At 40.2% G+C, this 127540-nt stretch overlaps 1 long non-coding RNA gene and 1 other non-coding gene across 2 annotated transcripts; one reads left to right on the forward strand and one right to left on the reverse strand.

Moving 5' to 3' along the window:
• Nucleotides 1-1208: 1208 nt before the first annotated feature.
• On the forward strand, nucleotides 1209-1282 carry Trnat-ugu. The gene has a single exon. It is a non-coding gene; the product is annotated as a tRNA-Thr (tRNA).
• An 8856-nt stretch (nucleotides 1283-10138) lies between these two features.
• LOC124777830 lies at nucleotides 10139-115662 on the reverse strand. Its single transcript, XR_007015785.1, has 5 exons — nucleotides 115449-115662; nucleotides 75763-75829; nucleotides 57977-58125; nucleotides 32001-32115; nucleotides 10139-10597 (listed from the first exon to the last, which is right to left on the reverse strand). It is a non-coding gene; the product is annotated as an uncharacterized LOC124777830 (long non-coding RNA).
• Nucleotides 115663-127540: the final 11878 nt, after the last annotated feature.

Consider the following 127540-nt stretch of genomic DNA (forward strand, 5'->3'; position numbering starts at 1 on the left):
CATATTGTCACACTCCATCCTAACCTAGACCTCCAGCTTAACCAATCCATTATTGTGACATTAAGCTGTTCTGTTGATTCATGAGGTATCTACTTTCTCAGAAATTCTGGACTTCTTCCATAATGCTAAAAAAATATATCTCTGGAATAAATGACGACTAACTGAAACCCTCAGCTGCCGACAGGTGTTGTTGATATACCTCGATGCGGACAGCTGAAAATGTGTGCCCCTTCCAGGACTCGAACCCGGGATCTCTTGCTTACATGGCAGACGCTCTATCCATCTGAGCCACCGAGGACACAGATGAATAGCGTGACTGCAGGGACTTATCCCGTGCACACTTCCCATGAGACTCACATTCCAAACTGTCCACAATTCTACATATGTAATGTACCTTATAGACATTTGCCTATTCACTCATTACTCGCGCACGCTTTGGCGATTCCCGTAAGCCGGCCGAAGTGGCCGTGCCGTTAAAGGCGCTGCAGTCTGGAACCGCAAGACCGCTACGGTCGCAGGTTCGAATCCTGCCTCGGGCATGGATGTTTGTGATGTCCTTAGGTTAGTTAGGTTTAACTAGTTCTAAGTTCTAGGGGACTAATGATCTCAGAAGTTGAGTCCCATAGTGCTCAGAGCCATTTGAACCATTTTGATTCCCGTAAGAGTTTGGGCAACCTGTGCGCATTCGCACAGACGAAGGTCAATGGCTGGGTAGCCTTTAACTATATATATATATATATATATATATATATATATATATATATATATATATATATATATATATATATGAAGACAGTAATTGTTCTCGAAAGAACAGATTACTGTTGTTGACTGTGCAGCTTTTCCCTGGAATAAATGACTAACTGAAACCCTCAGCTGCCGACAGGTGTTTTTGATATACCTCGATGTGGACAGCTGAAAATGTGTGCCCCGACCAGGACTCAAAAAGCTGCACGGTCAACAACAGTAATCTGTTCTTTCGAGAACAATTACTGTCTTCATATATATATAGTTAAAAGCTACCCAGCCATTGACCTTCATCTGTGCGAATGCGCACAGGTTGCCCAAACTCTTACGGGAATCGCCAAAGCGTGCGTGAGTAATGAGTGAATGGGCAAATGTCTATAAGGTACATTACATATGTAGAATTGTGGACAGCTGGGAAGCGTGCAAGGGATAAGTCCCTGCAGTCGCGCTATTCATCTGTGTCCTCGGTGGCTCAGATGGATAGAGTGTCTGCCTTGTAAGCAGGAGATCCCGGGTTCGAGTCCCGGTTGGAGCACAAATTTTCAGCTGTCCACATCGAGGTATATCAAAAACACCAGTCGGCAGCTGAGGGTTTCAGTTAGTCATCATTTATTCCAGGGAAAAGCTGCACGGTCAACAACAGTAATCTGTTCTTTTGAGAACAATTACTGTCTTCATATATATATAAATATATCTCTCTTTTCACTCTTCCTCCCTCTTGACATGTACTCAATTGCCATCTGCTGATTGCAAACACTAACATCAAACAATTGCCAACATCAGCACACAAGGCACACATAGTAAGTCACCGTTAGACAAAACTAGTATAGAAATGGAAATTATGGTAATAGGGTATACACCAGTACTTACCAATAGCAGATTAATATCCCCAATAAGGTCACATCCAAGAAATCAAGGTCATATATGAACTCCAAAAAACATCCTAATACTTCAAAACCAAACTTGAAACAAAATTAATGAAACAAAAGTAACTGCAAAAATTAAAATAAAAAAACGAAAAATGCATCTCCATTCCAAAACAGCAACTTAACTCTCTTTATTTGGCACATAGACCCTCACCATACCTTCCAAAAAGAACTCAAACAAGCACTAATTTTGTGGAAGATTCTTCCTCCAGACATACTAATCTAAATGATTTTGTAGTACTGTTTTTTGTTCCTTAATTCAACAGAATGATTTACAGCCAAATGTATGCACACAATTTTGTCTAATGTGTTATAACTAGTCTGCCCAACTGACATAATGATTGAAACATCTGCTGTATAACTTTTTACTAACTTAAACATAGTACAAGCTATCCTATCTTTAAATACCTCAAAAATCACGTCTGGAGAAGAGTGATTTCCTCAAACAACTGCCCAGATGCCCATGGTCCAAAAACATCATGCTCTCTCTCATCCCTTTTTCTTTTTTCTTTTTTTTTTCAAATTGCAATTTGTCAATTTCTATAACAAACCCCACCCCACCAATTTTTCCCCCTCTCATAACAAAATCTGAACAAACTTCCTGGCAAAACAAATACCAGTCTATAACAGTTTTATGGTCTGTTTCTTACAATAGCAAGCCATTAGATTGTACTGTCTGGCAAGACTAATGACGCCCATTGGCTCCCTCAGTTCATCGTCAAATTTCACAACATTGAGGACTATGTTGTTCCCCATTCCCACTGTTTTCCACATCTTCAAAATATGAAGCAGAACTTTGCCCCACGCTCACCTCTATATTTCATGATTCTAATAATAACTGAAAAGTAATTTTAAATCCCACACAAAGATTAAAAAAATTACTTTCTATATAAACCAATGAGATTATGATCAATAGGATGTAAGGCTACACAGAAATTCGATTCAAGATATGCATCAAAATGTGATGTCATAGCAGCCATTACATCACAGGGCAAAGCCAACAGCTAGTATCAAACATTCCTCTAGATTTGCCCCATCCAATAGCTACACCACTTCCATTGCCATTCAGTTAACATTCACATACAGAGAAACCCCATGCACAACACAAATGTCCCACCTTATAAAACTACATTAAATAAATTTTCTTCAGCAGTTGACGATCATCATCTATCGGTCCTAAACACATTGTGCTACATACAACTCCAACAAAGTAGCATCTTGCACTAAACCAGATATCTCTGATTGGATAGTGTTGAAGTGTTTTACTTTCCTGTTTGAGGTTTTATGTAACTGCTGGCTCACTCCTTATAGCTGAAGCTGAGTCGGAACACTTCCTGATATCTGTCACTCGAAATAACATCTGACATATTTACCTTTTTATTTTAATTTGGTCATTGTAGCTGATTCTCTTCAAGTAGAGGTCCTGCTAATCAGTGCCTTTGAAATCCCATGTGTAGCCAAGGAAAGGCTTGACTTCTTCAAGTTCTGCAGCTGTTATTGGAGCAAAAGAAGATAACTTCCACCCATATCATAAGAAAGCACGTCCACTATTTTCCTTTCACAAACAGATATTTCTTTAAGTGGTGCAGATCATGAATTTGAATAGAACATGCCTTTATATGACATACACCTTCAAGGCACAACATAACAAAACAGATTACAATATATTTCATTTTACACAAAACCATCTTGTCTTTTGTTTTCATTCTTGGAGAGTGTGGTTGCTCTTTGACAATCAAGCCACTACCAAGTCGCGATGCCAAAATGTAAAAGGCCCCACCCACAGCAGGTGAATCCCTTTATTTGTCACCGCTTCTTGCTGTTTTCTCATATTCCACACCTCTCATTTGATGTCAGCTCATAAGAAAACAAACACCTGTGCATAGTATTTGTTCCACAACTTACTCCCTACTTAATGTTATTCTGTCACAATCATGTTTCCTTGTACTACACAACAAGTGGAAATGTTGTTTGCCACAATGGCATGTAACACTTCAGTGTGCACTATAGTCCCCTAAATATCACTCTCCTAGGGACCCGGAATACAAAATGAGACCACTTAACAGCACACACAGAAGCATTTAGACCATTGTCCTTCCCAAACTCCATATGTCAACAGAACAGTAAGGAATCATCGTATCATTTTAGGTATTATCTACTATGTGCACCACGTCAGTTTGCAGAGTTTAGATTTAGATATAGAGCATGCGACAATCAGCAAACACCCATCTCCAATTCTTTAAACAATCAAATTCCCCTGTATAAAACATCATATCTCCTTATGTGTAGTGCAGTGATATAATTTTGCAGGTACATCAGTGGTATATGTGGATTCTGTCTTCAAAATGTGTTGCAAATAGAACTAGTAGTTAAGAAGTAATAAATTAAAATGTCATACCTGATGTTGCAGTTTTAATGCACAAACAGAACTTTTTTCCTACCATCATTTTGTAAAGTTTGTTTGTGTCATCGATTGTAAATGAGAATCTCCATTTATTTTATAGATATAGTTATGGTACACACACAATCACTCTACTCATATTAGTGATAACATTCATTTAACAAGCTAGAGACTCAGTAAATAAAATGACAGTGTGAGGCACATCATGTTATTAATTTCTCTGCCCAGTCAAAGTAATTAGAACTCATTCATGAAGAACATTCTTAAATACTGGACACAAACAGTCTGGGCAATTTGCACATTGTGAGTTATGCTGCCTCAAGATATATACAAAGTTTCTAATTGCAATACTCAATTTATTATGTTAAACCTTTAAGAGGAAGAGGAGACTACAGTTTTTTGGACATATATTCAGAATGGATAACAACAGACTAACCAAGCGGATATTCACATTACTCAATAGCTACAAATCCAAGCCAGCATGGTTCATAGAGACTGAAAAGGACATTGAAAATGCTGGAGTTACAATAGACACAATAGAAAACAGAACACATTTCAGAAAGGCAGTTCAAAAGGCAGAATTTCAGGAGAGAAAGAAAATAACTAGACGAAAGTGGACTCAAGAAGAAAGGGAACAACACTCTAAAAGGATGAAGGAAACTTGGAAACTGAAGAAATCTAATACAATGAAGAGTAGCCAACCCTCCAAATGGGTTATTCGAAAGAAAAAAAAAAAAAATGAACTGACCATGACAGCAATTTAAATTTTTAAATTTGGTCAATAACTGTATGAAACACTGAAAATCAAATCTGGAAACCATTAGATAGGCTACCTGCAACTGGAAACATGCCTCGGGTTAGCCATTTAATAAATATAGATGTGCCATTCCTCTGCAGACTGTCATCTTGCTGTTAAGTCAAACAGCAGCTTGCAGCTGGAGGATGTGGACTGGCTGGTGGAGATGGGCAACAGGTTTTGGACAGTCAAACCAACTGTTCAGTCTTAGCATACATCACACCAGTCACTCAAAGGGATGCCAGACTAACTGTAAGATACCTGTGGCAGAAAATCACACCTACCTTCAAATAGTTATTTTCAGCGTTGCATTTACAAACAGGCCATCTACACTGCAGCCTAGTGACTTTGCCACAAAGGTGCCTGCACCATAAAAATTTAAGATATAGAAAATTTCTTTTCATTAATACCATAGTATAAATGTAAAAGGTGTGGATATGGATGTAATTATTTTGTATGGATTTTTTCAGCTGTTTCAGACGACAGTAAGTGTGACTTAAGTTAGCATATACATTGCAAATTCTTCAAATTCCCAATGGTACCATGATACTTCAATAGGCAAAGCCACTAAGACTTTTAAAAGAATGGTTGCCAGTTTGAAAATTAATTTAAGTATCACTATAATAAAAATTTATGTTACATTTGTCATCAAGCAGCTAAATAAAAATAATACTGGAGCAGTGGACTAGTGATATTCTTCCTGAATAAGTTTTAATTATTTTTGACTGGGCAAAGAAATTAATTACAAGTTGCCTATGTGCCTCACACTGTCATGGCATTTACTAAGTCTCTGGCTTGTTATATGAATGTTGTCATTAGTATGGATATAGTAATTGAGCATACAGTTATATGTTCCAAATAGGTGGAGATTCTTATTTACACATGATTTAGCCTCTAAGACTGGGGAAAGTCAATATTCCTAGTGCCTTGAAAATTGGCTTAGTCATTGCATGAGGTGGTGACTGTGTCATGATAATCACTATTTGTTTTTTCCATGATAAATATTTTCTTGTGTGTTGACCAATGGAAAGGAATGCCATGTGAAAGGATTTCACTGGCCATTGAAATGTCAACAGTTCCTATGGAACTCAATTGAAACCTTCAATTCAGTTCTCTGCAACCGTATCAAAGGCTGCCTAATTTGCTTAGCCATTTGTCTCTGTGAATATTTCATTGTAGCATTTTATCCACCCAAACTCAAGGAATTTAGCCTTAGTATACTATTCAATAGTTTCATTTTCAAACAACTATTGGTTCTTTAGATGATTTATGGTTACTTCATGGGCAGAAGATCATATGAGAAGATTTATTGATTTATTGATTCATCCTATAAATCTTTCCAGATTGTGGGGTACAGAAAACACACACACACATTATATATATGAGGGAAACATTCCACTTGGGAAAAATATATCTAAAAACAAAGAAGATGTGACTTACCAAACGAAAGCGCTGGCAGGTTGATAGATACACAAACAAACACAAACATACACACAAAATTCAAGCTTTCGCAACCAACGGTTGCTTCATCAGGAAAGAGGGAAGGAGAGGGAAAGACGAAAGGATGTGGGTTTTAAGGGAGAGTGTAAGGAGTCATTCCAATCCCAGGAGCGGAAAGACTTACCTCAGGGGGAAAAAAGGACAGGTATACACTTGCATACACACACATATCCATCCGCACATACACAGACACAAGCAGACATTTGTAAAGGCTTACCCTCTCCCTTAAAACCCACATCCTTTCGTCTTTCCCTCTCCTTCCCTCTTTCCTGATGAAGCAACCGTTTGTTGCGAAAGCTTGAATTTTGTGTGTATGTTTGTGTTTGTTTGTGTATCTATCAACCTGCCAGTGCTTTCGTTTGGTAAGTCACATCATCTTTGTTTTTATATATAAGCAGATACATGAATTTTACCTTTTTCCACAAAGGTTCCTGGAGTAGCTGCACTGTCTTGTTTCAAGTCTTCTGTATCTTAAATGATCTAGAAATTCTGCTACTGAATAGAAGCAATGATGAAGAGATTAGCCAATTCAAGAGCCTTTCACTGTGCTGTTGACTCGGTGAGAGAAATGTGGAGAAATGTTATGAGAGAGGAGGTTTCCATTAACCATGTGTTGCCATATAAGTCTAAGAACCACTAGATCACTGAAGAGTTTTCTGCAAGATGTTTGATTATAGACATTACAAAATAAACTTATTGCATACTTCTCTAGAATAAACACTTTTTTGACCTTAGCTTCACAGATTCAAAATATTATGGTATAGGACAGCATTGAGTGAAAGTATGCTAGCAATTCTATCTGCAGGGAACCTAACTTATCCACATACTGGTGCCACCTCAATCTGTCATCCATCTGGTTGCTTAGGAATTTCACACATGTAGTTTTATCCAGTGTGTGCCCTTTGATCTCTGCTGCTGGTGACTGTAAATTGTCTTTAATGTTTTGAATTGCATAATATGAGTCTTTGTAAAATAAGGGTAAATTTGTTTACAATAAATGAATTTTATGATTTTTCAGTTATTCTACTGGCTCAGTTTGATTTGGGTCCTTCATCCATGTACTTGTGTTGTTAGCAAACATTACAGTTATGATCAGGCCTCCAATGAAATTAGTCCTATTCCTATGATATGATCTGTTACTTTGGGCCTCTTTTTGCATTATTAGTACACTGCCTGCCAAAAAGTGAAGCATTCAGTAGGAGAGGAGGAAACAAAATGAAACTTCAAGGATTAAGAGGATATGGGATTATGTCAGTGATTAGAAAATAAGTTAAATTTACAAAGAACTTGGTAGTATGAGCCCACTTATCAGTATGGTGTTGCACTCCCTCTGGCCTGGACTTATGCACTGATTTTGATGGGAAAGGTGTCATAAAGCTATCATATCCTTTCCTGGGGCAAGCCGGTCCACAACTGTTGTAACTCATCCTTGATATCCTGGATACAGGCACTGAGATGGAGTTGGTATCTCAGAATACACATTCTATTGGGGACAGATATGGGAATCTTGCTGGCCATGGGAGTACCTCAACACCATACAGACAGTAAATGAGCAGACGAGCATTGTCCTGTTGAAAAATGACATCATGATATTGTCACTTGAGAGGAAACACATGAGGCCACATGAATTTTGTGACATACTATTGTGTAATCAGCATTCACTCAATCACTATCAGTCATGGCCTGAAGTCGTACCTGATGGCTCCCAACACCATTACCCTGGGAAAAAAAGAAGTACCGGTTTCGAAGGAAGAAAGAGTAGAATTTAGTGTCAATAGTTCAGTCATTAGAGATGAAGCACAAGTTCAATTTATGAAAGGATGAGAAAGGAAATTGGCCATGCCCTTTTAAAAAAACATCCTGGCATCCATGCTACACTGCTTTGTTATGACCCTTGAGTAACACACCTGCAACTCTGCAAAACATTGGTAGAAGGGGACCTCTCACCAGATAATCCCCATACTTGCTGACAATGTCATCTGGGTTAATCCAGAACCACGATTCATCACTGAACAGATTGTGACATTACTTATCAGAGGTCTATCCTTCCTGCTCATGCAACCAATCCAAATGGAGCTATTCGTGTTGCTGTATTAATGGCAACTTACACAGGAGGCTGTAATTCTTTAAGCTGGCTGCTGGTAGTCTCTGACAAATGGTGCTGGATGACAAAAAATGTCACATGGAATCCTGAACTTTATTCTCAGATGACAACATGAATGTAAAGAATTGTAATGTGCTTGGTACTCAATACGGTGATCCTCCCTTGTGGTTGTCAGATGTGGCCAACCTGAATCTTGATGATGAGGAAGTCTGTCCTCAGATTTCCATGCAATCCAATATCAAAGGACTGTCACATCTGAATGCCCCCTAAAGCCAGATATTGCACAATTCCACAAGCTGGTCAAATGAAGACCCACAATGCAGCCCCTCTGATAGCACTGTCTCACATGAGTACGTGGCTTCTCAAAGTCCTTCAGTGATCACTCAACACCTGACACTGTTAATGCCTGATAACAACATTAGACATGGACAGCACTAATGCAATCTGGTAGCCATTCTATACATCACAGAGAACTGCAACTCTAATCAGTTAGATGTCAGTGGATGGTATGTTCATGTATGAAGTTACATTGACGTCTAATCATGTCTTCTTTCTGGATCCTTCACTTCTTTTATCAGGCAGTGTTTATGACTGTCATACAAGGGAATGCCTGTAATACTATAAAATTATAGTTTTCATAGTACACTTTTATAGTGTGGGAATCTAAGGTATTTCTTCCCAATTCCACTAGAACTGGATTTGTCAGATCATTACTGTTTTCCAGTTGAGAAGTCTTTAAAGAAACCAAAAGGTTATTTTCAGAAAGATGGTTTAATATTTTTTGTAAGCTACCTTCTCAAAAATGTTTGAGAATGGGTGAAGGAGGAAGATGCGTCTATAGTTTGAGATATCCTTCTGATCTCCACTTTTATAAGTGGATGTTATTAACATGTATTTCAGTCTTCAGGAAATACACCTTGACTATAAGTTACAAAGGCAACTCACAATACAAGGTTTTTGTATTTTGATTGAAATAGTTATTATTTTTCTGTGGCCTGATAACTTTTGTGATCTCATTTACAGTTTATTTGTTAGAATTGATGTCTCCTGATGGAATATGCAGTATCTGTATAAGTCCTTGCTAAGGCCCATTTTGATTTGATTTGATTGTCAATGACCTGAGTACAACACAATCTGTTTTGCTGCTATTGTAATCAGGGCATTGAATAAAATTTATCTCACCAAGTTTATTCTTTTTGTGCCTAATAACACTCTAAAATTCCTTTGTTTTGTTCTTGTAATTTTGAATTTTTTGTGCATGGTACATGGTTCTTGACACTTTTTTGTGATATGGTGAAAAATCTTGCAGTAATGTTTGTAGCGCATCTTTCCATGTTCATTGTTTTAAATAAAGTTTAAACAAAGTATTTTCTTCACTGGAATAAGACAATTTTATTCCAAATGTTAATCATCCTTCTATTGCAGCTTCACTATAATTGTGGCAGAGAGAGAGAGAGAGAGAGAGAGAGAGAGAGAGAGAGCTGAGGGATTCTGTATCATAGGTGCAATATTTTGTAGTTATATGCCTACCACATTTTTCATTATGAAATTTGGAACACTTTTCTTTCATACATGTAGAATGTGCTACTTAAAGTAATGACTGCTCTTTCTACAAACAATACATTGAATGGAAAGATGACATAAAGATTAAGGAGCCACAAGTCTGAACATTTATGTTTCTTTATTCTTCAGAAACTGTAACAAATTTTGTACTTATGACTGAAGTGACAAGTTAAAGGGTTCATCAGCCAGCCAATCTCTCTAATGAGTTTCAAATGGCAGCATCATTGTAAACTTGACTTCAGCCAACAGAACAAATTTACATATCACATTTCTTCTCTTTGAGGCAGCATTTTTATATGGCAGTTGCAAAACTGTATAACTATTGTAAAAATTCACAGAACATGAACTGACTTATTAAAAAAACATTCTTCATTATTTAGCGTAGAACTTGAAATTTTCATCCTTCAACTACATGAATTGTGAATTCCAACTGTAGGCAATATTCCTTCAACTACACGAACTGTGAACATTAAATTCTTCCAAATTACTGATACGTTACTGTGTTGTAGTTTTAACTTCTGTTACCTGAGGTTTGGTTATCTCCTTTGAAGTCTTGTTACCTGGATGAAAGACAAAGAGGAAGCACTTTTAAACAAAATACAAGTAGTGTACATATTCTTGTATCATCATAATACTGAATGGATACCACAATTACATTGCTGCTATAGGTACAAACTAAGACAACAGTGGCAGAGTGTAAAAAACTGTAATGCAGTATTATATAAATCTGAGATGTATTGTTTTGATATGGTGTAGAGTGTTGAATAGATTACAGTCAATAGTATGCAAACAAACATTGTATTAAATTTACAACAAACTATAAGAGACTTCTGGCTACACAATTTCATAACTGCTTAGATTTATGATGGATTGGTTATATTCTATGGAATATAAAAACAGAAAACTTATTTATCATTATACACTAATGAGCCAGAACATTAGGACCACTAACCTACTATTGGTATTAACCTATCCAGGTGATAGGAGCATCACCTGGCAAGGAATGACAGCTAGTCAGACACATGAACAGTGCATGTAGTACCAGTGAGTGTGCTGTTTGTGAATAGAATGGGGAAGGCACACAATCTATCTGAGTTTGACCGAGAGCAGATTGCAATGGCCCGGAGGCTCAGCATGAGCATTTCAGAAACTGCACACTTGTTGGGTGTTCAAGGACTGCTGTCATGAGTGTCATCAACATGTGGTGGAACCAAGGTGAAACCACATTAAGATGCCATGGGGTTGGGTGAACACCCCTCACTACAGATGTATGACCCCATAGGCTGGACAGACACTTGTTCAGTGGGATGGAAACTAGCTGGCAGCTATGGGGAACATTCAAATGAGCATCCATCGGTCCAGTGGAGCTCTTGCAAGGCTTCATGGTAGCCAAGGACTACTGTATACTGGTTGCAGACCACGTGCACCCTCTCATGACAATTGCGTTTCCTGATGACAGTGGCATTATTAACAAGATAATGCACCATGCCACAAGGCTAGGAGTGTGATGGAGTGGTTTAAGAAGCACAATGGCAAGCTCCAGTTGAAGCTTTGGCCCCCCAACTTGCCAGATATGAACCCGATCAAACACATCTGAGATGCAATTGAGCATAGCATCAGAGCTCATCGCCCTGCCCCCCATAATTTATGGGGATTAGGTGACTTTTGCATGTGCAGATGTGTTACTAACCCCCGCCAGTGACCTACCAAGGCCTTATTGCTTCCATGCTACGATGTGTCGCCACTGTTATCCATGCCAAAGGCGGGCGTACACGCTATTAAATAGGTGGTTATGATGTTCTGTCTGATCAGTGTAGCAAATAATACCAATATCATTTTTGGACAGTAAATATCATATGCGCAGACAAGTTTGGATAGTAAGAAAAGAAAAATCAGTAAAATTAGCAGATAAAAATATGTACGGGTAAAAATAGTTTTGGAAAAAAAAAATACTATTCAGATAGATATCCCACAGGCTATTCAGCTAAAAGTTCTGTAAGTTTTTGAGGTAACTGTGTCACTTATGAGAGAGTTTTCTGCCTGACACTACTTTACATAAATAGTTACATGATTTAAATCAAAAGACATAAATACTCTACCAAAAATAATTTTATGTTCCACCACACACATACTCATTATTTTTCCTAAAAAAAAGGTAATTTGAGTAATATTAATCTGAAGAAAAATCATCATGGAAAATTTTTAAGTACAGAACAATTAGTATGATACTTATGAGTGCAGTATTGACAAGAAAAAACTGTACATCTAAACACCAAACACCAGTGTTGTAGTCAGTAAAGATTAATTACGATTTAAATCCCCTTAATCTGTTTCATGAATTATTAACAAGAATGGTGCAGACAAGAAGTACACATGAGGAGGAGGAAGCCTAAATCATTATTTCACTGAAGCCTCTTCTCATTTATCACTTTGTCAGTCCAAAAAAAGCTTATGAAATTTATCACTCATGTTCAGTACCATTAAAAAAAATCTGTTATTTTCAGTAATATTGTGAATTTCCTGTATTAGTATCTATCTTCAAAATAAAAATCTCAAGCTCTATATTTTAGATAAACTATCCATATCATACCATTAAAGGAAAGGAACAGTATATATTTCCCTCCAGATACCTGTGTCATACACCAAACATGCAGAAGACAATGGATTGCCACTCACCAGCTAGGGGAGGCAGTAAGCAGCAAGCAAGCATGTAAAAACAATTGAAGTCTTACAACAAAGTTCTTTGGCAGAGCTAGCAAAAAATTGCTGACTGGGGTAATTACTGATTGTAGACTGGATTGGCAGCGGTGATATGGAAGGGGTAGGGGTATGGAGTCAGGGAAAGGACTGGACGAGACAAGGAGATTCAGAGGCTGGTGTTTGGATGGGAAAGTGAAAAGGGGGGGGGGGGGGTTGTCAGATTTTGGTTTCAAGTGTAGTGTGTACATTAAGATCACATGTAAGAGAGAGTAATCATAGTACTTAGGTTGTACGCTTCCACATTTTCTTTTTCTGACCTGTGAGAAAGGATTTTCTGCTCTAAATATAGGTTAATGACTCACAATTCTTTGGTGTATGACACTAAATTTTGTATAGCATCCAGAGAGAGTTTCTACAACATAAAAATCACTTACGTGGGCATCCCACATACCCTGTTGCCCGAGTAGATGCATCCTGTGAGTAATAACTTCAAGAATTATTCAGGAGAACCCTACAGTTTTATAGCTAATACTGCAGGTCAAAAAATTTGTATCCAGGGTCACTACAGAATTGACAGAGCCTTTGATTATATCTTTCACCTGGCTGCCAACCATTAGACTCCAGTCATTCCTGGGGATAATACCATAAGTTGAGAAATAGTAGTTGCCTTCACTATTTTTCACCAAGTGAGGTGTCACAGTGTTAAAGAAAATGCCAAGATGGTTCCTTTCAAACAGACACAGCAAATTTCATTCCCTACCCTGCCCCAGTCAGAGCTAGTGCTTGACATAAATGGGATGTTAAATGTCACTGTTTCTTCTTTTTAAGCCGCTGAGCAAAATAAGCAAAGCAAGATCTCTAAATGCAGATGAAAGATGACATTCATGTCAACAAAAGTTGTGAAATGCAGTGTGTTGACCAAAGTTAGTTCAACAGCAGTCAGAAGAGCCCTACATCTCAGATGAAACATGCTGCATCCTATACTCTGTGACCCATGTTTACCTTCACCTCAGAGATACTTAATCCACGAACAGTTTGCCATTCACCCCTATTTCATAACAAATCCAATGAGATCAGAAACAATGGATGATCCAGAAGCATCAAAGGTGATATCGGCAGCCATCCTCTCAAAAACTACACTGCTGCCATATTCCACCAGCTAGCTGGTCATGGTCAGTGCTGCTTCCAGCTGTTCACATACAATGGCGAGTGCACACTACATACACACACACAGCAATCGCCATCACTGAGTATCTGTCACTATCAGATACAACTTGTTTGCCCAACCAGAAACCTTAGAGTTAACAGTGCAGGTACACATATTTGTACCTGACTATGCAAAAAAATCAAAAAGTTCAAAAGAATAAGAAAAAATAAAATTGAAAAAAGGACAAAGAGGAACGAGATGTAAGGAGTTAAAAGCACCAATTCTGTGTACCATCAATTCTACAATTTTTTGGTTGGTTTGTGGAGGTATGTGGCATCATATATCTGCAAACAAGTCATGTAATTCCCATAAATAAATGGGCCGCTGATTTGTGTACATAGTGATAGCACCCAATAGTGATCCAGAACAATTCCATTGGATTCACATCAGGCGAGTTTGGTGGTCAAGACATCAACATGATTTCACAACCATGCTGTTCAAGCCACTGTGGTAAGATTCTGGCTTCAAGACATGGACAGTTATACTGCTGAAAGATGATATGACCATCTGGGAAGACACCAAGCATGAAGGGATGCAGGAGGTCCGCAGTTGAAATGTCTTCAATTACTACTGCAGGTCCCATGAAAGTGCAGGAGAATGTTTTCCATAGTACAATACTGCTCCCACCAGTCTGTGACCCATGGCACAGTGCATATTTGAGCTGCCATTCACCTTGATGAAGGCGTTTATGGAGATAACCATCAACCTGGTGTAGCAATAAACATGATTCATCTGAAGAGCCGATACATTTCCAAAGATCCACAGTCGAATCCTGATGGTCCCGTGCCAACTGAAGTCATAATTGTCGAAGTTGTTGGATCAACAAGGGACCATTCAGGGGTCATCTGCTGTGGAGTTTCATGTTCAACAATGTACCATGAACAGTGTGCTCCAAAACACTTGTGCTTGCCACAGTATTGTGGTCTTTCGGCAGATAGACCACTTTACAGAGCAGACAAGCCTCCAAACCCCATGTTCTGTGGAAAATCATGGACCTCCAATCATTTAGAGCTTAGTGGTAGTTTCACTGTCCTTCTGTCTCTTTCCATAAATGTTGATGACAGCAGCGCATGAATATTCAACCAGTTTCACCTTTTTCGAGATAATCGTTAACAGGCTCTGCATAATAATAATCTGTCCTTTGTCAGAGTCACTTGTCTCAATGGATTTCCGCATTTCCAGCCCACATCTCTGCTAAAATGATCCCCCATCTGTCTGCTCTGCTTAAATACTTTCCTTACCGCATCATGTGCCCACAGTGCCACCAGGTGGCATCCAACATCGTGGTGAACAGTGGTCATAATGTTTTGGCTGTTCAGTTTATATAGATCAACTGAAGTACAGGATATAAATTTTACATTTCTTGCTTTTTTTGCCTTCACCAGTACTAGTATCCTGTTCTTCAGATGACCTATATAGGTCAACTGAAGTACAGGATACATATTTTACATTGCCTTTTCTGACATTCACAAGTACTACTATCCTATTCTTCTTTTTATTTGTTTTCACAGGCACTAGTATCTCACCCTTCAGTTGATCTATATAGGTAAACTGAAGTACAGGATACAAATTTTATGTTTGTTGCTTTTTTTTTCACCTTTAGTAGTACTAGTGTCCTAGTCTTCTGTTGATACTAGTACTAGATAAGTTGAAAAAAACTGACATATATAAAATTTGTAACCTGCACATCATTTTTGCTAGCACTAGTATCCTGTCCTTCAGTTGACCTATGTAGATCAACTGAAGAATAGGATACTAGTACTTTCTACTGTGAAAAAATGATATGTGTAAAATTATGTTTGAATTATGGATATATGTTGTATATGTCTATGATCCGTTTTATCTGTACTACATTCCTTTGTTTCTCAACACTCATCTATGTCTTTGTAATGGATGATACGTCGTAACTTGTGACATCATTTTCCAAAGCTGACGAGTTGTATCCCATTTTCATGAAAGCAAGATGGAGTCTGTATAACAGTGTTCCCATTCACACCACAGCAAGTGTGATCAAACTCATCAGATTCACTTTTCTATCCTACTCTGCATAGGTAGAATAAAGTTTTGGTCACTTGCAGGTGTGGGAGCCCATGCATTAATATGGCTGTGTGCATGGGTGGTGGGCCCACTAAGCCAGGTGCAGTGCTTTGGAGAGCTGCAGGGTTTGCACCTGTGTAAAATTTCAGCCAACCTACATCCATATACAGGGATGGTGAGCGCATCCCGAGAGCTGGCTCATGCTATTACTTTGTGCATCTACATTTTGAAGGTCCTGACCATATGCTCAGCTTCAAAATTGGCTGCAGGATGGAAAGGGGCAGTGGTCGGGTTCTTCATGCCATTGTGTTGATAGAAATTCTGAAACACAGATACCTTGAACTGAGGGCCATTGTTGAAAATGGGAAGAAGATGCCATTGCCCCATTTACTGAAAATATTATGGATAGGGTACAGATGGTGGTTGCTGTGTTGGTGACAGCCATCTGTGTCACATAGAGAAAGTTAGAGAGGGCGCTGACATTAGCAACTCCTCAGAACAATCCAGTGATATCAACATGCACTCTTTGACAAAGGTGGTCATGGCACAGCCATGGTTTAAACTCTGTAATGGGGCTGACTGAGTATGAACACATGCCCAGAAAGTCTGGATGGTATGTTGTGATGTAAACACCAGGCCAGTATACATGACACCACATTATTGTCTTCTTTATGTACATTCCCGAATGAACATTGTGGAGGAGTTTCAGTATGTGGAGGAACTACGGTATTTACTCGAATCTAAGCTGCACTTTTTTCCGGTTTTTGTAATCCAAAAACCTGCCTGCGGCTTAGAATTGAGTGCAAAGTAAGCGGAAGTTCTGTTGGTAGGTGCCGCCACAACTAAGTCAGGGTGTCTACGACCCGGGACAACCGGGAGATCTGGGAAAAACCCGGTAATTTTTTTCATCCGGGAGAAAACCGGGAAAAACCCGGGAATCTTTTTGAGTTCCGGGAATTTTTCATTGTTTTAGTTTTCAGTTAAATTTTTGTCATTTTGACTGGTAAGAACCAATACTCCAACAAAAAAATTTACTGTATCCTGCTTCTGCAGAATAATACTGCAGCAACAAATCATGAAACAGAGAAAAAAAAAAACGAAAATAAAACTTAAGTCGCAAAGAAAATGCGCCATATACAACAACAAAACACAGTGCTCATACAAGCATCTGCCAACAGCAAAGTGTGTCAAAGTCTTTAGGACGACTGTGCAGTGCTTCTTAACAACAAATTGCCTCCAATGAGCGTGACGTGACAATTGTTTACATTACATTCGTTTTAATGCAAGATCTTTTAATGTTTCACACGTACGAACATGCAGGCTTCCTGCGTCATCATAGCTGCGCAAGTGCAGTGACACCTGTTATCTGGTGCTCTGTGGCAACTGCTGAAACGTACCTATCTAACAGGTCACAGAAAAATATTGCGAATATTGCTTTGAAAAGCGTTACCTTCAAAGTAAATTTCCTTTTATGTAAGATAAACTATGTGAGACAGTGTACGACGAACTTCTTAAATCACAGAGCATTTGACTCTCATTTAAAAATCAACTCTTTGGGGATGACCATATGAAGAATTTCGAGCCCAGAAGATTAGACATTTACGTCGTTATTAAAAAATTTTACTGGCACATTTATGTGATGTATGACGCGCAAAAAAGATCAAAAATATATGTGGAAGCTTAGCTTCTCTTGCAGCGTATTGATCTTAGAGACCAATATTATATGTGATAACTTTGCCTTTCTTGTAGCAACAATTGAACATTAATTTAAGCCATTAATTTTTCTTATGTGTGTGTCCGCGCTAAGAGTGATCTTGCTATTGGCTGACTACATCACGTGTCAAATGCTGTCATCAGCTGCCGAGATCAGGTGACATGAGCTGTGACTGGCTTACAAAAAGCGTGTCACAATCTCGATTTTAATGCTTCGCAAAGTAACATGCGGTGTTTGGTGGAATTCGAATTTATACCTTCGTAACACGGAAATATGCAGTGTATATGTTTCTGCACATCAAAGATCTTTCCAAAACGTGTTTTTTCCCCTGAGTTTCATTTTCTAAAGTGTCGGGAAATTCTACACCGGTGTATAAAACCATAAACCATAAAAGGATTGATAAGTGCCGAGAAAAAGTATACTGCCACTTAACACGGAAAAAATGTATTTTCACCTGGGAGAAAGTGTATTTTCAACCGGGAAATCCGGGAAAAATCCGGGAATTATTTTTCCTTGTCCATGTAGACACTCTGTAAGTCCTGCCGTCGAATATATGTAGCGCTACACAGGCATGCTTTGCAGGCACAAAGACAAATACTGGCGCCGAAACTTCTGCGTGAGTAAATAAATTAAAAAGAAAGGTGGAAGATGAGCTTTTTTTTCTCTGCCCTGAGTTTCGACTTCTACATTTTCATACATTATCCGACGAAGTAAATACAAATTCCGTATTGTTCATCTTCGAATGTAGCAGCATTTCAATGTACTACGAAAATCCGACTGGCAAGACTGTTTGGGATGTTTGTCAATATGGCCAACTCTACGTTCTGAATTTTTTCCTATCTCTGAGATGATTGCTAATAGGATCTTTTATGTATTGTGAATCACATGCAGTATTCTCTTCACCATAAGAATAATACGAATTTAAACATTTTGCCATGTATTGCTTCATGTTTGCTGCTATCTCATTGAAACCCTGTCTGCCTTATAAACTACGAAACAAGAGTGAGACAACAGCAAACACAGAAGAATATACATATTGTGTCATGTTTATATTCATATTATTCTTGTGCCCAATAGTGGTACAATCAGAAATGAAGCACGGTGATTGACTACAGTTTTAAATTTAAGATGACTCTGATTTCTGTGCAGAATGTAATGTACTAAGGAGGCTTCTGCAAAGATTTTCAAACGGAGAAAAATTTTCGCGAAACTCTCGTTCAGAACATATTCTATCATGCGCAGTCTATTATTTGCTTCTTGATGATTATTGAAGAAAACAGCAGTGTGAGTAACAACAAATAGCAGTCCCTTGCTATTGTTTTGCTAATGAGATGATTCCTCTCTTTTGTTTTTTAATTGTAAGCTGTGGTAGCGGGCACAAAAGCAAGCCACCATGCCACGAGCGGCGACAGGTCGTAAACACACATTATCAAAATGTGACAAACAATGCAAGACACAGTACAGTAATGCATTTTCAGCTTAGAGTGACGTAAACACCTATAACAAAGAGAACGACACTTATCAGATCAAAGAAAAATAAGCAATCAATTCAAACCAGAGGAAGCATGTGAAAAAGGAAGGGTACCCGTATAAATACGGACGGAGTGCCTGACGCATAGCAATGGCTACCTGGTAAAGCTTAACTGCTAAGCTTATGACTCGAACCAAACTACTGTAGCTGTATCGTCATTCATTCAACTTAAATTGTGTCTCATATTACAATGGACCAACTTTGTTTCGATTTGGTGGTGTGGCCTAAAACTTTTCTCTCCCCTTGAATTTTGAGTCTCAAATTTCAGGTGCAGCTTAGATTCGGGAAAATTTTTTTCCTTGATTTCGAGTCTCATTTTTCAGGTGCGGCTTAGATTCGAGTGCGGCTTAGATTCAAGTAAATACGGTACTACCATCTGGCATTCAGGATCATCTGTAGCCAACCAGTGTGTGTGTGTGTGTGTGTGTGTGTGTGTGTGTGTGTGTGTGTGTGTGTGCGTGTGTGTGTGTGTGTGTGTGTGTGTAGTAGTAGTAGTAGTAGTAGTGAGTGAAGTGTTATGAAACAATGTGTGTATAGTGTGTGCAGTGACTGATAGTGAGATATGAGCGAACAATGTGGCATTACATTATTTAAAAAGTTATTTGTAAAAAAGTATTGCATACCAGGAGTAGATCTAATATCTAATGATTGCCTCTAACTAGAAGTCTGTAAATATATGTGTATATGAATTAGCTTACTTTAAATTGATCTAAATTTGTAAATACTTTGACATGTCCTATATCCTTGTAAAAGGAGATCTACGGATGAATAAAGCTACTACTACTACTACTACTACTACAATATGATACAATCAGTGATGTTAAGCCTGCACCATAATGAAAATTGTGTGTGCCAGGCACATGGCAGATGTGGTCAGCCCTACTATACAGCAGACAGGACCATGTGAGTAGTGGATCATCGCCTTTTTCTGCTAGCATGCCATAGTTGGGAATTGATTAAGAGTATATTGTTGACTGGCTTCCAAGGCAAAACACTACGTGCCTGAAACTTCCTGGCAGATTAAAACTGTGTGCCAGACTGAGTCTCGAACTCCGGACCTTTGCCTTTCGTGGGCTAGTGCTCTACCATCTGAGCTACCCAAGCACGACTCATGCCTTGTCCTCACAGCTTTACTTCTGCCAGTACCTCATCTCCTACTTTCCAAACTTCACAGAAGCTCTCCTGTAAACCTTGCAGAACTAGCACTCCTGGAAGAAAGGATCTTGCGGAGACATGGCTTAGCCACAGCCTGGGGGACGTTTCCAGAATGAGATTTTCACTCTGCAGCAGAGTGTACACTGATATGAAACTTCCTGCCAGATTAAAACTGTGTGCCAGACTGAGACTCGAAATCAGGACCTTTGCCTTTTGCAGGCAAGTGCTCTACCATCTGAGAGACCCAAGCATGACTCATTCCCTGCCCTCACAGCTTTACTTCTGCCAGTACCTCGTCTCCTACTTTCCAAACTTCACAGAAGCAAAGGTCCCAAGTTTGAGTCTCAGTTCGGCACACAGTTTTAATCTGCCAGGAAGTTTCATATCAGCGCACACTCCACTGCAGAGTGAAAATCTCATTCTGCATTACATGCCTGTCAAGCTCTGCATCTGGGCCACACAACAAGCAGGAAAGTGTGTCTGCATTTCAATGCTTCGTGGTGGGCTGATAATTGATCTTGCAGGTGTTGTTGCTCTGAACAATGGCCACCACTGCAACCGCCATGTCATCGTATCAGAAAGTTTTGAATGGAGTCTGAAAAGTGAAATAAGAGCTTTTTGATTGGCAATCAGGTGAAACTTAGTGCCATAGAGATACACATAAAATTCCCAACACAGTGTACAATAGCCAACAGCCAACCCTTCTGGCTCAATTTTCAAATAATTACTCTGTGCTACATTGAACACTTTAGATGCAAATGCCATCAGATTATCTGTGGGGATAGCATGGCACCAACACCACAAACTCATGTACCACTGGCAAATGCTAAACATATGCCAGGATGGTATGTTGCAAAACAAGGTGCCACCCTAAAGCACTTTATAAATTACACGAAAGCTTCCTGTCACATCTCTGAATTAACACATTTGTTTATAATTTAACACCTTTTTTCTGCAAATTACACTCCTGGAAATGGAAAAAAGAACACATTGACACCGGTGTGTCAGACCCACCATACTTGCTCCGGACACTGCGAGAGGGCTGTACAAGCAATGATCACACGCACGGCACAGCGGACACACCAGGAACCGCGGTGTTGGCCGTCGAATGGCGCTAGCTGCGCAGCATTTGTGCACCGCCGCCGTCAGTGTCAGCCAGTTTGCCGTGGCATACGGAGCTCCATCGCAGTCTTTAACACTGGTAGCATGCCGCGACAGCGTGGACGTGAACCGTATGTGCAGTTGACGGACTTTGAGCGAGGGCGTATAGTGGGCATGCGGGAGGCCGGGTGGACGTACCACCGAATTGCTCAACACGTGGGGCGTGAGGTCTCCACAGTACATCGATGTTGTCGCCAGTGGTCGGCGGAAGGTGCACGTGCCCGTCGACCTGGGACCGGACCGCAGCGACGCACGGATGCACGCCAAGACCGTAGGATCCTACGCAGTGCCGTAGGGGACCGCACCGCCACTTCCCAGCAAATTAGGGACACTGTTGCTCCTGGGGTATCGGCGAGGACCATTCGCAACCGTCTCCATGAAGCTGGGCTACGGTCCCGCACACCGTTAGGCCGTCTTCCGCTCACGCCCCAACATCGTGCAGCCCGCCTCCAGTGGTGTCGCGACAGGCGTGAATGGAGGGACGAATGGAGACGTGCCGTCTTCAACGATGAGAGTCGCTTCTGCCTTGGTGCCAATGATGGTCGTATGCGTGTTTGGCGCCGTGCAGGTGAGCGCCACAATCAGGACTGCATACGACCGAGGCACACAGGGCCAACACCCGGCATCATGGTGTGGGGAGCGATCTCCTACACTGGCCGTACACCACTGGTGATCGTCGAGGGGACACTGAATAGTGCACGGTACATACAAACCGTCATCGAACCCATCGTTCTACCATTCCTAGACCGGCAAGGGAACTTGCTGTTCCAACAGGACAATGCACGTCCGCATGTATCCCGTGCCACCCAACGTGCTCTAGAAGGTGTAAGTCAACTACCCTGGCCAGCAAGATCTCCGGATCTGTCCCCCATTGAGCATGTTTGGGACTGGATGAAGCATCGTCTCACGCGGTCTGCACGTCCAGCACGAACGCTGGTCCAACTGAGGCGCCAGGTGGAAATGGCATGGCAAGCCGTTCCACAGGACTACATCCAGCATCTCTACGATCGTCTCCATGGGAGAATAGCAGCCTGCATTGCTGCGAAAGGTGGATATACACTGTACTAGTGCCGACATTGTGCATGCTCTGTTGCCTGTGTCTATGTGCCTGTGGTTCTGTGAGTGTGATCATGTGATGTATCTGACCCCAGGAATGTGTCAATAAAGTTTCCCCTTCCTGGGACAATGAATTCACGGTGTTCTTATTTCAATTTCCAGGAGTGTATTAAGCAGGTGGGAAATCTGGACCACATTGGGAATAAATTTCACATAATAATTGGAGTTCTTTGAAGTTCTTAGGAGCCTGTAAATTAGTCATTGCATCCACATAATCTTGTGTGGGCATAAGCCCTTCTTTGCATAAGACATTTCCCAAGTATTTGACACTGGGCTCAAAGAAATTGCATTTGTCAATATGATAATGAAGACTATGGTCTTGGTGATGCTCAAGCAACATCTGTAGAATGAGCTGCTGTGTGTCTCTGGTAATGAGAAAGTCATTTAAATAATTAACACAGCTGGAGGTACTTTGGATGAGTTGATCGAGGTATTTCTGGACTATTGCATGAGCACTTGTGACCCTAAATGGCAACCTGTTATAATTATACATGCTGGATGTCATATTAATAACTAAAAACTGTTTCGTCTGATCACCTACAGGCAACTGAAAGTAGGCATCAATATCTATCTTTGAAAAATAATGGTCCCCTGCTAATTGTGCCAACAATTCCTCCAGCCTAAGAATTGAGCATTAATGCCAGACTTAAAATCACCACAAATTCAAAATGGTGCATTTGGTTTCTTAACTATTGACCATGAGGATAACCCTTTGGGTAGATAATGCTGGAGATATAGGTATCATACTCTGTAACCTGTTGAGTTCAGCTTTAACTTGCCCACACATGGCAAAAGGCACTAAATGAGCTCTATAAAACTTAGGCATTGCTAATTCCTTTAAGGATCGGAGGGCCTGGAACCTTGTTGTGCAACCCACTGCAGGTGCAAACAGCTGCTTATACTGTGCACATAAAATTTCCAGTTGTGTGTCAGATATGACAGCTGAAAATAGTTTCACTTGGTCCTGAATCTGAAAACCAAAAAGTGTAAAAGGTCTAAGCTGAAAATGTTAGTTTTTGTGAAAGAACAGACTACGAGCATGATTAGTTGCTGAGCTACATTTTTATACTTTGCTTGACTATGATCTCACACAACAATGGGTTCAACAGGACACTGTACATCACCACTCTACACTGAGGGGACCTCAGCTGTGGGGAACCAATGTGCCAGTATGCGTCCTCATTAATCAGAGATACCGATGCACCTGTGTCCAACTGGAAATCCACTGTTTCTCCATTAATATCAACTTGCAACATGAGCCTATCCATTCCATCTGCTGCTGCTTTGGGCACTTGCAGGATAGCATGTAGTGCACTGACAGGCTATGTTTCTGTTAGCAGCCAACTGGCACAGACACTCAATAGAAGCCCCAGTCTGCAGCATGCAAAACAGGTGATGTCACAGAAGTGGCAGTGATGCTGTGGGCCACTACCTGGACATGATTTGACAGCACAAACTGTTTGGGAAACCAGAATGAGATTTTCACTCTGCAGCAGAGTGTGCGCTGATATGAAACTTCCTGGCACATGAAAACTGTGTGCCGGACCAAGACTCGAACTTGGGACCTTAGCCTTTCCCGGCAAGTGCTTGGATAGCTCAGAAGGTAGAGGCACTTGCCCACAGAACGCAAAGGTCCCGAGTTCAAGTCTTGGTCCGGCACACAGTTTTAATCTGCCAGGATGTTTGGGAAACCTTTGACACTGACAGGGAGGAAACCATTGTCTGAGCCTCTGCTTGCTTTGCAACATGCCAACGGCAAACAAAGCATTTCTTTTCTTTGTACACCTACCAATGATGAGGTGGTAAATTTTTAACTACTGCCCTAAATACTGAATCCCATGTCACTGGGCTGCCAGATGAATGGGTGCTCAGTAAATTGATTATAAGTCATCAGTTGATCATAGGACACAACATCAGCACCAGAAGAATTGAGAAAAAGAACTGTGAAACATTCCTTGTGCTGACACAGTTACTTTGTGAACTCTGAAATGTTTTAACACACCACTCTGGTTTGGATCAGATGACTCCCAAGCCTTCCCACTAACTTCTCTATCAGGAGAAAGACATATTATAACACCACAGACTAATAAGGTGGCATACAATGCACCACACTGCTCACAGAAAAAAGATCACACTTGTGTGCTAAGCCTTGCACGTCAGAAGCCCATACGGTGATATGTCTGTTGCATTGTTTTGAGGCTACTTGCAACTATGAAGGTTTGGTGACTGTAATAGTCAGTCAGCAAATCACAAGCATCAGGAAAACTCAAACTACTTAAGCCCAAGAATGGACATAGTTTTTGCACATATAGTTTATTGCTAAAAGTTAGTAAGAGTGCACACTGATGTTCTGGAACAGTTACTTGATTTGACTTGAAGTGAAGAACAAAATGACGTGAACTGGCCTCCCAACTCTCATTTGTCTGTAGACCCATTCCCCCCTCCCTGGCTACAAACGATCATATGGGTAACCTTGGCAGCTGTAACAGCAATTTCTGCTGCTGCCCATGGAGGTCTCACTGCTGTTCTTATTACTAATGTTCCCATTGTTTTATGATCTATTGTTGTTGTTGTTGTTGTTGTTGTTTGTGTTGTGTCTGATGTGATGGCACAACTGAGAAAGGACTCAAGACAGCTGATTTTCTTTTTCTTTGTTTGTGCAATGCAATTACAGTGCATTTACTGCACAAAAGTATGTGGTGCTTGGTGTAGGATAGTAACCTTTACGATTATTGATCATTAGATGAGAGAAAACTTTTGAAGTTATGCTGTGGAAGTGTTCAACTATGGCTATAAAATGTTCATGCTGGTTGGGCATAGTCAGTACAACAAGGTGCCACTTTTGCAGATGTCCCTTATTGAGCTCTGAGTGCGCATATGTTTGGAAAAACAATCTGGACACCATGGATACTATTTCCTGCTGTTGGAGTAGTGAGGTTTTGTGGGAGAGTGTACTTGAAGCTTGTGATTCAAATGTGTGCTGCTACTGATCTGTTGTTTGGGCTTTGTTGCTAAATGGATGTTTGGGTATCAATTCTGAGTTGTATGAGAAAGATGAATTTAGAATCTGACAGTGATTTGGATTCCCTGCCCAGCTGCAATTATTGGTATGGAGAACAAGTCAGAGGTACTCAGGCTACATACTCCACATACTCCAGCTGCAGCTTGCTACAGCATGAGGCACCACTGCGGCAAGTGAGTCACATAGAGCCATCCATTGATGTGAGACTGACTGTAAATACTGTGGCCGGCACTAGCCAGTCAGACTCTCACTAGTCTTTGAAGCCTTTGGATATGAACCCTTTAGATATGAAGCCTTTAGATATGCTTTATCACCTTTTAGGTTTGCAATAGTGGATGACAACACCACCTATTGACACTTAGAAGTTGTTCCATTTGATGATATTGATTCAATGTGCAAAGAATTTTCACACCTATTTTCAACAGGCTTAGGGTGGACAAATAATTATGTAGTTCAAACTCAGTTAAAGTCTTCTGCAGCAACTTGCAACTTTAGAGCTAGACCAGTGCCAGTAGCACTGCAAAATGACCTCAAGTCCAAAACAGATTGTTTGGTGCAGACCCATCACATACAGTTGATGGACAACACCACTGATAGTATTATGAAATGTAAATGGCACTCTGTGTGTATGTGATGACTTTATGTCAATTATAAATGCATAGTCAGAGATTGACATCTATCCTGTTCCAAGGACAGAAGATCTCATGTCAAGACTCTCAGGTGGACAGCTCTTATCTACAATTGATCTATCTGAAGCTTATTTACAAGTGCCGGTAGACAAACAGTCCCATCAGTTCATCGTCATCAACACCCCATTTGGACTGCACAGATACAACAGATTGCCTTCCAGAATTGCTAAATACCAGCAATTTTTGAACGTTTTTTGTTAGTATGGTATAACTTTCCAGCCATTTATGCCAGCTAGTGCTTGATAATGGTCATTTGACTGAAACTAGTAGCAAGTTTAATTGTGGAAAATAAAGGACAGCTGAAGGTTCACAATGAACTTTAACAATTTCATGGAGCAGCTGACTCTAATCATTCTGAACATAGTCAGTTATCTGAACAACATATTAGTAAGTGGCTTTACAAGAGATCATCATCTTATGAACTTATGTCTCCTGTTCTATACACTAAAGAAAAATGAACTAAATTGCAAGCTACAAAAGTGTGAATTCTTTCAAGACCACCATCCAAAAATTCTATACATTTCTTTATGGCACATAATTTCACCACATAACAAACCATAAACCATTAATTTCCTCATTCAGTTCTAAGAACCACCTTCCAGAAAAACTGCACAATGTCTACAATGCTGGGCCCTCTTCCTCAGCAATTACACTTACTTAATTCATTATTAACTCACAGCATAACATGCCAATGCAGATATCCTATCCAGATTACCTATAGGACCACGTGCTTCATTTGTTTCTCAGGAAACACTATGCTTTCAAATGTATGACACCTTACAATACCATCTACATGAGTTTTCAGTCACTGCATCCATAATTGCAAAGGTTACAGTTGAGGACCTTATCCTAAACCAAGTTACGAAATACACTGACCAAGGTTGGCCAGAACTCCTCCCACCCCACTCTCTCTTTCAGCTCTCTGCACATATCTTCCCCAACGAAACAGGATCCAATTAGTACAGAGAGTACACAGGATGATGATGACTGCTGGGTGGTCATCCTGCTGCCACTGCATCAGTGTGTCATAAACCTCCCACATACTGACCACTGTGAGATGGCACTACAAAGGCACTCACATGGTGCTATGCATACTGACCCGCCATCATACAGGATATCAAAAGAGCCCACTCATGCAAGAACTCATGCCCATCCAGTCTGCACCCATACAATGGTTACATGCCTAGCCAATGCAACATCGCCCTTGAGAGAGTGTCCACATGGACTTTGCTGGCCCCTTCCTCAGAGAGGAAGTCTACATCTACATCTACATGGATACTCTGCAAATCACATTTAAGTGCCTGGAAGAGGATTCATCGAACCACATTCACAATTCTCTATTATTCCATTCTCGTGTAGCACGCGGAAAGAATGAACACCTATATCTTTCCGTACGAGCACTGATTTCCCCATTTTATCTTGGTGATTGTTCCTCCCTATGTCAGTCGGTGTCAACAAAATATTTTCGCATTCAGAGGAGAAAATTGGTAATTGGAATTTCATGAGAAGATTCCATCGCGACGAAAAACGCCTTTCTTTTAATGACGTCCATCCCAAATCCTGTATCAATTCTGTGACACTCTCTCCCATATTACATAATACAAAACGTGCTGCCTTTCTTTGAAATTTTTCGATGTACTTCATCAGTCCAATCTGGTAAGGATCCCACACCGTGCAGCAGTATTCTAAAAGAGGATGGATAAGCATAGTGTAGGCAGTCTCCTTAGCAGGTCTGTTACATTTTCTAAGTGTCCTGCCAATAAAACACAGTCTTTGGATGGCCTTCCCCACAACATTTTATATGTGTTCCTCCAATTTAAGTTGTTCATAATTGTAATACCTAGGTATTTAGTTGAATTTACGGCTTTTAGATTAGACTGATTTAACTTGTAACTGAAGTTACAAGTTCCTTTTAGCACTCACGTGACTGATCTCACACTTTTTGTTGTTTAAGGTCAACTGCCACTTTTTGCACCAATCTGATATTTCTTCTAAATTGTTTTGCAGTTTGTTTTGATCTTCTGATGACTTTAATAGTCGATAAATGACAGCATCATCTGCAAACAGGGACTGATGACCATAGCAGTCTGGTCCCTTTAATCTCCCAAACCAACCATCTGCAAACACCTGAAGACGGCTGCTCAGAATGTCTCCCAAATCGTTTATATAGATAAGGAACAGCAAAGGGCCTATAACACTACCTTGGGGAATGCCAGAAATCACTTCTGTTTTACTCAATGACTTACCATCAATTACTACGAAATGTGACCTCTCTGACAGGAAATCACAAATCCAGTCACATAACTGAGACAATATTCCATAAGCACACAATTTCACTATGAGCCACTTGTGTGGTACAGTATCAAAAGTCTTCAGGAAATCCAGAAATACGGAATCGATCTGAAATCCCTTGTCAATAGCACTCAGTACTTCATGTGAATAAAGAGCTAGTTGTGTTTCACAAGAACGATGTTTTCTAAACCCAAGTCATAAACTCATTTTCCAGTTTTAATGTAGTTTGAATGTCAAAGGCCACAGCAAGGGAGACAATAAATGCCTTTCAGAAAATATTCACCATTGAAGGGGACCAGAAACAATCAGGTTCAGACAGTGGCCCTCCATTTTCAATCAGTATGTTTCAGGATTTCTGCTCTCAGAAAAGCATAATGTCCCTGACAAAGGTGCCATTCCACTCAGCCCCAGTGGTGATTCCAAGTGGTTCATCCTCACCTCTAAGGTGCAGATGCAAAGGATGCTGTTAACTGCACCCAAAACCGAGGCCCTGACCCAGTTCCTCACCTCCTACAGCACTACACCAATACAGGGTCACAGTAGTGCATGGGCCCTGACAGCAGACCTTCTGGGTCCTCCTGAGGCATACAACATGCCCACACCAACCCAATTTTCACCCTCTGTACCTCTGGGCACATAGGTTTGATCTGTCATCTACAGGATGGTCCAAGCATGAGTGCCAAGCATCAACATAAACATGTCAAATCAACCTTTTTTGCAGGGCAGCCTACATGTCAGGAGCAAGGAATGGTTTTTATGGGCCCTGACAAGTAGGCTGCTTTGCATGACAGACATGATGCCTTGGAGTAGTATGGGCCTTCTTCGTTAACCTGATTTGTAGAGCAGCCAGCATGTCAGGGCCAAATAAATGATTTTCAACCCCCTGATGTACAGCCAGCTCTGCATAACAGGTATGTTGTGATGAGAATGGCTGGGGCAGGTTGAGATAGACAGAGGAAGGGATTGACTGAAAAGGGAGGAGGAGGAAATGGACAGACAGAGGGGAGAAGGGGGAGAGGCATGAGACAGGTGGAGGATGTAGAGGGCTAGTTGGCTGGTGCAAAAGGAAGAGGGAGTGACAGAGATGGAAGAGAGAAGGGAGAGGGAAAAAGATTTTGTCAGAGGGTGGGAGCTGGAGGAAATGGGCAAACAGAGGGGGAGAAGGAGATGAAGATACAGAGAGAGTGAGGAGAAGGGGATAGACCAATAGAGGTGAGAGGATGAGGTGGACAAACAGAGGGAGGAAGAGATGGACAGAGAGAATGAGAGGAGGAAGAGTTCAATATACATGTTGAATGTGTATACAGGCAAAGCTGCGGGCAAAAAACTAACAAATATAAAAAATGTGTGTGTGTGTGTGTGTGTGTGTGTGTGTGTGTGTGTGTGTGTGTGTGTGTGTGTGTGTGTGTGTACCATACCCCCTCTGATACTGACAAATCAATTTCAACCCAACTTAATACACACAACACTTACTATCTGGAAAAAAGTACTGTGGAGGTAAGAACCACCTAGCTCCCATTGAGGTTGGTGGTGACAGACAGAGAGAGGAGGATGAGGAGGTGGACAGACATGAAAATAGGCAGGAGGAGATGGCGAGAGGGAGGGAGGGAGGGAGGGAGGAAGGAAGTGAATACAAGAGAGAGAAGTGGAGTATGAGATACAGAGTGAGATTGGGGATAGGGTGAGGAGATGGACCTACAGAAGGGGAGGAAGAGATTAACAGACAGAGAGGAGGGAAGAGTTCATGGATAGATAGAAAGAGAGTGGAGAAGGAGATGGACACAGAAAGGGGAGGAAGGAAGAGATGGACAGATAGAGGGGAAGGTGGAGAGGGGGGAGCATGAGTGTCACAGAGAGAGAGGCAGGAAGAGATGGGTAGGAAGAGGGGAGGGACAGACAAGAAGATTGATCAAGATAGGAGGTGTTGGACAGAGGGAGGAGGCAAGAGGAGATGGACAGAGAAAAGGGCAGGAGGAGAGGGGAGAGGAGAAGATGGGCTGAAAGGAGTGGGGGGTACTAACAGAAGGGGGAGAAAGGATGAGATGGATGAGAGAGGGGTGAGGAAGAGATGAGCAGAAGTAAGGGGAGAAGGGGATGAACAGTGTGAGGGGAAGAGGGTGAACAGAGAGAGGGAGGGGAGGAGGATGTGGACTGAGAGAGGGAGAGGAAAAGGAGGATGTGGACAGAGAGAGGATGAAGAGGAGCAGATGGACAGAAACAAGGGGGATGTATAGAGAGAGAAGAAGGGAGGAGGAGGAAAGAGAGAGGTGGGAGGATGAGGTGCACAGAGAATGGAGGAGGAGGAGAAGGAGGAGGAGGTGGTGGAGAGAGAGTGGGGAGGAGGAGGTGGACAGAGAAGGGAGGAGGAGGAAGAGGAGAGAGAGAGAAGGAAGGAGGAGATGGACTAGTAGAAGATTTCAATAAATAAATACCTGGGCAATATCAGCTAATAACGAAATAAATATGGAGCAGATTGCATGGATGTTCTTATATCCTGATTAACAGTCCTTGTATAACAGAACTGCATCTAATTTATATGGTCTACTAATGTACCATATATCTAAACTGAAAACTTGTACCACACTTATAGAAATACTATTGTGAGACTACTTCAGTGTCTTCAAACGTGCACCTGGCTGCATAATGATTTTGTGTATCATCTCAACCTTTCATTCAATGATAACTATGTTGTTGAGCACTCATAAAACAAAACAACACAAACACACACAAACTTATAAACACCATTAATCGTAAATGATTCTGAAACCACGAGGTGGTTAATACATGCAAGTACTAACAAACAGTTCTATTTTGCCCTGTTTGTAGTACAAAATACTGGCCATAAAATCAAACAAACAGAATCCATTTTCTGTAAATCTCTGAAACTTCTGACAGAATGTAAGCCATTCACATGAGTTATGTGGTAATTTTTTTGTTTTCATTTCCATTTTTCTTGGATGTAATTATTAAATTTTTCTCTAGAAAATGTTACATGCAACACTTTCGTTCTCACATTCATATAGATTCCTTGTGAAACAAAGTATCACTGGACCCAACACATACAAGGAATTGCACTTTACCACTCTTGTTACATGTAACTGAGACAAAAACACAATGCAAATTTACATCACTCAGCTTCAATTAATTTTCAGACTGTTTAAAATATTTGTTAGTATTTTTCTCAGTATTTCTTTTTTAAATAAAAGGTAAGTAAAGTACTTGATTTCGTAACACACAATTATTATCAATCATTTCAATAAATCTAAAGTTAATTTTTCTATTCAATAGTTTGTCAGCACACTGTTGAAAGGAGCATTACTTAATCACAACCCCACTTACTCTCAAGTGGAATAAACTTCAAGGAGTGACTGAATATTCAGAAACGTGATCCACCATCTTCTCTGTCTTTTTGAAATTCATGGCCCAGACTGTTTCCACACTTGCCGCATGATACCTGAGAGAGGAGAATTGTGAGTCAAAGTAATTAAATATAATTTAATTAAAATGCATGTAATACAATTAAAATACAATGATCATATTCTCACATTTCTTTCCCATAACTACAGTAGACATAAACATGAAAAGAGTAAAAAATTCCGTTAAAGGGAGGGAGCTATACTTAGATTTTGGACTTATCATTCACCATGTAAAAATGCTGTAATTTCCTTAAAATATGAACAATATTTCATACAAGGCGTTTAACACTGACTTCTAAAAAGGCATTCAAAATAGCTAGTAGTTTACTTAGCACATGCCCTAACCAGAAAAGAATAGCAAATGCTTATATTCATTAACCACATAATTCATACATTAACAACAGAAATATTTCCATGAAATATTTCTCAAGTCACACACAGCAATTTCAAGAATTACACACTATACAGAATATGCAATAAGTTTAGCATAACACATAAAACTTCTGCTTAACAACAGCTTTATGATTCAGTAGATGATTATATACAGTCAGCCAGCTGTCATTTTTGTTCTTCCTTTATTTAACATCTCGTCACCAGTGAGAGGGTTAAAAATATGGTTACTGAAACTAACTAGTGAATAAAGAAGAATTCAGTTGAGTGTATACAAGCAACCATCTCAGTATGCAACTGAAGAGCTCTATAGAAACTAGAGAAAAACTGAGTCTACAAGGTCAGATGAGAACAGAATAATAAAATTACTTTTATCATACTTGAAGGATAATTACAATTTCCATGGCCACCATTGACAATTATATTAATGGAAAGAAATTACCAATAACTATGAGCCACAGAAAAACTGACCACAAGGGCTAAAATACAACTGCAGGTTAAGGTAACAAAACTTGATTACATCACTCAGACAATGCTGTTCACCAACATTGCCTCTATTTTCTTTGGAGTAAGTTTATTTCATCTAGTTCTTCTTTTGTTGTTATCGTACAGGGTCTCTACACTGATATGTTACAGACTTAATTATGATTCTTGGCCTAAGTTATGAAACACTTGTCAACAAATGGCTTCGTTGAAACGGTAAGACCAACTTTAACAATACACTGTAGAAGCTATAAAGCTCTCGAGAGGGTACAGCCCTGTAATCAGGACTAGAAACTAAAACAGATGCAGCCATGTGCTTGCATACTGTTTTGATGTTATGAGCAGGTGCGACCAGGCCTGTGTGTGTTTCGACAGCTAAAGGGGCTTGGAAGCTAAGCTGGGCACAGCTCAGTAGCCACAAGAGTCTTACAGTGTCATCAATAGGTGGCAGCATCCTTTCAGCTTCAGTGATTGGCAGACATTCAAAGTATGAGAATTACCTAGACAATAGGATGGCGGAGAGGTAAAAGCATGCTCTGGGCTACGTAGTCAGAAAAACCTAAGCACTAGGCTGTTAGTGAGAAACTTTGAGAAGAGAATCACTATGGCTGAATTGAGTGTCCAGCACAAATATTAAGTAAGATTAAATCTAATAAAAACTGAAGCTGATTAGTTACAGAGAAGCCAGTAACATGGTTATGAATATAAAAGTAAGACAAGTTCATGGGTGAAAATGCGGTCTCAGTCCAAATACTAGTTTTTAAGTTAGTTCATGTAAAAATGTTTTATGTAAAAAATGAACTTGAAAATTGATATCTAGACAACGTCTTAAGCGATTTTCACAAACAAAGTGTCTACTTTTTTGATACTGTGCCACATGTCATGTTCAACCAATGGTTTACTACAACACTCTACAGAAAAGCCGCACTTGCCTGTCTACATTCTCTTTGGTGATATAGACTATTACACAGGAGATGGTTCACAGAGCACTTAAGCAGGGGAAGTAAGAGTTCTTTTCCAATCAAATTGAGAAACTATCAGCCAAAAATCTTTACAGTAATTATGAGAAACTATCATCAAAAAATTTACAACTGACCTGACAAAAAAGCAACGCTCTCTGAATTACCAGATTTCCTCTTGAAAATAAGTATGGTTTTCCTTTACTTCTCCATCCCAGTGCGAAAATTCAGACTATACCTTGCATAAATTTATTTATGTTGTAACATAGTTCTGTCAATTCATTTGTTGACTGTCTGGGGTTCATGTCCTAGGTGTTGTGTCCAGTGAGCATGACATCATGCTGCCAAATTTCTTTGAAAATGGACAAACTGTCATAAAAGAAGTTTATCTGCAAATTTTGACAAATTTTGTGAAACTGTGAATGGTAACTGAGACCTCAGGGAAACAATATGTCTTTCTACAGGATAGTGCACTGACTCATACAAGCCATTTAGTCCAAAACTGGCTCTTTGATAACATTGACATGTTCTAGTCAAAGGAATTCTGGCCCCCGAGTAGCCTGGATTTGAACCCCTACGACTAGTATGTTTGGAGCATAGTCAAAAGTGCTCCCAATACGGTGAGGCACCCTAATGTCACATCCCTGTGCACTGCTACCAAATCAGCATTCACGAATATGGACAGCTCTGTTTTAAAGAGGGTGTGTGATCACCTCAGGAAAAGATTGGAGGTGGTCATTATGGCTAAAGGGGCTTAGAGTAATGTTACTCTTAAAAAATACCTCTACTTATATGTAAAAGGATTTTCACATTTTCATTTGTATTTTGTTTCAATAAATTTACTTTGAAAATAAGTTTCCTTTGTCCATATTTAAGTGCTGCATCCTGTACATAAATCATTGGTTTAATGTACAGGAGACTCATTTACGTAATATAATTGAGACGTATACAAAGAGTAGTTAGTCTTGATTCACAACCTTGGATGTACAAGGAAGATGCCTCCTCAAAGATAGTGAAACACTTGGGTATACCCTGGGCAATGGCAATCTCCATTAATACTGGAGAGATTTCAACAAAGGAGGAAGCACCACTGTCTGACATTTGCATGAAACATAACTATGATGTGTTAGTGGTCCAAGAAAGACACAGAGGACAAAACAACCATTGACCAAGGGTGAATGGAATGTATTTGCAACAGAGAGGCTTAATGAGCAATATGGAAGTGCAATTTTTACAAAACTGGATACTGATGTTCTGTCTGCATACATGATTTGTGTAGACCATATTGAGATACTAACAGTAGAAATTTGATCTTGCACTATTACATGTGTCTCATCATACATCAGCAATACAAATTTACAAAAGCTTGCAATTTTGACTCTCAGCCAACAAAGCTGGCTGTTATTTTATTTTATTTTAATAGTACTTCTTGGAGATATAAGGGACAGGTGAAAATGACATAAGCCTCGAAGACTGGGCCAGATGCATTGTTTTAAAACTAATACACGATCTATGTTTCCGGTCCAAGCTGTTGGAGATGATGTTCGTGTGTGTGTGTAAGGTGTGCTTGAGTGTTTGAGTGAATGTGTGAAAGTTTCCTTTTCTGAGCAAGCCTTTGGCTGAAAGCTAATGTGTAAGTGTCTTTTTGTTGTGCCTGTCTGCAACTTAACGTGTCATCTTTACAGTAACTAGCAACCTATCTTTTCCTTATACCGAACAGTGGAAAATCCAGGATAGAATGTAACAATATTATGCTATGCACCACATAGCAGAGATGTTGAGTCGCAGATAGGCACAGCAGAAAGACTGTCAAAAAGTGAGCTTGCTTACACACACACACACACACACACACACACACACACACACACACACACACAAAACCACAGTCTCTGGCTGCTGAAGCTAGACTGCAAGCAGCAGCAAATGATGGGAAAGGAAACCGAGTGGTGGGGGTAAGGAGGAGGCTGAGTTAGGGAGGGGAAGGGATAGCAGAGTAGGGGTTGGTGGCTGGTAAAGTGCTGCTTGAGGGAGTGTACAGGGACATGGTGGAGAAAGGGTAGGGCAGCTAGGTGCAGTCGGGAGGTTAGGCAGAGGGCAAGGGGGGCGGGGGGGAGGGGGGGAGAGTTAGTGGAAAAGGAGAGAGGAGAGAAGTAAAAAGACTGAGGGTGCGTAGGCAGAACAGAACAGAGGGCTGTGTAGTGCTGGAATGGGAACAGGGAAGGGCAATGACTAATGAAGGTTGAGGGCAGGAGGTTTATAGGAACATAGTATATATTGCAGGGAGAGTTTGCACCTGCACAATTCAGGAACAATGGCGTTGTTGGGAAGGATTCAGTTGACACAGGCTGACAATCAATCATTGAAATGAAGAATGTTGTGTTGGAAGAAGTGCTCAGCAATCGGTTGGTCCAGCTGTTTCTTGGCCACAGTTTATCAGTGGCCATTCATGAGGACAGACAGCTTGTTGGTCATCATGCCCACATAGAATGCGCCACAGTGGTTGCAGTCATGCCCATGTAGAATGCAGCACAGTGGTTGCAGTTTAGCTTGTAGGTCTCATGACTGGTTTCACATATGCCCTGCCTTTGATGGGATAGGTGTTGTTTGTGACCGGACTGGAGTACATGGTGGTGGGAGGATGTATGGGACAGGTCTTGCATCTACATCTATTACAAGGATATGAGCCATGAGGCAAGGGTTTGGGAGCAGGGGTTGTGTAGTGATGGACAAGGATACTGTGTAGGTTTGGTGAGCAGCGGAATACTGCTGTGGGAGGGGTGTGAATTATAGTGGGTAGAATATTTCTCATTTCAGGGCATGAGGAGAGGTAGTCAAAACCTTGGTGGAGAATGTGATTCAGCTGCTCCAGTCCTGGTCTGGTGGTGAGTCATGAAGAGAATGCTCTTCTGTGGCCAGGTGGTGAGACTTTGGGAGATGGTGGGTGACTGGAGAAATAGGGTATGTGAGATCTGTCTTTGTACAAGGTTTGGAAGGTAATTATTTATTTTATTTTTAATTACACATCAAGTTCTGTAGGACCAAATTGAGGAGCAAATCTCCAAGGTCATGGATGTGTCAGTACATGAAATTACAACATAAAAGTAAGAACAGATAAAAATAAATGTTTATGAACCCAAAAAAAGTCAGTCCATAAATTTAAGTAAATGCAATCAACAATACAATAAGAATCAGCTTAATTTTTCAAGCAACTCCTCGACAGAATAGAAGGAGTGACCCATGCAGAAACTTTTCAGTTTTGATTTGAAAGCATGTGGATTACTGCTAAGATTTTTGAATTCAAGTGGTAGCTTATTGAAAATGGATGCAGCAGTATACTGCACACCTTTTTGCACAAGAGTTAAGGAAGTCCGATCCAAATGCAGGTTTGATTTCTGCCGAGTATTAACTGAGTAAAAGCTGCTTATTCTTGGGAATAAGCTAACATTATTAACAAGCAATGACAGTAAGGAATATATATATTGAGAGACCAATGTCAAAATACCCAGACTCGTGAACAGGGATCAACAAGACGTTCATGAACTTACACCACTTACTGCCCGAACGGCCCATTTCTGAACCACAAATATCCTTTTAGAATGGGAAGAGTTACCCCAAAATGTAATACCATAAGACATAAGCGAATGGTAATAAGCAAAATAGACTAATTTTCATGTCAAACGATCACTTAATTCTGGTATCATTCGAATAGTAAAAATGGCAGTATTAAGTCTCTGAACAAGAACCTGAACGTGGGCTTTCCATGACAGCTTACTATCCATCTGAACACCTATAAATCTGAATTGTTCAGTTTCACTAATAATATGCCCATTCTGTGAAATTAAAATGTCAGGTTATTTTGAATTGTGTGTTAGAAACTGTAAAAACTGAGTCTTACTGTGATTTAGCATTAGTTTATTTCCTACAAGCCATGAACTTAAGTCATGTACTGCACTATTTGAAACCAAGCAAATGTTGCACACAACATCCTTTACTACCAAGCTAGTGTCATCAGCAAACAGAAATATTTTAGAGTTACCCGTAATACTAGATCCCTGAGGCACCCCCCCGGCCCCCCCCCTCACTTGGCAGTACCCCACTCAGACCCCACATCACAGCCATTATCAACATTGTGAATAATGACCTTTTGCTGCCTGTTGCTAAAGTAAAAGGTGAACCAATTGCGAGCTACTCCCTGTATTCCGTAATGGTCCAACTTCTGGGGAAATATTTTGTGACCAACACAATCAGATACCTTAGTTAAATCAAAAAATATGCCTAGCATTCCAAACCTTTTGTTTAGCCCATCCAGTACCTCATAGAGAATAGAGAATATAGCATTTTCTGTTGTTAAACGACTTCTAAAGCCGAACTGTACATTTGATAGCAAATCGTGTGATATAAAATGATCAATTATCCTTACATACACAGCCTTTTCAATAGCTTTTGCAAACACTGATGGCATAGAAATAGGTCTAAAATTATCTACATTATCCCTTTCTCCCTTTTTATAAAGCAGCTTTACTACTCAGTACTTTAATCGCTCAGGAAACTGACCATTCCTAAAGGAAAAATTACAAATATGGCTAAATACAGGGTTAACATGTGCAGCACAGTACTTTAATATTCTGCTAGACACTCCATCATAACCATGAGAGTCCTTAGTCTTCAGTGATTTAATTATTGACTCAATCTCCCTCTTGCCTGTATCACAGTAGTAGTAGTAGTAGTAGTAGTAGTTGTAGAGGGGTTTTTTGGGCACTCGACAGCAAGGTCTTCAGCGCCCATTCAGTAACATAGTGAGACGGGTGTCAAGAAAAATCCCAGAACAGGAATAGAAAACGGAACATAAAACACGGGGAACAATCGCTGAAAAATATGTGCTCACCCACACCGAAGCGTGGGATGAAGCCGGGTGTCAGCAGTAAAACATGGACAACACAGGAAGAAAATGATAGAGGTAGCTAAAACAATGTAGCAGGCGGAAGTGGCTGGCTGACCGCAAGGAAAAAAGGGGAGGAGTCAGCCACTCTACAATACACTAAAACCTCCAGCCTAAAAGTTTAGGCCAGAGTCCAGACACATCACAAAACTTAAAAACCCTAGACACACACATTTCTTCATTAGCTAAAACAGAAGGCAGATCCCCATCAACTTGTGCTTCCGCCCTTGCATCACGGTATAAAATGCAGTCTATTAAAATATGCTGGACAGAGATGTGCACACCACAAGCATCACAAAATGGAGGATCCTCCCGCCGTAATAAAAAGCTATGTGTGAGAGGACAGTGCCCGATCCAAAGACGTGTGAGGGCCACCTCTTCCCGCCTGAGCAACCGGCAGGAGGAACGCCACGGCCGAGTGGTTGACTTTACCAACCGCAGTTTATTGGCCGTCACCGCCAGCCATTCGTCCTCCCACAACGCCATACACTTCCTGTGGAGTGCAGCGATGATTGACTGCAAGGGGATAGGACACTGGACCACACCCTGCTCTCTGCAGGCCTCCTTGGCAGCCCGATCGGCCAGTTCATTGCCCCATATTCCGACATGACCAGGCACCCAGCAGAAGGATACCTCTTTACCCCGCCGTTGGAGCAAGTACAGTTGGTCATGTATCAGCTGGACCATCTCCTCAGTCGGGTACAGGTTCTGCAGTGATTGTAAGGCACTAAGAGAATCGGAGCAGAGAAGAAATCGATCGCCCCGAACACGATTCATCTGCTCCAGTGCCTTCAGGATCGCGTGGAGCTCCGCTGCAGCAGGGAGGCGAATCCAGGTAACATGATCAGGGAACACCACAGAACAGCCAAGGAAATTCTCCTGTTTGGAGCCATCAGTGTAAACGACAGTAAAACCGTGATGCATATCTAAAATGTTAAAAAACAGAGATTGGAATGTAAAACCTGGTGTGCCATCTTTCTTAAAATTAGTCAAATCTAAAATAAGTTTGGGTCTCCGGAGGAGCCAAGGTTGAGATCTGCTCCAACCGCGACGTAAAACACGAAGACCAGCCATAGACATCGCACCGAGGCAATCCTGTGCGCGAATCCCATAGGGCTGCGTCGCACGTTGCCGGTTATGAAACAATCGTGCCAGAGGAGGCTGAGCAACGGTATGGTATGCAGGGGTGTATGGGGTGGACAAAGTTTTATACACCTGGCACACTGTAAGTAGCCGTCGCCGCATATGAAGTGGCGGTTCACCAGTCTCTGCACAGAGGCTTGGTATGGGGCTAGTTCGGAATGCCCCAGTGGCCAACCGAAGCCCTTCATGGTGCACAACGTCCAACATCCTTAAGTAAGAAGGCCTCGCAGACCCATACACCGTGCACCCATAATCGAGCTGAGATCGCACAAACGCCCTGTAAAACTGGAGCAGACAACTCCTGTCAGCTCCCCATGTACTGTGGCTAAGACATTTTAAAATACTTAAAGCCTTAAGTGACCGCAGTTTCAGGTCTTTAAGATGAGGTAACCACGTGAGCTTTGAGTCAAAAATGAGCCCCAGAAATCTCACCGTGTCTTTAAAAGTAAGAATAGTGTCCCTCATCCTCAACTCAGGAAAGGTTAAAATCGAATGAGAATGGTGAAAAAGAACACATACAGACTTCTCGGTGGAAAACTTAAAACCACTCTTCTGTGCCCAGTCATCCAAACGCCTAATCGTAAGTTGCAACTGATGAGTTGTTGTTGCAAGGCTTGAAGAAGAGCAAAACAAAGAGAAATCATCCACAAACAAAGAACACTGTACAGGACTTTCCACTATGGACGTAATGCTATTAATAGCGATGGCAAAGAGAGTCACACTTAAAACGCTACCCTGAGGGACACCGTTCTCCTGCGCAAAGCGATCAGACAGGACGTCACCAATTTGGTACCTAAAATATCGTGGCGAGAGGAAAGACTGAATAAAAAGAGGAAGACAACCACGAAAACCCCATTCGTGAAGCTGCTCCAGGATGAGACGCCTCCAAGTGGTATCGTAGGCCTTTTCGATGTCAAAAAATACACCTAGAAGGTGATGACGGCGTAGGAAAGCTTGTTGTATAGCTGCCTCCAGGAGGGCAAGGTTATCGAAGGTGGAACGAAACCTCCTGAACCCACACTGAAAGCGACTAAGGAGTTGCTGGGACCAGACAAGGTCCTCCCTATGCAACTAGTGAGGGCAACACTATGGTAGCTACTTGGGCTCGTGCGGTCTTTTCCAGGTTTTAAAAAAGGGATTAAAACAGCCTCACGCCACGCGCCAGGAAAGTGACCCGACGCCCAAATGGCATTAAAAAGTGCGAGGAGGATTTCTTTGTTGCGCATTGTGAGGTGCCATAGCATACTGTAATGGATCCTGTCGTGACCAGGGGATGTGTCAAAAGCTCCAGACAATGCAGAATCCAGCTCCCACATAGAAAATGGGCAGTTGTAAACTTCATGAGAAGTGGACTGGAAGTCCAGACGACATCTCTCAGCAACGGCTCTATGGCGCTGGAAACCTGGATCCTGACTGTTTGTTGCAGTAACTGTGGCAAAATACGCTGCCATAGTCTGGGCAATGTCTCGCGGATCCGTGTGGAGAGTGCCGTTATTCATTACAGCAGCTATGGGGCACCTCCCTCCTCTGCCAGAAATTCTCCGGATGGTCTCCCACACAATGGAACTGTTGGTGGAACGATTAATGGTGTTCAGGAACTGTTGCCATGACCTCTTCTTGCTCTCATGAATAATGCGGCGACATCTTGCCCTCGCCACCCAAAAGGCTGCAAGATTCTCAGCAGTCGGCCGACACTTGAACCGACGCAGAGCCGCACGCCTGGTCCTGATTGCAGAGCGGCATTCGGCACTCCACCAAGGCACAGGTGGCCTCTTCCTATGCCCTGTGGACTGTGGAATGGATGCTGCAGCGGCGTGGTGGACTGTTTCGGTAATATGATCCACCCACGCCTCACCATTCGCACAGTGTTCGAATTGGGCCAACTGGCTATAAAGTGTCCAGTCGGCTCCACTGAGCACCCATCGTGGTGGTCTCCTTTCGGGGCCCACGCCATCTGGCAGGTGAATCCAGATTGGGAAATGATCACTGCCGTGGAAGTCAGCGACCACTTCCCAGTGAGCACTGGCGGCAAGAGCTGGAGAGCAAAGCGAGAGATCAATGGCAGAGAACGACCCAGTCGCTGTGCAGAAATGAGTACTCTGTCCTCCATTGAGCAAGTAGGCACAGGATGACAGGAGAAGCCTCTCAACTGCTCTACCCCTGGGGCAGGTATGTGCAGAGCCCCAAAGCACATTGTGGGCATTAAAATCACCACAAATAATGAATGGCTGGGGGAGCTGTGTAAGAAGGTCGGTGAGGGCCGTGTCATCAAGTGCATCATGTGGGGGCAAGTAAAGCGAACATACAGTCAATGGATGACGCACGTGCACGGACACAGCGACGGCCTGTAAAGTCATCGTAAGTGAGAGAGGCGAGGAGTGGTAGTCCGTCCTGACGAAAATACCTACGCCTCCTCTAGCTCTCTCTCCACACAGGTCGTCCTTTTTGTGGAGCGTATAGCCTCGGATCTCAGGGGAGTATGGTGGATGGAAATAAGTCTCCTGGAGACATAGACACAGCGGTCTACCCTGAGATAGTAGACGAAGTTCCTCCACATGCGTCCTGAACCCTTGCAAGTTCCACTGAAGTATGGGAGCCATCTGTGATGGGGGTAGCACCTTCATCCTGTCTCTCCGACGGGGCAGGGAGACCGCAGCAGGTGGAGGGGCAAGTGTGGGGGCGAGATAATTGCCCCACACATACATCGTATTCCATCAACTCTGGGGAAGAGTCAGAGGAAGCCTCACGTAAAACAACATCCGCATGGTCAGATGGTTTACCACAGGATTTGACCTGCTGTTGCTGCTTTCTGTGGTTTGGTGGGCTTTGGGGGAGCTGATGTGGGAGTGGTAATTGGCGCACTGGGCTTTAAACAGCGCATTGGAGATGGGAAATAAGGCTGCACACTAAGGCGAAGGAAGCCAGCCTTAATATGTTCGGGAAGTTTTGTGCTACTGAAGGTCAGAATAAAAGAGTTGGATTTCACAAGATTGCCATCAACCCTCTTCATGATATTTTGAACATCAACGATACCTTCCGGAGCCCACTCATGTTGCAGTTCGTCTTTGGGAATGTCAACTAGATCCTGGCAAGTCACAACACCTTTGCTATAATTCAAGGTGCTGTGCAGTTCCGTGTCTATGGCATACTCCCCAAGGCATTTAGCAGCTTGCAGGTTAGTGGCTTGCTTGGAAGTGGAAGTTTCCACGAGCAAGGTCCCATTACGCAAACGCTTCACTGATTTTAAGGAGCCACAGATGCCCTCCAAACCCTTTTGTATATAGAAGGGCGAAATCTTCTCAAAACTACCCTCCTTACATTTTACAATGAGAAACACATGCTGATTACCAGAATGCATTCTGTTACCTAAGACTGGACTTGTCAAAGAAGTGCCGGAGTCAGGGGGACTGACTGCACGAGCCCTCTTAAGAGACTGGGTGCGAGAACCTTCCAGCGGCCCACCCTTTCCGCTGGGAGGAAGAAAAGAGGATTTCGAAGGATCCATCTCGGTCCCACGAGCAGCTAGGGAACTAGAAGTCCACCTAGACAGAGCCCCGCGTGCCTAGGTAAGCCTTATACGACTGAGGTGCGGCAGGTTCCCCAGAGGTTCCCCGCTAGTGACTGTTCCACCTCAACAGCCATGCATCTCATCAGCACGAAGCACACCTTGAGATTGAGGGGTTGTTTATAGAGGTTTATTCCATCCTGACGATCCGGGCGGTCAAGCCAAGATCCCCACTCTCTGAGACACACAACTTTCCACTGACGCGCCGCACGGTGGTTGTTGAAGTATGCCCAGAGCTTACGGTGACAGAGGACTGGCGGCGCTTACCAGTCCCCAGCTAAGGAACCCCGTGGTCGCCAAGCCCGTACCCAGCAAATGAATGCTGAGCCCCTGGGGGCTGTATCACAGAAGAGTATTTCAGACATAAATCTCAGAAAGGTATTTGCCAAGAAAGTTATATGATTTCCCGTAGAAACTAAATTTGTTTTTAATTCATCAGCAATGCTCAGAAAATGATTGTTAAATACTGTACATATATCTGATTTATTAGTAACAGAAATATTTTTACTGTGAACTGACTTTATATCATCGACCTTTTTCTGCTGACCAGACACTTCCTTCACAACTGACCATATGGTTTTAATTTTATCCTCTGAATTAGCTATTCTATTTGCATACCACATATTCTTTGCCTTCCTAATAACATTTTTAAGCACCTTACAATACTGTTTGTAATGGGCTACTGTAGCTTGATTGTGACTACATCTAACATTTTGATACAATTCCCACTTTGTTCTACAAGATATCCTTATCCCACTAGTCAGCCACTCAGGCTGCCTATTACTGCTAGTATCCGATTTAGAACATCCTATTGGAAAGCAACTCTCAAAGAGCATGAGAAATGTGTTAAGGAAAGCATTGAATTTATCATCTATGTTATCGGCACTATAAACATCCAGCCACTGTGGTTCCTTGACAAGGTTTAAAAAACTCTCTATTGCTGTTGGATTAACTTTCCTACATAGTTTGTAATTAAATATTACATTGGTTTGAGTACAAAAGCCTTTTAGTGTTAAAATTTGTACATCATGGTCTGAAAGGCCATTCACTCTTTTACTAATAGAATGCCCATCTAGTAATGAAGAATGAATAAAAATATTGTCTATGGCTGTGCTACTGTTCCCCTGCATCCTAGTTGGAAAAAAACACAGTCTGCATCAGATCATATGAATTTAGGAAATCTACCAACATCCTCTTTCTTGCACCATCATACACAAAATTAATATTGAAGTCACCATGTATAATTAATTTCTGGTACTTCCTACAAAGTGAATCAAGAACCCTCTCTAGCTTGAGCAGAAATGCTCTGAAGTCAGAGTTAGGGGACCTACAAACAACAACAATTAGAAGTTTAGTTTCTCTAAATTCAACTGCCCCTGCACAACATTCAAATATCTGTTCAGTGCAGTGTCATGATACATCTATGGCCCACGAAGGCCTCAATAAGACATTAGTATATTTTGAGAGGGTGCTCATCAGTACAGATGCAACAGCCATGGGTGGCTAGGCTCTATGGTAAGGAGTTCTTGGTGTGGAATGGGTGGCAGCTGTCAAAGTGGAGGTATTACTAGTGGTTGGTAGGTTTGATATGAACAGAGATACTGTTGTAGCCATCTTTGAGGAGAATATCAACATCAAGAAAGGTGGCTTGTTGGGTTTAGCAAGACCAGGTGAAGCAAATGAGGGAGAAAGTGTTGAGGTTCCGCAGTAATGTGGATAAGGTGTCCTCACCCTCAATCCAGATCATGAAGGTAACATTAATGAATCTGAACCAGGTGAGGGGTTTGAGATTGTGGGTGTTTAAGAAGAATTTCTCTAGATGGCCATGAAGAGGTTGACATAGGATGGGCCATGTGGATGCCCATAGCTGTATACAGGATTTGTTTGGAGGTAATGCCCTCAAAGGAGAATTAATTGAGGGTGTGGATGTATTTGGTCATAGCAATTAGGTAGGAAGGAGGTTGTTGGTTTCGAATCCATCAGGTGTTGAGCAAAGTAGTGTTCAATAGTGGCAAGGCCATGGGCATTAGGGATGTTAGTGTAAAGGGAGGTGGCATCAATAGTGACAATCAGGGTACCACATGCTAAAGGAACAGGAACTGTGGAGAGTCAGTGGAGAAACTGTTTAGTATCTTTTGTATGGGAGGGTAGGCTGTGGGTAATAGACTGAAGATGTTGGTCTACAAGAGCAGAGGCTCTCTCAGTGGAGGTACAGTAACTGGCCACAATGGGATGTCCTGGGTGGTTGGGTTTGTGGACTTTAGGAAGCATGTAGAAGGAATGCTTGCAGGGAGTGGTAGAGGTGAGGAGAGAGATGGACTCCATGGAGAGATTCTGGGATGGGCCTAAGGATCTGAGGAGAGACTGGAGATCATGCTGGATTTCTGCAATGGGGTTACTGTGGAAGGGTTTTAAGGTGGATGAATCTGACAGCTGGCTGAGTCCTTCTGCCATGTAATCCTTGGGGTTCTACATCTATCTACATCTACAGCCATCCTCCACAAGCCACCTGACGGTGTGTGGTGGAGGGTACTTTGAGTACCTCTATCGGTTCTCTCTTTTATTCCATCTCGTATTGTTCATGGTAAGAAAGATTATCGCTATGCCTCTGTGTGGGCTCTAATTTCTCTGATTTTATCCTCATGGTCTCTTCGTGAGATATACGTAGGAGGGAGCAATATACTGCTTGACTCCTCGGTGAAGGTATGTTCTCAAAACTTCAACAAAAGCCGGTACCGAGCTACTGAGCGTCTCTCTTGCAGAGACCTCCACTGGAGTTTATCTATCATCTCTGTAACGCTTTCACGATTACTAAATGATCCTGTAATGAAGCGCGCTGCTCTCCATTGGATCTTCTCTATCTCTTCTATCAACCCTATCTGGTACAGATCCCACACCGGTGAGCAGTATTCAAGCAGTGGGCGAACAAGCGTACAACAATAGAGGAACCTTTGTGAGCAGATAGGATTATAAGGTCAGGATATATTTTTAGGTGGTGGATTGCAGTTCTTTCTGCGGCTGTAAGGTTGGTTTGCATGTTGAGGGATTTTGGGAATGATGGTGAGGTGAGGTTTGTTGTTAAGAAATTCTGGAAAATTAACAGGGGGTGATATGGGGGCAGTGGTGGTGGATCACAGTTGGATTGAGGAGTGAACTGAGTCAGGCAGGATTCAACATTGGTCTTTGGTTGAGTCTGATTGGTAGCATTGGTGGTGAATAAGTGTTTCCACCGTAGGGAGAGAAAGTCTTTAACAGTCCTGCATGATTGGGTCTGGGTCTGGGACTGAGGAAAGGTGAGGCCTTTGGAAAAGACTGAAACTTCTGTGGGGTCAAGTCTTTCAGAGGAAAGGTTCATGATTGTGTTTTGGATCTGTTTAGGTTATGGATTCTGTAATCCAGGGCAAGAGAGTTTTTGAGGGTGGGTAAATGTTGTAGGTCTGCGAGACAGGGTTTATCAGCTATGAGGGGACAAAGGGAAGGTTTGGAAGTTGTAGAGGAGGGGGATAGTGGCAGTCCAAGATTAGAGTAGGAAGTGAACACAGGGGAGAGTTTTTTGAGGTGGCATTGCGCATGTTGCTCTAGGTCCAAGAGTTTCAATGTGTGATATGGAATCCAGGAATTTGGGATTGCACAGCAGGAAAATTTTACGGATGGAGAGAAGGTATTGCAGGGAGGTCTGAGCCCGACTGATTCGGATTTGAAGGACTATGTTGGTGAGGATTAAGGATTGGCAGAATCTGAACAGATCGAAGTCCCTGTGGAAACAAGGGTGGCAGCCAGAGATGGGTAATTTGATGGCAAGGCCATTTGGGGGGATTCTACGAGGCAAGCAACAATGCAGAAACAGTACGTGGAACTGGGTTATGGCCAGGGATAAGGAAATTTTTCTATATTGACACAGATGTAAGGAGCAAGGGTCCATGGTGATGCACAAAACACATAAAAATATGTAAATAACATAGAATTATGGCTGAAAAAATTGCAAAAATACATCCAAACACATGGGGAAACTCAAGAAAAGGATGAAATGAATGAAGTAAGGGGAAACAAGATAAGATCTGAGGGAGGAGGCTGATAGTGAAAGGCAAAAACCAACTGATTTGGTGTGAAGACACAATGAGATCAAAGAAAAAAAAATAAAAAAGATTGTAATGTGGGTTGCAGGTCTGTGGATGGATAAGCGTGAAAAGGGGGATGGCAAATGTGACTAGTGTTGTTGATATTACAACCTTGAGTTTCCATTGTTTGATTTTGAATCAAATCTGCCCCATTTCTTTACTAGTGGATGACAGAGGAGGGGCTACAGCCCAGATAATATTTTTGCCTCTGAATATGTTGCTCACCAAATCAAGAAGCACACTGCAGAACCATTTCCAAGAACACAACACAGAGCTCTTACATGTACTGTGGAAGTAGTTGTTACATGAGAAGAAGTTGTATTCAGAAGACAGTTCAACTTCAGAAAAGCTCAGTGGGATCAATTTTCTCAGAAGTGGATGAAGAATCCAGGCCTGACCCAGAAAATTACAGAGACTTTTTGCAGCTAGTGAAGACCATTTCTCATAAAAACATTCCAAGATGATGTAGAACTGTTTAGTTACCTGGACTTGATAAAGACTTAAAAGTGCTTCTTAAGAGGTATGAACAGCTTTTCAAAAATCGTCCATTCTCAGAAGAGACAATAAAAACAGGAAAAACAACTTATCCAAGCCATACCAACACCACGAAAAGAAAAAAATTTAATCTCCTCGAACATTTGGATATGAAATGAAGTAGCTGACAAGCCTGGAAATTACTGAGAAACCTTAAGGTGATCCTACAGTTTCACCCCCATGAGTGAGCAAGATCACACCTGACCAAATAGCACACCAACTGCTGCTCAATGGCGAAACCACAAAACTTGAACAATGTGAAGAGGAGAATGATCATTTTGGCACTCCATTAATATATGAAAAACTGAGAACTGCTATTCATCGGATGAAAAATAACAAAGCTTTAAGCTTGGATGACATAAGATCAGAGCAAATAAAGAACTTTGGCCTTGTAACTATCAATTGGATCCTGAAAATGATGAACACTTGTGTTGCTAGAGTGATAATCCTAAAGATCTGGTGCCTGGTACAAGGCAAAAGTAATGGCACTGCTAAAACCAGGCAAAGAATCCAATAGCCCCAAAACTTCAGACCTGTATCACTTCTGTGCCATCTGTTTAATGTTCTGGAGATAATAGTTCTGAATCAAATTTCTGAGCCTGTCAACAAGAAGATAATTAAAGAATAGTCAGGTTTCAGACCAGAAAAATCAGGTACCAGTCAGATACTTAAATTAACCCAGCACATTGAAAAAGAGTATGAAAGAAAGCAGACAGCTGGAGTTGCCTTTATTAATCTTACAGCTGCTTATGACACCATGAATCATAAGAAACTAACAAAGACACTGCACAAAACAACTAAGGACTGCATTCTGACATAGTTTATTCATTTTCTGATGCAGAACAGATGGTTTTTTGACACTCTAACTAACAAAAAGAGTCAATGGATAATGCAGAAGAATGGTCTTTCCCAGGGAAGTTTGCTGGTTCCAATATCATATAACATATGTAACAATGATCGGCCACTCAACACTAGAACCCAGCCCTTTGTCTATGCAGATGACACTGCTGTTGCTTCTCAGGGAGTGACATGTAAAGAAGCAGAAGCCAATCTAACATCTACTCTTGAAGGACATGCCATCTCTACGAAAACCAACTGAAATCCAACCCAGATAAAAATCAAGTGTGTGCGTTTCACCTACAAGAAAGCAAGAAGAAATTGAACATCACCTAGAAAGGACACAATCTAAATCACTGTGCCAAGCCCCAATACTAGTATTAAAGTTGGATCATGCCTTAACCTACAAACAACAATCTATAGACACCAGACAGAAGGTATGCACCATAAACAACCTTATCCGCATAGTGCCAAACACCACAAGCAGAGCGCAGCCCAGTGTCCTCCACACATCCACACTTGCTCTGTGTTTCTGTGCTGTCGAGTGCACCACATCAGTCAGGAGAAACTCTGCACATGGTAACCAAGTTGATGTAGCTCTTCATGAGACAGGCCACATAGTCACAGCATACCTAAGACCCAGCATACCTAAGACCAAAACCTGTCAACAAGATATTTCCCTTCATGGTAGTAGCAACTCCAGATGTAAGAAGACAGGTAGTAGCGGAAATGAAGAGAAAAATCAAGAAGCAGATCCAAGGCATCCATTGTTCAGAATTCACGTCTATCCATCATGACTGAAATCCATAAGAAGCTTTCTACTTACAACTACACCAGTTCTGAGTTCAGCACAAGGCCACTGAGCTGAGCTGTGGAGAACAAAGTCTCCTGGAAGATTCTGGACAGCGAAAGAGAAGCTACTATCAGGCAGCCATCTCCAATATGGGACCTGGAAAACCCTCAACAAGTTGAGAACAGAGGTGACTAAGTGCAACACTAATTTGAAGAAGTGGAATATCGTTATGATGGGTGTTGTATATGTTGGGCAAGAAAGGGCTCTTGAACACTTGTTGGTCTGCAGTAACCTGAGTCAATCCTGTGACTTGAAAGATTTATTTGTAGTGAATAAAATGCAATTCTGGTTGCTTAACATTGGACTAATAAAGTGTGAAATTCTCTGTGATTAACATTAGGTTGTATTTTTTATTATATTGCATTTTAGTGTCCTTTGGACACAGATAAATAATGTTGTTGTTGTTGTGGTCTTCAGCCCTGAGACTGGTTTGATGCAGCTCTCCATGCTACTCTATCCGGTGCAAGCTTCTTCATCTCCCAGTACCTACTGCAGCCTACATCCTTCTGAATCTGCTTAGTGTATTCATCTCTTGGTCTCCCTCTACAATTTGTACCCTCCACGCTGCCCTCCAGTACTAAATTGGTGATCCCTTGATGCCTCAGAACATGTCCTACCAACTGATCCCTTCTTCTAGGCAAGTTGTACCACAAACTTCTCTTCTCCCCAATTCTATTCAATACCTCCTCATTAGTTATATGATCTACCCATCTAATCTTCAGCATTCTTCTGTAGCACCACATTTTGAAAGCTTCTATTCTCTTCTTGTCTAAACTATTTATCATCCATGTTTCACTTCCATACATGGCTACATTCCATACAAATACTTTCAGAAATGACTTCCTGACACTTAAATCAATACTCGATGTTAACAAATTTCTCTTCTTCAGAAACGCTTTCCTTGCCATTGCCAGTCTACATTTTATATCCTCTCTACTTCGACCATCATCAGCTATTTTGCTCCCCAAATAGCAAAACTCCTTTACTACTTTAAGTGTCTCATTTCCTAATCTAATTCCCTCAGCATCACCTGACTTAATTCGACTACATCCCATTATCCTCATTTTGCTTTCGTTGATGTTCATCATATACCCTGCTTTCAAGACACTGTCCATTCCATTCAACTGCTCTTCCAAGTCCTTTTCTGTCTCTGACAGAATTACAATGTCATCAGTGAACCTCAAAGTTTTTATTTCTTCTCCATGGATTTTAATACCTACTCCGAACTTTTCTTTTGATTCCTTTACTGCTTGCTCAATATACAGATTGAATAGCATCGAGGAGAGGCTACAACCCTGTCCCACTCCCTTCCCAACCACTGCTTCCCTTTCATGTCCCTCGACTCTTATAACTGCCATCTGCTTTCTGTACAAATTATAAATAGCCTTTCGCTCCCTGTATTTTACCCCTGCCACCTTCAGAATTTGAAAGAGGATATTCCAGTCAACATTGTCAAAAGCTTTCTCTAAGTCTACAAATGCTAGAAATGTAGGTTTGCCTTTCCTTAATCTTTCTTCTAAGATAAGTCGTAGGGTCAGTATTGCCTCACGTGTTCCAACATTTCTACGGAATCCAAACTGATCTCCCCATAGGTCGGCTTCTACCAGTTTTTCCATTCGTCTGTAAAGAATTCGTGTTAGTATTTTGCAGCTATGACTTATTAAACTGATAGTTCGGTAATTTTCACATCTGTCAATGCCTGCTTTCTTTGGGGTTGGAATTATTATATTCTTCTTGAAGTCTGGGGGAATTTTGCCTGTCTCATACATCTTGCTTACCAGATGGCAGAGTTTTGTCAGGACTGGCTCTCCCAAGGCTATCAGTAGCTCTAATGGAATGTTGTCTACTCCCGGGGCCTTGTTTCGACTCAGGTCTTTCAGTGCTCTGTCAAACTCTTCACGCAGTATCATATCTCCCATTTCATCTTCATTTACATCCTCTTCCATTTCCATTATATCGTCCTCAAGAACATTGCCCCTGTATAGACGCTCTATATACTCCTTCCACCTTTCTGCTTTCCCTTCTTTGCTTAGAACTGGGTTTCCATCTGAGCTCTTGATATTCATGCAAGTGGTTCTCTTTTCTCCAAAGGTCTCTTTAACTTTCCTGTAGGCAGTATCTATCTTACCCCTAGTGAGATAATCCTCTATATCCTTAAGTTTGTCCTCTAGCCATCCCTGCTTAGCCATTTTGCACTTCCTGTCGATCTCATTTTTGAGACGTTTGTATTCCTTTTTGCCTCCTTCATTTACTGCATTTTTGTATTTTCTCCTTTCATCAATTAATTTCAGTATCTCTTCTGTTACCCATGGATTTCTACTAGCCCTCGTCTTTTTACCTACTTGATCGTCTGCTGCCTTCACTATTTCATCCCTCAAAGCTACCCATTCTTCTTCTACTGAATTTCTTTCACCCATTCCTGTCAATTGTTCCCTTATGCTCTCCCTGAAACTCTGCACAACCTCTGGTTCTTTCAGTTTATCCAGGTCCCATCTCCTTAAATTACCACCTTTTTGCAGTTTCTTCAGTTTTAATCTACAGTTCATAACCAATAGATTGTGGTCAGAGTCCACATCTGCCCCTGGAAATGCCTTACAATTTAAAACCTGGATCCTAAATCTCTGTCTTACCATTATATAATCTATCTGAAACCTTCTAGTATCTCCAGGGTTCTTCCATGTATACAACCTTCTTTCATGATTCTTGAACCAAGTGTTAGCTATGATTAAGTTATGCTCTGCGCAAAATTCTACTAGGCGGCTTCCTCTTTCATTTCTTAGCCCCAATCCATATTCACCTACTACGTTTCCTTCTCTTCCTTTTCCTACTGTCAAATTCCAATCACCCATGACTATTAAATTTTCATCTCTCTTCACTACCTGAATAATTTCTTTTATCTCATCATACATTTCATCAATTTCTTCGTAATCTGCAGAGCTAGTTGTCATATAAACTTGTACTACTGTAGTGGACGTGGGCTTCATGTCTATCTTGGCCACAATAATGCATTCACTGTGCTGTTTGTAGTAGCTTACACGCACTCCTATTTTCCTATTCATTATTAAAGCTACTCCTGCATTACCCCTATCTGATTTTGTATTTATAACCCTGTATTCACCTGACCAAAAGTCTTGTTCCTCCTGCCACCGAACTTCACTAATTCCCATTATATCTAACTTTAACCTATCCATTTCCATTTTTAAATTTCTAACCCATCTGCCCTATTGAGGGATCTGACATTCCATGCTCCGATCCGTAGAACGCCAGTATTCTTTCTCCTGATAACGACATCCTCTTGAGTAGTCCCCACCCGGAGATCCGAATGGGGGACTATTTTACCTCCGGAATATTTTACCCAAGAGGACGCCACCATCATTTAATCATACAGTAAAGCTGCATGCCCTCGGGAAAAATGACGGCTGTAGTTTCCCCTTGCTTTCAGCCGTTCACAGTACCAGCACAGCAAGGCCATTTTGGTTAGTGTTACAAGGCCAGATTAGTCAATCATCCAGACTGTTACCCCTGCAACTACTGAAAAGGCTGCTGCCCCTCTTCAGGAACCACATGTTTGTCTGGCCTCTCAACAGATACCCCTCCATTGTGGTTGCACCTACAGTACGGCTATCTGTATCGCTGAGGCGTGCAAGCCTCCCCACCAACGGCAAGGTCCATGGTTCATGGGATGGGAGGGGGGGGTGGGGGGGGGGGGGGGAGGGGGTAGATAAATAAATAAATAAATTTACAGTCATCAGTACAAGTTTATGACATTACTTCACAAAGGTAGCTCTAATACAATTTAAAAATTCTATGAATTAATAACATTTCTGAACAAGAATGGCATGTAATTTTGTCTTCAGCAAATTTTCATAACCATGTACAAAAGAGTCTAGGAACAGAGTTTTAACCTACAATATGTTAACATGAAATTTTCTTTTTTTATAGTATCCTACCTTTTTTGAAAATTGTTCCTTCTAAATAATTCTGATTTTTTATGTATAAAGATAACACATGAAAAGAAAGCTTTGGCTGAAAGTGTCTGTGTGTCTTTTCCTTCTGTCTGTCTGCAACTCAACACATCATCTTTACGGTGAGCAGCAATCTATCTTACCCTTACACTATTGAAATAGTTAAAATATTTAAATTCTTAAATAGCACGTAGCAAAGGCTCAGATGAGGATGCTCCAGGTAAAATGATTGAAACCACAAGTGTAGAATATGGGAAACAATACCTCATATCTCATGCACATACTACAATAGCTCATTCACTCCAAAGATTATTCTGCCACAGAGCTGCACTCCTGATGCAGAGTGTTTTCTACATCAGCCAATATAATCACTGTTAAATAGTCACAAGTGAAACCGTAGGTGTAATATTACACATTATAAGGTGCCACTCTATACTATTTGTTAATTTATATTTGATTATTACTTGCTACGGTCTGGCTAGTTGGAAAATTAGGTGTTGGACTTTCATAAGTAGCAAGTTCTGAAGTGTGAACTCACTCTACAGGTATATGTAGTGATAACTAAAGTTCTGGTCACTGCCTACAATGCATGCCCTATTTATTTTCCCACACTGTTCTACAATTCAGTGCCTTCCAAAATAATATAAGAACACTTTTGTATGACTTAGTTAATTGATTTCAGTTTAATTTCAAGTATCACATACCTACTAGTACTGATTGCACTCACACTACAATTAGTCACTCATTTATCATGAGTGTATATGAGTTTACCATTGCTGATTTCTGACAGTATGGTGTCTTTTAATTATACACTACTGGCCATTAAAATTGCTACACCACGAAGATGATGAGCTACAGACGCGAAATTTAACCGACAGGAAGAAGATGCTGTGATATGCAAATGATTAGCTTTTCAGAGCATTCACACAAGGTTGGCGCCGGTGGCGACACCTACAACGTGCTGACATGAGGAAAGTTTCCAACCGATTTCTCATATACAAACAGCAGTTGACTGGCAATGCCTGGTGAAATGTTGTTGTGATGCCTCGTGTAAGGAGGATAAATGTGTAACATCACATTTCCGACTTTGATAAAGGTCGGATTGTAGCCTATTGCAATTGCGGTTTATTGTATCGCAACATTGCTGCTCGCATTGGTCAAGATCCAATGACTGTTAGCACAATATGGAATCGGTGGGTTCAGGAAGGTAATACGGAATGCCGTGCTGGATCCCAACAGCCTCGTATCACTAGCAGACGAGATGACAGGCATCTTATCTGCATGGCTGTAACGGATCATGCAGCCACGTCTCAATCCCTGAGTCAACAGATAGGGACATTTGCAAGACAACAACCATCTGCATGAACAGTTCGACGACTTTTTCAGCAGCATGGACTATCAGCTCAGAGACCATGGCTGCGGTTACCATTGACGCTGCATCACAGACAAAGGCGTCTGCGATGGTGTACTCAACGACAAACCTGGGTGCACGAATGGCGAAACATCATTTTTTCAGATGACTCCAGATCCTGTTTACAGCATCATGATGGTTGCATCTGTGTTTGGCAACATCATGGTGAACGCACATTGGAAGCATGTATTCGTCATCGCCATACTGGCATATCACCTGGCGTGATGGTATGGGGTGCCATTGGTTACACATTTCGGTCACCTCTTGTTCGCATTGACGGCACTTTGAACAGTTGACGTTACATTTCAGATGTGTTAAGACCTGTGGTTCTACCCTTCATTCGATACTTGCAAAACCCTACATTTCAGCAGGATAATGCACGAATGCATGTTGCAGGTCCTGTACGGGCCTTTCTGGATACAGAAAATGTTTGACTGCTGCCCTGGCCAGCACATTCTCCAGATCTCTCACCAACTGAAAACGTCTGGTCAATGGTGGCCGAGCAACTGGCTCGTCACAATACGACAGCCACTACTCATGTGATGAACTGTGGTATCGTGTTGAAGCTGCATGGGCAGCTGTACCTGTACACGCCATCCAAGCTCTGTTTAACTCAATGCCCAGGTGTATCAAGGCCGTTATTACAGCCAGAGGTGGTTGTTCTGGGTACTGATTTCTCAAGATCTATGCACCCAAATTGCATGAAAACGTGTTCACATGTCAGTTCTAGTATAATATATTTGTCTGATGAATACCCGTTTATCATCTGCATTTCTTCTTGGTGTAGCAATTTTAATGGCCAGTAGTGTATAACAACTCTCCCAGTACAAAATTAATCCTGTGCTGCACAATTATTACTTTAACCATGATGAATTTTTTCAAATGCATACACGTCCTGCTCGCACAATAGGTTTGGCATGGCTTCCTCACTCCTTTGTGCCAAACTATTTCCAGGTGCCAACTTGCCCTTCTAGAACTGTTGGACATCCCCATCAATGATGCCACTGTGCTATACCAAAAAAGCTTAAGAGTAGCTTCAACCTGTAAAGTACAGGATCAATACCTATACCCTAACAACATAGTTCTCATAATGATGTTTGTATTAATAATATCCTATTTATTCTAATGGCATTCCCCCAAATGATTGTTCTACATCTTACAACAAATTCAAAGCAGTTGCATATGACACTTACATATGACAGTACTGTCACTACAAAAACAATAGTGCTTAATACCTTTGCCAACTAGCTTATGTGAGAAGCCTGTGACAGTTTTTTTTTTTTTTTTTCCACCAATATCCTTAGCAATTTGACAGTATCTGCTCCAGTAAGTTCCTGATTTTTATGGAAGTTATTTGATTTTGATTGTTTAGTTTTAATCTGTGTTAATTGGGTCTTTGTCACGTTTAATTTTAATCCATTTAGAAGCAACTAATTTTCTATGGTTACTAGGCTACCAATGCCTCTTCAAGGAAGTTGTTTTGTGATTTCAGTTTCATGAATACAGAGTTGTCATCAGCAAAAAATGTTACATTTAGAGAAAATCATTCATATAAAATTAAAAAAAAACATCACTGGGCTTAAAATGATACCTTGTGGGAATCCCTATTAAATAATTTTCCAGTTAGAGAAACAAATTGCCATACCTAATGGTACAACAAACCTTTGCTTTATCTCTCTTAAATGCACTTTTAACCATTTCATAGCACTGCCATTCATTCCATATCTTTCTCATTCATGGAGTAATCAGGAGTGGTTTACTACCATTACACAAAATTCCTGTGGCTTATTGGGACTAGTCCAAAGATAAGGAAATTCTCTCATCAGATTTGTTTACAGCACATTTTGTAAAATGAATTATCTACACACATAGTTGCAGTAGGAATATCATTCAAGATATTTGTGATAAATGGTGTCACATCTTGTGTTTTGCACTTTTATCCAATAAATCATTTAGTAATCATCTCTGTCCTCAAATCTGAACTGCCTACACATAAAGCTGCATGAAAATATGTTGCAATGTTCACAGAAGGCTACACCATTCTACATGAATTACGGAATGCCTCACCATGCTACTACCCACAGAACTTGTGTTTTGCACATTCTATATAGCAAGCTGTAGCCTCTTTATCATTTTCCTGATATAGGTCACTACCGAATCCATCTTGTGTGTCTCACAATGTCCATATTTATCCCCGTATTCTTAGCTTTGTCTTATCTATAAGATGAACAAATACAAAAATCCCACTACTGTATGCAATAATTACATTTCTGCACTGTTTCTAAATTGATCCACTTTGCTCCTATAAACTCAAGTGTTGGACTTCACTATGTCTTTCATGTCTCCTATTTTGTGACAGTCTTTTTGTTGCGCTTAGCCTGTGACTCAGCATCTCTGCTACATGATGAGTAGCAACTACCCTTTTCATAATACTGTTACATTCCAGCCTGGATTTTCCATTGTTTGACTTTGTCTCCATTTTGGTCTATTATTCTCAAGTTGTGAACCCGACATTTCCCTTATTCATTTCTCTGCCCCCCCCCCCCTCCCCCCCCCCCTCGTCCCACATGTTCATAACACCACAGACTGCATGATACTATTCTTATTTAAACACTTACAGATGAACATCATGATCCCCACCCCTGCAACCCACCTAAAAATATAGAGAGCAAGAAACTAACATGTAATCAATGTGTCCTTACCTTCAAGGCCAATGGGCGTCCAATTTCTGGCGTTTTTGAGAGAGAGTTTTCATGAATTGGCTGGGTAAATGCTGGCCAGGGTGTTTCATGTTCATACTTTGATAGACTTGTGAAAAGTTCATACCCACATTCTGAGCAAACATAAGTTCCTGTGCAACAAAAAGTATTTAGAAAACATTAGGATTCTAGCATTTGAGAAACAATCAATCATGAAAAAGTCCTAACCTTCAAATAAAATTATAAGCTCAAGGAATTAAATTTAATAATAAAATCAAATCTTATATGAGAGAATTTTTATGACAAATACTATAAGAATTGACAAAATGTAAGACTGACTGATTTCATTGTCTACTCATGCTTTACGTTATTTGCTGGACTGGAAATGGATCACTGCCTCTGTGTACTTCCTACACCATGTTTGCCCATACTAAAACACAAAATGTTGATACCTCCTTATCTGGTGCTTTAAAACTATTTCATAGTTGACTACCACTTCAATAAAAGGTCTTACTGTCTTTCCTTCAGGGACTAAAGTAGACAAAAGTCAAAAAGATTGAGATTATGTTTAATGATGCAAAATATTTTTCACTCAATTTTTGACTTAAGGGCATAATGTGGGCAACACTTGTCCTGATAAATTTTTAACTGGTTGGACTGTGAGTTTTTGATGGTATGTTATGAATAATTATACAAGAGAACAACATGGATTTTCTTCTATAATTCAGCTGATAAGGTCATGGTACCTTCTTTTTTATGCAATGTAGTTGTTGCATCAAACCAGACTTCCAGTGTTATATAAGGCTCCTGTAATGGGAATCCAGAGTATAAATAGTACTCTTATAAATATTTCCTTTCTAGCTGAGAAATATTATCATCCCCATCATCATCTTCATCTCTCATGTGTTGTGTTATGAAACAAGCCTTTATGCTACCTTCTTTTACCACTAACGAAGCGATTGATACCACACCATTTTTCTTCACATTATGACTACTTTTCCAAATTTAGACCAAATCAGGTACACAAACAAACACAAAAATCTTTATCAGTGGAAGGAGATATAATCCACACCATAAATAAACCAATTTTATCACATAATAGAAAAATGCCATACCTCTGTAAAATAATCTCTCTACAGTTTTAGTAATTATGTTCAAAGGAAAAGTAGAATGTGTTATAAATTTATTTAAATGTTTCTTAGTGCACAAAAACTAAAGACATTTTGCATAACTGCATTTATATTTCTAAATCACATCTACTACTCATCAATTCAAATATTGATTAGAGACCAAATTTGACTAGCTTAATTAAAGATGTCAAAATGCCAATTCTTCTTATGTTTTCAGTTATTTGCTTTACTATAAAACTAAATACAACTAACCAAACAAGCATGTAATTTCAAGAAGCAAAGTTATTAAAACAAAACAGTTGAATTGAATAGTAAATGTGGTGTTACCCTCATATCGGAAAGTATCCATTTCTGTGTACAATGAGAGGGAAAATGCTTTGTCAGTTGGTTAGAGAGAGACATCAGTGCTGGAAGTTAGTAGTTTTTATAAATTGTGATTGATATTAGCAGCATTGATGCGATAACATGGCTTCTGGAAATAAACAAATGGAAAGCATCTTGTGTCCAGTTTAATAATTAAATGACCCACTACCCAACTTTTGAAAACAGCTGGAGAAACCAGAAGCAGATCAGCACACCAACCAGATAAGTACCAGAATTCAAATTCTTAAATTGAATGTATTCCTTTCGCCACATAACTTCAAACACTGACACGTAAACAGGTGTACCGTCATTGCTGTCAGAAGAGCTATCCAGCAATCTAATACTTTTTATACATGAGAGCGGTTTACAGGTGGAACAACTTTTATCTTTTTTACATATTTGATAATCCAGCAATTTGTGCACTTTACTTGTTTCACTTCCTTTTCTGTTCCTTATAGTATCATCATAGTTCCACAAAAATTATCTCATCATCTCAAAAGCTATTAAGCAACTCACAGCATATGTCAATTTGCACAACTTTTTGTTTGTGTTCTAACAGGTATGGCATTCACTTGATAATAGCAAGAGTGATGCGATGTTAATCATGTCCTGCTGTGAAAACAGTGTCTCAGTAAGTTCATGACACCACAATATGTTTATTTATGTGATGCTGTTCACTGAGCATAGAACAACATCAGGTTTACTGAAGTTGACTTTTGAGAAAATGAGGCTGAACTGGTTATTTTTCCTAGCATTGAGATAGCAAGTAATGGGTTGCACTGTGGACTCACCAGTGCTGTAAAGACCAATGGTGACCACTCTCATCTACATGTGGCTGCCCACACCAGCTGACTCTGTTGCTATCATTTTTCGTACACTTGAGGTATTTGTGGTACACAGTGGCTTACAGATAGCCAGTACCCATATGACCTAAAAAATGGAGTGTCCCAGATATTGGATATCCATTATCTGTATGTGATCAAACACACTGGTAGATGAGCTCGTCTATCACACTGACACCCAATACAAGATCTGATGTCATATCAATCACACAAAACCATTCAACACAGCTGAAGAATTACTACAACTTTCCTACAGAGCAGATAGCTGTTGTACGACTGAATTGAATTGAACTGTATTGAACTTTTATTCTTACGCAGACCTAAAAGGTTATCTGAGGTATTACAAGCAGTATTTAAAAGATGGGTTGTTAAAAATCTTAGTTGCACTAAGCACCATCAGGTATAGTAGTTATGGCACTTCCACATTGCAAGGTGCAAACAGAGAATAAGCAATATTATGAAACCACCTGGATATTTATAGATCTACAGTCATGGATAAATCAGCATACAACTGGTACATAGGGCTAACAGGTCAATGAATATGTCATCACTTGCATACACAAAACGAAAAATAAAAATCATTGTGTCACCAGATAATTTTCATGAATGTCATAGCCATACAGAGCCAAAAATATTTCCACAATGCATATTTTATATTCTTTCCACTTTCCCTGCCTACAGCATAATTTTCATCACATTTCACAACCCATCATCACGCAGTTTCTGGTATCTCCCACAAATAATTCTTATGGCATTTCTGCTCCACAGCTATCTAAACAATCTTGCCTAAATACCCCAGAGGTGTGTACACTGGAATACACATCTCAACAATTTCTAAATGACCCATAAACCATGGATTATAGACAAGCCAAAATCAAACAATGGAAACTCTAGGTTGGAATATCAACAATACAAGGAAAAACATAGATTGCTACTCACTGTAAAGATGACACACTTAGTTGCAGACAAGCACAACAAAAAGATTGTTACACATTTAGCTCTTGCCCAAAGCCTTCCTTGGAAAAGGAAACACACACACACACACACACACACACACACACACACACACACACACACACAGATTCATTCACAAAAGCAAGCACACCTCAAACACACATGACTGTCATTTCTGGTAGCTCATCATCCCTTGTAACAGCAGCAAGAAAGTACGCATCAATTCTCCACCCTGGGAGAAGTTAGTAGTTCAGATTATTGCCTTTTGAACTCAACGTAAGTGCAGGTGTATTTATCACAGCCCTGGATGCTAACCTGTGACCTGAAACTTCAGGCCAAGTAATGTTGTTCGTTGATGAATTATTAATAGCATCTTGGACATGGGACAACACAATGCATTGTTGTAGGAAGTGTTAGAGAGATTTTTAGAGGCAGAAATAACAACAAACCTCAAAAAGTCAAAGTTTGGACACCAACAAATAAAATTTGTTGTTCACTTAATTATGTCGACTGGAACCCTACCTGGCAGTGTTCTTAGGAGAATCAGGAATTTTCCAGCTCTTACTTAAAAACCTGTTGAGAAAGAATGTATCTTGGCAGTGGTCTCAGGACTGTCAACTTGCTGTTGATGGAATCAAATTGAAATTTGTGAATTCAGAAATATTGCACATCTGGACATATCACTTGAATTTTGTTGTTAACAGAGGACATAAAAGGAATAATGAGATTTTGTACAGCTGCAGTTTCATTCAGACTGCTAATGGGCTATCACCATGAATCTAGAAGTGCTTGCAGTTGTGTGGTCCTCAACAAAGTTGCACTATTACTTAGCAGGAACACTACAAAAGTCAATTGTGACCATCAGGCACTAAGCTTCCTGCAAATGTGTGAACTATTGCATCTGAGACTTGGAAGATGATCATTAATTCTACAGGAATATGATTCTGAGGTTGCTTACATGAAAGGAAAAGATAACATCATAGATGATGCCCTCTCACTATTACCAGAAGGATTGAGTCAAACTGCAAAAGTTGAAGAGCAATTGTTTGGATTTAATACATTACTCAAGAATATCAACATTCATAGGAAATATTATTTGAAACTGTGCTGAAGTATTTTGAGGTTACAATATGCTGATCCTCACTGACAAAATGTTACAGAAAAATCACTATACATGATGTGCCTGGAGGCACTGTGGAGTGATAAAATGAGCAAACAAGATCAGTGGTTATTGTCATGTTCTGAATCTAAGGAGAAACATACAAAAATTAATGAAAACCTGTAGTCTTTGTTGAAAGGTCAAACTTTCTAACCAACAATGTAAAAGATGCATTGCATTTGATTTTACATAGAAAACCATTACAAATTCTCCCTGTTGACACGTTTGGTCCATTGCCTCAGGCAAGAGCAGGTGTGAAGTATATAGTGGATTCCCATGACCTTCTCACCAAGTGACAAGGAAGCCCATAATCAAAAACTTGGCAGATGACTACATTCCTCATGTCAGTAAACCACTTGCATTCTGTCCGACAATGCTACTGATTTTATGTGATACTGACAGTACTTTTTGGAATGAAGTTGAATTAAACAGATATTAACTTTCTGGTATCATTCCAAAGCAAATGATGTGGGATGAGTGTCTCACAAGTTGAACAAATTTATACAGATGCACTATCACAACTGTCAAACTGCCTGGGTAGATTATCTCTGGAACTTCAAAATAAGCTATTAGTAACAGAATCCCACAGATATCCTTACCTCCAGTTACTGTAAGCGAAGTTATAAGAGTAATTAGATCATTAAAAAATAAAAATTCTGCTGGTGTGGACAGTATTTCTAGTAAAATACTGAAACACTGTTATAAATTTGTTAGTCCCGTCTTATGCAACATATACAATGCATCCCTACAAGATGGGATTGTCCCTGACAGACTTAAGTTGGCTGTAGTGAGTCCTCTCTTTAAAAACGGGGATAAAAGCATTGTTACAAACTATCGCCCAATATCCCTATTAACTACCTTCTCGAAAATTCTAGAAAAACTCATGCACAGGGGGATTGTAGACCATCTCAACTTCCACAGTATCTTAAGCAAAAATCAGTTTGGTTTTCGTGCCGGTATTTGTACTGAACAGGCAATATTCTCTTTCAGCAACCAAGTTTTGGAAGCCATTAACAAAAAAATGTCTCCAGTGGGTATTTTTTGTGATCTTACGAAAGCCTTCGACTGTGTAAACCACCAAATTCTTTGGAAAAAGGCAGAATACTATGGTTTAGGTGGTACTGTTGGCTTGTGGCTGCAATCATATCTACAGGATCAGAAGCAGACTGTAATGCTAAATGGCTCTTCTGGAGAACCTGCCTCATCTGAATGGGGCACAATAACGTGTGGTGTGCCTCAAGGCTCCGTTTTGGGCCCACTGCTTTTCCTCATCTTTATTAATGATCTTCCTCTTTGTTCTGAGACAAACAGCAAATTTACCCTGTTTGCCGATGATACCACAATTCTAATTGATGATTTGATTGATCATGATCTTGAAAAAACTACAAATACTGTTTTTAATGACATCTTGAATTGGTTCTCCTCAAATGGTCTCTCGCTCAATGCATATAAAACTCATTATATAAGGTTCCATACATCACAAAGTAATCCCGATGAAATTAACATAAAATGTAGAGATCAACCAATACAGAAAGTTGAAGACACAAAATTCCTGGGTGCTTACATAGACAGTAAATGTAATTGGTCAGTTCACATTCTTCATCTATGTAAAAAACTTAGCTCGGCAACATTTGCATTACGGGTAATTTCTTCAGTGGCTGAAGTTGACACTATTAAGGTTGCCTACTTTGGCTACTTCCACTCATTGATGTCATATGTTATCATATTCTGGGGGAACCAACCACTTGCAAAAAAAGTTTTCACCATCCAAAAAAAAGCAATCAGAATAATGTGTGGGGTCCATCAAAGATACTCTTGCAGGCACTTGTTTCGGAAGATAGGTATCCTAACAACTGCCTCACAGTATATTTTTTCCTTGCTCACCTTTGTGTGCAAAAATTATTCCATCTACCAAGACAACAGTAAATTCCATGGTTATAACACCAGAAACAAAAACAATCTACATTTAGAAATGAAACGTCTCACTCTGGTACAAAAAGGAGTTTACTACTCCAGCATTAAGCTGTTCAATGCTCTACCACTACATATCAAATGTGTTCATACAGAACTGCCAAAATTTAAACAAGTTCTCAAAGATTACCTGACAGAGAAATTTTATTATACTGTGGATGAATACCTGAAAGAAAATGTATACCATCACTAAACGTATTATATCTAGAAGTAGTTCAATTGATTTTATTGTGCATTTGGGCATTAGCACACTTTTTGTAACAACAGATTGGCTGTACATGTATTTACTCTTGTAGGCCTAATATCTGATTTAACTTTGTGCTCTTATCTTTAACCTTTATTTGAATCTCCTTTTTCTGTCAAATGGTAGTTATGTTATCTAGCTGACATTGTATCTGTTACTGTATTTATAGTATGTCTTACTTAAACTATGTACAATTTGCCATTGAAATGCCCTTGTATTTATTGTAATTTTAAATTGAAACCTGTGCAATTTGACACGTTCCATATCCTTGTGATTGACTCACTAACTGGATCTACGGAACAAGAAATAAATAAATAAATAAATAAATAAAATAAATAAATAAATTATTTGGAACACTCCTCAAATAACCACACTCCTGCAGGTTTCATACTTAGGAAGACTGGAGAGAGTGATTGGATGGATAAAATCCCAAAATTCCCTAGAAATAACAACTCATGGGAAGAAAAAAATAAAACAAGCATTAACATCTTGACATTGAAGGCCTGTAAATGGAAGAAATGCTTTGTGCAGAAGGTTTAGAAGTTAGAGGTGAAAAACAATGTGTTACTAAGGAACCATCTTCAGTGTAGAACAAGGAAAACAATAAGTGGCAACTACTGTACATAGGCCCATTGAAACTGTAAACATAGGACATCCTCTAGCTTACTTGTTAGCCCATCCTAACAGTTACTGGACTAAGGGATTGTGACCTTACCAGGATCTGAAAAAAATATTTTGCATGTCAAGAAGATGTATTAATGCATTCTAAATGTTTGTAAGGAAGGCAGTAGCTATGTAGTTTGCAAGTAGTGGCTTACTCTATGTGTTAGCAGTTACACAATTCAAATGTGTTAATTGTGTGTCTAATGAAGGCTTTTTCAGACATATTCATTTGTGTTTGGAAATGCATGGGAAAATGATTTAAGAATATCCAGACATAAATGTGAAGTTCCATAAAAACACGGGAGAACTGCCAGATGTCAGTAACGTCCTGCTACGATATTTTGGCACAGAGTCTGCTGGCAATCTTCAGGTGAGTACCACTATAGTAGTACTGGTGCGTACGCGCTAAGCTCTGCTATTTAAAGCCATATTGAGGTGACATTGTGCATGCGCTGCTCAGCGTGCGTGTTCATAACAACTCCATGCACTGTGCCTCGTGCCCTCCACAGTGAAAGCTTGGCGTATCAATATCAGGTCGATTTTCATCTTTATGAAGATAACTACATCGACAACAAAGTTTCTCTATAACAGGATTCCAAGCAGAGTTTAGCTGATAACCGCTATCTCGATTGATGAAAGTCTCATTGTCAGACAATCTTATTTCCACAGATTCATTGATAATCAAGCTCCGAAAGTTTGACGTATGGGCCAAAATTTTTGTGTCATTGTAATTCATGGAGTGGTCTGTGGAAATACAATGTTCGGTGATTGCGGACTTGGTGGGTTGGAGAAGGCGAGTATGCCATTGGTGTTCCACAATGCGTTCCTGCACTGTTCGTGTTGTTTGCCCTATATATGATTTGCCGCATTCACATGGAATCTTGTAAATGCCTGATTTATGTAGGCCCAGGTCATCTTTAATGGATCCCACCAGTGATGAAATTTTGGGAGGAGGGCGAAAGATGACTCTCACTTGATACTTTCTCAATATTCTGCCTATCTGTGAACAAATATTCCCAATAAATGGTAGATAATCAGTCGACCTGAAGGCCTCTTCCTCTTCCTTGTTCCGTCATTTGTAGGTCTGCATCACTCTGTTCACTTGCCTAGTTGAAAAGCCATTCTTCAGAAATAGTTTTTGCAGGTGTTCCAATTCCGCTTGGAGACTGTCGACGTCAGAGATGGTACGGGCATGGCTTTGAGAACGCCCATTGTTTGTGCTGGATGGTGACAACTAGTAGTTTGCAGATACAGGTCTGTATGAGTGGGCTTTCTGTACACTGAGTGACCAAGTGTGCCATCACTCTTACATTGCACCAAGATGTCTAAAAATAGCAAGCAACCATCTTTCTCTATCTCCATGGTATGGAGTTCATGTGACGTAAAAATTCTTGGAGACGGTCCAAACCATGAGGCCACACCATAAAAGTGTCGTCAACATATCGCCAAAATACTGTCGGTTTAAAAGTGGCAGAGTTGAGTGCTCTCTCCTCAAAATCTTCCATAAAAAGATTGGCCACAAGGGGAGACAAAGGACTCCCCATGGCGACACCGTCAGATTGTTCGTAAAATTCATTGTTAAATATAAAATATGTAGAGGAGAGAGGGTGCTCAAACAACGCTGTAATGTCTGCACCAAACATATTGCCAATGAGGTGTAATGAGTCCACAAGAGGCACCTTTGTGAAAAGAGAAACCACATCAAGACTGACCAATAAGTCGTTACTTTGCAGCTGTAGTGACTGAAGTCAGCTGATAAAATCAGTAGAATTCTTTATGTGATGTGCACACTTGCCTATCACTGCTTTGAGCAAATATGCCAAGAATTTTGCTAGGTCGTATGTGGCTGCTCCAATGTTACTTACAATTGGACGTAACGGCACATTATCCTTGTGGATCTTGGGCAGTCCATATAGCCTAGAAGAAATTGAACTGTTTGGTTTCAGTCTCTTGATGACCTCCTTCAGTAGAAAACTATTTGATAGAAGTTCTGCTGTTTTTCGCACCACTTGGCTTGTGGGATCCTTGTCAATTCTGCGATACATTGAGTCACATAATAAAACATTGATCTTATTAACATAGTCATCCCTTGGTATGAGGACAGTAGCGTTTCCTTTGTCAGATTTTAAGACTACTGTATCCACATCTGCTATCCTCTCCATGGGCGAGATTTTACTCTTCATTGGTGCACCTCTGCTCAAATCACGTCAAGACTCTCGATGAACTTCTTCCACTTCATCTGTATCAAGACAGCGTACAGCTTCTTTGATGGCACTGACGAAATCCACTAGTGGTAGTGAAACAGGTGTGGGAGCAAAATTCAGTCCTTTTGCTAGCACAGACACAGTTGTGTCATCTAAAGTTTTCTCTGTCAAATTAACAACAGATCATCGAGTTGGAACTTCCTGCTGCATCTGTGTAGAAAGTCTGTCAATCTTGGCAGTTTGCCTCATCACAGCTTTGTCATGGCTCCAGTTTGCTGTAGCCCATGTCACACCATCCACCCAATCCCACGATAGAGAAGATAGTCTTGCTGCCAATTCCGGGAGCGGAAAGACTTACCTTAGGGGGAAAAAGGACGGGTATACACTCGCACACACACACATATCCATCCACACATATACAGACACAAGCAGACTTATACAGAGGCAAAGAGTTTGGGTAGCGCTCCCGGGATTGGAATGACTCCTTACCCTCTCCCTTAAAACCCAAATCCTTTCGTCTTTCCCTCTCCTTCCCTCTTTCCTGACGAGGCAACTGTTGGTTGCGAAAGCTAGAATTTTGTGTGTATGTTTGTGTTTGTTTGTGTGTCTATCAACGTGCCAGCACTTTCGTTTGGTAAGTCACATCATCTTTGTTTTTTAGATAAAATGATAATTATATTGATTTTTTGGAATATCAACTGAAACTGTGTTCTAGTTGAGTAGCTGAACTCTAGTGTGATTCAGGGCATTCAAGGTTAATTGTGATGCATTCAAGTCAATGAACCAATGAATTCATTTGAACTGAGTGGGTATGCAATTATGTGTAGACAATGTGGAACAGTGATGCACAAATAGTGATTATGCGTGATTCATGAACTTTATGTAGAAGTGTCATGAAAACGGTGTGAATGACACAAGCAAGAACTGCTGCAGAAGCTGACACACTATGTGGCTGTCCTGCTCAGTGACAATTAAATTGCATGACACAGTATGACCGAGACAGTGGTGTTATATGAGTGTGGCTCAATTAAAGATTTTCAAACCATGATGAGAAACTTGGTTTGTGCTCTATCCTTAGATGGTTACTCAGTGACTGTACCACAGAGGCAACAACAGAAATCCATGCTATGTGTGACACCATTTACTTGATGTGGACTGAACTAGATTTTGATCTTAAAGATACAGTCTTGCAATTCTGAAATTCTCTTGATGATAGTTATGTGGTGCCACCGCCAGACACCACACTTGCTAGGTGGTAGCCTTTAAATCGGCAATGGTCCTCCCTAGCACTCGCCCCAGTTGTACAGCTGACTTTGCTAGCGATGGTTCACTGTCTACATACGCTCTCATTTGCCAAGATGACAGTTTAGCATAGCCTTCAGCTACATCATTTGCTACGACCTAGCAAGGCGCCATATTCAGTTACCATGTCTTCTGAACAGATAATATTGTGACTCATGTACCGTCAAGAGCGACTTTCATCATTAATGGATTAAAATTAAGTATTAAACTAATTACATCTGCTTTCTGAATTCTAATTCCTTGTCATGTTCCAGACCTCATGTCTGTATAGTTCTTCCCTCCTCACGCCTGCCTGCGTGAGCTAAAACGCATGCATTTCAGCCTCCTCTAGTAACACGGTGTTGGCTCTTCAGCCAACACAAGTTACTGTCAATTGAACAGTATCATTCACAAATACCTCTGCTGTGTATTACTCCATTCCCTTACACTGCTGCAAATTGACTTTATTTTGTGATTATGATATATGAAGGCTTCATGTACTTTGCCTTCATCTGGTGGATGATGCCTTTCTGAGCCAGTTTCTTCATCTCTGAGGATATTTATTGACTGCCTCGCCTCATAACTTTGGCTGATACTCACTTTGCTCATTCCACTCCTCCACATACCATCCCATCGCTCACTGCACCATCAATATTGCTGATACTATTTTTATGTCACAGTTGGGCTACTATTTCTCCAATATCAGAAGAATAACACGAAAGACTTTTTTCTTCTCATGCTGTCAGCAATGTACTCAAACTTTCCTAATCTTCCATTTATATCAAGACAAAATGAACATTATACATAATACTCATGCACACGTGTTATGCACTGAAAACAATGATTATGTCGCTGAGTTTTTCAAATTCATGAAATACCTGAAACACAGTGCACCTACAATAAGTGTTGATAGGCAACCAAAATGAACTGCAATGTTTCTGATAATATGTTCAATGCTTCACCTGACAATATTTAATTTTTTTTTTATTACTATATTCAAAACAAGTGTAAGCACAAATTATTATAGCAATTATGTAACTCAGGGCTGTAGACTCAGTGTTTTATGCTGGAATTCCCTTGAGATATGCCTAAAGGGGAAAGCAAGCTGTAAGATTCCAGGAAGTAAAAGAATCTAGTCTTGACCAACGTAATTGTGTGTAAGGAAATTGTTGTCAATGTCAAAGTATATAAAATTGAATGAAAACAACATCAAATTATCTGTACACAACAACAAATATATCTATACAGCAAAACATGCAAACTCTTTAAGATCAGATGTATACACAGGGTATGTCCCAAAAGTCCCCAGAAAAAAATTTAAACCATTTATTCATTATCAATTTGCAATCTTTTCAGTACCTTTCAAAGTATTCTCCCCCTCCCTTTGATGCACCATTGTCAAAGCTTCAAAGATTGAAGGTGCCCAGGGAGTCGTCAATGGGAATCTCCTTCACAGCATTGTTGAAACTGCTTTTACTGCTTCCAGCAACCTATGTTGAGTTCCTTTCAGGGTTCTTTTGATCCTTGGGAACAAAAAGGAAGTCCACTGGTGCCAGATTTGGGCTGTATGGTGTGTGGGGCAGCAATGCCACGCCCATTTTGGCCAGCAATTCAGAGGCAATAAATGTAGTGTGGCTTGTCATGTTGTCATGGTGAACAGTCCAATTGTCATGAATTTCTTTTTGGACACGCTGAATCCTGCAGTGCAACAACCTGAGTGCTTCACAGTGAAACTTCTTGTTTACTGTTCGTCCTTGTGACATGAATTCACTGTGAACCACACTTTTTCTGTCAAAATATTAGCATTGCCTTGATTCATGATTTGCTCGCCCTTGCTTTTTTCAAGTGAGGGGATCACTTAGTGTGCCACTCGCTGCTCTGATGCTTTGTTTTGGAAACATGCTCAAAAATCCAGGTCTTTTACCCCGTTATTACTCTGTCCAAAACTTCTGGGTCCATTTTATAGCACTCTTGCAAATCCTGGCACTTCAACAAATGCTGCTCCTTCGTCTCACGCATCACCATTTTCGTGCAGACTGCAATCATCTGAACAATTAATTGTCAGACCTCATTCACAATGTGATGCACTTTCTGCACCAAGTCATCCATTTGTGGTGTCAATGTGTGTCATTGAAGGACTCCCAACCTTCCCAGAACTTCTTGTGACACATGAAAGTTTGGCATTGTTTCATTGCCCCATCACCACAGGCTTTCTGAAGCATTTCTAGCATCTCTCCCCCAGTTTCACAGAGAACTTCACTGCATAACACTGCTCCAAAAACTAGTCCAATTTTTGTTTGATGAGGGTGCAGTAGATGCCTCTGCACGGAGTGTGACCCTGCCTCAACAACTGCATGCAGGTGATTGACACTGGTTTCATTTTGAAGCTCACATACCCCACCAACTTCTCTGCCCAAAGCTCTGCCCCACCATTTGGGACACACTTTGTTTCAGCAAGACATTGATTAACTGTGAAACCCGGTCTGAGCAAGCACAAAACATTTCATGTAATAGCAAGAATTTCTTAGCACCAGCTAAACGTATAATGTATAAAGAAATTTTACTGAGTGTATATGGTATATGAACAAAACAGTTGGACTATGGATTTATCGGAAACATAACATAGACGTTAATAACCTGAAACTCCAATTCAATCCCACTCCTAATCAGACAATATCTGAATGAGATAATGAAAATGGTTTTAGGTCTTCAGCCACAGAAGTTTGAACAATGATTGGTAGCAATGACATTTTGTAACCAAAAGATCCCGCTTCCATTGGGGGCCATATAGTATATCATGTTTGTGTTACAAGATTACTGCTCTCCAGAGTAGCTATTGTCTGTGCAGTAGCAGTCTTCTGCACTCAATGCATATTGCTCTCTCTGCTGCTCATCATTTGGTCAGAACCCATTATGGGATTAATTACTGAATTATGATATGTTCTGCTCTTCGATCAAGAAGTGGGGCATATGCATTTTTACAGCAATGAGATCAGCATTTTGACCAATAAGAATATTGTAGTGATATTTGTGGATTATTGGGAAGATACTAATAAATGTCTCCACCATCAAAGGGCGAGGCTTAAGCTTCTACTTACATGTTCAAGCAATTATTCTCACACTGTATAATTAGCTGTTTTTTCCCATCAAAGAATATTTCTTTTACAGAAGCTCAAAATTTAGCGTGGACTTTAATGCGAGATGCTTATAATATGTAGTTTCCACAGCAAAACTTTGTCTCAAAACCTAACAGAAAATCCAAAGAGATTCTGGTTGTATATGAAGTATGCTAGCGGAAAGACACAATCAATGCCTTCTTGGCATGATAGCAATGGAGATGCTATCAAAGACAGTGCTGCCAAAGCGCAGCTACTAAACACAGCATTCTGAAATGCCTTCACAAAAGGAAGTGAAGTAAATATTCCAGAATTTGAATCAAGAACAGCTGCCAGCGCAAGTAATGTAGAAGTAGGTATCCTCAGAGTAGTGAAGCAGCTTAAATCATTTACTAAAGGCAAGTCTTTTGGTCCAGACTGTATTCCAATTAGGTTCCTTTCAGAGTATGCTGATGCAATAGCTCCATACTTAATAATCATATACAACTGTTCACTCAATAAAAGATCTGTACCCAAATACTAGAAAGTTGCACAGATCACACCAATATTCAAGAAAGGTAGTAGGAGTAATCCACTGAATTAAAGGCCCATACCATTAACGTATATATGCTGCAGGATTTTGGGACATATAGCATGTTTGAACATTATGAATTACCTCAAGGAAAATGGTCTATTGAAACACAGTCAACACAGATTTAGAAAACATCGTTCTTGTGAAACAAAATGTTCTTCACTTGCATGAAGTTTTGAGTGCTACTGACAAGAGATTCCAAATTGATTCCGTATTTCTGGATTTCCAGAAGGCTTTTAACACTGTACCATACAAGCGGCTTGCAGTGCAGTTGCGTGCTTATGGAACATCTTCTCAGTTTTATGACAGGATTCATCATTTCCTGTCAGAGGGGCCATTGTTCTTAGTAATTGACAGAAAGTCATCGAGTAAAACAGAAGTGATTCCTGGTGTTCCTCAAAGTAGTGTTATAGGCTCTTTGCTGTTCCTTAACTATATAAACAATTTGGGAGATAATCTGAGCAGCTGTCTTAGGTTGTTTGCAGATGACGCTTTTATTTATTGACTAGTAAAGTCATCAGAAGATCAAAACAAATTGCAAAACGATTTAGAAAAGATATGTGTATGGTGCGAAAATTGGCAACTGACCCTAAATAATGAAAAGTGTGAGGTCATCCACACGAGTATTAAAAGGAATTCATTAAACTTCTGTTACATGACAAATCAGTCAAATGTAAAGGACGTAAATTGAACTAAATACCTAGGAATTACAATTACGAACAACTTAAATTGGAAGGAACACATAGAGAATGTTGCGGCAAAGGCTAACCAAAGACTTTGTTTTATTGGCAGGACACTTAGAAAGTGTAACAGATCTACTAAGGAGACTGCCTACACTACGCTTATCCATCCTCTTTTAAAATACTGCTGCACAGTGTGGGACCTTACTAGATAGGATTGATAGAGTACTTCAAAAAAGTTCAAAGAAGGGCAGCACGTTTTTGTATTATCACGGAATAGGGGAGATAGTGTCACTGAAATTATACAGGATTTGGGATGGACATCATTAAAACAAAGGCTTTTTCGTTGCAGAGGAATCTTCTCATGATATTCCAATCACCAGCTTTTCCTCCGAATGCAAAAATATTTTGTTGGCACTGACCTACATAAGGAGAAATGATCACCATGATAAAATAAGGGAAATCAGAGCTCGTATAGAAAGATATAGGTGTTCGTTCTTTCCCTGCACTATACAAGATTGGATTACAGAAAATTGTGAAGGTTGTTCAATGAACCCTATGGCAGGTACTTAAATGTGATTTGCAGAGTATCCATGCAGATGTAGATGTAGACATGGTATGGTGGATATGACCAGTTTATTGTTTGGAATCACACAGCATGCAGTTTGGTGATGAATTTATTTCAGTCTTTACTGCTGAGTATTTCAAAATTTATCCATACTGACCATCAGCTGAACAATTATGCACACATTGCACCATGTGTAGCTCCATACCAACCGCTCAAAATAGAAAAACTGCTACAATGGAAGTAGGGAAAAGGGGTTCATTCAAATATAAATATTAAATTCTTAGCTAGTAATATATTTTTATACATCTTGAACGTCCCTTCAGTGTTATTCAGTCTGCTCATTTAGCACACAGGTATACCCTTGAGCCCACAGATGAGCCAACATATCTCAGAGTGATGCTCGACAGGTCCCTCACATACAAACATCATTGTGAAAAAAGAAAACACAAAATAAGGTAGCTGCAAGGAATAATATCCTCAAAAAGCTAACTGGCAGTTTTGTGCTTAGAACCACTGCTTTAGGACTTTGGTTTTCCACAGCTGAGTGTGTGCGCTCTGTCTGGCCTAGATCAGTGCATGCAAAAAAATTCAGCATAATTCTTAATTAAACCTGTAGGCTAGTAACAGGATGCATGAAGCCCACTCCAATGGAAAGCTCCACAAAGTTCCAGGTTTCAACAGTCCCAAGTCTTTTAAGGTAGCTCATGAACATAACAGGCAGTTCAAAGAGACATTTTATGAGTGTAATCCACTATATGGAAGCCTTTATGGATTAAAAAGCTAAAATAAAGATATCAGTTTCTCAATTACACCTCGAATGATCCCCCGGTCGGCCACCCCATTTCAGAATATCCAACAAGTGGTGCTGAATTAAACTAAAAGTTACAGAAAGTGCTAAACTGTATCAGTACTGGTGCTGCCCCTGTAAAATTTAATCCGGTAAAATGGGTCCTACTAGAACCTGATGACAATAAGTGCAACTGTGGAGAAATACAAAACATGGAGCATTTTCCAACATGCCAAAATTGTCCTGCACATTGCTTCCTAGATGATCTCTGGCTAAGCAAGCCTGAAGCTTTTGACTTAGCACAGTATTGGGCCGAAAAAGTAACAGCTCCAGATACAAAAAAGTAAAATAAGTATTGGACTAAAGACCACTGTGAAAATAACAGAAGATCATGGGTACCTTGGCCCTCTTTCTAAACTCCCCAAATCAAATCTAGCATTATACAGGGCGGGGCAAATGAAAATGGCCCAGAAAAAGGAATTCCAGGGAAAAAAAACAAACACAGCAGAGGAAAGGAAATACAGTGCTAACCTGACTATAGCAGATGTTGAAAGTGACCATCATTCATTTCTTAGCAGTTCTGGGCATGTTTCAGAATATCTTCTGATTTGTTCAAAATAGATCCTGTCTGATACCATTTTCGGACTAAGTGTTGCACAGCAATCTTTGCTGGCACTTTGACACCATTAAATTTCTCAGCAAACAACTGACCATACCATTTCCATGATTTTGTTGTCACATAACTTTCTACAGTGAACATCCGCTGCTCCACCATTGAGTACTATCATCTCCTTTGCACTGCTCCTCTCACATTGACACAGCCTGCACTATGTTCTGAACTTCTGTGGATCACATGGCAGGCATACACATGATATGCACATCATGAAAATGTGGTTATATGCTTACATTCATGTCCAATCGTATCCAATCGTCCAGGCCACTTTTATTTTCCTGACCTTGTATTTGTACTTTGTGTCCAAATTAATAAAACTCTTATAAGTTAATTTTCCATTCTTATTTGTCTACACATTTTCATACCACGGCATGTTGCAATGGATGCTCTTCTTATGTACATAATTTGTATACTTAAGATCAAAGTTCTACAGTTTGTCTAATTTTTTCTCCTTACAATATTTCAACATTTTCTTAAGGTATTTTGTAACAAATTATGAAAAAAGAACCACCGTTAAATGAAGAAAGATTGCAACAAGAAGTTGCATGCACACAATGCATTAAATTGTTTGTTGTAACATTACCTGATTCAAAATGATCTCGATAATACTCTTCACCCCTCCATGAGCAAAATGCCATTTTTGATTATATCTGAAACAGCAACAAATTTTAAATTACAGTCATGATCATCACAGATGAAACAAATTTTAAAGACATGATGGCTGCCATATAACAGCAAAAAGGATTACTTAAAACAATACTGCTAAGGTAACAACACTCTTCTAATACTATTAAATTGGCACACAGATGTTTGATTATTAATGTGTGTGCTTGCAAAGCATAATTGTCCTGGTTTTGAAGCTAATGTAATGCCTGCCCTAACTGAGTGACTCATCCACAAGGCAAATTGCTCATAGAAATTACAGCAAGGAAGCATATGCATTCGGTAGAAATATTATACAACAAATAAAGAGTAAAATACAAACATACAGGATCTTGGAAACAATATCACATAGTTTTCAATTAAGTAAAATGTCAGAGTAAAATAAAGCATATCCTATTAAAGCCATTTTTCCCTTTACTGTGTATCATTTAAAGACTTATTCAACATTGTATAGTTTTGATCATTGACTAAATGGTAAGCAATATTAAATCTACATCTACCTCTACATAGATTCCACAAGCCATCATATGGTGCATGGTGGAAGGTACCCTGTACCACTATTAGTCATTTCCTTTCCTATTCCACTTGTAAATAGAGCGAGGGAAAAACGACTGTCTATATGCCTCTGTATAAGCCCTAATTCCTCGTATCTTATCTTCATGGTCCTTACGCACAAGGCATGTTGACAGCAGTAGAACTGTTTGGCAGTCAGCTTCAAATGTGGTTCTCTAAATTTTCTCAAGAGTGTTTCTCAAAAAGAATAACACCTTCCCTCCAGATATTCCCATTTGAGTTCCCAAAGCATGTCTGTAACACTTACATGTTGTTGAAACCTACCAGTAACAAATCTAGCAGCCCACCTCTGAATTGCTTCAATGTCTTCCTTCAATCCGACCTGGTACCAATCCCAAACACTTGAGCAGTACTCAAGAGTAGTTCACACCAGTATCCTATATGTGGTCTCCTTTAAAATTGAACCACACTTTCCTAAAATTCTCCCAATAAACTGAAGTCAACCACTCACCTTCTCCAATACAGTTCTCACACTCTTATTCCATCTCACATTTGCTTTGCAACATTACACCTGGATATTTAAATGACTTGCCTGTGTCAAGCAAGACATTAATAATACTGTATCCAAACAATACCAGATTGTTCTTCTTACGCATCTACATTACCTCATATTTTTCCACATTTAGGGCTAGCCGCCATTCATCACACCAACTGGAAATTTTGTTTATGTCATCTTGTATCTTCCTACAGTCACTCAACTTTGACGCCTTACTATATGCCATGGTATCATCGGCAAACAACTGCAGATTGCTGTCGACCCTGTCCACAAAATCATTTATTATGTACAGAACAACAGCGGTCCTATCACACTTCCCTAGGGCATTTCTGATGATACCCTTGTCTCCGATGAACGCTCAACATCAAAGACAACATACTGGGTTCTATTACTTAAGAAGTCTTTGAGCCACTCATATACCTGTGAATGTATTCCTTAAGCTCATACATTCATTAGCAGCCTGCAATGGGGCACCATGTAAAATGCTTTCCAGAAATCTAGAAATATGGAACCTGCCTGTTGCCCTTCATCCATAGTTTACAGTATATCATGTGAGACAAGAGCAAGCTGAGTTTTTCACAAGTGATGCCTTCTAGAACTATGCTGATTCATGGACACAAGCTTCTCAGTCTCAAGAAAGTTTATTTCATTCAAACTGAGAATATGTTCAAGGATTCTGCATCAAACAGAAGAGGGGGATATTGGTCTGTAATTTTGCGGGTCCTTCCCATATACTGGAGTCACATGTGCCTCTTTCCAGTTGCTTGGGACTTTGTGCTGGGTGAGAGATTCACGATAAATGTAAGCTAGGTAATGGGCCAATGTCATAGTGTGGTATTTGTAAAATCAAACTGGGACTCCATCCACACCTGTTGATTTATTTGCTTTCAAATCTTTCAGTTGTTTCTCTACACCAGGGATGGTCATTACTATGCCATCCATATGGGAGCCTGTTCAATGGTCAAATGATGATGTGTTTGTATGATTCCCTGTGTGAATGTTTTCATGAACATGAAATTTAAAACTTTGACTTTCATTTTGATATTCAACTGCCACATGACACAGATCAACAAGGGACTCACTGAAAGCCTTGGACCCTCTTAGTGATTTTACATAAGACCAGAATTTCCTCAGGTTCTCTTCCAGATCTTTTGCTAAGGTGATGGTGGTAGTTATTGTATGCTCCGTGCATCGATCTTTTCAGATGCACGAATCTCTACTAACCTTCACTTGTCACCATTTTTTAAATGTGTTCCCTTTTGAACTGAGAGTGCAACAGCCTCTCTACTTCCTCAGCATCCTCTGGATTTTGCTATTGAGTCATGGTAGGTCTTTTCCATTCTTTATCCACTTAACAGGCACATAACTCTCCAGACCACAATTTACAATCTGCTTAAGCTTAGTCCATAATTCCTCTACACATCTTTTTATAGACGAATTCTTCAACATGTTCATACCAAGAAGGTTAGTGTTATAAAAACTGGTGCTGTTACAAGAATGATACTCTATTGCCATTCCTTCAAATTAGCTGTCACAGTAAATAGAAAACTTTACCTGAGTTTCAGATGGGCACAACAAAAAGACTCCCACAATTAAAGCTTTCAGCCATTAAGGCTTTTGTCAACAGTAGATCTCTCTCTCTCTCTCTCTCACACACACACACACACACACACACACACACACACACACAGCACTCCACTATATGGTAAGTAGCAACTTCCCTTTTCATAATATTTTTACATTCCATTCTGGATTTTCCATTGTCTGAAAACTTTACCTCCTTATTCAAATTTAGTTGTGAAGCACATTTTAAAGATGAATACAGCAATTAACACAAACCAAAACTGCAAACATCTAAATTACCATGTAATAAATATTTAGATAGTAATTAACAAGCATTTCCATGCAAAAAAAGTAGGGCACAGTATCTCAATTACTTTTGCAGTGAAGTTCTATTGCAAAACTTCTAATAAAACTACAAGAAATTTAGTCAGCTATACATCTGTTAGTACAACAAAACTTCATGTTCAGATATTTTTCTATGATACATGGGTTGAATTTCAGATTTAGGCATTTTCTATATCTATTAACCAATTGATCAATTCCCACTACATAAAATTTTAGCAACTGAGAGTTTGGAATCTAGCAAGTACAGAACTTCTGGTACCCCATCTGTGGTGTCAAATTCATGTAACACACACCAAAAAATTTGCTGAAAATTGTCCAACAACTGAGATATTGTGAAACTCTAGTCCTGAGAATTTTTTTCTGACAGTTTTCTGTACCAGATAATAGCTAACCACAAATAGACAGACACTTCTCTTATCATGATGAACAATCATATTAATCATAATACATAACAACACTGATACACAACACCATCACTCATCACATTTGATCCATATACACTACTAACTTTGTGATGAATGTCAACAGCTCTGTGTTTCTTTATCAGTATAAACTGAATTACAGAATCTATTTCACATTTGGTGGGATTTACAATTGCTTGTCTTTAACAAGCAAACAAGACTCAGTGTAACTTTCTTGCTATCTCAGCTCCAAACCCACTGGCCTATTGCAAGATTCAGTATAGTGATTCTTCCATATACCCCACTACTTCCACAATGCACAAAAACAGAGGTTCCTTTCCAGACAGCTCTCATGTTTACAGCTTTAATCTCTTACAGTGTATTAATTTTGCTATTTCTTTCATGGGAGCTATCAGAGGGTGGGGTATACCAAAATACAGTGCCAGAGAGAAAAATATGCAACACCATCAAAGACTGTGTTCAGTGGCAGCAGAGTATAATGTGCATAATGATGGGTTTTAGTGTTAATGGGTCAGTTGACACTGTTATCAGCCATCAGATGACACTCAGGAAGTCTGTCTCTGCACCACTGCTTTGACTCTGTAAATGCCAAGTTCAGGAGTGAATAGCATTCAGGGCTACAACCACACAGCACTGATAAATATGTACTCCAGTTGAAAAGCTTCAGCCATTTTAACAGGGTCACACTGCATGCCTGCAGGAAGCTGCATGGCCACATATGTGGATTGCTGTACATTTTAGGCACACTGCGTCAGTGGTGTGTAGCTACTTTTAACAGTGGTCTGTGGAACATTTCCACACCTATAATCCAGGTACTGGCCTTCCATGAAGTATAGGTGCACGTCAGAATCAATCCATTGTGTAAGCGGTGGCAGGCAACTGGATATCTACCAGGGACAAAATATGGACAAATGTTGCACCTGCTGTATCATTGGAAACCATCTGCTTGCAGCAGGATTAACATCACATGCTACCACTGACACCATGACACCACCAAGCATGACTACCCTGGTGTCACTGACGAGGTGACTCACAAGTGAACAGACTCTATTTTCTTCAGTGATGAGAGTAGGTTAGGTCTGTATGTTAGTGATGGACTTAGACATGTATGGTGTAGGCATGGTGAGCTGCCATTCCACAGAGCATTCACCTTCGATAGTGTGTTCTATTCCAGGCTGTGGGGTCCCATGAGGGGTTTCTGCAGGGTCAAGTAACTAGTATCCACTATGTGGTACAAATTGTTATCCTCATACTACAGCCATTTCTTTGACTGGAAGGTGATGGGCTGTTTCAATGGGACGATGTACATCCACATATGGTTACTGCAATCTAACTGCCCAGGCCAGTAAGATCACCAGATCCCTCGTCAATTGGGCACATATGGGACATGGTGAAAAGGAAACTTACTCATTCTCCAGAGCCTGCAAGAACCATTATCAAATTGCAATAAAAACTGCAAGGCGCACATTTATTATAGCATATGAGAAGATGTGCCTGTGTTGGCACCAGAGATGGGTACTCTGCATGTTTATGCACTGCATAGGCACACTTTACTGTGATGTGTGTCTTTCATTCAGTCTGAATTTGTTATCATATACTCCTGCATTGATGAACTACCTGTCACCTAAATTTTCAACAGGTCACGCATATGTACAAGAAGGGCAGCTGAAGTGATCTACAAAAGCACTATCTAATGTCCTTGACACCCATTTGTTGTAGAATCTTCAAAACTATTTGAGCGCAAATGGAATGAGGTATCTCAAAAAGAATGACCTCCCTCATCCCAACCAACATGGATTCCGAAAACAACAATCATGTGAAATCTGATCCCCATTTCTCTTCAAGACATCCTGTGGATCAAGGCAATCAGGCAGATGCAGTGTTTCTTGACTTCTGAAAGTCATTTAATTCTGCACAACATACACACTTATTACTGGAAGTATGATCATATGGGGTACCAAGTGAGATTTATAACGGAACTGAGGATTTCTTGGGGAGGACACAGCATGTTATCTTGAACATAGTTATCTTGAACAGAGTGTCACTGACAGAAGAAGTAGCTTCCAGTGTGCCCCAGGGAAGTTTACTGGGACTCTTTCTGTTCACATTGTGTAGTAATGCTAATGACCTTTCACGCAACATTAACAGCTACCTCAGACTTTTTGGAAATGACACAGTGATCTATAATGATATACTTTCTGAAACAAGAGGCACAAATATTCAGTCACATCTTGATATGATTTCAAAGCAGAGCACTTTAAATGTTCACAAAATGAAAAAAGTCGTATCCTATGACTGCAATATCAATGAATCACAGATGTAATCAGTCAACTCCTACAAATATGTGAGTGTAACAGTTTGTAGGAACATGAAATGGTATGATTGCATAGTCTCAGTTATTGGTAAAGCAGGTGACAGACTGATCCACTGGTAGAATATTAGGGAAATGCAATCACTGTACATAAAATATTTCATTCATAACACTCATGTGACCCACCCTACAATATTGTTCACATTTGGGACCTGTACCAAATAGGATAACAAAGCATATTTAACAGATAGAAAAAAGGGCAGCATGAATGGTCACAGGTTTGTTTAACCCTAGGATAGTGTCAGAAAGATGCTGAAAGGACTGAAATGGCAGACACTTGAAGATAGACACAATCTATGCCATGAAAGCCTACTTAAAAAGTTTCTACAACCAATTTTAAGTGAAGAAGCTAGGAATATACTACACCCCCTGTGTATCACTCCCATAGGGATTGCATTGACAAGACCAGACTAATTACTGAGGACACAGAGGTGGTTAAGTGATCATTCTCCCCATGCTCCATATGTTAATGGAATGAGAAGAAGCAGCAACTTATGGTACAATGGGAAGCATCCTCTGCCATGCACTTCAAAGTGCTTTGCAGATCATAGATGTGCGTGCTGCTATTTTTTACTGTGATTGATTATTGTCAAGAAGCATCGTAAGGAAGTAAAAGTACTAAGGGGCATGCCAAACTATATAAAAATCTGTGTAGAAGTGGCTCTAGAATTAAGACTGCATAATATCCTTATTATGTTGTGCCACAGATATTTTATTGCTTGATGGCAAGTTACCCCAGACTATGATACCATAGACATTAGTGGAAGGAGCTTATAAATTGTAGTTTAATCCCTTTCAACAACAAACCAACCAACATTGACAAATGGAAATAGGAAAAGTATGTCAGCTCTCTGACAATCTGACCATCTCTCCACAATCTGACATTAGCAGTAATACAAAAGTTGCAGAGCTTAGATTTAACATGATCTGTAACTTGTGACTCCCTGTTCAGTGAAAGAATTACTCCCAATCCTCTGGACTGGAGTGGGCCAGACAAAGACTCCTTGCCCTGAGAAGGCCAACACGGGAAGGGGGAAAGGGGGGGGGCGGGGGTGGGGAGGTGAGTGTAACAGTCTAGTAGCTATTTACAGAAATACAGACATGTATGTTTTCTAAGCTCCTGCTGTACAGGCTCCCTTATGTGACAGGTGTGTTCTGTGGGAACAGTACTGACCTGCCTTATCAACCTGCTTTGCATTGCAGTCTACACATCTTGGGGAAAAAAGGGTTGCCAAATTCTGGCATAAAGACTATGCTGCATAAGATGCATATTGTGGGAGTAGTATCAGCCTGCCTTATCAACCTCTTTTGCAGGGATTAATATGCGTAGGGCCATGCCTGTGGGAGATTGAGATGGATAGAGGAGCAGAAGGAAAGAGAGGTGTCAGGAGGGTATGGATAGGGGGAGAGTGGGCAGAAGACAAAGGGTGGAGAGAGAGAGAGGGGACAGAAGGAGATGTGAAGACAGAGAGGGAGGGGAAGACAGACGAAATGGGGGGAGAAAGAGAAGGACAGGGAGAGAGAGAGAGAGAGAGAGAGAGAGAGTGGAAGAGATGGCCAGAAAAGGGGGTGGGGAGAGGAGATGGACAGAGAGAGAGGGAGTGGATGAGATGGACAGAAAGAGGAGATGGTCTGAGAGGTGAGGGAAGAAGAGATGGTCTGAGAGATGAGAGGAGGAGATGGACAGAGAGGGAAGTGAGGAGATTATGGGCAGAGAGGGGTATGACGTGTTGTAGTAGTATCGGCCTGTTTTATCGGCTTGCTTTGCATGGCAGACTACACACCATGGGAAAAATAGGATTCCCAAGCTCTTAGCATATAGGGTGTATTTAACAAGAGCCATTTTGTGGGAATAGTATTCTTTATCAACCTCTTTCGCAGGAGTTACATGTGTGGATGGGGATGCCTGTGAGGGATGTTCGATGGATAGGGGAGGAGACAGAGATATAAGGAGGCAGAAGGGGATGGATAAGAAGAGATAAGGGAGGGGACAGGTAGGAGGAGAGGGGGCAGGAGGGGATGTAAAGACAGAGAGGAAGGGGGAGGACAAGATGGGCATACAGGGAGGGGAAGGAGATTGACGGAGTGAGGGGGATGGTGGAGATGGACAGAAGGAGGGAAAGGAAGAGGAGTTGGGCTGAGATGTGGGAGGAGAGATGAACAGATAAGGAGGTGAGGAAGTGATGGGCAGAGAAGGGGAGAAGGAGATGGACCAAGAGATGAGCACATTTTATGTGACATTCATGTACGCTTCTAATCTATCATAATGTATACAGAGCTGGGAACTCCTATCAGGCCTCTGGACCAATGTGGACCAAATTTGGGACATAAACTCCTTGCCCTGAGAGGACCAACTTAGCACGTGGAGGGAGGTGGGAGGGTGGGAGGATTTTACAATACTCTAACTCTTATATTTACGGAGCTACAGACACACGACATTTTTTAAGCCCTTGCTGCTTAGGCTGCCCTGCATTACAAATGTAATGTGTGATAACAGTATCGGCCTGCATTGTTGACCTGCTCTGCAGGGCAGCCTAGATATCAGACCTCTTATGGGCAATCAGATAGGCAGCCCCCAATATGTGGATGTACTGCCTACCCCCAGCATACACTCCTCCATTACCATTCTTCTGGAGACAACAATGTGTCATTTCTGAGGTGATGTCCATCAGCATACCAAAGCAAGCACAGTCATAGTTGAGGTTACACAGCTGGAGTGCGCCCCATGTCATAAGGTTGCCAGATGAATTACAGGCTTTTAGCACAGATATGTACCACTGTATTCATACAATGTGAAATATCTGTGTGTTTCCATCCCCATTACACTTACGTAAAAATGCTACATTCATTACATGTACAGTGTGTGACATGGCTGAACAGCATTGACACAAGACCCGAACACCATCTGCAACTCCTCTACTGTAACACACATGAAGATGAAAGCACATGCCAATAGGTCAAGGGTACCCCTGTGCCTTGCCGGCCGCGGTGGTCTCGCGGTTCTAGGCGCTCAGTCCGGAACCGCGCAACTGCTACGGTCGCAGGTTCGAATCCTGCCTCGGGCATGGATGTGTGTGATGTCCTTAGGTTAGTTAGGTTTAAGTAGTTCTAAGTTCTAGGGGACTGATGACCTTAGAAGTTAAATCCCATAGTGCTCAGAGCCATACCCCTGTGCCAAATGCAAAACATGTTAAGTACACAGGAATGTCCTGAGGATATGGAATGACATCACACTCATATGCAATCAAAATGCAGCAAGCTGTGTAGATTCAACATCTAAGTCAGTACACCCCCACTCATGCGCATATGAGACTCAACTACAGCATTAGACATGTCTCACAAACATGAAACACTATCAGGCAGAGGCACTTCTACACCTCTTCATACTGACCTACCATTACGTGTTGTGAAAGACATATGCAGAAATAACAATTGTTTGTGTGGCTGAAATGTCAGCATTATGTTCCAATTGTGGCCCAAATGGTTTCCTGCTGAACCACCTAGCATGTGTTATATGAGTGGCCAGGTTAAACTGGCACATCTTGGTTGACCACCAGCTGAATTACATGCATTTAGCCAAGGGGATATGCCACAGTCGAGACATTTCTTACAGCACGTAAAAAAATATAATGTATCATCACACATACGTAGTTTCATACAACAGTACCATGCAACTGTGCACACACACCACATTTAGCATGACTTTCAAGATCGAGGGGCAGATATATAATCAGGTAGGGTCCATGTTGCCACCTGAAAGCAATGCACCCATATACCTACAACTGAATGTCCCAAGTAACAAGGTCATCAAGGCAGACAGACAATGCGAATGAAATCCTGTCCCACATCATGAGATCATGATTACATTACAAAAACTGTTGCACACACAACAAACTAATTGCACAGTTTAAAACTGCCTTAGAACATATGCCAGGTGATAGTACAAATTAGTTATATAATCAATTAAACGACCGCCATGCAAACAGAAACTCCATTTCAGTTCTTCAATCCCCTCCAGTTGCCTGAAATTGCAGAGCTCATATCCACAGACAGCACTAACATTGGGGACATCATTCTATGCTAAAACAACACAGGAGTTATGGCATATCTGAATTCCACTGACCATACGTCAGTCTGCAGTACCCTCTCATTTTCTCCCATGGAGATGATCGCTACCATTCCAGCCTTCTGCATATTGAACCAGTGAAACCAGGCCAAAGCTGGTGACCATAATGATATTCTATGTGTACCAACTTATGGTTCACACCATCGTCTCCAACCACCTATTAAACTGATGCCAATTATTGCAACTATTCTTGGTATGCAAAAATTGGGACTGAAAACCTCCAATAAATATGGCAGCATCAATGATATTTGTGTGTTGAGCACTACATACATCTTAAGGACGCACATGCAAAAGATGGAAAGACTGACAATGTCGGTGCAACAGTAATATCCACTGGCTATGATCATTGGTAGCAATGTGGTGGCCCAGACCTGTTGATCACATTTACATGCAATCGCCAATGACCTCATACCATGCGGTTGCTTATGCTCAGTCAGGCTTCCAATCACGCCAGGACATTACAGCATAGGTATTCCACTAAAAGCAGTTGAAACTGAATTATGTTATAACAAGAGGCAATGTATTTGGCACAGGACACTGCTGGATGCACAACACTGAGTAGCAAAAACATGTCCTACCACACATACTGCAGTAAGTAAACAGATCCCTCAATCCTGTACTGACCATTTCCAGCAAAGTACTGGACCTTACATATGATTCACCGCTACACAAACTGGTCACAAAGCTGAGCATATGTATGTCTGCTTAGAAACTCCTCCCAGGCCCCTGGTCCAAAGTCGAGCAAATTTGGCATGCAGTCTATCCACCCTGAGAGCACAAATGTAGTGGGGGTTTATAATGCTCTAACTCTAATATTTAAGAAGATACAGACATGTGAAGTCTTTACCAGGCCTCTGCCATATAGACAGCCCTGTACAACCAGTGTCTTGTGTGGGGAAAAATACTCAAAAGCTGCTTTATCGAACTGCTTTGTATGGCAGTCTGCACATCAGGGGCAAGAAACAGTTTTCCATCTCCCAATATATGGGCTGCCAAGCACAACAGGATTGTTGTGCTAGAGTAGTATCAGCCTACTTTATCAGCCTGCTTTGCAAGGATGCCTATAAATCACAGTAGTAAAAAGAGGGGGGAGGGGGGGGGGGGGGGTCCAAGCCCTTGCCATTTAGGATGGGCTCCTTGAGAGGTGTGTTGTGAGGAGGAGAAGATGGACAGAGAAAGAGGGGGTGGAGAAGATGGAAGAAAAAGGGGAGGGAACAGGGGATGGGCTGAGAGGTGGGGGGAGGAGGTGGAGTACGAGATGTGTGCACTACATGTGATGTAAATCTGTGCATATTTGTGTATGTAAAGAACTCTGCCCAGGTCCCTTGACTGAAGGAGTCCAGATTTGACACCCAAACTCCTTTTCCCAAGACGACCATCACAGGTTGGTTTATAATCAGGGTGTCTACGTGGACAAGAAAAAAAATTCCCGGATTTTCCCCAGATTTCACGGTTAAAACCACAATTTCTCCCGGATGAAATTACGTATAAAGTGGTTGAAAATACATCCGTGTTAAGTAACAGTATACTTTCCCTCGGAGCTGTAAAACCTATCAGTCCTTTGAATCGTAAAGGTCTTATATCGGCGGAGAACGTCCCAGCACTTTAGGAAACAAAATCCAGGAAAAACAATGCGTTTGGAAAGTTGTTTGATGTGAGACAATATGCACAGAGTTTATTTTTGTATTGCGAAAGTATATACACAAATTACAGCACGGTAGCTTCCGAAACTCTAAAATAGAGATTGCATTGAGCGATGCACTTTTGTCAGCCAGTCATAGCTCATGTCACGTGATCTCGCTAGCGAATGACGGCAGTTATCCAGAGCACGAGGCCTACGAGAAAGACAGGCCGCGGCGCATACGTTACGAAGGTAGGCTGAACTCGCTCAACTCGGCAAAGTGCGTTTCTGCAAAAGTAACGCATCTCAAGCCACTATTCGTAATATTTTCTGGTGATCTGTTAGAAATGTAAACAATTGTGACGTCATGCACATCGAAATGCACATTAGTTGTTACAGACGTACTGCATAATCTTCGACCTAAAGCCTTTGACACTTTTCGGTGTCGGCACTCTGGTCTGTGCATTGTGTAAATTACCCATTTTCTATGCAACTAAACTTTTATTTTGGTGTTATTCTCTGATTATGTTTCATTGCTGCAGTATTATTCAGCAGTAGTGGATTAAAGTTCTTTGTCAGTGTATCAGCTTACACGTCAAACCTACAAAACTTTAACTGAAATCAAAAACAATGAAAAATCCCAGAATTCTAAAAAATTCCCGGGTTTTTCCTGGATTTGTCCCGGATGAAAAAATTCCCGTTTTTTTTTCAGATCTCCCGGGCCGTATACACCCTGATAATGCTCTAGCGCTAACATATACGGAGATGCGAACATGCATGCTTTTTAAGCCCCTGTCACATGGACTGCCCTGCAAGCCAGGTATGTTGTATGGGAACAGTATGGACCTGCCTTATCAACCTGCATAGCAGGGCAGCATAAACATCAGGTGCAAGAAATGGTTTTCCAGTCACAATATGTAGGCTGCCCCACTCAACAGGCATGTTGTGTTGGAGTCATGTTGACTAGCTTTGCATGGCAGCCTACACATCATGAGATGTGTGTTGTGGGAGAAGTACCAGCCTGCTTTTTCAAGCTCTTTTCAGGGACTCAAGATGTGGATGAGCACACCTGGGGAAGGCTAAGATGGATAAAGGAGGGGATGGAGAGGGGGGGGGGGGGGGCAGGAAGGGATGTGTAAGGAGAGAGAGGGGTGCAGGTGGGGATGTGCAGAGAGGGAGGAGTGGAGCAAATGGACAGTGAGAGTGGGGGTGGAGCAGATGGACAGAGAGAGGGGGAGGAGGAGTCAGAAAAAGAGAGGGGGCAGGAGGATTGGGCAGACAGAGAAAGTAGGGGAATGCACAGAAAGAAGGGGGCAGTAAGAGATGGGTACAGATGGGGTAGGAGGAGATATGCAAAAAGGTGGGGAGAAAGGATAGGCAGAGAGAGGGGCAAGAAAGAATATTCAGACAAGGAGTTAGGAGGGGATGGGTCACAGAGGGAGGTAAGAAACATATGGTTGGTGGTGGAGAAGGGTAAATACACAGGCAAAGTTGCAGGTAAAGTATATATTTAAGTCTGAGCAAATGTATGTATGTGTAAGAACTCCTCCCAGGCTGCTAGACCAAATTTGGCCAAACCCTAAATCTGACACACAAACCCATTGATCTGTGAGGACCAACATGGAGAGGGGGAGGTGGAGGTTGCAATGCCCGAGGTCTAATACTTACGGAGATACAGATGTGTATCTTTCAATCTCTGTCATATAGACTGCCCCTGCATGGCAGCATGACATGCATGTTGAGTGGGAATAATACCTACATGACTTATTCACCCTGCTTCACAGGGCAGCCTACACATTGGGGGGCAGAACATGTTTCCTGCTCCCAACAAGTAGGCAGACCAGCACAATAGGTGTGTTGTGTTGGCCTAGTATCAGCCTGATTCATCAGTCTCTTTGCATGGCAGGCTACACATTTTGGAAGATAACCAGTTTTGAAGCCCATGACATGGCATTGCTGCATTGGAGGCATGTTGTGGAGTAATACCAGCTTTGCTTTGTCAACCTCTTTTCTTTTGTAGTGACTACATGTATGGATGGAAGGTTCAGGTGGATAATGGAGGAGACAGAGGGGGCAGGAGGGGATGTATAGTGAGAGAGGAAGGCAGGAGGGGTGGATAGTGAAAGAGGGGGTAGGGGGGATGGGTAGGGGGAGAGAGAGTAAGAGGAGATTTACAGAGGAGGAGGAGGAGGGGGAGGAGGAGATGGACAGAGAGGAAGGAGCTGGATTAGATGGACAGGGGATGAGGAGATGGCACAAAAATGGGAGAGAAGAGATGGGCCAAGAGGTGGAGATGAAAATGGACAGACAGGAAGGCTAGAAGATCATGGGCAGAGAGGGGTGGAGGAGATGGACCACGAGTTGTGAGCATTTTATGTGACATTCGTGCACACAAGCAAACACCTGAAGAAGAGTCTAGTAATATATATAAGGCTAAGAATATTTATGTATGTATGCCTGGGAACTCCTCTCAGGCCATGGACTGAAGTGAATCAAATTTCGCACACAAACTCCTTCCCCCGAGAGGACAACATGGGGTGTTGGGGGGGAGGGCGTTATAACACTCTAGTCCCAATATTTACTGAGATATACATATGTGTGTAAGCTGCCATGTATGACAGATATGTTGCAGGAGTAGTACCAGCCTGAGAGAGAGGGGGGGGGGGGGGGGGAGAGAGAGAGAGAGAGAGAGAGAGTGCAGGGGAGGGGGGGCATGAACGAAGTAGTGCAGGAGAGGATGGACAGAGAGAAGGAGATGGACTGGAGAGAGGAAGGAGAATATGGGCAGAGACGGGAGAAGATGTGTTGTTCGGTAGTATCCGCATGCTTGCAGGGGCTACAAGTGCTGATGTGCACGGCTGACCAGAGAGAGAGATGGATACTGAGAGAGGGGGTTGTATGAGGTGGACAGATAGAGGGGGACTGGGAGTGGATGGGCAGATAGGAGAGAGGGGAAGTTGAGATGGATGACAGAGAGAGCCGTCAGGTAAAGAAAGGCTGGAGTAATCACCCTTATTTGCAGGGCGATCTACACATCAGCAGCATGTAATAATTTGCAAGCCTTCGGCATGTAGGCTATCCTGCGTGAAACACAGGTGTGTCTGAGTAGCAGTGGCCTGCTTTATTGATCCGCTTTGCACATCAGCAAAAAATCATGAGCAAAAAATGGTTCTCAACCCCAGACATGTAGGATGCCCTGCACAGAACAAGCATGTTGTGGCACTAGTATTGGCCTGTTTCTTTGACCTGATTGCAGGGGCTAAACGTACATATAGACATGGCTGGAGGCAATGTTGACATCGATAGAGGAGGGGGTGAAAACAGAGAGGGGACAAGAGGGGATAGACAGAAAGCAGGGAACCAGGAAGGGGGACAGAAAGAGGGGGACAAGAGATCAATAGGGTGAGAGAGAGGAGGAGATGGATAAGGAGAGCAGGCAGAAGGAAATGAATGGGGAGAAAGGTGCAAGAGAAAATGAATAGGGTTGTTGGGCAAAAGGAGTTCAGAGAGAGAGGCAGGAAGAGGAGGTAGACAGAGATGTGAGAAGCACGTGGACAGAGAGATGGGGGAAGGAGGGGATGGTGAGAGAGATGAGCAGGTGGAAGACAGAGAGAGGACGAGTAGAAGGAGGAGGAAATGGATCAAGTGAGGGGAGGTGAAGGAGAAGGTGAGAGCTATATATGTGTCAAATATATGTATATGTGGGTGAAGCCGTGGAGAAAAGGATAGTATCTCTACAAAGCAGCATGTGTGTGTGTGTGTGTGTGTGTGTGTGTGTGTCCAGCATCTCATCCCAAACTCGAGGGTCAACTTCGACTAAATTTGGAACACAAACAGCTCATTTCACGAGTATCAGCACTGTGGTGATTATGACCTCCTAGCTCCCATAGGAGTGGAATTACAGACAATAGTGGTTATTCAGCCTGTGGCGTGTAGTCTACCCTGGACATTAGGCATGTTGGAAAAAAAAAAAAAAAGGTTCTCAAGACCTAATGTGTAGGCTGCCTTTGCACATCATGCATGTTGTGGTAGAAGTATCAGCCTGCTTCATCAGCTGTTTCATAGGGTGGTGGTTGAGATAGATAGAGGAGGGGATGGAGGAGATCAATAGGGAGAAAGAGGCAGAAAAAAATGTGTGGGGTGAGGGGGGCCAGGAGGAGATGGATAGAAATAGAGGGTTGGGAAGGGTAAGTGGAGGCAGGAGGAGATGGAAAGGAGCAGGAGCAGATGGACAGAAAGAGCAGAGGAGGGGAGATGGACACAGAGATGATGATGGTGATGATGATTGGTTTGTAGGGTACTCAACTGTGTGGTCATCAGTGCCTGATGGACAGAGAGAGCTGAGGAGGGGAGATGGACAGGGAGAAAAGAGGATGAGGTGATGGGCAGAGAGAGGAGGAGAATATGGGACAGAGAGGGGTAAATATGGACAGAAAGAGGGGAGGAGGAGATGGGCAGAGAGGAGAGAGAAGAGGAGATGGACAGAGAAGGGAGAAGGTGTGTTATGCTGGTGTTATCAACAAGCCTTGCAGGGGTACACATCCAGATTGACATGGCTCAGCAGATTGGAGGGGAGGGGGGGAGCAGAAGGATAGAGTGAGAGAGGGGAAGATGAGGTGGACAGAGAAAGGGGAGGAAGAGATGGAGTGTCAGAGAGGGGGACATGATGAACAGAGAGACGGAGGAGGAGGGGATGGACAAAGTGAGTGTGGAGAGGGTTGAGATGGAGACAGGAGTAAGAGGAGACAAACGGTGGGAGAGGTGAGAAGGAGTCAGAGGAGACAGACAGAGAGAGGGGCAAGAAGAAGATGGAAGGAAAGTGGAAGATGTACAAATTATAGGGGAGGAGATGATGAACGAGAGGGAGGAGGAGACGGACAGAGAGAGTGGGAACAGGAGATGAACTGAGGGCGGAGGGGGGGGGGGGGATGTTATGAGAGAGAGGGGGGTGGAGGAGACAAAGAGAGGCAGGAGTAGGAGATGGAGAGACAAGAGAGTGAAAATGAGAAAATATTCAGATAGCAGTAGGAGGATGAGATGGACAAGAGGGTACTGGAGGAGATGTGTGTAATATACACATCAAATACAATGTGAGTGAAGCCACAGGGAAAAGGCTAGCTATCAATACAAACACCTAAGAATGTAAACTAGTCTGTTTCAGTTATTGATTTACTCTCATGTGAGATCATTTACGTAACTTTAACAAGAAGAAGATCAGACCTGACATTTATCCTTGTGTTTCATGTGTTCTAATATATTTCCCATTCTCAAAATGCTGCTTTGTTATGTACACCCCCTGTTTATTTTCATATGGCACACTGTATCATTTTAATTACGTAGTATGAGAACCATTGATATTTGGTATCAATTTGGATTTCAAAAGGGTCTCTCTAAAGAACATGCTATTTTTCACTTCACAAAACTATAAAAAATCGCAATGAGAAAATACTGCCAATTGATATTTTATTTTCTGAAGCTTGTCAAAAGCATATGATTATGCAGTTCACTAGTATTTCCTAGACAAACTCAGATATTATGGTATCAGAGATCTTAATTGACAAATGATTCTCATACTACGTAATTAAAATGATACAGATGTGCACATAAGAAACTAACAGGGGATGTACACTAACAAAGCAGCATTTTGAGAATGGGGAATAATTAGCAACAGATGAACCACAGGGATAAATAGTAGGTATGATCTTATTCTTGTTAAAGTTACAGTAATAGTCTCCCATTATACACTCAAGAAGCAGAAATGTTTCTCTTTGCAGGTGATTCTCTCTGAGACTGGGGTCATGTAAGTGATTTGCATTTGTGTGTGTGAGTGTGTGTGTGTGTGTGGGTGGGTGTGGGTGAGTGGGTGGGTGGGTGGGTGTGTGGGTGGGTGGGTAGGATAAATACACACACACACACACACACACACACACACACACACACACAAAAGCAGCTCATACGCACATGTCCAATGACTCTGGCTGCCAGGACCAGACTGCAAGCAACTGTGCAAGATAGGAGAAGCAATCTGGGTGGTGGGAGTAAGGAGGATGCTGGGGCAGGGAGGGGGAGGGAGAGAAGGGTACAGGTGAGGGATGGTAAAGTGCAGTTTATAGGAGTTTATAGGAGTATACATGGACAAGGTGGAGAGAGGATTGGGCAGCTATGTGCAGCCAGGAGCTTAGATGCAGGGTGGGGGAGAGGTTGGGAGGCATAAGGAGAGAAGTAAAAAGACTATGCATGTGCTTATGTAATAGAAGTCTGTAGAGGGGGAACATGGAAGGGAATAGGTGACTGAAGGACAATGACTGATGAAGGCTGAGGCCAGGTGGGTTATGAGAACATAGGATATATTGTAGGGAGAGTTCCTACCTGCACAACTTAGAAAAGCTAATGTTGATAGGAGGGATCCAGATGGCACAGGCTGTGAAGCAGTCATTAAAATGAAGAATGTTGTGCTGGGCAGCATGCTCAGTAACAGGGTGGTCGAGCTGTTTCTTGGCCAGTCTGTTGGCAGCTGTTCATGCAGTCAGAGAGCTGTTGGTTATCATGCCCAAGCAGAATGAAGCACAGTGGTTGTAGCTTGGTTTGTAAATTTCTTGACTGGTTTCACAGGTAGCCCTGCCTTTGATGGGACAGGTGATGCTTGGGACTGGACTGGAGTGTTGTGATTGTGAATTGCTGATTTCATCCTAAATTCACTCTTGTTATTAATATCTACTATGGTTAGCAAGTATTTGTATTGGTATGTAAATGTAAGAATCCCTAGGTACATGAAGAGGCTTCTGCAAGACATTCAGTTAATCAACTTTGCACAATATTGTTATTGCATGCTTCTCTAGAATACACACTTACTACCTCAGAATATTATGCCACAGGACAGAACTGAGGTATGACTTGGGAAATCAATTTCACTGCCCTTCCCCATATTTGTTTATAGCTTGTTATGTCTCATCTGATAACATTCCATTCAATTCTCATGCACTGAATTGGAACTTTGTTCCCAGACAGGTTTCGAAAATGAAAAACACATCATTTTGAATTCTCTAATAGCAGCCGTCATGTTTTAATCCTGCTGTGTCACACATTTATTCACAAATTGTCTGAAGTTGAAATTAGTTAAACTTTCTTACTCTTTCATTGTTTTCATAACACCATAACTCCATAAACAATCTGAAAACCAGAACCTCCAAAATTGTTGATGACAACAATGATCGTATGTTTGTCTGGTCGCATGACAGCCATCTTTAATGCTTGTATATTATTGTTATGAGATGTGTGGTAAAAAGAGATAAACCATTAAATTTTAAAAATAATTAAAAGATTCTTGAGTCCATAAACCAACAGCATAAAAAGTTTCTCTCTCTCTCTCTCTCTCTCTCTCTCTCTCTCTCTCTCACACACACACACACACACACACACACACACACACACACTAGAACCAATATATTTGCCAGTTCTAAAACTATCGTTAAGAAAGAAAATGAGACAATCAAAAGTCCATACACTGCACAAAACTGTAACAGTTTTGCCACACTTGGCTCATTAATAATAATAATAATAATAATAATAATAGTAATTTTATTGCCATTTGGCCATTACAGCAATAGACAATGTCGGGCATATAATACACTGTAACTGTTAATTCAAAGAAAACAAGAGGCATGTCATTAATACTAAAAAAATATATTACATTTGAAATAATCATGTATGTCATAGTATGGATGAGCAACTAGCCATGCATTCAGTTTTTGTCTGATAACTTGTTCAGGCAGTTCTTGTACATATTGTGGAAGCTTATTAAATAATGTGTGCCCCATCAGTTCATAGCTGTTAAGTGACTTTGACAGTCACTGGTAAGGAGTACAAATGCATCTGCTCCTTCTAGTGTTTTAGAAATGTATATTTTCTCAACATTTTGCTTGCGGTAACTTCTTTTTTGTGTGGAGTAAAACATAGTAAATATATAGGTTTATTACAGTAATGATTTTTTGTTTACAGAACAATGGTTTGCAGTGTGCTTTATATGGAGAACCAGTAATTATCCTAATGCTTTTCTTTTGTAGTATTAGGATGTCACGCACTGAACTCGAGTTCCCCCATAAAATAATACCATATATTAGGGCGCTTTGGAAAAATGCAAAATACAACATTCTAACATAATTTTGAGGTACACGGTCCATAATTTGCTGTAGCAAATACATCACTCTAGACAATTTACCACTAACTTATTGTACGTGTTGACCCGCGGATAATTTTTCATCTATATATACCCCTAAAAACTTAACACAACTAGCATCATCTGATGGGGGCTTGTCTTTTAGACTAAAAACTATCTGCTGTGTTTTGATGTCATTCAGTAGGAAGCCATTTGCTTTTAACCAATGGGATGCTTGAGCCATTGTCTCTGCAATACAAACTTTGAGGCTACTGAAATCGTTACTACAGTGATGGAAAGTTGTATCATCTACATATAGTACTGTTATGGACTCAATGAATGATGGCAGATCATTAATCATCACCAGGAACATAAAAGGCCCCAGTACAGATCCCTGTGGTACACCTATTTTAATTAATTCAATGCTGGACTTTTCTTTACCTACACAAACAGCTTACTTGCAATCCTTTAGGTATGATGTTAATATTTTAAGGCTGTTACCGCTAATTCCATAGTACTCCATTTTTTCTAGGAGTATTTTATGCTCTACACTGTCAATAGCCTTACTTAGATGACTTGTGCAAATCCTTTATGCTCAATGCTTGATGTATGTGTCTGACTACTGAGTTTATAGCATCAACAGTTGACAAGTTTTTCCTACAACCATATTGTGATTCGCTAATTATTCCTGCATTTTATAAGTATATGTTGGTATATTACACATTCAAACATTTTTAGAGAGAGCTGAGACTATGGAAATTGGTCTATAACTTGAAGGTGAGTCAATAGCTCCTTTTTTTTATATTTTGGGACTACCCTAGATACTTTTAGCTCATCAGGAAAATATCCCTCATATATACACTTATTTATGCAGCATGTTAACGGATACACAACACAATCTATTACTTTTTTTAGAATGTTACAAGAAATGCCATATATGTCTACACTCTCAGATGATTTCAGATGTTTAACTATTTTTAGGATAAGACTACGTGGGACCTCAGAGAGGGCAAACATACTTGTATTTACTAGTTGTTTACATTTTTTGAAAGAATCTCAGATGAGCTAATGACAGATTTGGTGATTGCATTTCCCACTTCTTGCACCGATTTAATAAAGAAATCATTGAATTTCTGAGGGCATATACTGATTTTTTTTATTTCTTTCATCTTTAGTAACACTTTTTATTAGTCTCCATGCAGCTTTGCATTTATTCGTGGTTAATTCTCAATACTGATGAAGTCGTGTGATCTTTTGGCTTCCACAATGGCTTTTTTGTACTTATTCCTACATTGAACATAGGCTAATCTGGCAGTCATTGAATTATCAAAAATGCTTTGAAAAACCTTTCAAATATAAGTTTAGCTGACAGGTCTTGGCAAAGACTATAATTGCCCAAACCAGCCTCTATTAGTAAAGGACTTACAAAACCTGTCAATTTTATCATTTGTGACCAGTCTTAGTGATTACCATTTTTGGGACAGACTTATCAATGTTACTCTTATCAGCACAGAACCTACATATGTAATTTAATGGTACAGAATCATGATCTGAGAATGGGAATACTGTCACATCACATGATTCTTCAGTAGTATTGAAACTGACAAAGATATTGTCAAGACATGCTTCATCTCTTGTTGGTCTATTATTGATAAAGTGCAGATTGTACTGTCTTAGAAGATTTTTTAGCTCAGTGACACTATGCTCAGTATCAAAATCTGCATTCAAATCTCCACCTATTACAATGTCATAATGTAACCATTTTGTCTTTCTAAATACATCTAACAGCATGTCCAGTTTTTCTCAAAATACACTAATGTTACTCTTAGGTGGTCTGTATAAGGCTGTTATCACTAACTTAAAATTGTCACTAATTATACAAGTGGCTTCAAAATTCTGTTCATCACACAAATAGTCTAGATCCAACCTGCTGATGGAGTGGCTGAGTGACTGGTTAGTATACAATGCAACACCACCCCACTTATGCACTTTTCTACAGTAACCATTTGCTATTTTATAGTTATCAAATTTGATAGCTCTAAGTTCACTCTCCATTGTCCAGTGTTCACTCAGACACGAAATATCAAATTTGTTCTCTAGTTCAAAATTATTTACAATAAATTCTTTGTCTTTTACTCCTTGAATATTCAGACAGCATATTTTAAGATCAGAATTGTTACTGTCTTTAGAATGAACAGTTTGGTTAGTAACAATAATTGTCACCTAAAATAAATTGCATGCAGCCACTTAAATTTACTTTTGCCTTCTTGTCAGAATATAAAATGTGTTCTATTAAAATGAGTGGAACATTGGCACAACAAATGTATTGGTAATCACACTGCATCAAAAGGCAAAAGTAAGTTCTATTGAAACAGGTGAGTGAGGTCATCTCATGTATTTATGATTGGAAGGACAATCACTAATGATGGATAGTTAATATAACGTCCACTGTTTGTTGCAGCACACCTCTAACTACCCTTCTTCCCACTGATATATTAGCAATGGTATGGTTCAATTCAGTAACTTCTACAGCTCTTCTTCGCTGCTATGTTAGCCTGCTCATTTTCATTTATTCCCATGTGCCCTGGTGCCCAGCAGCAAGAGAAGACAATATTCTGCATAATATTTTTGTGCTAGGTCTATTTGTTGACAGTCCTGCAGGAAACTAAGGGAATTAAGGGAGATGAGAAATATTTTCTACTGGTCTCATCTCATCTGCACCAGGGCATTCATATCTACATACAACTCAGTGTGGTATACTTTAAATATAATGGATAGAAGGAGCACCTGCAGGTTTCCATGTCAGTATGGGCAAAACATATTCCCAATACATATGACTTACAAAGTTTGAGGTCATCACTACCTACTCATCTGCATAAGTGCAAGAATAAAATTACATTGGATCCAACTGGGACAATGTTACATGGAGTCCACCCAATGAGTGTGCAATGATAGTGCAACCAATGTCAGCACTCATAAGAACTGAAGTACAGACAAGCCATGAGGTCACTGCCTCAAAACATGCAAGAGAGAATGCCAGGAACAGCTGATTCAGCTGTTAGAAGACATTGCAGAGCAGACACAATGTTCTTCCGTAGCAGGACTATGTGTAGTAATTTCACCTAGGGATGATACAAGAATGCCTTTCACGCTGCAAGCTTAGAATAAGCGAATGTCCAAACTTAAATATTAGGCTAGTGTAGAGTGCTGACAGTATCAGAAAATGGGAGCACATTCTGTTGCCAGTAGGGGAGGGGGGGTGGGGAAATCACCTCATCCATTGCTTTAAAACCCTTGCTTTTTTTTTCATTCACTCTCATAGTCTGGCCACTCCAGCTGCATCACTGATACCAATGGAAGGCCAGCTCTGCTAGTTGCAGTATGACTGGGTGAATATGAGGAAGTGTCACCAGTCACTGCCAGCTTGGGGCCCACTGCTACAAACGCACAGCTGTCCTGCTGTGGAGGGAACTTCTGTGAGCTGCATTCCTGCCAGTCACATCTTTGACTATCTGAAGATAAGGGACAGGCTGATCTTCTGTGAATGAAGACCTGATCTGCCTGTCTATGAGATGTTCAACTTGTGAGCAGACACCTCCACTGCCACACCTGGTAGTACAAGCACTGCATTACAGGCTATAAGCTGAGACCTTCATGTTGCAGCTGGGTCTAACACATGCATGTCATCTCAGCAACCAACAGCAGGGCCATGCAGCTTTCTGGTGCTGAGCCTGAGTGCAGCTTCACCCAACGAGAGTGCTGAAGTTTAGCCACACACCAACAGCCACGCCAGGCGGCAGTGATGTGCCAGCCAGCATACCTTCTACAATAGGGCCGCAGCAGTGACTTCAGACAATGCCATGGGACTGCGTCAGCAGATTCCTCACCGGTGCTGACATATTACCCCGAAACTCCTCAAAACGCGGGCTCAGCATGACCCTGCCAGGACACACTGGGAAGAAGACATAGTGATTGAAAATCTCTTGGAAATAAATGACTGTTAATTGAATGATGTCTCAATAGTGTCCCTGTGCTCCACAGAACTCCACCGCCACACCTCCACTCAACTATCTTACACTCAGGTAGCAGGAGACATCTGGCAAGCTCCTACACTCCTATTAGTTTCTCCAGTGTACTTTTAATATATGGCCAATAAAAATAAATGAGCCTTCTGACACAGCCTCTTTACCAGGTTCGGGCTAAAAATGTATGATTAACATACTCATAGATTATGAATCTGTGTTAAGTTCAATGAAATGCTTGGAATGGGTACTTATCTTGGTAGTTTCGACAACTTTTCTCCACCAACTCAATGTTAATAGCTTCAATGAAGAAATCCCAAGAGACAATGTGAAAAGTCGATGATATTACATAATGTACGCCAACACACAGTTTGGATTTTGTGTTAATGTTTCTATTGTTCCAGAACATTCTTACAATGCACATCTTGAAGAAACTGACTTTACAGTTCATGTATTCAAACTACCTTCAAATTACTGCCACTCTGCTGTCTCTTCTAATCCCAAGCCCTTAGGCTCACTACTTACATAGTTTCTTAAAATTATTAGTTCTTTGAAAGTATTGTTTAATAAAGTCATTAATTAGTAAAGAATTACAATTAAAAGCAGTTGTTTGATAAGAAATTACAGCTACAATTTTGAAGGTAATAAATGACTGATTACAACAAATGTGATTTCTAAAACTGTTTTTCAAATTTAGGATCAAAATTGTGCTTGACAAATGTGACTAATGACACTTGATACAACAGGAATTTTGATGATAACATATTTTGGAGTACTTTACATAATGTGGCAGTAAATGTTTAGGTTCAAATTTTACCCAATAATCTTGTTTCGACCAATGATCGAAACAATAGTTTGTTTATGACAGAAAGTTCTTGAACTCATAATTGCAGAATTAGTCACAATGAATCTGATTTGAGTTTTTATATTAACAATCTCTTGAGAGTGAACATAACTTTCAGTGCACCAGTTAGCCAGAAACCTACCCAAAACAATAATTTTCATATTTTATGAAATAATCGAACTTTGACTCTTAATTTCCCATTTAATGACTGAACTGATCTTAACACTAACATTTCTATGTGATTATTATCTGATAGTTATACAAATGAAATAATTAATTTTTCGGTAAATTTTGTAAAATTTATGGATACAATAAGATACTTTTCCACTAATTAAAGATTCTTCTTAATTGTACTTAAATGAGCTGTAGTTGACTAAATGAGTGTGTTACATTTTACATATCTTTTCTACAATGCCACTTGATGCAATACAGAGCATCAAAAGTTGGATTCTAACATTTGCTACATTGTGAAATGTGTATCATATAATGTGTAAAGGTGTGCTACGAAACACTTCATACACCGGTAAGAGTCCCCATAATATGTCCTATTGCAGCTTACAGTACAATTATAGCAAAATATATTTTAACATTCCCATACTTTCCACTTGAGTCCATGTTCACGCACAACTTATATGATAATGCATAACATAGAATTTTACTTCATTTCTTATACAATTGTGTTTAACAACCATTTAATGACACAATAAATCATTCTTTTAATGTTGGCAACAATAATCAATGCCCAAGCCTCTAGGAGAAATGTAATAATATTGCTGAAGAATGTCTTTTTAAATGTTGAAAATAAACTGAATGTTCATCCACATACTGATATTGTTGTGTCACTTACTGTTGTTAACTTGTACCAGCTATGGCTATTAAAGCAAAAAGTTTGGTAGTCTGTATCATTATTGTACCAAATGTAATACACCAATTTGCGAAATATCAGTATTTGTGTGTCAATGCTTCCTTTGTTACAGCAAATGTAGAAATGTTTTCTAATTACAGTCATACATGGGAATTGTCCATGGGATGTTTACATAGGAATTTGTACATCTTCAAAGATTGTGATTTCTTAAGGAACAACTTAGTCACTTTACACTAATTACTCTTTTTATTATTTTAGTTCCAATCTCCTATAAAGTTTTTCATTACTCTAGTTCATTTTATATCTCACTTTATAAATGTTTTATAGCAGCCTCCACAGATGAAGTCACTGTGCAGTGAAGTTCACCTTGGAGGTGAGCTGGTTCGAATCCTGGTGGTGGATGAAATTGTCGTTGAGTATCTGGCCGGCAAGGAGAGGAGAGGAGAGGAGAGGAGATGGGGTAACAAAAAAGCTTTTCATCACCAGTCTTTGCACCAATGCCCTGGATTAAATGCCAAACCTCTCCACTGTGTCTCATGGAATGAGGGCAAGTGAGACTGTTGATGGCGATCCATCTTGCAGATGGGAACATTAAACTCAGTGCTTGTCGAGAGGTAGGCTATATAACAGCACTGGATTTCACGGTCTTCCTTCCCTTCATTCATAGCAACACAAACACAACACTACACTACACAAGCACTCACCACAGCGATCCGCACGACACAGAACACACTTAACACTTCATAACATGTCAGAGGAAGGTAACGACAAACTACCTCCACTAGGACCTTGCCATGAGCAGCAGTTATGGATTCTTATACCTGCTCCCCCCCTATGCTCATTCCCTGCAGAAGGGACTATTTATTTATATGTACATTTTACATCATCAATTTTTGTCATTTTATCAATATTTTTAAACCATTTTAGTAGTAATTTTCAATGTATTTTTGGTCATAAAAATCCCAACCCTGCAGTTACAACTTGTTTTTCATATTTGTCAATGAAAATTCTCACATGGGGCAGCTGCCACCAATGGCCCCCCTCCTTCCTCTGTGCGTGCCCCTTGCCAACAGTTAACAGGCAGACCCCGAAGACATGATGAAGTATAATTACTGTAACTATTGAGAAGCCAAGTGGTTCTCTCTGTATTGACCAGTCTATATAAAGATTCTCAAAACTTTGGTGCTCATTTAAAATATTATCAAGCAAATATCTATAAAGTGAAGTGTTTTCTTTTCAAAAATTGATTCAATTTAAAAGAATTCTGGGCTAAATTGTAATCTACTTCATCTTTGGCATAAAATTTTAATATTCACCACCACAAATTTCTAAAATAAGGCTCTTTGCAAAGATCCCAAATGGCCTTGATGCTCATATTATTCTAAAGTAGCTACACGAATATTCAGGTACCCGGGGTGCGGAAAGTATTTTGTATACTTGTCATGCCATCACAAGGTACCTGGAATGTGAAAACTACTTTGTATACTTGTCACACCATGAGTAGCTGCTGTCTGACATGAAGTGATGACTCACCACCCTCAGTTCATAGGCTGGAAATGAGACTAATTCTCTCATGGTGCATTGTATCCATTATCTTAAGGTAAGATGGTCAGGCACAACTGTACACCATGTATCTACAGCACACTAAGTCCACACAAAAGCTCTACAAAATTGGAGCAGACAGGCTCAGTTTGCTGCCCAAACTTAAACTGCAATTCATTTTAAATTATGTACGGCTTTGAAGAATCACACTCTCAAATCTTCAGATGTGATAGTGATGTAAGCTTCTGATCAAAAGTGAGGCCCAGGTAACTCACTCACTCTCCTCATTTTGCAAGTGGAACAGGAAAGGAAATGATTAGTAGTGGTACATAGAACCCTCTCCCATGCAACATATGGGGACTTGCAGAGTATGTATTTTGAAGTAGATGGGGTGATACCACCTGAACTGATACAGCTCCCTAGATTCTAAGATCCAGGCAAGGTAGCAGTTCACTATACGCTTCAAGGTGTTTCCCCATGCTGTTAGTGACAGCGACACTGAAATAGTACTTGGACACATCCACCTGGCGTAAGGAAGGGGAATTAAAATATCTTCCTTTCATGAGTCTGGAAACTGCCCAGTTGCCCACATTAAGTAAGAAAGTTTGATGAAGAGATGCTGCAATATACCACAACGGATTTTGTTGTGACCCAGTGCTGGGTAACAGGTTACAGGTAATGTTGAGTCCAGCTCCCACATACAGAATGGACAATTATTCACTTCAACACTGGTGGAACTGATGTCCCAACTGCCCCTCTCAGCAAGCACACAGCAGTGACAAAAAGCTGTATCTTGGTTGCTAGCACTGGTGATTTGAATTAAATTCTCTGCCATGTTCAGTGCAATACCATTCTTGCTGATCAGGAGACCCCATTCTTCATTACAGTATTAACATAGGACATCTTCTGCCTCTTCCTGAAATTCTGCTTATTGCTTCTAATTCATGAGTTGATCAGTGGAATGGCTGATGGAGTTCACAAACTGTCACCTGAAAGGCTGTGAGGTTCCAATCACATGACCTGCACTTGGACCTCTGCAGAGCTGCATGTCTGTCTCTGGCTGCACAGGCATTCGTCATTCCAAACAACAGACAGTTTTTGTAGCTAATCTGAAACTTTGACAAGGACGTATCTGCATCATGGTGGATCACTTTTACTAATGTGGTCCATCCAGTCCTAGACTCTGCCTCCACATTTAGACATAGCCATGTCTGTAAAGCCACCAGTTTGCATTGTTGAGCACGCATCTAGAGAGCATTCTCTTGGATACCGCTCTGTCTGGTAGGTATATCCAGTTTGGAAACTGGTAACTGGATTGTAGGTCATTGTCCCTTCAACCTGAGTAGTGTGTACAAGGGCTGTAGAGTACAAGGACAGATATAGGGCAAGAATGAGCTTGTGAATTTTGTGATAAGGTTAGTGAGAGTCTCTTGGTAAATAGGTTCACGATGACAGTGGCAGACGCAGGAATAACTCTACAATGTACATAATTGTAATAGCAATTGGTTGTAGTCTGGTGTTCATAAGAAGAGGCGAGTACTCGTATGTGTCTTCTACTAATCCTTAAAATTCTCACCCCACTTACCGGTAGGCTTTACTTTATGTGGAGACTATATCCCATTAGCAGAAAAGCATCAGGAAATTTAAAATGTGTTTCCTCTAATGACAAGCACAAATGTCTACTAAATGTTTGACTACCTACAAACCTTTTGAACCTAGCTATGCAGTAACGATATTTTTGTAGCAGTTTGCAACACTCTATTTGAAGTACAAGAGACTTGTGATTGTGAATGTTTATTCTATTTCCTAGTTTTCCAGCTACACTGGTATTCTTGTGAGTCTGAGGATGTTGAATCAAATCAGTAGAACAAGACAGAAAATTGGAACAGTATTCTGATTAAAGCTTTTACCTATGTATGCCAGGGCCTGTATGATCAATGCAAAGTGTGTATGGCAAAAAGGGGATGTAGATTTAAAATTAATATGATGGCAATTTTGTAACTTAATTTTATGCTTAATTTTGAGGTACTGGCAGTCCTGGAACATAATTAACATACCGTGTACCTTAAGCACCATGGAATGTATTTTAGGAGTAATGATACGTTGGGGACGTGCCTGAAAAATTTGCATTTTTCCTGTATGCCAGCAATAATGGTTTCATGTCCACTGCAGTCTGAGGTAATGGACAACACAGAAGCAATGGCATGCTTGTCACCAATCCTGTCGACAGCAGATGACATCAATCTGTTGGCAAAGCCAGCTTGCTCTACACTCGCAACAATGCTCTAGCCTCAAGCTCCATTAGCTCTATTACTTGTAGTAATATGCAGATCTCTGCATAGAAAATGGTAAATTCATCCTCAGGAAGAGCCCTTAAGTCAACTATGGAAAAAGAAATAGTCAAACCACCTCGTGTTTAAGAAGTCACTGTACAGTACTGTAAAATCATCATGGTCATATTTAAGATTATACGAACATGGTATATAAATTTAATGGGAAGTGCTTGCTTTCTAACACTGGTACTCTATCAAATCTGAAACAAGCAAAAAAAATTCTAAATAGGCAATATGATAGTCTACTCAGATCTTGGTGAAAGTGGAAATTATTTGATAATCTGCCTATTCAAATTATTGTTTCACCTAATCCACCATACATTTGATAAAAATGAAATACGCCATTTCAAAGTGTTCCACTGCAAAAAGATTCTCTAAAGTAATTATTGTTCAGCATTTAACAGATTTTACAGATGCATGAACGTTACTGTCACTTATTCTCCTATCAGAATATCTCTTGCTCTTTGTAGGATAGTTACAGGAGTGGCAGGAAATTGTGCTTAAGACTTCCATCACAGGTGATGGAACTTTGGCTAGAAGGAAAGTTATAATCATTACACAGAACATTGTGAGAATGTTACATCAATTTTCATGGGTGAATGTAAGCTGTTTTTGAGTGTGTTAGTAACTTTGTTATGATGTCATGTTAAGACAATAATTCAACATATTCCAACCTTTGTGAATAAACATTTTAACAGATTCAAGGTCTGTTGGGTATAATGTCACAGTGTAACTACTTATTTGAGAACAGTTACAGTTTTGTATGACAGTAAACTGTATTTCTCTTACCTTGTCCTGTTTTTTATAATTAAATAGTTCTGATTTAGCTTTCTAATGCACTTTTATTCTTCATATATAAAAGAGAAATGTTTTAAATTTTCATTACTTTCTCTTCTTCCACTAATGTTCCTTATTCCCCCTGTCCAATAGCACTTTATAATCTGTACTATGTGCTAAAGCTGTACCAATAAATATACAATACAATACAACACAATCATGAGTCTTTCATCTAATCACACCATACCTGCATCAGTTACTTTATCTTCATACTGAATGTCATTAATTTATAATACTGATAAATTTTCGTGTTCTGTTCCTCTCTGTATCTGCTGCCTCTCCTTGTCCATCTTTCTACGTGGAACATACCCACTTGCCTTTTCTGTGAATACCTCCACCTTACATTACTGTAGGAAAACATTTGAATATCTGCCCTTTGTTTTTCTTTTTGTAAATAGCTACACTGTCTATGAATGAATGAATAAACAAGTCAATAAAGAGTAAATGATGCAGACAGGAAACTGACTTTATATCTGATGTTGCAGAGGATCTACTTATTACCTGGAATCATAACACACAACTGGAACAAGAATTAAGTGCAGTTCATTTCCTTGGGATAACAAGCTATTCCAAACTATCTTGGGACAATCACATAGAAAAAGTGATATGTGAAATTAGTGAAGGTATATTTGCCCTAAGAAAATTACATGTTTGAGTTGTTACTCCAGTGCTGAGAGTTGTCTATTATGCCATAACACACAGTCATATATCATGGCTAGGGCCAGAAATAAGTCCAGTAGGATTTTTTACCAAGTTCCTAATCTTGTTCAGATAAGACAGATTGAGCACAGTTGGTGGTAGAGTGTTTATTGCTATCAGAAATTGTTTACCTTGTAGTGAAATTGCCGTAGATAGTTCCTGTGAGTGTGGGTAGAGGTTATACTTGACAATTGGAATAAATTAATAGTTGGTTCCCTTTAATGTCCCCCGACTCAGATACCGTAACGTCCAAATCCACCAAAAATAAATGTGAAGTACATCTATTTAAATAAAGCAGATAAAAATTTGCTTGACACCTTTCTAAGAAACTGTCTTGACTTCTTCAGATCTGACTATGAATATGTAGACCATATGTGGTTTGAATTCACAGAAATAGTATCAACGCCAACTGAGAGATATATACCAAATAAATTATTAAGTGATGGTATTGAGCCCCCATGCTACACAAAAAGTGTCAGAACACTGTTGCAGATATAATATAAAAAGCATGCCAAATTTAAAAGAACATAAAATCCCCAAGATTGGTGAAGTTTTACAGAAGTTCAAAATTTAGATAACTTCAATGCAAGATGCTTTAAACAGTTCTCATAACAAAGCTCTGTCTCGAAATTTGGCAGAAAACCCAAAGATATTCTGGTCATATGTAAAATACAACAGCAGCAAGAAGCAATCAATACCTTCACCGCATGATAACAATGGTGATGTCACTGACGATAGTGCCACTAGAGCAGAGTTACTAAACATTGTTTTCCAAAACTCCTTTTCCAAAGGAGATGAAGTAAATATTCCAGAATTTGAATGTAGAACAACTGTCAACATGAGTAGCTTAGAAGCAGATATCCTCAGTGTAGCAAAGCAGCTTAAATCACTTAATAAAGGCAAAACCTCTGGTTCAGATGGTGTACCAGTCAGGTTCCTTTCAGAGTATGTTGATACAATAGCTGCATACTTAGCAATCATATAAAATAGTTCACTTCTCAAAAGGCCTGTACCTAAAGACTGGGAAGTTGCACAAGTCAGTAATACCCAAGAAATGAAACAGGAGTAATCCACTGAACTACAGCCCCATATCACTAACGTTGATTTGCAGTACATTTTTGGAACAGATACTGTGTTTGAACATTATGAATTCTCTCAAATAAATTATTTATTGACAAATAGCGAGCACAGATTCAGAAAATATCCTTCTTATGAAACACAACTAGCCCTTTATTCTGAGATGTCAGATTAATTCCATATTTTTAGATTTCCAGAAGGCTTTTGTACACTGTTACTCACAAGCAACTTGTAATCAAATTGTGTGCTTATAGAGTATCGCCTCTGTTGTTTGACTGGATCCACCCAGTCAAAAGAGTCATAGTTCGTAGTAATAGATGGAAAGTCATCGAGTAAAAAAACAGACGTAACATGTGGCATTACCCAAGGCAGTGTTATAGACCCTTTGCTGTTCCTAATCTACATAAACAAGTGACTTCCGCAAGGCGTTTGATACAGTTCCCCACAGTCATTTAATGAACAAAGTAAGAGCATATGGCCTATCAGACCAATTGTGTGATTGGATTGAAGAGTTCCTACATAACAGAACGCAGCATGTCATTCTCAATGGAAAGAAGTCTTCCAAAGTAAGAGAGATTTCAGGTGTGCCGCAGGGGAGTGTCGTAGGACCGTTGCTATTCACAATAGATATAAATGACCTTGTGGATAACGTCGGAAGTGCACTGAGGCTTTTTGCGGATGATGCTGTAGTATATTGAGAGGTTGTAACAATGGAAAATTGTACTGAAATGCAGGAGGATCTGCAATGAATTGACGCATGGTGCAGGGAATGGCAATTGAATCTCAATGTAGACAAGTGCAATGTGCTGCAAATACACAGAAAGAAAGATCCGTTATCATTTAGCTGCAATACAGCAGGTCAGTAACTGGAAGCAGTTAATTCCACAAATTATCTGAGAGTAGGCATTAGGAGTGATTTAAAAGGGAATGACCATATAAAATTAATCGTCGGTAAAGCAGATGCCAGACTGAGATTCATTGGAAATGCAATCCGAAAACAAAGTAAGTAGGTTACAGTACACTTGTTCTCCCACTGCTTGAATACTGCTCACTGGTGTGGGATCCGTACCTGATAGGGAAGATAGAGAAGATCCAACGGAGAGCAGCGCGCTTCGTCACAGGGTCATTTAGTAATTGTGAAAGCATTATGGAGATGATAGATAAACTCCAGTGGAAGACTCTGCAAGAGAGACGCTCAGTAGCTCAGTACGGGCATTTGTTGAAGTTTCGAGAACATACCTTCACTGAGGAGTCAAGCAGTATATTGCTCCCTCCTATGTATATCTCACGAAGAGACCATGAGGATAAAATCAGAGAGATTAGAGCCCACACAGAGGCATACTGACAACCTTTCTTTCCACGAACAATACGAGATTGAAATAGAAGGGAGAACCGATAGAGGTACTCAAAGTACTGTCCGCCACACATCGTCAGGTGGCTTGCAGAGTATGGATGTAGATGAAACAACATAGGCGACAATCTGAGCAGCCCTCTTAGACTGTTTGCTGATGATGCTGTCATTTACTGTCTTGTAAAGTCACCAGAGGAGCTAAACCAATTGCAAAATGATTTAAACAAGATATATGTATGATGTGATAAGTCAAAATTGACTCTAAATAATGAAAAGTTTGAAGTCATCCACATGAGTACTAAACAAAAGCCACACAACGTTTGGTTACATGATAAGTCACACAAATCTAGATGCTTGAACTTAACTAAATACTTAGATTACAATCACGAATCAACTTAAATTGGAACAATAACACACATAATGTTGTGGGGCAAGTAAACCAAAGACTGTGATTTATTGGCAGAACACTTAGGGAGTGCAACAGGTCTACTAACAAGATTGCTTACACTATGCTTGTCCACCCTCTACTGAAGTATTGCTGCGTAGTGTGGGATCTGCATCACATGGGTGTGACAGAGCACATCAAAAAATTTCAAAGAAGGGCAGCTTGTTGCGTATTATCACAAAATAGGGTAAAGAGAGTGCTATGGGCATGATACGGAAAATGTGGTGGTAATAACTGAAATAAAGACTTTTTTATAGTGGCAGGATCTTCTTGTGAAATTTCAATCACCAACTTTCTCCTCTGTTTGTAAAAATATTCTGTCGGTGCTCACCTACATAGGGCATAATGATCATTACAATAAAATAAGAGAAATCAGAGCTTGCAACTAAAGATTTACATGCTCATTTCTCCTGCATGCTGTTTGAGAGCAGAATGGTAGAGAAACAGCTTGAAGGTGGTTCACTAAACTTTCTGCCAGACACATGATTGTGAATTGCTGAGTAATCACGTAGATATAGAATGTACGTAAATTTCAAAAGAAGGCAGTGAGGGTAATATGCAGCATAGCAACCACAGTTCACTGTAGCTCTAGCTTCAGAAAACAAATATTTTGATTCCAGCATTGTTACATATCTTGCAGTCAGTAATGCACACAAGGGAGAACTATTGTAAATACCAGCAGTAGACATATACTGTAAGCATAACAACAGGAGCAAACATGACCTGATATCATTCCACTGTAACTATTAAAAAACATGGAATTGCTTTTTAACCTCTAATGTGACAGACAAGACTCGCCAATTGAGGTACATAATATATTTCTTTAATATACATACCTATGTACTATAACTTGATTGCACAAACTTATATTTGCTCAAGTGCAAGGTTGCAAAAGGCCAATGATGTTCACGGCATCTGATGCTCCACATATTGTCTACCATGCAACCACAATATTGGCTGTTAATGGCAACAAAAAAAGCAGAACTGGATGTATACAATGGTGAGCACAACATGACGCTACAGAGTGTAGTTGATCTGCTCAGTCAACGAGTTTTTCTCAACAGTGCTATAGTGCTAGTGGTGTTCATACAAAGCAGAAAAATGGCAACGATAAATGAAGCAAACATTGTATTATATCAACAACAGTGACCGAAGTTCACATTTCATCAGAAAGGAACACAAGGAATTTTGCAAAGTGAGAAAGAAGTGGCAGGTGAAATATTAATGTTTCTGCAAAATGAGTCAGTGGTATGTGTGGTGTCACATAGGCTCAACCGTGTGCACAATGTACATACAGAGTACGATGATGACAATATGTGCCTAACAAGTGGACGTGATGCTGAAACTGGTGTTGACCCGTGTTGTCCATCATCCTTGTCAGACAGAAAGCCACAAATCCCGTCTCCAGTGAAACACAGTACAGGACAATAAGTGTCCAAGGTGTAGATACTAAACATAATTACACACATGGAAGATCATCCACAGTATAGCAAAAAATAAAAATTAAAATAAAATAAATTATGAACAAATTTCAAATAACTCCAGAGCAATATGACCATGTAGTGCATAAGGAAGGTGCACTTGTTACAAAAACTGGTGTTTGAGCATTCCAAGGATTCTCGGTACAATTTACAAGATGTGCGTGATAGTGATCTATTATGTTATGCTCATCAAACTGCTTGTGGCATAGATTACAATGATTTCAAAGTAAGCAGTGGGTGGCTGCATAACTTCACACTGTGCTACAAAAGTGGAAGACATAAGATAGCAAAATTTCAAAGGAAGTGTCAACCTGACAATGCACAGGAATGTGTGGAATTGGTCGAAAAATTTGTAGATGAGATAAACAAACTAATCTCCTTGTTCAATAAGGGATTCATTTTCAACTTCAACCTACTGTGATTTGAAGAGGAAAAGCATATGAAAGGATCCCTGCAAATTAGAGGTACCAAGAGAGCTGTATCAATATCAACTAACATCTCTTCCTTAACGCACTTGAATACAATTAAGCTGACTATTAATCTGGACGGTAAATTGTATGGAAAATTATTTAATTTGCTGTGAGAAGTTGGAGGTGCTCTGCCCCCTCCAATTCCTTCTTATGTGTGTGTCCTTGCAAAGGCAGTAGGAAATATTTGTGTTGCAGCAAGCAATAGTGAGAAAATGGATGTAAGAGAACTACAATTATGGTATAATCACTGTTTTCAGCCAATAGATGGTCCAAATAACTTGCTTTTGCTCGATTCCTAGCCAACATATAAAAATCATACTCCCTTAGAGCAAAATATGCCTCCTGAAAAGTGTGTGGCATTACAACTCATACTACCTGGAACCACTGGATAAAGTCAGCCTCTGCAAGATTGTTTTTCCTGTGTGTATAAAACATATTAGGCCTATACACTATTTGCAACTATGCCTTAAAGGATAGCCATTTTCACAACAGATAGTTTTGCATTTGGTTGCATGCAATCACATTCCACCATTTTTCATCATCCTGTGACACCACTATGATTCTATATGCATTCTTTAAGTGTGGATACCTAGCTGAACATCCTGCAAAAACTGTAACTCCCAAGGAGCTTCCCTTCAACATGCTGAAACTGGTGGTGCAAACCTTTGTAATCCCTGTGGCACACCAATTTTCATTTGATGTTCACAGCGCAAGTTAATGGTTTGTTTTGAACATTTCATGAATGTTGACAGTCTCCATTTCGTGAAGTGTAATACATCCCATACAAGGTTGATCTTTGCACCTCTGGACACTCAATTTCTGTCACCCTCCTGATGCGCATGGTGAGTCATTAGCATCTAATATTTTTTTCTGTCACAAATGCTAACACAACAGTTTCAAATGAGCCTTACTATAGGTTGAAATTGCAACACTGAACTCAAGGGGTTCCTTGTCTGTTGAAAAAGGTCATACTTGATAACTATTTTCGATAACATATAATGACCATCTTCAGATGTAAAATAAAATATTGATAAAAAAATATTTTACTATGTAACACATATTAAAAATATTTAAAATTTATTATTTTTAAAAAATTGTACCTGAATAACCAGATAACGGTAACTTAAATATTTACAAATTAAAATTCTTAGAATTGAAAGGCATTAATCATGAGTTGTGAAAAGTCAAAATACTTTAAAAAGAATGTAGTGAGAGCTGTAGGACAAAGGTTACAGTACAATACTACTGTGGTAACATCCACAGCATCTAGCATTTTATTAAGCCCACTATGCTTCAAACAGAACCATATGTCATAAATGATGGTTAAGGAAGGGAGGAAGTTGCGAGGGGAAGTGGTAATGTACTGATATTGTGTGGTATTAAAATGCATGGAAGAACTGTCTAGATGATATAATACAATTAATTTAAAACTAAGAAATGATTCATACAAATACATCACATTGTAAATTTAACTTTTTTGGGTGTGTATAACATTAATATGTAACGACTGGAGATCATGTAATTGAAACTAAACAATTGGTATGACCAATATATATATATATAGACACACACACACACACACACACACACACACACACACACACACACACACACACACACACACACTCTCTCTCTCTCTCCACGTAGGAAAAATATATCTAAAAACAAAGATGATGTGACTTACCAAATGAAAGTGCTGGCAGGTCGACAGACACACAAACAAACACAAACATACACACAAAATTCAAGCTTTCGCAACAAACTGTTGCCTCATCAGGAAAGAGGGAAGGAGAGGGAAAGACGAAAGGATGTGGGTTTTAATGGAGAGGTTAAGGAGTCATTCCAATCCCAGGAGCGGAAAGACTTACCTTAGGGGGAAAAAAGGACGGGTATACACTCGCACACACACATATCCATCCACACATGTACAGACACAAGCAGACATATCTGCTTGTGTCTGTCCTTTTTTTCCCCCTAAGGTAAGTCTTTCCACTCCCGGGATTGGAATGACTCCTTGCCCTCTCCCTTAAAACGCACATCCTTTCGTCTTTCCCTCTCCTTCCCTCTTTCCTGATAAGGCAACAGTTTGTTGCGAAAGCTTGTTTGAAATTTTATACACAGTGCCTATGTGACTTCAAGGGTGACCTTAAAGAATTTTTTTTTTTTTTTTATTGTGCTCAGATGCATCGTCCATGATGCCATGAAATATTAACACAAGTGTGTTGTGCTGTTACCTTTATATTACAGCTCTGACTGTGGTTTTAAAGATTTTTGACTTTTCACAACTCATGATTAATCATGTCCAATTTTAGGAATTTTAAATACTGTCAATCTACATTATCTGGTTATTCAGATACAATTAAAAAATAATAATTTTAAATATTTTCTATCTGTTTTGTATGCTGAAATAGTTGTTTATTAATATTTTATTTAATATCTGAAAATAATCGTAACGTGCAATCCAAATTAGGTATCAAGTGTGACTATTTGCAACTGAGAGGGTTATAACACATATTTTATCAAATGTTTCAGTTTAGCCCCGGGAACATGTGTTTCAAGTTCCCCATTATCCAGGGGTTCTAATACGGGTCTGAGTAAATAATAAGCATGTTTTGTTAAATGGTCTTATTACAGATAATAACAGTTATCCCATGTGTTAGGTATTTGCAGAAGCAGACAGACATGAAGGACTCATTTGTTATATCTGCACGGAGTGATTTGACACTACTACTGCTATTTTTCAGCAGGCACATAAAAATATCATGTAAATCAGGAACATTTTACTCTCACAGTTATATATGATCCCACTGATTTTCACCTCAGTTGTAGGTAGCAGCAGTGATGTGCATGTTAGTAAGTTCTGTGTCATTGAATTGCATATTTTTGGAGTTTCTTTTGTAGTTTAATTGCTATGTTACTAAATATGAATATGAAAATTATTGTTTACATAAGTTATGATGAAGAGGCAGCTACATGCAACTTATGGAAATAACATCTTATGACAATGCAATTTGCAGTTAGAAATGCCTGCAGACCACACACACTACTTGGAAGAGATCATGTACATCCAACAATCAATAAATTTTATAATTAGCAATATGTATTAATGCTGCTAATATTCATCTCTTTTAAGATGGAGAACATTATGTAGGATAATCCTTGGAAGATCTGATGATACACTTAGTAAGAAATGTAACTTCTGTTATAAAATTCCCACTGCCAATATATCTGATTTACAGAATTTAAGCCTTTCCTGCAGTATTTATTTGTAAATTATTGGTTCATTTTCTTTCCTTTTTGAGAACTGGATCTTGTCATTTACAGTAACACTTATCATACTAAACTGTGTAGTGAGGGGCCTGTCATCACTAAATTCTAGAGGCTAGATTCTTCCAAGAATCAATATCATATGGTAAGTTTGTATTTTCTCGAATAACAATCAGATTTAAATGGTATGGGCTCCGTCTGCTGCAATATTGGCCCCACATGTCCGTTAGTAGTATTGCACTTTCATTTTCCTTACTTTGACCTCTGCAATAAAGCACAACAACAGAAAAATAGCGGCAACAGAACAACTTTGAAAACGGCTGAGTAAAATCACAAATTACAAGCTTTATGGTAATTTCCTTTTCTTTGAATGGGCGACTAACTTCTCAACGCACAAATTTAGTTTCGCAAAAATAATAGTTATTTACTCAGAAATGGATACGGTATGCAATCAGTCAGCAAATTCAGTACAATTCAAACCTGGTGTTAATATAAAAGAATGGTTTAGGCATGCCTTGTCATAAAGCGTAATTATAGTATTGAGAAGAATTTCATCACAGTTCTGAACTCTGATCAGTAGTCTCCACAACCCGATTTCGAGAGACTACGCAGCATTGCAACATACGTAAGTTTTATGAGGTGCATTGCAGTATCATTGCATTTCTTGCGTGAAACGGAAACAAAAATTAGTAACTGTGTACCTTGCAATACAACCAGTCACTTCGCCGAAACCGGATGAAAAACTTCCAAACTGTCTTAAGACCGAAGAGTTGATTCCGTCCAAGTCTGTGCCAGCAATGAATTTACATATAGTTGCATCATCTTACGCGTAACAGCTGATAAGGCAAGTTTCAATAACGAAGCAAAGAATCGTATCACTTTCATTCATTTTTAAGGCATTAGATAACAGTTTTACTTCCGATACCGAACTTTACTGGTACGCTTAACAGCAAGAAGCATGCATTCCAATTTGATTTCGTTGGGGTTAGAAACGCAAAATCTCCGCGCTTGTTTGAGATATTAAATTCAATTTCACTACTTCTTGCACAGAGGAATTCACTAATTTAACACATAACCTAAGAATGGTGCAATCAGTACGCCTGTTGGTATGTACCACATGTTAGACTGTGGTACGTACACAAGAGGAGAAAAGTATAAAATAAACTTTAGAGCAAGCGTTAAACTCAGAAACATTATTCAGTTCTCCGAGACATTCAATGTTTTACACTAATTGATTTAAACCCTAGTCCCATAATACCATCAGTCTCACTAACTCGTGCAATAATGTCATTATTGAGTATATGCTATGAATCCCAGCGCAGATGCACTTCAGTCAAGGTTGTTAAAAACCAGCGCGAGTATGACACGATGCGCTCTCAGTCCCATACGTTTCGGCTCCAGTGAGCTAAGCGCCGTATGCTGTGTACAAACAAATAAATTGGATTAGATAGTATTGCTTGTATGTAGCTTCATTTAAACAGTGTGCCGTACAACAAATCTTCATACAGTTGTAAAGAATGTTTCGCCCGCCTTTCGGGGTATTACCCCATACAGCGTTAAGAAAGGAAGGAAGCTTAGGGTTTACCGTCACGTCGACGATGAAATCTTAAGACACGAAGTACAAGGTCGGATTAGAAACAAGGTATAGAAAGAAACTGGCCGTTTCTATTCAAACGAGTTAAATCACTTGCCTTAAGTCATTAACGAAAACTGCGGCTAATTTAAATTTGGATGATCGGACGAGGATTTGAACGGAGTCCAGTCTTTTTATAGTTCTTTTGGTGTTTGCTTTGCAGAAGTTCCGCGAGGACTTGGATTTTTTGTTACAAGCGCTCTTTCACAAAAGCCGCCAAATACCTGAAAGCGAAAAATGCCTACACTGTGCATAAATAATGTCAATTGATAAAGCACTTTTCAATAAATAATCATTTTCACAGTGAAAAATACGGCTCTGTAGAAGAAAAGAAATGGGAAATTTTACGTTACTTCGTGCTTTGCAATAAAAGACACCCGCAGTGAATAACGTAAGGAGGCGTTACCTGGTACGCCTATGTTACGTACCGGTAATATATTTGTTAGTCTAAAAAATTTTTGGACGACAATTTTCCTAGTGTTTGACTTCTCAGTAATTTATCTGCAAACATTATCAAGGATAATTTGGTCATTAATAATTGTTTCATTGCTAGAACCTTAATCCTGACACTATTTTCCGACTTTTTGTATCATGTTGTTCTTTCATGACCTCATATTCACCATTTGATATTGGGCTTGCCACGTTTATATAAACATTGCTAAGTTCAGGTCAATTTTGACGTTAGTTCAGGAACTGAAGTGTGTCCAATGGTGTGAAGTATTGTATGATAGCCAAACCTTCGAAACTCTCTGGTGTGAAAGTTGTTACCATGGAGAGAAACTGCAAAATGCGTGCATTGTGCAGTGCATAATTGAAATCTAGTACTTTAAGATGATTCATGTGGAATTCAATAAGTCATGTCCTCTTGTGATACAGTAGAAACGTTGTGTCTTTTCTTTAGTCATACTATTAAACGATGGGAAATTTTGGTGCCGTATCTTATTGCATCTTAAAAAGCATTTCCCAACACGTTGGTCTTCAAGATAACAATTTGTTAAAGTCCTTCGTTATGCTTATGTCGATGTACTTAGAGCTTTGTCAGAATTAATATTAACAAAGGCAAGAATGAGAACAAACTGTTGTTTTGAAAAACCAATTAGAGAAATTTGTGTTCATCTTCCAGATAGTGTTGCAATCAAAGATTCTACAATGTACTAATTTAGCATCTTAAATTATGCAATCGGAAAATGCAGAGCCTGATAAAGTGTGTTCCCTTGTTCAAAATGCAGCTAATAATTTATCTTGCTGTTGAAAGAATTTTGAGGAAGCAATGTTATCGGCTACATTTTTGGCAAAGAAATGGGGCATTTAACCTAATTTGAAAAAAAAAAATACTTCGAAAAGTGATTAAACATTTTGATGAAGTGTGTCAGGATGAACAGCTAGTGGATCAAAGTATTATTTCAGAACCACTGTTCTTAAGGGCTGTCTAGACGTTATTGCAGCCCAGTTAAAAAGCAGATTTGATAGTATGCACAATGTTAGCAATTTCTTCAAAACTATTTTTCCAAAATTTCTAAATTTTGCTTCTGACAAAGAGATTCACAATGCAGTAGTAATTTGTAAATAACAGATTTCAGCTATCAGTCCTCCTTTTTAATTTTTTTTATTGGCAGATCTAGATTGCAGCTAGAAACTAGCCATTCTAAATGCACTATCATTTTTGATAAATGCATGTAATGCCTGTTGGTCGGGCTTCATCCACAGTTCACTGAATACTACAATGTAGTAATTCTCCAAAATCAATATTAGGAGGATTTATCCACTGAATTTCCTAACCAGGTAATAGGTTTCAAAAGCCCTCTGAAATAAGAAGCGACCTCATTAACTTCTATAACTGACTTAACAAAACTATTAGTAACAGAGAATTCAATCATAGCTGCTAGCATTCCAGATTTATGCACAACACTTTTCCTGTTTTTAACTATTCATATAACTGTTGGTTCAGTTGAATGCTCATTTTCAAAGCTGAAACTTCTAAAGAACTATTAGTATTCTATGACCCAATATAGTGTTTGTGTACTCAGTCTCCTCAGCTTTGAAAGTGAAAATGCTAGATCCAAGAGGTCAAGGTGAGTGAAGTGAGATTTTATAAATGCAACTGCAACAAACACCAGATATAAGTATAGGCTTTTGTTTATTGATATTGAGTTTCAGACACTATACCATATTTAATTTTTAATAACATTTACCAATATTAATAATTTTATTTAATGCTTTGAATATAGTGAACCAATAACCCATTTTATATTACATGCGTTTACAACACATTGGATTAATTTCCTACTTCTATATGTTGTAATTAAAGTTATGTTAGTTACTGATAGATACTACATTTCATTTCATAGGCCCAGATTTAATTTTGTCAGGTGGTCCTCATCACATACATTACGCTTCTGTAGGTGTCTAGGTACGTTTATTCAAATGGTGAGTACACAGCTCACTATCATGCAGCTAAAGGGAGGAACGAGTTCCCAAAGTGCAAGAGTGTGATGTACTCTACTCAAGTCTAAAGCTAATAACATGCAATTACTATACTCAGCATAGTATATAATTAAACTGCATGAGCAAGGCTTCTTTGGTCATTGCTCAGGAGACCTATTCTTATCATTAAGAAACTATATCTGATGTACCAATCACAAAAGAAATAAAGGCACATACAGAGGCATGTTGTTGTGGTCTTCAGTCCAGACTGGTTTGATACAGCTGTCCATGCTACTCTATACTGTGCAAGCCTCTTCATCTCTGAGTAATTACTGCAACTGACATCCTTCTAAATCTGCTTTCTGCATTCATCTCTCGGTCTCTTTTACCATCCCATACTTCCCTCCAGCACTAAATTAGTGATCCCTCGATGCCTTAGAATGTGTCCTACTAACTGATCCCTTCTTCTAGCCAGTTTGTGACACAAATTTCTCTTCTCCCCATTTCCATTCAGTACTTCCATATTAGTTATATGATCTACCTATCTAATCTTCAGCATTCTTCTGTAGCACCACATTTCGAAACCTTCTGTTCTCTACTTGTCTAAACTATTCATTTCCATCTTTCACTTCCATACCGGACTATGGCCAATACAAATACTTTCAGAAACAACTTCCTGACACTTAAATCTATACTCAATGTTAATAAATTTCTCTTCTTCAGAAACGCATTTCTTGCCATTGCCAGTCTATATTTTATATCCACTCTACTTCTACCACCATCAGTTATTTTGATGCCCAAATAGCAAAACCCATCTACTACTTTAAGTATCTCATTTCCTAATCTAATTCCCCCAGTATCACCTGATTTGATTCGTATACATTCCATTATTCTTGTTTTGCTTTTGTTGATGTCAATCTTATATCTTCCTTTCAAGAAACTGTCTTCTCCATACAGCTGCTCTTCCAAGTCCTTTGCTGTCTCTGACAGAATTACAATGTCATCAGCAAACCTCAAAGTTTTTGTTTCTTCTCCCTGGACTTTAATTCGTACTTCAAATATTTCTTTTGTTTCATTTACTGCCTGCTCAATATACAGATAGAATAACATCAAGGACAGGCTAAAAACCTGTCTCACCCCCTTCTCAGCCACTGCTTCCCTTTCATGCTCCCCAACTCTTAAACTGCTATCTGCTTTCTATATCAATTGCAAATAGCCTTGTGTTCCCTGTATTTTACCCTTGCCACCTTCAGAATTTGATGGAAGAGTTATGTCATGGCTGGCTCTCCCAAGGCTATCAGTAGTTCTTACGGAATGTTGTCTACTCCTGAGACCTTGTTTTGACTTAGGCCTTTCAGTATTCTGTCAAATTCTTGACGCAAATCGTATATCCGATCTCATCTTCTTCTGCAGTATGTCCTCTTCCATTTCCATAATATTGCCCTCAAATAGATCTCCCTTATATAGACACTCTTTACTCCTTCCACTTTTCTCCTTTCCACTTTTTTTTTTTTTTGCTTAGAAATGGTTCCCCATCTGAGCTCTTGATATTCAAACAGGTGGTTCTCTTTCCTCAAAAGGTCTCTTTAATTTTCTTCTAGGTGGCATCTATCTCCTCCCCCCCTCCCCCCAGTGATATATGCATCTACAATTGAAAATTGTATACTGGTCTCTCTTTCTAGGAGGGATGTAGCACCTGTAGGCTGTAATGATACAGTGAAGAGCCAAAGAAACTGGTAAACCTGCCTAAAACCGTGTAGGGCCTCTGCGAGCACGAAGAAGTGCTGCAACACGACGTGGCATGGACTCAACTAACGTCTGAAGTAGTGCTGGAAGAAACTGACACCATGAATCCTGCAGGGGTGCCCATAAATCCGTAACAGTACAACGGGGTAGAGATGTGTTCTGAACAGCAAGTTGCAAGGCATTTCTTGGGAGTCTGGTAGGCAGTGGAAATGTTTAAACTCAAATGAGTGTTCCTGGAGCCACTCTGTAGCAATTCTGGATATGTGGGGTGTCGCATTGTCCTGCTGGAATTGCCAAAGTCCTCAGGAATGCACAATGGACATGAATGGGTGCAGGTGATCAGACAAGATGCTTACCTACATGTCACCTGTCACAGCCGTATCTTGACGTACCAGGGGTCCCATATCACTCCAACTGCACACACCCCAGACCATTACAGAGTCTCCACCAGCTTGAACAGTCCCCTGCTGACATGCAGGGTCCAGGGGTTCATGAGGTTGTCTCCATACCTGTACTCATCCATCCACTTGATACCATTTGAAACGAGACTCGTCTGACTAGGCAACATGTTTCCAGTGATCAACAGTCCAATGTTGATGTTGACAGGCCTGATCAAGGCATTAAATTTTATGTTGTGCAGTCATCAAGGGTACACAAGTGGGCCTTCAGCTCCAAAAGCCCATATCGATGATGTTTCGTTGAATGGTTCCCACGGTGACACTTGTTGTTGGCCGAGCAATTTGCAGATGGGTTGCACTTCTGCCATGTTGAACGATTCACTTCAGGTCCCATTTTTGCAGGATCTTTCTCCAGCCGCAGCGATGTTGGAGATTTGATGTTTTGCCAGATTCCTGATGTTCATGGTAACTGAAGAAACTGCAAAAAGGTGGGAATCTAAGGAGATGGACCTGGATAAACTGAAAGAACCAGAGGTTGTAGAGAGTTTCAGGGAGAGCATAAGGGAACAATTGACAGGAAGAAATACAGTAGAAGAAGAATGGGTAGCTCTGAGAGTGAAGGCAGCAGACGATCAAGTAGGTAAAAAGGCGAGGGCTAATAGAAATCCTTGGGTAACAGAAGAAATATTGAATTTAATTGATGAAAGGAGAAAATATAAAAATGCAGTAAATGAAGCATGCAAAAAGGAATACAAACGTCTCAAAAATGAGATCGACAGGAAGTTCAAAATGGCTAAGCAGGGATGGCTAGAGGACAAATGTAAGGAGTAGAGGCTTGTCTCACTAGGGGTAAGATAGATACTGCCTACAGGGAAATTAAAGAGGCCTTTGGAGAGAAGAGAACCACTTGTATGAATATCAAGAGCTCAGATGGAAACCTAGTTCTAAGCAAAAAAGGGAAGGCAGAAAGGTGGAAGGAATATATAGAGGGTTTATACAAGGGCGATGTACTTGAGGACAATATTATGGGAATGGAAGAGGATGTAGATGAAGACGAAATGGGAGATAAGATTCTGCATGAAGAGTCTGACAGAGCACTGAAAGACCTGAGTTGAAACAAGGCCCCGGGAGTAGACAACATTCCATTAGAACTACTGATGGCCTTGGGAGAGCCAGTCCTAACAAAACTCTACCATCTGGTGAGCAAGATGTATGAGACAGGAGAAATACCCTCAGACTTCAAGAAGAATATAATAATTCCAATCCCAAAGAAAGCAGGTGTTGACAGATGTAAAAATTACCGAACTATCAGTTTAATAAGTCACAGCTGCAAAATACTAACGCGAATTCTTTACAGACGAATGGAAAAACTGGTAGAAGCGGACCTCGGGGAAGATAAGTTTGGATTCCATAGAAATGTTGGAACACATGAGGCAATACTAACCTTACGACTTATCTTAGAAGAAAGATTAAGGAAAGGCAAACCTACGTTTCTAGCATTTGTAGACTTAGAGAAAGCTTTTGACAATGTTAACTGGAATACTCTCTTTCAAATTCTGAAGGTGGCAGGGGTAAAATACAGGGAGCAAAAGGCTATTTGCAATTTGTACAGAAACCAGATGGCAGTTATAAGAGTCGAGGGACATGAAAGGGAAGCAGTGGTTGGGAAGGGAGTGAGACTGGGTTGTAGCCTCTCCCTGATGTTATTAAATTTGTATGTTGAGCAAGCAGTAAAGGAAACAAAAGAAAAATTCGGAGTAGGTATTAAAATTCATGGGGAAGAAATAAAAACTTTGAGATTCGCCGATGACATTGTAATTCGGTCAGAGACAGCAAAGGACTTGGAAGAGCAGTTGAACGGAATGGACAGTGTCTTGAAAGGAGGATATAAGATGAACATCAACAAAAGCAAAACGAGGATAATGGAATGTAGTCAAATTAAATCGGGTGATGCTGAGGGAATTAGATTAGGAAATGAGACACTTAAAGTAGTAAAGGAGTTTTGCTATTTAGGGAGTAAAATAACTGATGCTGGTCGAAGTTGAGAGGATATAAAACGTAGACTGGCAATGGCAAGGAAATCGTTTCTGAAGAAGAGAAATTTGTTAACATCGAGTATAAATTTTAGTGTCAGGAAGTCGTTTCTGAAAGTATTTGTATGGAGAGTAGCCATGTATGGAAGTGAAACATTGACGATAACTAGTTTGGACAAGAAGAGAATAGAAGCTTTCGAAATGTGGTGCTACAGAAGAATGCTGAAGATAAGGTGGGTAGATCACGTAACTAATGAGGAGGTATTGAATAGGATTGGGGAGAAGAGAAGTTTGTGGCACAACTTGACTAGAAGAAGGGATCGGTTCGTAGGACATGTTTTGAGGCATCATGGGATCACAAATTTAGCATTGGAGGACAGCATGGAGGGTAAAAATCGTAGAGGGAGACCAAGAGATGAATACACTAAGCAGATTCAGAAGGATGTAGGTTGCAGTAGGTACTGGGAGATGAAGAAGCTTGCACAGGATAGAGTAGCATGGAGAGCTGCATCAAACCAGTCTCAGGACTGAAGACCACCATACATGGTACACTTGTGAAATGGTTGTATGGGAAAATCCCGACTTCATTGCTTCCTCGGAGATGCTATGTCCCATCACTCGTGTGCCGACTATAACTCCATGTTAAACTCACTTAAATCTTGGTAACCTACCATTGCAGCAGCAGTAAACAATCTAACAACGCACCAGACTCTTCTTGTTTTAGACAGGCTTTTCCATATGCAACGCCGTATTCTGCCTGTTTACATATCCCTGTATTAGAATACTCGTGCATAAACTAGTTTCTTTGTCGCTTCAATGTAGTTAGTTTCATGTTCCAAGGATCATTTTGCATGATAAATTATAATGATGTGGAATGACCCATTTTACACTCTCACTGTAAATTAATTTGTAAATTAATCTACATGCTACACATTTATAATTTTCTTTTAATATACAGATGTGAGTTAGTAATTCCTACCCACTACCTTTTGCACATTACAATAACAGAAGTTCTTCTACCGAACAGAAGGAAGTGGAGAGGAGAATGTTTTCAGTTTCTTTTCAAATTTTACTTTACTGGTTAGATGAAGACCAGCATAACTTTGACAATTGAGCCATTAGTTTATTAAAAGTGGCAGAAGTAGTAGCTTGTCTCCAAGGTCATCCATGGAAACACATGCCAAGATCATGGAAGGGAGGGGAGGGAAGAGCCCATCCCCATGCCCCACCCCTACAACCTTTTAATTTGCTTGCATTATATCAGTATGAAATACTCCCCATCCCAAATGCCCCCATTCTGTAGCCAATGGCTTGCAAGCTCAGCCCCCCACTGTCCAGCATTAGGTGCCACCTGCAGCAACAGTGATTCACTGTGTATATTATATCAACACATCTCTAGTTATTAATGTTATTGTTAGGTGTGTATGTATCATTATAGTTTTTTTGCTATTATTGTTACAGATTGTTATCCAATATTGGATATCACACAGCCATATCCCATTCAACCACAACAGCCACAGTCCACTGGTCTGTAGGACCTGGTGTCCTTCATCTGTGCCGTAGTGCAGCCACGGCAGTGGCTGAACCTGAGACTCATAGAATACTATTGTTCACCAATATGAACAATTTAACTACTAGTGTGTCTAAACATGTGAAATTCGTCCTAGCATATCAGAGTGACTTTGATGTGGTGTTTGCAATTGAGAACATTCATCACCTTGATACTAGTGTGCAGTTTCATAGCATCAGTGGGCTATCTGTGTAGTATGATGGAGTTTATAGAGAGAAAGATGACTACAGAATACACTTCATGACATACTCCTATTAAAATTACCATGTCAAAGGACGAGGCATCAGTTATCGATGTATGAGAAGACAGTTCTTGAGTTAAAATCGGTGAGTGCAAGCATATATGTTAAACCCTCTGGTGTTGTAAATTTTAGCGATCTTTCAATGATTTACTGATTACTGCAGCCAGAATCACTGGCTGATGTTCGTAAGTGAGAGGGGCTTGCTGTCATGCACAATAGTAGTGTAAATATAGATCAAGTGAAATACTACATCAGTACCTATATTTCCCCTGCACCAAATTGTGTAAGTGTTGAGCCTGTAACTAAAAAAACAGTAGAGGCCGAATTTACTGAAGGAATGGTCATGTTTGTAATTGCACCTATAGGACTGAATACGGTTCAGTCTGAATTCAAAGTATATAAAAACAGTTATTTGGATTCATCTGTAAAATTGAATGATAGTGTATAAACAAAAAAGAAATGTTCTATAAAATTGTTAATATTTGCTTCCACCCTACAATAAATGGTGAAAGGATCAAATAATAATAATGGAGATATAGCAAATTAACTCATGGTTTGTCATCAGAAACAATGATTTTTTCAGAAAAGAAAGACTGGATGAATGCAGAATGATTTTATTTAGATAATACCAATTTATCAACTATACAACATCTACATTAGCAGAGATGCAGTATACCAGTAAAAACACATTTTTCCTCAAAACGAGAGTGCATATATGCAAAATGACATTATTTACATAACAGCAGCTGATCAACTATACAATATTTACATCAGCAGAGATACTGAGCGAGGAGAGAATGATTTCATTTATTTACAATATTTACAGTGTATAGGGACTAGCAGCAGCAGGTGAAGAGCCACACACAAACAAACAATAAATAAACACACACACACACACACACACACACACACACACACACACACACACACACACACACACACACACACACATAAAATCACTCAAGCGAGTAGTGTGAGAACAGGAGGATCTTGGGATCCCAGTCCCATCCACACAGATGAAGAATTTCTCATCATAATGCGACAGACCGGCTTTCAGTAGCAGTGCCTCATGGCTCTGCAAACAAAAGACTATGAGAGTGGTTTGAAAAGTTCTCGGAATGGAATAGAAACAAAGTACTTACACCACTGAAACTTTCTTTATTTTTCAATGTAGTCTCCTTGTAGATTAATGGTCTTGGTCCAGTGATGTTCCAGTGCCTTGATCCCAAATGAGTTTCCTCCAGGCCTGCAAAATAGTTGTCAACTCCATCTATCAATTCTTCATTTGAAGTGAGTCTCCGTCCACCAAAAAAAGTTATCAGTTTTGGGAAGAGATGGAAGTCTGACAGAGCCATACCAAAGTGAATAAGGTGGTTCTGGCAACAATTCGTACCTTACTTCGTGTAATTTTGCCATGGCGATGGCACATCTGTGTGGGCACGCGTTGTCTTGATGGAAGACGACTTTCTTACATGGTAAACCTGGCCTTTTGCAATTTGTCCAGGTGGTTAGCATAGTATTCTCCAGTAATTGTTTGCCCTGTGGGGAGATAATCTACACACAGAATCCCCTTCACATCCTAAAACACTGACGCCATGACCTTTCCAACCGAAGGCATTGTCTTTGTTTTCTCTGGTGGCTAAGAATCAGCATGTTTCAACTGATCTGACTGTTCTTTTTTTCTGGGGTATAGTAATGCACCCTAGTTTCACGTGTAATCTCAAACTGGCGCAAAAAATTTTGTTCATTTCTCCTAAAATGGACCAAACATTGTTCCGATATGCCCATTCTCGTGCATTTTTGATCCAGTGTCAAGAGTTGCAGCACCCATCTTGCAGATAATTTTTCATTTCCAATTCTTCAGTTAAAATGTAATATACAGTTTCAGATGACATCTGAAAGTGTGAGGTATTTCACGCACTTTCAATTGGCGATCTTCCATGACCATTTTCTGCACTTTTGCAATGAATTCTGGAGTAGTGACACATCTTGGCCGACCACTGCAAGGGTCATCATCTAAGCTCTCCCGACCAAATTTAAATTCATTTGTCCACTTGGAAACAGTTGAATATGAAGGAGCGGAGACACAAAGTTTATTCTGGAAATCGGCATGAACGTCCTTTGCTTTCATACCTTTATTTCCGAAGTACTTAATCATTGCTCGAGTCATGCTTTTTCCATCTTCGCAAATCACTACATGGGAACAACAACAGGGCCACGCCACCACCACAGCTCTCATCCTAGAGCACTGACGTGCCACGTGTTTACAGGCAACAGTCCAATGAATATCATGTGAACAACTCGTTGCGCTAGCGCTGACCTCTCGTGGTGATTCCAAGAACTTTTCAAACCACCCTCGTACATCCTGTACCGTACAAAGAGATTCATCATCAGAAAAGAGACACTCCTTATAGACTTCAATAGTGAGCAACTGTGAGGCTGCGTTATGCACACACTGAGCCTCTCTCTGGGTGGCACATACATCTACATGGCATACATACATCTTTGATTTGAGCCTTATAAACTTAACAATCTGTGAGCCATTTGCCTCGTCTTTTCTCAAGCAGATAACCTTCTTGTTCTGAGGTTTTCGCTGTAAAGACTATCGGCCTCATATCGAGACGTGTCGAATTTCTCGGGATTAAACCTAATCACTTCATATGAATTGTAGCCTTTCATCCAGCAGATGAACCTACCTGTGTCTATATAAAGTAACTTGAGACCATCTAAGTTTAGTTTTGCATACTT

This window comes from Schistocerca piceifrons, chromosome 2, assembly GCF_021461385.2.
Source record: "Schistocerca piceifrons isolate TAMUIC-IGC-003096 chromosome 2, iqSchPice1.1, whole genome shotgun sequence".
NCBI lineage: Eukaryota > Metazoa > Arthropoda > Insecta > Orthoptera > Acrididae > Schistocerca > Schistocerca piceifrons.